Genomic DNA, 144,179 nt, shown 5'->3' with positions numbered 1-144,179 from the left:
ATATGATCAATTGACTGAATAACCAAAAGGTTTTTCTCTTTTTTGGTGACCTGGGTTCAACTTGTCGTGTCATCGCTTTATAACAGAACAATAATAGGCAGTCCATAATGTTCATGTGGCTGCCAGAATAACATAGCCAAACCTGGGAGCTATCTGGAGTAACTATTATCACTTCCGAAGTCTCAAATGACATGCATTTTGCTCTTGATTTTTTTAAAATATATTCACTACTTCTATAATGGTAATTCTTAATCAACATGTCTTGCTACACATCTAACATTATCCACACGTATGCAAGTTTAACATTAGCTAACTAGGATTACCCAATCAATGAAACGAGCTGACCGATCTTTCTCCTGGTCTTGGTGAATCAAGCATATTTCATACTCCATGTGATGGGGTATACATTGTATTTACTGACAAACGGGGATATGGACACCGAGGGAGTAGCTTTTTTTTAGTTTAAGATGTTAGTGTGTCATCTTAAAGAAACACCATACCCTTCTAGCTGCATATTCTGGTATCTTACTCTCAGATTTTGATTTTTCAGAAGTATACATTGAACTGGAGAAAAAACTTTCTTCGGAGTTCCACATAAATGCTCAGGTACGTATGAGTCGGTTCTGCTTGCTTCTGAGTTATAGTTCCATACAATTTTGTATGTACACTTATGAGCATAACGCTGCCACTTTGTTCAAAAATTACATCAAGCAAGTAGGATTGTGCATAATTGAAGAGTTTTTTGTATGCAGTGCGAGGATGTGGTTGCTAGAATCAAAACTCTGAGAAGATCTTGATTTCATGAAGAGCAACATGCTAGAGGCCTATGTTGAGCTTAGGGCTATATCTGCTTGTGTTTATACAATTTGTTTATCAAACGCTGTAGTTAATTAATTTGTTTTGCCTTTCATCTGTCATGGGCTAATATTGCCAACTTGGCTAGTACTAGCTATTTTGCTTAACTTATCAGTAGATTGACATGACACAAGTTCCTTCGAAAGTTATATGAAATAAATGTACAATAGATATTTAAGAGTGATTAATTTATTAGCTTATGTGTAATGCATGCATTGTATGTATGAATGAATTCTAGATGTATAATTATTATTTTTTTAATTCGTAAGAATTTACTAGTGACGGGCAAAATAAATATGCTTGTCATTGGTGATGAATACTAGTGACAGGCAATATGATGTGCCTGTCACCGGTACTATTACTAGTGACAGGCAATCTGCCTGTCACTAGTAACCTGTTACCAGTGACTACATATTAGTGACAGGCGGCTTGCCTGTCACTGGTGAGCCAAAAAGGCCTGTCACTAATGAGCATTTTTGCAGTAGTGAATTTTTCACCCATTTTGACAATCGATGCCAATGGGGGAGAAGTTTAGAGGGTTTAAGGGAATGATTTTATACTTAAGATTGGTTTGTGCTTAAGTGTTTTGCCTCTCATGCGTTCCATATTTATATGTCTTGCATGGTTGTATATATATAGTGGAAACTATCCCAAAGGTTAATCTTGACAATATATGCAATGAATTCATGTTCATCACACGTGCATACATTGTGGGGGAGTTTTTTCTCTATATATTGGTTCTACTCACATCCCTTACATTTGTTGTAGTTGTGTGAGTAGAGCCGGTTTTGATATGGGCTAGTAGCTTTGTGTTACTTGACCATATCAAATACAACCTCTTGTATACAACTTATTCTCGGATAAGTTGCGTACTTGTTTCTAATATTCATTATATAAACCCTCTTATTGTGGTTGTCATCAATTACCAAAATGGGGGAGATTGTAAGGGTACATTGCCCCTATGTGTGGTTTTGGTAATTAATGACAACCCCTATGGACTAATGTTTTCATTGAGTTTATATGAAGGAATATTCCATAGGTACTACTTGTACTCCATGTGTTGGATTCAAGTATGGATGCCATAAAGATAAAGGTATATCTTGTGTATTGGCATCAAGATCATCGGTATGAAGATACATATGTGATATGATCAAGAAGAAGAAATGAAGATGGAGTTCTTATGTGGAACTCAATATTAGCCATGCTCTATCTTATGTGAGTATGAGAAGATACAAGGATTAAGTCGGGCAAGTTCAAGATGAGCATCTCAAGTGGATCACATGCTTGAAGCTTGCCGTCCATTTGGTGATAATGGACATGTGAAGATGTGCATCAATAGAGCTTTCCCATCATGGTGTATGGGGGAGCATTTCTGAGTATTCACGAAGCAACATTGATCAAGTGAGGCATTCCGGCTTGAGTGAAGCTTGAAGAGTTATCATCAAGATCAAGCGGGATGCGCAAGGAAAAGGTATGACCTTGATAGGTTTTCCTTTTACCGGTCTCGAGGTGGTTGATGGGAGACCGGATTATAGGATAGATAGCCGCACTATCAAGAGGGGCTTTCGGTTGGGTAACTTGATCACATCGTCTTAGGGAGCTCAACCCTTTGCATACTTTGCATATCCTTATTGCTTCTTGGTGTTTCTCCGTGTGAGGTTCTTGAGCTTGTTGCTAGCTTTACAACAAGCCCAAGTTCATCGAAAACGGAATCCGCATGCATATTCTATTGCGTTTTCGAGTTTGGACGTCTTCACCGTTTCTTGACGGTGGGAGACTCCCTCTCTAAAATCATCTAAAAATGTTCTGTGAGGAGTCTTCATATTTCCAGTTTTTGTTGGGATTCTGTTCGTCGTTACCTTTCCAACAAAATTGGTTTCAAGTCAATCGGAGTTCGGGAGCATTAGTTATTAAAGAAAAAGGAAAGGAGAAAAGAATAAAAGGAAAAAGAAAAAGAAGGGGCCAGCCGACCGGCCGGTCTGACCGGACCGGCCACCGGCCCACCCGGTCCGCGACCGGACTTGGCACTGGTGCCATCCGGGCTGTGTCCAGTGGCCTTTGGGCCCGTGACCGGTCGCAGGCCCGGTGGCCGACCGGCCCACCCGGCGCCCTCCCCGGTCCGACCGGATTTTGACCGGGCCGCCACTCCGTCCGGAGGCCCACGCGGCCTGCGCCCCCGTCGTGCCCCGCGCGGCCTGCACTCCGCGCCTCCCGGCGCTACTGGGCCGCCGCCGCCCACGCGGCCTGGGCCGCTCCCCGCGCGGCCTGTGGACTTCCCGCCGCCCGGCCGCGCCACCGGCCGCACCCGGTTCGCTGGGCCGGCTCGGACCAGGCTGCCGACCGGGCTCCTCGGCGCCCGAGCCGGTCGGCCGGCCTGGCAACCGGCTGGGCTCTTTTTCAGGGCGTTTTTTTATGCGTTTTTCACCCCGTTTCTTCCCCAACGGTTATTTCTTCTTCCCCACTATAAATACCTTTCTCCTACCTTGAGACAACAACTTCTTCCCCTTTCTCTCACCTCCATTGTTGCATTTGAAGAAGTTGCTCTCTCTCTTGATACCTCCAACCATTCTTGCTCATATTTGAGGATTTGAGAGAGGAGATCTAGATCTACACTTCCACCAAACCGTTTCTTCTCTAAGTGAGGGAATCTCTTGGGATCTAGATCTTGGAGTCTTTGGTTGACTTTCCCCCTTGTTCTTCCTCTCCAATCTCATCCTAGCATTCGTTGCTTTGGTGGGATTTGAGTGTGAAGGACTTGAACACCTCCGGTGTTCTTGCTTTGCATCATTGCATAGTGTTGAGCTCTCCACCACGATTTGTTCGACTGAGAGACCGTGAGCTTGTTACTCTTGGAGGGTGACCTCCTAGTTGGCTAGGTTGGTGTCCCGGTGATCTCTTCGTGGAAGATTGTGAAGGGGCCCGGGCTTCTCCTTCGTGGAGCTTGTGAAGTGGTTGTGGAGCTTGCCATCTCCGGAGCGGAGGAAAAGCTAACCATAAGGAAACGGCCATTATCCTTCGTGGGTGTGGTTCGGAGAATAGGGTGAGCCTTCGTGGCGCGGGGAATCCTTCGTGGGACCTCCACTCCTCCAAACGTGACGTACCTTGTTGCAAAGCAAGGGAACACGGGAATACATCCTCGTCTCCGCGTGCCTCGGTTATTTCTATACCCGAGCTCTCTTTCCTTGTGATAGCCATCGTGCTTGAAGTAAATATATCTTGCTATCACTTGTGCTACATATATCTTGTGCCTATCTTGCTTAGCTCTAGTTGCTATTGTTACACTTAGTTGAGCTTAGCATATTTGGGGTTTGTGCTTGTAGACTAAACGATAGTTTAATTCCGCATTCTTACAAGACAAATCCGCAAGAGTTTGTAATTGGCTATTCACCCCCCCTCTAGGCGACATCTCGATCTTTCATACTACAACCGGTCCACTGGGACTATTGAAGTATCTTGTGACGTGGTGTTCTTGGAGGATAATGGCTCCCAAGTGGAGCAAGTTGTTCCATGTGTTGCAGGTAATAATGATGATCCATCTAGTGCCATCAAGCATATGGGCATTGGACACATCCGGCCCATGGAAGTTCATAATGATGATCAAGATGATGGAGTAGAAGTATCAAGCACGGCTCAAGTGGAGCCTAGCTCAACTCAAGCCGAACCATCAAGTGCAACTCAAGAACCATCCTCCACTCAAGATGAGTCACATTCCGAAGAACAAGAAGAAAGTCCTCATTCCACTGAGCAAGACCATGATGATGATCAAGAGACATCCACAACTCATGATCAAGCTCAAGTGATCCCTCATGATCAAGTACTAGCAAGAGATGAATTCATTGATCATGAATGAACCATTCGGAAGATCAAGGCCGCTACAAGGGCAAGTGACATGAAAGTAGATCAAGTACTTGGTAGCATCTCAAGAGGAGTGGTAACTCGTAGACACCATGCATTACTTATCACTTATTGTCAACACCATGCTTTTGTGTCTAGTTTTGAACCACTCAAGGTACATGAAGCCTTGGTTGATCCGGATTGGGCAATTGCCATGCAAGAAGATTTGGAGTGTTTCACTCGTAATGAAGTATGGTCTCTAGTTGAGAGACCCAAGGATCATCGCATCAATGTTATTGGGACCAAATGGGTATTCAAGAACAAGCAAGATGAGAATGGCATTGTCATACGAAACAAAGCAAGGTTAGTGGCGCAAGCGTTTGCCCAAATAGAAGGTATGGATTTTGAGGATACCTTTGCGCCGGTAGCCCATCTTGAAGCTTTTCGTCTTTTGCTTGCATTTTCATCTTTCCACAATTTCAAACTATATCAAATGGATGTGAAAAGTGCATTTTTGAATGGTCCCCTAAAAGAATCCGCATATGTGGCTCAACCCCCAGGTTTTGAAGACCCATGCTGACCCAACCACGTGTATTTACTCCATAAGGCACTCTACGGTCTCAAGCAAGCTCCACGTGCTTGGTATGAGTTCCTTAGGGATTTCTTACTACATGATGGGTTTTGCATGGGTACGGTCGATTCCACCCTTTTCACCAAACGGGTTAAAGGGGGTGGCTTATTTATATGTCAAATATATGTTGATGATATTACCTTTGTTGGAACTAACCCCAATCATAACAAAGCTTTTGAGCTATTGATGACTAGGAAATTTGAGATGTCCATGATGGGAGAGTTGAAGTTCTTCCTAGGCTTCCAAGTGAGGCAAATTGCAAAAGGCACCTTCATCTCTCAAGAAAAGTATGTGAAGGACATGCTCAAGAAATTCAACATGACCAATGCAAGCCCAATGAAGACACCCATGCCCGTAAAGGGGCAACTTGGCTCATGTGACGGTGAGAAGGATGTGGACATAAAGGTATACCGCTCCATGATAGGATCCTTGCTCTACCTTTGTGCCTCTAGGACGGATATCATGCTAAGTGTAGGGATGTGTGCTCATATCCGCTCCTAAGGAGAGCCATTTAATGGCGGTCAAACGGATTCTAAGATACCTTGTTCTCACTCCTACTCTCGGGCTATGGTATCCAAAGGGGTCAACCTTTGAACTCATTGGCTATTCGGATTCCGATTGGGCCGGTGATAAGGTTGACCGCAAGTCTACCTCCGGGGCTTGCCAATTTATTGGCCGGTCATTGGTGAGTTGGTCATCCAAGAAACAAAACTCCACCGCTTTATCCACCGCCGAAGCCGAATACATATCCGCGGCATCTTGTTGCACTCAATTGTTATGGATGAAGCAAACCTTGAAAGACTATGGTGTGTCTCTTGGTACGGTGCCTCTTCTTTGTGACAATGAAAGTGCAATTAAGATCGCCAATAACCCGGTTCAACATTGTCGCACCAAACATATTGACATTCGCCATCACTTCCTACGTGACCATGTTGCCAATAAGGATATTGATCTCACTCATGTGGGGACCACTACTAGGGAAAGCCTTATAGCAGCACTCCTTACCGCCGGCGAGTACGGTTTGAAAATGCCGGCGGTAAGACCTTCCAGGGTGGCCTAACCCTACCGCCGGCGAGCTGAACGCAAGGCGCCGGGGGTGAGGGCTTTACCGCCGGCGAACACGAAAATGGAAATGCCGGGGGTAATGAGTGGCTCGGCGGGCCACCCAGCCTGCCCTTACCACCGGCGTTTTATGCCCAAACCGCCGGGGGTAGCGGGTTGTACCGCCGGCGAACCCGAGAACGTAAATGCCGGGGTAACAAGTGGCTGGGTGGGCCACCCATCCTGCACTTACCGCCGGCGTTTGTGGGCCGTAGGTGCCGGCGGTAATGGGCCCTACCGCCGGCAAACGCGCATGTTGGCGCCGGCGGTAACTCGGGCTTGGCCATTTAATTAGCTAGCCCGACCAGCCACCTACCACCACCCTCACTCACTCATATGTGATGGAAAATCAACCCAAGCACTTGTTATCTCATTCCCCCACCCATTTTAGCTATTTCAACCAACAAAATATGATGTATTTGAGCAAATCATGCATTACCTAGCCCCTCTAGCATGATTTGCATGATCTAGATCTAGATCTATCTCCTCCCACCACCTTTTCCACTAGATCTAGCTATTTCTAGATCTCTAGATCTCTCGAGCATAAAAGTCGACGTGTGGCGTCTCTCCGGTGCTTTTGGACGTCGCGTCAACTAATAGGTATATAGCTAATGAGTGGAATGTTCATGAGTTGGTGAAAATTCACGGTTATGTCACTAGTGATGGCAAAAGATGCGGTTCCATATATGTAAATGCATTGTTTTGCATTTGTTGACGTGTGCGGGAACATTGAGTTGCCAATGTTTTGCCGAATGTTGATTAACTTCCGTTCCGGCGAATTTTTTGAACTCCGGCATGACAATATTTAGCAAAGGTCATGCCGAATTTTTTCCGTGAAAACCGAGACGGCGGTGTAATCAATTATCTTGTCTTGTAGGCGGCGATGGTCATCGCGATGAGGGAAAGCGTCGTGGATAGATACGTGGAACGCGCGACGGCCGACATGTATCGAAAAAGCGAAAGGATATCATGTGTCCTTGTCGAAGATGCAAGCTAGGATCGTTGTTTGACCCCTTCTCGGCATAGTGAATCAACACCTGCTCGGTATAGTTTCATGGAGGGGCATACTCGGTGGATGAGTGATGATGGAGATGATGATATCGATGGTCATGAAGATGGAGGTGATGATGGTGGAGATGATGATAACGAAGGTGATGGAGAGGATGCCCCACACGACAATGGAGAGGAGGTTGAAGAGGATGGCGCACACGTTGATGGTGATCAAGAAGGCCGGGAAGAACATGCGGCCGACGAGGACATGAGTAGAAATACCCCGCTAACCGCGGCCGTGCAGGACCGTCATGTTCAAGAACTTCTTCTCAGCAACACATCGACCGACCCCAAAATCGCCGGTAGACGGAAGGCTAAGCTGGATCAACTCGAGGTAGACTCGAGAACTCCGTTGTACGATGCAGCTCGTGGGACGGAGGAGAGCCGTCCGAGATACGCTCTCGATATTATGGAGATGAAGGCAAAGCACAAATGGACGGACACAAGCGTGGACGAACTCTTCGGATACTTGAAGATCCACTTTCCTAAAGATAACACGTGTGCCGGTAGCCTACAGGAGGCCAAGAAAATCGTGTGCCCTCTCGATTTACCGCACCGGAAATACCACGCATGCATCGGTGACCGCGTAATATATCGGAACGAGCATGCCAATCTCGATACATGCCCACGGTGTGGCGAATCTCGATACAAGAGAGGGACAAGAAAATCTCCTCGAAAAGTTGTGTGGTACTTCCCGCTCACGCCCCGTCCGCAGCGGTACTTCGTGGACCCCAAGGAAGCAAAGCTCATGCGCCGGCACGCGGAAAGAAAGGAGGCGGTGATGCGTGATGTGGAACGGGTTGAAAACCCGAGTGCTAACACACCCTTCGGATGCAAGCCGGTGGAAAACATTAGACGATGAGTATTACGAAGAATTCGGGAAAGAACCAAGGAACATCGAGGTTGGGTGCGAGCACCGACGGACTCAATCCGTTTGGGAACCAAAGCAGCAAGCACGACACTCGGCCCGTGTTTGTATGGATGTACAACCTCCCTCCATGGCTATGCCTGAAGAAGAAGTACATACACATGAGTATGCTAATCCAAGGGCCAACGCAGCCAGGGAGCGATATCAACCTGTATCTGGAGCTATTGAAGGAGGAGCTAGTCACTCTGTGGGAGGAAGGGACAGAAACTTGGGACGCCTACGGACAAGAAACTTTCCGTATGAAAGCCGCACTGTTGACGACGGTGCGGGACTATCTTGGATACGGATATATTGCGTGCCGAGTGTGCCACGGACACAAGGCATGTGTGAGGTGCATGGAAAAGACGCCATTTTTACAGCTGGGTAAGGATCCCGGGTCTTCAAAAACCGTCTACATGAGGCATCGAATGTGGCTTCCCAAGAATGATCCGTGGAGGAAGCGTGGAGACTCTGTTCAATGGGAAGGATGAGGTCGAGGGACCTCCACCTAGGCGAAGCGGCGAAGAGATAGATACTCTGTTGAAAAACTGGAAAGATCGCCCTCCGGCGGGTAAGATAAAGATCCGGAAGCGGAAGAAAGGAGACAAGAGAAAGAAAAAGGAACCCGGGCCGCTCTTGGGGGTATGGAAAAGGAGGTCCGTGTTTTGGGACTTGCCGTCATCGGAAGGTCCTCGGTACGCCTCATAGCCTTGATGTCATGCATATCACGAAGAACGTGTGCGAGAGCTTGCTTGGCACCTGTGCTCAACATGCCGGAGAGGACCAAAGACGGGTCGAAAGCAAGACACGACCCGATGGCCCTTGATATCGAAAAGAGCTTCATTTCGCCCGGGATGACCAGGAAACCGAGGAGGAGGAGACGGATGGTCGCAAACGCAAAAGGGTGGCCAAGCGACGCGAAACTCCTCGCCCCTCCTGCTTTACTCTAAATCCCGATGAGCTCGAACAATTCTTCAAGTGCCTACTAGAAGTCAAATTTCCCCTAGGCTACGCGGGGCCGATACGCAGATGGCTGGACCCGACGAAAAAATCTTCAGCGGGATGAAGTCTCATGACTTGTCATGTCATGATGACGCGGATACTTCCGGTTGCTATCCGAGGGATAATGGAACCGCACGTTCGTGCGACGCCGGATCGACTCGTGTAACGTCTTCGACGTCATCACTCGAAAGTCGATAACCGTCAAGAAACTCGGGAGGCTGCAGGAAGAGATCGTCACCATCCTATGCGAGATGGAGATATACTTCCCGCCCGCATTCTTTGACATCATGGTCCATCTGCTGGTGCATATAGTGGACGATATCGAGGATCTCGGGCCCGCGTTCCTTCACAACATGATGGCGTTAGAAAGAATGAACGGCTTCATCAAAGGATACGTTCGTAACGGGGCACATCCGGATGGAAGCATCGTCCGGGCTTTCTCACCGAGGAGTGCATCTCTTTCTCGCAAGAATTATTTAAACGAGGACGACCCACGTCCGGTTGGATTGCCCGCCAACAAGCACCTCGGCAGATTCGAGGGAGTAGGCCACAACGCCGGCGAGGAGGGAACTCGACGCGGATCAAGATGATAGGAGAACGGACTTTAACGGGGCCCACTTAGTAGCACTACAAAGCACATGAACGAGGTAGAGCCTTGGGTGGATCGAGCACATAAACATGATCAAGAGCAGGGCTGACAAGCCGATGACGGAACAAGAGGTATTTAGAGCGCACAACTCCTCTTTCGCGAGCTGGTTCAAAGACCAGATTGATGCCAATCCCCCACCAATGGCAAGCGACGTAGACAAAATGATATTGGCCTTGTCTTATGGGCCCGCCGCCAACCTCATGACTTATCAGAAATACGACATCAACGGTTACACATTCTCCACAGAGGAGAGAGACAAAAAAAGCGACTATCAGAACTCGGGCGTGACGATGGAATCGTACATGGGTGAAGATAAGAAAAGGTACTACGGAAGGATCGAGGAAATCTGGGAGCTCGACTACGTCGGGGAGAAGCTACCGATGTTTCGTGTCAGATGGGCTACGGACGTCACAAAAGAAGATGCGTATGTCACCACCATGCGACTGCCCCCAAATCCAAGACCAAGAACCCCACCGCGCAAAATGAGCCTTGGGTATTGGCTAAGCACGTCGAGCAATGCTTCTTCATAACTCGACCCGTCAAGGCCCAGACTGTGTTGTCGTAAGGAGAGGAAAAAGGGCCCTCGTCGGAATGGATGGAGTTGCCGACGAGCAAGACTTCGACGGCCTCGTCGGAGACCCAATGATGGAAGAACCCGATGAAGACGATAGAACCTACACACTAAGAAGAAGAAGGACGACGCTACCTAGGTCAAGTGTTCCTCCGTACACAAGGAGTCGCGACGATACCGGTGGGGTCACAAGGACCAAGCGGAAGGGACTTTGAAGTCATTTGTGTATTTATAATAATTATCTCTCGAACAACCATTTGTCCTTCTCAAGTGTATCTTAAATTTATGTCTTGGTTTTTTATCGGATATCCTCGAAAGGACTTTGAAGTCATTCAAGAATTCAAATCATCAATTTATGTCTCGCAATTTATCCTAAATTTATGTCTTGGTTTTTTTATGTCTTGGTTTTTTATCGGATGTTGCCAAAGGACTTTACAATTTATCTAAATAACTAGAAACAATAAAAAAAAGGTCTTAAGAAAAGAAAAAAAAAGTTGCCAAAGGACTTTACAATTTATCTAAATAACTAGAAACAATAAAAAAAAGTCTTAAGAAAAGTGCAAAAAATGGTGCCTTTTTGGCACCCACAGGGATTCGAACCCGGGGGCTTCGGCTGTGCAGCGAAGCGACTGGCCCAACCACTGCGCTATCGAATCGATTCTGTGTAACTACGAGGGTTTACGGAATTAATAGTGTCACCTGTTATCCCCGGCGAATTGGTCGATTTCGCCGGCGGTAAATGCACTTGGGCCCACCTGTTAGTGGCTCAAACATTACCGCCGGCGTTTACAGCAAAACGCCGGGGGTAAAGCGTCCACGACTTAGTCGTTTTGGTGGCCGCGCGTCTGTCGTTCCCCCAAATCGACCGCCGTCGATCCGCCGTCGCCGCCTGCCGCCGTTCCCCTCTCCTCGTTCCTCACCGCCGGCCTCCGTCGGCTGCTGTCCCCACCGCAGGTGCGCCCCCTCTCCTCTCCCTTGCCGCCGTTCCCCTCTCCTTGTTCCTCACCGTTGGCCTCCGTCGATCCGTCGCAGTAGCTAGGACCCCCGTCGCCTGGAAAGCAGAACCTCGTCCCGTCGCCCGACGTTGACCCCGAGGACCCTCGCCGCTATCGATCCGCCGTTGATCCACCGTCGATCCGTCGCCGTCTTCCTCGATCCGTCGCCTCTCCCCTGCACCTCCAGCCGCTCAAGCTCGTCTGCCGCCGTCGCTGCCTCTCCACAGGTGCGCGTCCTCTCCTCTGCCCCCTCTCCTGTACCGTTCCTTGTTTTCTTGATGAATAATAAACCTCTTTACTGCATTGCTGCACTTGCTAGTTTAATTTAGATGTCATTACCTCAGTTATATGGGCACCCAAGCTTATATGTTCTTATCTTGTGAAGATGAACTGAAAACAATGTGTAAAAACACGAGTTTGGTAAAGAAGGTGATGTTGTTTGTGTTTTGATTAAGAGAAGACAACTACGGAAACACCCTATGTTAGGTAAAGCTGGCTGAACAAAGTGTGATTGCAATTTCCTGGTACTTATTTACTATCTTCAACATTTCTTTGATGTGATGCTCAAATCAAAATATGTGTTTCATGGTAGATTGTTTTCAGCCATAATAAGTATTGTAAATGGATCACAACTTTAAGAACAAAATCAGTAAGACATTATTTGGTGATTGCCTGGCAATTTATTCTAGCATCCTTCAACTGCAAGAACACAATGATCCAATGTATTCCAATGCATCATAAAGGAGTACTATCTTATCTGATTCTAAAATCCAAACTATAAAGTAGGTATATGCAGAAGCTAATCTGATTTGTAAAGGAGCTAAGCAGATGTTTGGTGAAAAGGATAGAAAACCATTCACAGGTCATATCAATTCTCATGGCAGTGCTTGTAGCTTGTGCCTAAATTGTTCCACCAGAAATTCAGAGATACAATAGCATCAAAATGAGTCAGTTCTTGCTGATTTTTTTTAGATGCCAAAACTTGATTCAGCACCATATGTATCTATATTTGTTCAATTAACTATCTACTGTTTATTAACGCTTTACATCAATATATAAGCTTGATATGGACATAGTTGCTTCATACTAAATTACTTGATGCTTCTCTGTCAGCACCTTTTTTGTTTATGCTTAGTTTCTAGCAGAAGCTCCTTTTTACATATGTATGTTGTTAGTTAAGGGTTTTTTGGACATACTAGTTGTGGCTATGAACAAGTAACCTTACTTTTCCAACTGAGATGATTAATTATTCTGTGTGTTTTTAAGGCCACAAACACCTCCAGTATTTGATTTCTTTGATGTGAGCATGTATTGGTAGCATGTTTGGCAGCACTATAATCTTGTTATGTCAGTGAACTGAGTTGCTGCTCTTCTATAGATTATGTCAGTGAACTGAGTTGTTTGCTCTTCTATAATCTTGTTATTTTATCGTAAAGATACACATGAGCATATCGCTGGAGGCTCAGGTCATTGCTATATTGATATGTCCGGAAGGAAAAGTTGTGTGAAATGTGTCTGCAGGTACATTGAGTGCCAATGTTTCGCCGGAATGTCGATTAACTTCCGTTCCGGCGAATTTCTGGCACTCCGGCATGACCATTTTTTAGCAAAGGTCATGCCGAATTTTTTGTTGGTATAGTTTAATAAGATACCGCTTCATCCGCATGTGTATGTTGCCTAATGTTGTCACATCTACCTTTGTTAGCATGTTCCTAAAACACTACCTGTTTTCTTTCTTTGACTAATAGTAGTTCTAAATACATGGCGAAGCACGTAGCTAGCGATGTCGTCTTCGCGAGACCCCAACGAAGATGTTGACGGGTCTTCTCAGCGGAAGTTGGATGAGCACTACGGGCTCATGGTCTCGGATCAGCCTGGAGGAACTTCCAGGCAGCGATGACGAGTCCTCGGAGGAGGAGGATGCTCGAGATGGACAACGATGGTGAGGATGAGAGGGGGCTGCCGACGAGACCACCGACAGGTGGCGTTGCGGGGGTAGCTCGGATACTACTACCGAGGCCAAGAGGAAACGGAAGCGGCGGCGCCCAAACGAGGTCGGCACCACTCGCGACATAATCACCGTGGTGGACGCCAAGACCGGGATTCCTACTCGAGCCCAAGCACGTGGCGAAGGGGTACGGCCTCCAAGCGGGAGCAATCCTTCGGGACGTCGTCGACGTCAACGAGACGAAACTCCGAACCAAGAAGAAGCAGCATCTGCAGGCCCAACTCCTTGCGCGGCTGCACGCACGGTATGAGTTCCCCGTGGAATACGAGGAACGAGGATACCAAGGATAACATCGTGAACAGGACGAGCCCTCTCTAAGTTCTCCAAGAACCTCGGCGGTTATAAAACCATCGTCGAGGGGGATGCTTGGTGACAATGAGACTTGGGAAGAGATCCGGCGCCACTTCCCGCGGATGACGCCGGGAGCGGTATAATAAATTCTTGGAAAACGAGGAGCTCGAGTACACCAAAAGACAATCGACCTGGGGGAAGGAGGCGGCGGATAAGAACATCGGTCACCACAATCTCGGTTGCCGTGGCTTCGAAGGCAAGCAGCCAGGTATGGGACAAGGAGGACCAGGCCTACATAAATGCCGGCCTCGAGCCCCCTTTTGCCAAGTACAAAGACCCACTCTTCGGGGCATATCTCGGGTCCCGATACCATCGAGAATTGGTCGGGAAACGTGTCACGAAACCTGATGTGGTGGTGGGAGTTGAGTTGGTCGCCGACGCGAAGGTGATGGCACTAGAGAAAGCGAGTGGTAAGAAATTTACCGACTTATTAATTTGATACTGCTCACCAAGTCCATTACATTCTAAAATTGTTCATGTTACTTGGCGGTTGGCGGAACAAGCAGCCGCCGAATCAGCGCGGCTCCTCGTCCCGGACGTCGGCCGGCAAAGTCCCGTGGGACACGCCTTTTATCGGGGTCCGAACACCGTGAAGGCGCGGCCGCTTTGGACAAGCCCCACCGTGTCCCCGGCGCCGGAGGAGGTCGCAAGCTTGCCGACTATGGCTTGGACGTGCCCTCAAGCACTAGGGAGTCGCGGCGGCGCGAAGGACAGGGGAGCACGAGGCTCTTCCGAAAAAGGTGGCCGACACCGGAAACAACCATGGAGCAACGCGTCGATGCCGAGGTTCGAGCAACGAGTCGGTGCCGAGGTTCGGCAACGCGTCGGTGCCGAGGTTGCTACCGGGGGTCGATGACGCGCCGGCCAACGGGGTCAATGAAATCATCCCCGATCTTGTGCTGTCGATGAAGAATTACTTCGACGCCGGCGGTAAGGGACCGATGCCGGTTATCAGCCTAGGCGCCGGCAACTCGGACAACCGGCCTCCAACTAGACACGCTCAATGCACACCCAACTTGGTGACTCCACCCGCCGGCAATGTCGGCGCTAGAGAGGATTCGCCGGACTCGGGGGAGCCCAGTACTAGCCCCTCGGTCACCCGCACGCCTGGCCTCGGTCCTTCAACGCGAGCCGAGCTCGACGCCCTCACGGTAATTAATTTAGTATCTCAAGCTCTACAAATTAGTTACTTTGTCGTCGCCCCTCTCGACATACACATGTTTTCACAGGCGAACGCGACTCCTTGCACCTTGCTACTGAATGTGGACAACAAGTTGAAGGCTGTAGCGAGCGGCAGTGTCATCCTGCCAACACAGCGGATTTTCCACTACGTCAGGATGGATGATAGCTTGAGCCGGGTTCGCGTGAACCGGTCGTTACCGGGATGCCAAGACCTCCATCCTCCTTATCAACCCCCGGAAACGGAAACCCCGCTCACTCTCGGGGACCTCAAGAATCACATCCTTCTATGGCCGAAAGCCCTAATTCGGCTGAACACCGCCTCGAGTTCGGAGGCAAGCTATGGCATGGTCACTCCTCGGGATGCAACGGATGCCCCGAGCCAAGCCAAGGTCCCAGCTCCAGCCGGTCGCTCTGACGGCAGGCAAAGGCGGGCCGGTGCTCCACCGGCTTATGATCAATTTGAGCCCGATAGTCAGCCCGATAGTCCGCACGAGAGTCAGCACGACAAGGCGTTGGACATCGATCAAGCTCCCATTGATACGTTCATCGCCGAGCTCGACGCCGACGAGATTTCTCCTTACAAGCCACCCGCCGGTCATATCCTAAAGAAGAAGTTGTTCCTTTCACAAGAAACGCCCGAGCAGGAGGACACTACCGCCTTCACCGCTCCGCCCCGAGTTGGGCTTACCCCGAGGACACTCCTTGGTGCGACCACGGAAGGTATGAAACAAAACGCCGCTCCGGCCGGTTGCGATGAAGAAGAAGGGCGAGGAAGCGGAAGAAGTCGGGAGATGTTGCGGCAAGCAAGATAGTGGTTAATGACAAGTTGCCGACCCCGTGGAGGAAGTTGCATCACTTAGGCGAGCCGATGCTGTCAGGCACACTATGTCAACAAGTTGACGCCGGATATGAGGAGCGTGCATGATGCTATTCTAACAAAGGAGAAGCTACTTCTTAAAGATAGAAATCCCTCGTACCCGATTTTGATCGCCAAGGTGCCCACCGGCTTTGGCTTTGTCAACACATACCCTGCGGACTTGATATTCATTCGGTACGAAGACATCTTCGAGCTCTTGCACATGCAACAGCTAGACCGAAGCTTGGTCCGCCTCATATCGCTCAGCATGGCGCACGATATCGCCATGGAGAACACAACGCACATCGCTATCATGGACCCCTACTACATGACTCCAACTGTCGCCCAGACCGAACAAGCGTTTCTCGCCAACTATATCAAGAATTTCTTGGTGTTAAACAAGGATAAGAGTTGCTTTGTCATACCATATTTCCGCGAGTAAGTATTTGGTTACTAAAGTACCCTATATTACATTCTTTCATGAATTTCCTTAATAGCTGAGTATGATGGTTTATTTCCATTTTGCGCAGTTTCAAGTATTGCACCCTCCTCCTCTTTTACCCGTATCATTCCGATGTCACTTATCTCGACTCCGGGCTTGATAAGGAGAAAGACTTCACCGACCTTAAGTCTACACTTGATAAAGCCCTCGGCGGCTTCATAGCCGAGGTTGGCGTCAACAAACTCGGGCATGAGAAGAAAGTTAAGGGTTGCCATGTGTGCAACCACATAACCAAGTTCCCCTGCCTAAAGCAATCGGCGGATGACAATGGGATGGAGGCATGGTTTGCCATCCTACGGATGAGGGCGGTTGTAAGGTCTCGTAACGATCTCTTGTTGCCATCTCGCTCTGCAGGGGAAGTTCGTGAACATGGCGGACACCACCGATGAAAACGTGAGAGCCGACTTCCGTGCCATCCAGTGGACCATTTGCACAATACTCGGAGGGATGTCATCATGAATGGTGGCTTGTTCAACTATGCCTCCGCACTTTCTAATTCCGAGATAGAAGGCCGATTAGAAGATGGATGTGACGACGGAACATTCAACACGCTCGAGGGCATCCGTCCCTTCCCGCCGAAGTAGACTTGAGTCAAAAACTTTTGTGTCCTGCAAATGTTAGTCATAAATTACATAAGTATTTTTTATGTTTGTTCTTTTGCACACCTATATGTTATATCTCTCTCTATGGATGTACTAACAACTTACATTTCTTTGTTGTGTGTTTGCATAGATGACGTACTATGTCGTCTACCACGGCAGGGTTCCCGGAGTCTACGAGGACTGGGAAGGCTGTAGGAGGCAGGTCCACCGTTTCGGCGGCAACGACTACAAGGGGTACACCACTTTGGAGGAGGCGGAAACTCGATACGCCAACTTTCGAGCGGGACGGAGGAGGAGATGTGGAGGACCCCTTTCATCGTGATGATGCTTGCCGCTACCGCCTCTCTAGTTTACTATGTCATTGTTGTTTAGCTAGGTCGTCGATCTGGACTTGTATGTATTTGTGTAATATGTGCTACTTCGAGTCGTGATGGTTGAACCATATGGTCGACACTTGTGTTATTGATGCATGCATGCATGTTATGGACATTTCGGGACTTTCTAATGATGTGTATCTTGCTAATGATGTGTATCTTGCTAATGATGTCTATTTTATCGTCATTCCGGTAATTGCCTGTATATTCTATGTATATGCTATGAATTCCGGTGTATATACTTGTGAAATTCGAGTTTTTTTATTTTTTCTCCTGTTAATATTACCACCGGCGAAATTTTCATGTATCCCCTGGCGTTTTCCAAATCGCCGGCACTACGACCTGATACCCCGGCGAAATGGGAAGACGCCGGCGGTAAGACTTACCCCCGGCGAATAGGGTAAAACGCCAACGGTAAAGGCTCTTACCACTGGCGAATTGGAAGGCGCCGGCGATGAGGCATTACCACCGGCGAGGTGGTCGCCGGTGAATGCAAAAACGCCGGCGGTAAGGGTTTCTGGGGCGCCGGCGGTAGTACATTTCCTAGTAGTGGACAACCTACCAATTGGCGGATATTTTCACTAAGCCTTTGGATGAAGCCCGGTTTGTTAACTTGAGAGGAGAACTTGGTATTCTTGATCCTAAAAACTTGGATTGAATAACTTCTTGCACTATATTCTTGCATTTATCTTGCTATCTAGATTAGAGGCACATCACATATGGGGATAGTCATCTTACCATGTCTTGGTATGATGCATACCTATGTGTGCAACATAAATAGACCCAATGTCATTATATGGACCCAAGCATGTCTCTTCGAGGTCTCATGACATTTACGCTTTCACATAGGGGGAGTAATCCCCCGCCCCTCATTGAGCCTCAATTAAAACTTGATTTGACTATATAAGGCTAAATGATCTTATTGCAAAAACTATTTCAAAATGTTTTATGGTTCTTGATATACTTCGAATCATGCCCATTGTTGCTATTTATATCTTATTTGGATTTCACTCCAATGGGTATGCCTAGAGAACTTTGTGTTTCCAACCCCATGTCTATGCTCATCTCATCACCATCTATCTATCTATATGTACATGTCATCATCTGAGCATTCATACACATTTACACAAAGAATAGGGGCAAAACGAGGCAAAACCAGACAAAACTGGGCTGAAGGACCCTGGCCGGTCTCTGGCCCGGTTGGACCGGCCTCTGCGCCGGGCTAGCCGGCGCGAGGCCCGGTCGACCGGGCGGCAAACCGGCCGTGCGGCTGGTTATGTTTGGAGGAAGTTACCCCTTGGGGGTCTTCTTCCTCACTTCCCCCCTCCACCCTCTCCACCATTGCCGCCGCCTCCACCATCCCCACCTCTCCCTAGGGTCTTCCCACCACTCAAAACTTCCCAAACTTCACCAACTCATAGATCGGGCCCTTTGCATCATCTCCACCAAGGGATTTGGTCCCTCTCAAGCTACTTTGGGAGATCTTGGGGATTTGGCTCTCAAGCCCTATCTAGGTGTTCTTCTTGTTCCCTTCACTACTAGGAAAAATCTATTCAGTGGCGCACCACTATTCCCCATCAGTGGCGCACTGCTGGTGCGCCACTACTATCACGCCACTGCTAAGTTTTAGTAGTGGCGCAGCTCTGGTGCGCCACAACTATCCTATGTAATAGTGGCGCACTACCCTGTGCGCCATTGATAGGTACACTGGTGCGCCACTACTACTCCAAAGGGGTGCGCCACTGTTGTTCATCAGCAGTGCGCCACTATTGTCTGCTGTCGGTGCGCCACTGCTGCCTCCTTGGGTGCGCCACTGTTACGGCGAGCTGGTGCGCCATTGCTGCCTGTTTAGGTGCGCCACTGTTGCATCTCGGACGTGCGCCACCGGCTGGCAGCCTTGGTGCGCCACCGGTAGAGTCGAAGGTGATCGAGGGTTGTGCGCCATCGGGTCCAGGCTGGTGCGCCACCGTTACTTGGTGGTCATGCGCCACTCATGATCCAAGTAGTGCGCCACTACTAGTAGTTCGTTTTCATTTTTTGTATTTCGGCATGTATTTGTACAGGTTGTATAGCACAAGTATAACAAAGCACAGATACAGAATATATAACACATATATACAACAACACAGTATACCAATACATAGTCCTTCACATTAGCCTCCATGATTCACAAGATTTCAAATATTAGACAAGTGTTACGGTGTTACAAGTCAAATGAGCTAGTGATTACACAAGGTCGATCATCTAAACTAGCATCACATAGAAGAGAGCTAGAGTCACTACTAGCACCGTCCCGATGAAAGTGGTCTTCATCCGGTTCCTCCTCCGCTCCGTCCTCTCTCCCGCCGGATAGCGTGCGTATCCGTCTTCGGCCTCCGCTCTAGTGGTGTACCCTTTGTAGCCGTTACCGCTAAAACGGTGAACCTGTCTCCGACACTCCTCCCAGTCGTTGTAGACTCCGGGAACCTTGCCCTTGTACACGACATACCACGTCATATCTGCGTACATATGCACAAGCCAAAGAAACATTAGTGCACGCTCATAGATGTTTGCAACGAATAAGAGCAAACTCAAAAACGATCCAAGTAGTATGAACTAAAAGGCATGCCTCATACATTGTTGGTCGGAACAAATATTAACATTTAGGGATGGAGTCAGTGAAACCAAGTAGGATGCACAAGAGATTGATACTTGTGTCATCGCACCAGGTTCAATGACCCCTCCCCCAAGTGTATAGGTGACCACAATTCTAATCATCGGCATTTTGAGATACCAAAGCAAAATGGAATGACAAGGGCCTCATACATTGTTGGTCGAAACAAATATGAACATCCCGGGATGGCGTCAGTGAGGCCAGGTAGGATGCACAAGAGATTGATATTTGTGCCATCACACCAGGCTCACCGGCGACACCCCGAGTGTACAGATTGACCAAACATTCTAATCATCGGCACTAAAATGGAAGAAAGAGCATATGCCTCATACATTGTTGGTCGGAACAAATATTAACATTTAGGGAAGGGGTCAGCGAAACCAAGTAGGATGCACAAGAGATTGATACTTGTGTCATTGCACCAGGTTCACTGACCCCTCCCCAAGTGTATAGGTGACCAAACATTCTAATCATCGGCATTTTGAAATACGAAAGCAAATGGAAGAATGACAAGGGCCTCATACTTTGTCGGTCAAAACAAATATTAACATTCCGTGATGGCGAAGTGAGGCCGGTAGGATGCACAAGACATGGATATTTGTGCCATCACACCGGCTCACTTACGTCACCACGGAGGTACAAGTGACCAACCATTCTAATCATCGGCCAATGCAATTAAGAAGTGCCAACTCAAATAAGAAACAAGTAGCTAGTATGAACTAAATGGAATGCCTCATACATTGTTGGTCGAAACAAATATGAACATCCCGAGATGGCGTCAGTGAGGCCGGTAGGATGCACAAGAGATTGATATTTGTGCCATCACACCAGGCTCACCGGCGACACCCCGAGTGTACAGCTTGACCGAACATTCTAATCATCGGCACTAAAATGGAAGAAAGAGCATATGCCTCATACATTGTTGGTCAAAACAAATATTAACATTCCGTGACGGAGTCAACGAGACCAGGTAGGATGCACAAGAGATTGATATTTGTGTCATCACACCAGGCTCGCTGATGACTTCACGGAGTGTACAGGTGACCAACCATTCTAATCATCGGCATTCTGAAAAACCAAAGCAAATGGAATGACGAGGGCCTCATACATTGTTGGTCAAAACAAATTTTAACATTCGAGGATGGAGTAAGCGAGGCCGGGTAGGATGCACAAGACATGGATATTTGTGCCATCACACCAGGCTCGCTTGCTCCACCCCGAGTGTACAAGTGACCAACCATTCTAATCATCGGCATATGCAAACAAAATTAAGGACCAAATCAAGTGCGGAAAACGACAGAGCCATATATATAAGTTCACAAACATAGCCGAACTAGTAATTAAACGAGACATGCAAGTAAAGTGCTGGATAAAGTTTATTACAACACAAGCTCGTCATTAGTTCACAACTACATAACTAGGCTCGCACATCAAGACTTTCTCGGAGCGTGGATAAAACCGCCGCCTTTCTTCAAGCACATCCATGAGCGGTAGTCGTCACCCCGCATTTGGAGCATTGTGTCTATGTCACTGTTTGACGGCTGATAGCCGGCGAAGAACTCCCCCGCGCTTCTAACGACATCTTGATGGATGATTTCACAAAACTCTACTTGGATGCGGAAGAAGTCTTGCTTGATGCCGTCGTCAGGGACCCGCGACAATTTGTTGGCCCGATCTCCGAGATGCTCGGGTAGCGTAAGCTGCTGCTGGTCCCGTATGAACTTATCCATGTGATAGAGGGCGTAGTAGGCATCCTTGTTACTAGAAGGCGGCTTCTTGACGCAGGGAAACTTTGTTTGGTGCTTGAACACATGCTTCCCGTACCTAACATTTGGCCTCTGCATGTTGCCTTTCGCTTTGACGTAGGCATTGAGAGCATCATCAAGTACGCCCTTGACATTCGTGTAGTCCGTGGTTGACTTACCGTCCGCATCGAGGTATGTGGCCACGGAATGTTTCGGGGTTATGGAGATGAGTGTGCAGGTTTTGTCTCTGCGTAGAACACATAATGTTTAAGAACATGACGATTGAAATCTAAAAAAATCATGAGTTAAGACCGGTACGGTGAGGGGGTGACTTACTCGGGAAATACAGGCAGGAGGATGTTACACTTCTTCTGGTTCGCTAGAAAGAAGTCTTTGAGGTATCCACTCGCGACTGCCCGGTCTCTGGCGGTGGCCAAGTGGACGGCACGCATGTAGAAGGGGTCGGCTATCGCGATGTCCGGGATGTTGTGTCTAATGATCCGCATCACCTTGCTGAGCGAGTATAGGCGAATGAAGGCGTAGTGCGGCGGATAACTGTTCAGCATGGCGAAGATGTCATCATACCGCAGGAAGATCTTCTCCGCGAAGCCACTATCGACAAAGCCATGGCCCGAGGGCACCTTGGCAATATACACTGGGTATCCATTATCTTTCTCCCTGAGATGCCGCGCCTCCATAAACTGAATACCGTCAAACAGAGATCGCATAGGACCGGGTGCAGCATCGTACAATCTTTGAATTAGCATCCGCTCACCCGACACATGCACCCTCGCCTCGATATTCTTGGGCACCGGTGGCCCGTCCCGAGCACGGATAGGTGCCGGCTGGCCTGGCGGACTTGTCGTCCTTCTTCTTTCTTTTCCGTCCCTTCGGCTTTATATTTACCGGGACTGCATTCTCCTCTTCGCAAGCCTTCTTCGGTGTGTTAGGACCGATAACACTTCTCACCTCGGCTATCGGCTGAGTCTCGGTGAAGTCGGCAGCTGGAGGCGTCTCCGAGAACAGAATAGGCGCCGCTTGTTGCAATAGGTTTTCCCCTCGGCGGCAGCTTGAGAGGGTTGGCTACTGAGATCGTAGTCCATCACCCCAAAATCGAAGTTGCGATCCAGGTTGGCGAACGTATCTGTCCTCGTCCGGACCATCGTTCGGATCCCGTGCCATATGCATGTCCTCGTCGGCTGATGGCGGCACCGTTGGGGTGGTCTTGCCATGGCTTGGCGCCGGCACGGCTTGGGGTGCTGTCCGTGGGGTGGTGTCGCTCGCCCCCAAACGAATCTGGCTCTTTGGCCAAACCATGGACCAATTGAAGCATTGGTGGAGGGTAAGGACCTCATCCGCGTCGGCGCCATGGGGTTGAAAGGGAGGTACCACGTCGTCGTAGCCACTAAGCACCCGAACCAGCTTGAATCCTATATACACGTCGGGTGCCATGGGTACACCGTGTAACCGGCGGTTGCTCGGTTGAACGATTTTGGCCTTGGCAACATCGATCAACTCGCCGTTCACAAAATGCGGGAGAGTGCATGGGACGTCGGCGGCGGCACCTGCGGAAAACATGTAGGGCGTTAGGGATGGCTAGCGTAGTCAAAGGCAAGGATATGGAAGTCATCGGAGACGAGGGTTGGTTACCGTGATGGCGTCCAGCTCGGCTAAGGTCGAGGCACCGCCGGCGGCGGGCGTGCCACTGATGGAGTGGCCGCTTGTTGGCGCGGTGCCGGGCGGCGTATTATCCGCAGCGACGGGTGCATTGAGCTGAAGTAATGGCGCCGCGGGAGACACCAAGGTTGGCGCCGCAAGAGCCACCAAGGTTGGCGCTGCCGGAGCCACCAAGGTTGGCGCTGCGGGAGCCACCAATGTTGGCGCCGCCGGAGACACCATTGTTGCCGCCTGCGGACTCACCGATGGCTCCACGTTGTGGGAGTTGCTGCCCGTGAAACTGGGAACCGGGGGAGGCCCCTTTTTTCCTCCCCTATACCACGCGTCCAGACCGGCAACCAAGGTAGGGATGATGGAGCTAAGCGTCGTGCCCACTTGGTCCTCCACTTGCTCGTCGTTGCGTCCTCTCGTTGGGTCTCCACGATATGTTGCACTTGTTGCCGCACTTGCTCCTGGACCAATGTCGGGATCTGCGCAACTTGTGCCTTGAGCTGTGCGACCTCCTTCTCATCGATGGTGGCCTTTTTCTCCTTTTTTCCCGACTTATAGTATTCGACCATTTCATAGAGCATCCTTCGCCGACCACACGACCAGCCGACGTCGGCTTACTCAATGGATCCCTCTTCTTGTGGGCATTCAACGCCCTATTTAAAGGGTTGTCCCAAGGGGCACACTGCGAGGAGCTCGTGGACCCCGCGCCGCTACTAGCTTCCTTTTCACTTTCCGCAGCAACCTCCTTAGCCTACGGGAGGAACATGCATGAACCATTTAGAAATTTGGATTCATCAATAAGAATGCAACCATAAAGGAGCTAATTAAGCGGGTGCATTCCTTACCAGAAGAGCCTCAAACTCCTTCACATCCGGAGTGGTGGTGAGCTCCTTTGTTTCCGGGTCAATACGGTACCGGGCCAGGAGAAAGTTCCTGGTTTGCTTGTTTTTGTATTGCGGCAAGAGGGGCTCGAGGCCGTTCTTCACACGCTCCTTATCCGCGGCGTCCCATTTCGGTTGCGCCACCCTAAAACCGCCGGGACCAAGTTTGTGGGTGCCTAAGTTCAGTTTTCGCATGTCCTTCCCCCACTCGACTAGAATCCGACGTTGACTCGCTCTCGCACTTGATCTTGAAATCAGCGTAGTCTTGCTCGGTGATCGAGGGATTTGACTCCTTGATCTTCTCGTAACTCTCACCACTATTAATCATTTTCTTCACTCGGTTCCTCCAACTAGCGAGGGCGGTGCTCATCTTCGTGAGGGCGGCATTGTGCACTTTGTTCCGCATGAGACGCTTTTCTGAGCAGTCCACCGGGAACTCGTATCGTTCGTGCAGCTTCTTGAAGAGGAGGGTGCGCAAATTCGCTCGGTCGGGATGCCCGAGGTTCTCGGTGTTGATCGAGACCGTGCTCCGGAGGATGCACCCGAGTTGGGCAGCGTAACCTTTGACTAAATCGGGGGCGCCGTTGGAAGCCCGGTGGCGTTCACTTCGGTGAATGCCCGCTTCACGGTGCTGAGCACATTCGGGCGACGCTCCCTCCGTAGCTTCTTCGGTGCGCCGGTGTCATCCTCGTCGGCACCATCCGTGGTGTCATCCTCGCCGGCACCATCAGTGATGTCATCCTCGGCGGCATCGTCCTCGCCGTCGTCGCGGCGAGGTTGTGACTCCATCACCTCCATTTCATCGGTTAGCATCCAGAATGGCTTGCTACCGCTGCCGCCGGCCTCTTCGTTGTTGGCCATGTTCGAACTAAGTAGGAAAAAATGCATAAAGTTAGCGCAAGATTTCACGGAAAAATTGGGCATGACCTATGCTAATTTATGGACATATGAGTGCCCCATTTTCGCCGAAACGGAAATGAATCAACATTTCGGCGATAATGGGCAACTCTGTCGATCCCTGCACAAGAAAATGACACAAATACACCAGGAAAACTATCCACCAGCTGAGCACCATGGCACATATACAATTGTTCCTCCATATACACCATGGCACATATACAATTGATCCTCCACCAGCTGAGCACTCAACAGCATGCATCAGCTAGCTATATGCATCAGCTAACCATGGGCATACATCAAGCAGCAAGCAGCAACAAGTAGCAAGCAGCAACTAGCAGCAGCTAGCAAGCAGCAAGCAAGCGGCAGCGAGCCTAGCAAGCGAGCAGCAGCTACAACTAGCGATAGCGAGCAAGCAGCAGCTAGCGACAAGCAAGCAAGCGGCTAGCAGCAAGCGAGCAGCTAGCTAGCAAGCGGCAAGCTAGCTAGCAGCTAGCGGCAGTAGCAAGCAAGCAGCTAGCAAGCAGCGGCGGTTAGCGGCTAGCGGCGGTAGCAAGCAGCATCAAGCTCACCGTGAGTCGCGTGGAGTCTCCGAGAGGTGAGTTGTTGCTCCGGGTCGAGGAAGATGCGAGGGCGGCGGTCAGGTGCTCAACTCTGCCTTGAAAAACATAAAAATAAAAATTCAGTAAGCTTGTTCATGGTACTGTGGAGTTCAAATAGAGAAAATCAAAAGGAAACCTGATGCTAATTAAACTTTGTCTTGTGTGCTTGTCATTTTTATGTCGGGCAAATGGCTACGGGGCTACACATAAGCGAGAACATAATGCTTTATGATCTAGTGCACGAGAATATGAGGCATTCATCCGTAACAGCAACATTCATCCAAAGAGATCAAATGTTCCAGAACAGAGCCTCATTATTTTGCTTCATTATAACTAATACTGCTAATATTTGGCATATATCCAAACTGCAAGCAGAAAGCAACCACATTAAGGCTAAGCACTAACTAGCCGATGTTTATAAGTTTGTTGTTAATGTTTACATGGCAGTGTACTCAGAATGACCTTGCTTTACTATTCGCAAAAAAAAATTACCTTGCTTTACAACCGTAGAACAACTAAAAATAAAGTTGACACATATATACTGTAAATAATTGCCTATATAAAAGTGCAGGTGTAACACAGGGAACACCACATGTCAACCAAACAGCTGATAACCCCCAACCAATCTATCTAGTATATTTGCCAAATGGAACAGACATAGAAATACCCTCAATCTATCTAGTACAACGTGCTCTCTGTTTAGTTTGCATTTCAGAGTCTATATTTTGCTTAAAAATACATTTCAGAGTCTATGTTTTTCCCCGCCAACGTATGCAAAGCAGCAGCAGCGCCCGTCGCCCCGCCTTGCGCCTAGCTCCCGATCGAGAGAAGCAGTTGTGCAGCCATGGCCGTGCACGCAAGCAAGCGGGAAGCCACTTTTTTCTCTCGTGTATGTGGTATCCTCTCCCTCTCTTGTCATTTCTGGCTGCTCAGTTAATGCTCCATGCGCATACTACATATTACTACTTGATCTACTCTATTTGCATATTGATGATGTAGTTTTTTACCACCAAATCAATAGAAGATCTAAATTATGTTCCCTAGATGTAATTTTTGGAGTTCACTTTTTGTCTCTTAAGTTTTTTTACTTCCAGAATGGTAGGAAGATGTATTTTTTCAGACTAATTTTTGCCTCTTAATTTTTCACTTTCAGAATTAGTAGCAGGATGTAATTATGTTAATTACTTTCGGGTTCAGTTACACCATAGCAAAATAGATGTGCATTACACTAACTAACTGCATCAATGAATGCCAGTGCTCAAGTCATATAAAGAAAACTAAGCTAAACTCAAATGTTTGTGTTTTTCTCTCAAAAATATACAGAGCATCTTGCCTAGTCAATTTAGTAAGCTATATTGTTTCATCTAAACTATGAAGGAGAGGCATTTGATGCAGAAGCATAATGACGAAGGAGGAGGTGGCTCACCCGCACGTAGAGGAACAGGTTGGCGACGAAGTTGCTGGGGTAGCCGGCGTCGGTCGCGGTGGCGCAGGTGAGCACGGGGTTGGCCAGCAGCTCGATGGGGCGGAGTTCGAAGAGGATCTGCTCCGCGGCGAGCTTGAGAGGATCTGCTCCGCGGGGGAGAGAACGTGAGGCGGGTGGGGATCGAGGTGAATCGAGGGGGAGGCGGCCGCCGTCGAGGGGGACGTACCTGCGCGACGTCGGAGATCAAGATCGAGGGGTCGTCGGTGACGATGCAGAGGAGGGCGTCACCGGGGTGGCGAGGAGAGGAGGGCGTCGCCGGGGTGGCGAGGAGAGGAGGGCGTCGCCGGGGTGGCGAGGAGAGGAGGGCGTCGCTCGTGTCGCCGGTGAGGTGGCGTCGGAGAGGAGGCCGCAGTGGTGAATGGGCGCAGGGCGTCGCCGGCGGAGAGGAGGGCGCAGGAGTGAATGGGCGAAGAAGAGGATCTGGTCGGGACGGGGAAGAGAAGGGGAATTTTGGCTAAGTCCCCAGACACACTTAGCAATAGCGCACCTCTAGTGGTGCGCCACTATGAGGCTTAACAATGGCGCACCTCTAGAGGTGCGCCACCGCCACTTTATGGTTTGGTCAAAAGAAAAACGTTGGGTGGATTGACATATCCCGAATCGTACCGCATTGGCTCTCGTCCCTGGTTGGTTTGAGCCAAACCCCGTCGCCCGAGTTCGAACCACGGCGGCCCCAATTTTTTTCCTTTTCTTTTTAAATTGATTTAACACTATAATAAACATCCAAAATAGCATAATACACCAAAATAAAAGGCATAAATAATTAGAATTATGTAGAATATTTAAAATACTAGAGAATCTAGAAAATATCCAAAAATATAAATTATATGTCTATTTTGATCGGTACAATGTGTAGATTAACAATATGACATCCATTATTCATACAAGAAAATGATACATAATTATCTTTTCACAATCTTCTTGCCCTTCTTTCTCGCGGTTGAATAATTTAGCCCCGGAACTCCTAGACTTCTTCTCTTGAATGGACGGCCTTTAGGTAGGGTGGTCCTGCTTCTTCTTGTTGTGTATGGTTCTTCATCATCGTCGTCGTCATCTTCCATCTTCGGATCGCCGTACTCGGTCAAAGTCTAGCTCGTTGGCGGCTCCATCCATTCCGATGATGCTCCTTTTGCCTCTCCTCACGACAACACGGCTGGGCTTTTGCGGGTCGGTAATGAAGAAGCATTGGTCCACTTGGGAAGCTAGTACCCATGGCTCATATTTCGCGGTGACCTTTGCGCCCGCTGTCTTGCATTTGGCTTCGGGTATAACCATGGTGGTGAAATGCCGGTCTTCTTTTACGACGTTCTTGGCCCACCTGACACGGAACATCGGCACATTCTCTCCGGCGTAGCTCAGCTCCCAGATCTCCTCGATCTTTCCGTAGTATCTCCGCTTGACGTCACCGGTGTAGGACTCCATCGTTACCCCGGAGTTCGATAATCGCTCTTCATGTCCTTTTCCTCGGTGTAGAATGTGTAGCCGTTGATATCGTACGCCTGAAATGTCATCAGGTTGTGTTCGGCGCCTCGTGACAAGGCGAATATGAGTTTTTCTTCCGCAGAAGAATCCTCGTCTATAGAGTACGTCGGCATCTTGTCCTTGAACCACCGCGTGAAGGTTGAGTTGTGCTCTTTGATTATATCTCCGTCCGTCCTCTCGTTGGCCCCGATCACCGTACGTCTTTGCGATGAAGGTTTTGTGCTCTACCACCCAAGGATCGACCACGTCTATGTGTTGTAGCGCGACTAGGTTTGCTCTTTCAAAGTCGGCGATTCGACCCTTGAAGTCGACATGCATTTCGCGGCTACCGTCGCGGTGACCCCATCCAGCGAGCTTCCCGAGATGCCTGTTTACGGGCAGGCCAACGGGGTTCTCGATTTCTAGATAACTCGTGCGTAAGGAGATGCACTCTTCGGTCAAAAAGCCCTTGGCTATGCTTCCGTCCGGACGTGCCCCGTTGCGAACGTACCCTTTGATGACACCATTCATCCTTTCGAACGGCATCATGCTGTGCAGGAACGTCGGCCCCAGTTGGATGATATCCTCCACGATATGTACCAATAGATGCACCATAACGTCGAAGAATGCGGGCGGGAAGTACATCTCAAGCTCGCACAGTATCACCACGATCTCTTCCTGTAGCCTTCTAAGTTGCCTCACGCCAACAGACTTCCGAGAGATGACGTCGAAAAAGTTGCATAGGCCAAAAAGCGTTTCACGGACGTGCGCGTCCATGATCCCACGGATTGCAACCGGAAGTATCTGCGTCATCAGCACGTGACGGTCGTGAGACTTCATCCCGCTGAACCTCTCGCTTCGCTTTGTCTAGGTACCTGCTTATCTTCCCCGCGTAACCGTAAGGAAGTTTTACTCCTAGGAGACAGTCGAAAAACTGCTCGATCTCCTTCTGACTTAGAGTGAAGCACGCGGGGGGCAGTAATATTCAATCTTTTTGGCATTTTTGCCCTTGCGACGACTTTGCGTGTCCTCCACCTCATCATCGTCATCGTCATCATCATCATCATCATCATTAGGGCGTCCCGCGTGAAGCTCCTCCCTGATCCCAATTGATTGCAAGTCGTACCTTGCTTTCGGCCCATCTTTGGTCTTCTCTGGCATGTTGAGGAGGGTACCAAGCAGACTCTCGCACACGTTCTTCGTGATGTGCATGACATCAAGGCTGTGAGGCACACGGAGGATCTTCCAGTACGGCAAGTCCCAGAAAACAGACCTCGTCTTCCATACCTTAAGCAGCGGCTCCGGCGCCTTTCGCTTCTTTCCCGGCGGTGGGCACTCTTTCCAATTTTTCAATAGCTCGTCTATTTGCTCACCGCTTCTCGTACGTGGCCGTCTTCGGGGTTCGTCTTGACCATCGAACAGATCCTTGCGTTTCCTCCATGCGTCGTCCTCGCGAAGCCACCTTCGATGTCCCATGAACACCGTTTTCGAGGACCCGGGATCTCTATCTAGCCGGCGGTACGTTGTGTCGTCCATGCACCTTACGCATGCATTGAATCCGTGGACCACCTGCCCCGCGACATATCCGTAACCGAGAAAGTCGTGCACCGTCGTGAGCAAGTGCGGCTCTCATAGGGAAATATTCTTCCGCGGCGGCGTCCCACGTATTGGCAGGCGTGTCCCATAGCGTGGCTAGCTCCTCTTTCGAAGCCGCATATACGGATTGATGTCGTTCCCTGGTTGTTTCGGCCCTTCAATTAGCATACTCATTTGAATGTACTTCCTCTTCATGCACAACCAGGGGGAGGTTGTACATCCACACAAACACGGGCCAGGTGCTATGCGTGCTGCTCCGGCTGCCAAACGGATTGACTCCATCGGTGCTCGCGCCCAGCCTTATGTTCCTAGGATTGTCCCCAAATTCGGGTACTCGAGGTTCAACGCATTCCACCGGCTAGCATCCGAAGGGTGTCTCAACATCCTGTCCTTTTTCTTTTTCTTCGGATCATCTCGCGTCATCTTCTCCCTTCCTCATCTCCGCGTGCCGCCGCATTAGCTTTGCTTGCTTAGGATGCGCGAAATACCGCTGCAGACGAGGAGTGATCGGAAAGTACCACACCACCTTCCGAGGAGCTTTCTTCCCCTTCTTGTACCGACTGACGCCGCACTCCGGACATATGGTACACTCTGCGTGCTCGTTCCGATAAATGATGCAATCGTTCAAGCACACATGGTATTTCACATGCGGTAAATCCAGAGGACACACGATTTTCTTGGCCTCCTCGATACTAGTCGGACACGTGTTACCTTTGGGAAGACGTTCCCGCCGTAATGACATGTTGTCGTTGAAGGATGTGTCGGTCATTTTGTGCTTTACCTTCATCTCCGCAGCCATGAGCGTTACTTTCAGGCGGGTATCCTCCGGCCTGCATCCTTCATACAATGGAGTAACCGCATCTACCTCCAATTGATCCATCTTGGCTTTCTCTCGGGCGGCAGCTCTTGCGTTACTCGTCTGCTTGAGAAGCAGATCTTGAAGATAAGGGTCCTGCACCCAGTCCATCGACGATGGTCCATCGTCTTCATCTTCATGATCGTCATGATGACCTCCATCTCCTACATTGTGATCATGATCATCTCCGGGATCTTCTACATCCTGATCATGCCCGAGATCTTCTACATCCCGATCACCTCCTTCCTTACTTCTTGTTGAATTCCCATGGACAAATTCATAATCATCTTCGTCGCCTTCCCACCGATAGCCATCCATGAAACCACGCATGAGAAGGTGGTCCCGCACCATATCGGCTTTAGGGTCCATAAGGCTCGTCGGCTTGCATCTTCGACACGGACATCTTATCTCCTTTTGGTTATTTCTAATCATATCGGCTGTCGCGGCTTTCAAAAACCTAGCCACAACGCCTTCGCTCATCATGCGGACCATGGTCGCCTGCGGATATAGAGAAAATGGATATCTTAGCATACCAAAAGAAAATTTTGGCATGACCTTCCCTGAAAATAGGACATGTATATACGTAGTATGCCCAACATTCGCCGAAACGGAAATGAATCAATGTTTCGGCAAAATATTGGCAACTCCATCGCATTTCAAATCCCCGCAAACAAAAACACATGCAACACATGTGTGGAGGCTTCGCATATACAACACATGTGGATCCGGAGGCTTCGCATACAACACACATGCACGTGACGCTTTTCGCGCATGCGCACAACACATGATATCATCGAGCTTCGCACATAACATATGTGCACATACACGTGTATACGTGACGTGTGTGCAAGACGATCGGAACCGGTCACACACAAAGCATAAAACCAACAAAGTTACCGATACGGCGAGACCTAGAGTGTTGGATGAGGTAAAAAGTTGAGATTGAGTAGGGTATTGAGCTAAGAAAGCTTCACCATTACTTACCTATGAAGAAAATTAAGTTTACCAACTTAATTTTGGTGAATGAAGAGGTGAAAATGTGGTGGGAAGGAGGGGCAACACGACCAGATCCAGATTTGGTGGGAGGTGGTGGTGGAAGAGTGTTTGGGGAAAGTGGGTGGCACATGTGAGTGGAGGGTTAAAAACAGGAAATGGTCCCATGTTAGCAGTGGCGCACCACTTAGCAGTGCGCCACTGCTAGGGTGACATAGCAATGGCGCACTGCTAAGTGGTGCGCCACTGCTAAGCCTCTCATCTCTAAATGGGCTCTGGCCACACCCTAGCAGTGGCGCACCAGCTGACATGCGCCATAGGTAACCTATGTAGCAGTGGCGCACCGACGAAGTGCGCCATTGCTAAGCCTATCATCTCTAAACGGGCTCTGGCACCTCCTAGCAGTGGGCGCACCTCACCAACGTGCGCCATAGGTAAGGGATGCAGCAGTGGCGCACCCCTCTGACGTGCGCCACTACTAGGTTGGGGGAGGAGCTGGCCTCCTGTCACCACTTACTTATGGCGCACCACTATCAAGGTGCGCCACTACTACTTTTGTAACAGTGGCCCACCGTTTTGTGGTGCGCCACTGCTAAGTAGTAGTGGCGCACGGCAGTCATGGTGCGCCACTGCTGGCAGTCTTACGGCTAGGCCTTTTCCTAGTAGTGCTTGAGCAAGGAGGACCATGTCTTCGGGTAAATTGTTCTTCCTTTCCCTCTATTTCCTAGTCCTCATCACACATTGCACATCCTTGAGAAAATTTGAGGAAATTTTAGGGTTAGGGTTAGGGTTTGTAAGTCCTCATGCCATTAGAGTGTCCCACAGCACTATGCACATATTCCACTCTATTGCTATAGTCTATGTTCAAGTTTATGAGTTTTTGCATGATTTTGTGGTTGAAATTCTGGGCAACACCTCACAATTCGACAGACCCGGTCATCCGCCCGGTCAACCGGCCCCTCAACCGGCCGGCCCGGCGTGCCGCCCGGTCAACCGGATTGGCAACTAGCTCGTCCGGTCTGCCGTCCGGTTCGATCGGCCTGTGCGCCGGATCGCCCAGTTCTTCGCATAATCTCATCGAAACACTTGGATATATGCTATGCTTTTTGGCTTCCCTACTTACTGATGACGTGTACACTTACCCCAATGCTATTTTCGCCTATTTTACTCTTTCACAGACAGTTGGAGTGGTGAAGAACGTGGCGCCCTTGCCAAGAGAGGACGTCCCACGGTGCCTCCACCCCACCGTTCTAGCGGCCGCATGCCTCCTAAAGCACCTCAGACTACTGACACTGGCAGCTCAGCTGGGGGAAGAACCAAGACAGTTGGCGCTAAGAGGAAAGACAAGCACGCAGCCCAAGAGGATGATGAAATAGTGCCAAACTTTAATGTGGGAGAAGCACATTGTGGTGATTGGCAGAGTTTGAGGAAGGAGAATCCGTATCGCTTTGACCAACAGACTTACACTGGTGGGGACAAGTTCTTCTGGACCAAGACTCAAGCACACCTATGGGCAGATTTCTATGACACTAGAGAGTGTATGAAGAATGGTGTTGTTGTGATGCCAAAGGCCATCAACCCTGAAGAGCTTGCCTTGCATGAAGCCACAAAGTACCGCTTTGTGGTTGATACCTTGAAGGGTATGGGACTATATGATCTTCTGTGCCTGGAGCCCGATGATGACCAAATAGAATGCACCTATTGTCCCCTTCTAGTCCGCAATTCCATTGCACCGTATTCTTCCATGATGATGAGGATCGCACTATCACTTGGATGACTGGCAAGGAGAAGTACTCATGCACCTACACTCAGTTCTGTGCAGCCATGGGTTTTGGTTGTGACCGTGCTCAAGGGTTCAAGATTCATTCTCGGCCTAAGCTTACTAAAGGTGACATCTCCTTTTGCTATCCCTTGAACCCTACAGCTGGGCCTCCCACTATCTCTGGGATGTACTACTCCTATCTTGTCCTTGCCAAGATGTTCCGTGAGAGTCTCATCAGCAAGTCAGGCGACACCAGTGAAGTCAGGAACTACCACCTGAATCTGATGTACTATTGCCACCCTAACAGGATAAGGAAAATTGATGGATGTGATCTCATTCACTGTGAACTAAAGCGTTCTTTTATGGGCCGCATGACTCCCAACTATGCCCAGTATGTTCAGCGGCTCATCAACTACATTGTTCCTCCTCCCAACAACACACTCGATCAAAGGATCATCATGGAACCATTCAAGTTCCCCACTCAGGACACTCGTCCGGACGTCCCTGCCATAATGCCTTCTGAGCGCCGTTCCAAGGAACAACATGATCCTGCAGCTAGCTCCAGCTACTCTCGGCGCCCCAAGCGCGGTGCCGCTCGCTTCTTGTCCAGCTTGTGGCAAATGTGCAAGAACACCAATGATGTTGCACATCAAAGTCTTGCTTCGAACCAGGAGACACGGAGGCGACAGAATGAGTTCATGGCTAGAAGGAATGTCCCTGTTCCTCCTTCTGGACCTGAGATGGAGCCTGTGGTTGCACCTGCTTGGGAGATGTAGGGATTCGTTGCATAGAAAACAAAAACTTTCCTACCGCGAGAACGCAATCCAAGCCAAGATGCAATCTAGAAGACGGGAGCAACGAGGAGATGAACGAGACTCACCCTTGAAGATTTCCAAAGCCTACACGATGAGGCTCTTGTTGCTGCGGTAGACGATCACTTGCCGCTTTCAAAAGCGCGTAGAAGATCTTGACAGTGCCACAATCGGGCAGCACCTCCGTACTCGGTCACACGTTTGGTGTTGATGAAGACGACGTCCTTCTCCCCGTTCCAGCGGGCAGCAGAAGTAGTAGCTCTTCCTTGAATCCGGCAGCACGACGGCGTGGTGGCGGTGGCGATGGAGAACTCCGGCGGAGCTTCGCTAAGCGTTGCGGGAGAGGTGGAGGAGTGGGGCGGCTAGGGTTTGGGAGAGGGGGTGGCCGGCCTCCTTGGGGTGCGGCCAAGGTGGTGGTGTTGTGGTGGCCTGCCCCCTCCCCTTGGCCCCTCATTATATAGGTGGAACCCCCAAGTGTTGGACTACAAGTCTTCGAATAAGACCCCAACCCAAAACCTTCCATGTGTAGGGAAACCTACCCAAGGTGGGACTCCCACCTCAAGTGGGATTCCCACCCTTCCATGAGGGGGGGTGGCCGGCCTCTTTGGTGGAGTCCACTTGGGACTCCACCCCTCTAGGGTTGGCCGGCCATGGGTGGTGGAGTCCCTACGGGACTCCGCCTTCCAAAGTGATTTTTCCGGACTTTTCTAGAACCTTCTAGAACCTTCCATAAATGCACCGGATCATTTTCGAACTTATAAAATGACTTCCTATATATGAATCTTATTCTCCGGACCATTCCGGAACTCCTCGTGATGTCCGGGATCCCATCCGAGACTTTGAACAATACTTCGAACTCCATTTCATATTCAAGTTCTACTAATACGACATCAAACCTTAAGTGTGTCACCCTACGGTTCGCGAACTATGTAGACATGGTTGAGAACTCTCTCCGACCAATAACCAATAGCGGGATCTGGAGATCCATAATGGCTCCCACATATTCAACGATGACTTAGTGATTGAATGAACCATTCACATACGATACCGATTCCCTTTGTCACGCGATATTTTACTTGTCCGAGGTTTGATCATCGGTATCTCTCTATACCTTGTTCAACCTCGTCTCCTGACAAGTATTCTTTACTCGTACCGTGGTATGTGGTCTCTTATGAACTATTCATATGCTTGCAAGGTATTTAGACGACATTCCACCGAGAGGGCCCAGAGTATATCTATCCATCATCGGGATGGACAAATCCCACTGTTGATCCATATGCCTCAACTCATACTTTCCGGATACTTAATCCCACATTTATAACCACCCATTTACGCAGTGGCGTTTGATGTAATCAAAGTACCTTTCCGGTATAAGTGATTTACATGATCTCATGGTCGAAAGGACTAGGTAACTATGTATCGAAAGCTTATAGCAAATAACTTAATGACATGATCTTATGCTACGCTTAATTGGGTGTGTCCATTACATCATTCATATAATGATATAACCTTGTTATTAATAACATCCAATGTTCATGATTATGAAACTAATCATCTATTAATCAACAAGCTAGTTAAGAGGCTTACTAGGGACTCATTGTTGTTTACATAACACACATGTATCAATGTTTCGGTTAATACAATTATAGCATGGTATATAAACATTTATCATAAACATAAAGATATATAATAACCACTTTTATTATTGCCTCTTGGGCATATCTCCAACGAGTCTCCCACTTGCTCTAGAGTCAATAATCTAGATTACATTGTAAGGTACCTAACACCCATGGCATTCGGGTGTTGGTCATGCTTTGCCCTAGGGAGAGCTTTAGTCAACGGATCTGCTACATTCGGATCGGTGTGTACTTTGCAAATCTTTACTTCTCCATCTTCGATGTACTCGCGAATCGAATGATAACGCAGCTTGATATGCTTCAGCCTCTTGTGTGACCTTGGTTCTTGTGTATTGGCGATGGCACCCATGTTGTCACAAGTAGATGACTAGTGGGTCCAATGCACTAGGAACCACACCGAGCTCTACAATGAACCTCTTCATCCATACCACTTCGATGAAGCCTCCGAAGCCGCTATGTACTCCGATTCCGTTGAAGACTTCGCCACCGTGCACCGCTTCGAGCTTGCCCAGCTTATCGCAGCAACATTCAATATAAACACGTACCCGGACCGTGACTTAGAGTCATCGGGATCGGTGTTCCAACTTGCATCGGTGTAACCGGTTACAACGAGCTCTTGGTCACCTCCATAACAAAGAAACATATCCTTAGTTCTTTTCAAGTACTTCAGGATATTCTTGACCGCTGTCCAGTGTTCCATTCCTGGATCACTTTGATATCTGCTAGTCAAACTAACAACATGTGCTATATCCGGTCTAGTACATAGCATGGCATACATGATAGAGCCTACTACCAAGGCATAGGGGATCTGACTCATCCTTTCTCTTTCTTCTGCCGTAGCCGGACCTTGAGTCTTACTCAAGACCTTGCCTGGTAACATAGGTAAGAATCCTTTCTTACTTTCGTCCATTCTAAACTTCTTTAGAATCTTGTCCAGGTATGTACTCGTGATAGCCCTATTAGACGTCTTGATCTATCTCTATAAATCTTGATGCCTAATATATACGATGCTTCACCAAGGTCTTTCATTGAAAAACTATTATTCAAATAACCTTTTACACTGCTTAATAGTTCTATATCATTCCCAATCAATAATATGTCATCTACATATAATATCAGGAATGCTACAGAGCTCCCACTCACTTTCTTGTAAATACAGGCCTCTCCATGACACTGTATAAACCCGAAGTCTTTGATCACCTTATCAAAGCGTTGGTTCCAACTTCTCGATGCTTGCTTCAGTCCATAAATTGAACGCTGAAGTTTGCATACTTTGTCAGCATTTTTAGGATCGACAAAACCTTTGGGTTGTACCATATACAACTCTTCCTCAATGTCTCCATTAAGGAACGCCGTTTTGACATCCATCTGCCAAATCTCATAATCGAAAAATGCAGCTATTGCTAACAAAATCCTCACAGATTTTAGCTTCGCTACAGGTGAGAAAGTGTCATCGTAGTCAACACCTTGAGTTTGTCGGAAACCCTTTGCGACAAGTCGAGCTTTATAGACATTAATATTACCATCAGCATCTATTTTTCTCTTGAAGATCCATTTATTTTCGACAGCCTTGCGGCTATCAGGTAAGTCTACCAAAGTCCACACTTTGTTATCATACATGGATCCCATTTCAGATTTCATGGCTTCTTGCCATTTGTTGGAATCTGGGCTCATCATCGCTTCTTCATACGTCGCAGGGTCTTCATCATTGTTGTCCACAATCATGACATTTAGACAAGGATCATACCAATCAGGAGTGGCACGTTCCCTTGTCGATCTGCGAGGTTCAGTAGCTATCTCGTTCGAAGTTTCATGATCATTATCATTAGCTTCCTCCGTTGCCGGTGTAGGCGGCACATGAACAACTTCCGGTACTGCGCTACTCTGATCAATGAGTGAAGATTCAGTAATCTCGTCGAGTTCTACTTTTCTTCCAGTAACTTCTTTAGTGAGAAATTCTTTCTTAAGGAAGGTTCCGTTCTTAGCAACAAAGATCTTGCCGTCGGATATGTGATAGAAAGTGTACCCTATAGTTTCCTTAGGGTATCCTATGAAGACGCATTTCTCCGCTTTGGGTTCTAGCTTGTCCGGTTGTAACTTTTTTACATAGGCTTCGCAACCCCAAACTTTAAGGAACGACAACTTAGGTTTCTTATTAAACCATAATTCATACGGTGTCGTTTCAACGGATTTTGATGGTGCTCTATTTAAAGTGAATGCGGCTGTCTCTAATGCATAACTCCAAAATGATAACGGCAAATCGATAAGAGACATCATAGAACGAACCATATCTAAGAGAGTTCGATTACGACGTTCGGACACACCGTTTCGTTGTGGTGTTCCCGGCGGTATCAATTGTGAAAGTATTCCGCATTTCTTTAAATGCATGCCAAACTCATAACTCAGATATTCACCTCCGCGATCAGATCGTAGAAATTTAATCTTCTTGTTACGTTGATTTTCTACTTCACTTTGGAATTCCTTAAACTTCTCGAAAGTTTCGGATTTATGTTTCATGAAATAGATATACCCATATCTAGTCAGATCATCTCGTGAAGGTTAGAACATAACGATAACCACCGCGCGAGGCTACACTCATTGGTCCACACACATCGGTATGTATGATTTCCAATAAGTCTGTAGCTCGCTCCATAATACCAGAGAATGGAGTCTTAGTCATTTTTCCCATTAGACATGCTTCGAATTTATCAAGTGACTCAAAGTCAAGTGATTCAAGTAATCCATCGGTATGGAGTTTCTTCATGCGTTTCGCTCCAATATGACCAAGACGACAGTGCCACATATAAGTAGAATTATCATTCAATTTAATTTGCTTAGCATCAATGTTATGAATATGTGTATCACTACTATCGAGATCTAACAGAAATAAACCATTCTTTTCAGGTGCTCGACCATAAAAGATATTATTCATAAAAATAGAACAACCATTATTCTCAGACTTGAATGAATAACCGTCTTGCATTAAACAAGATCCAGATATAATGTTCATGCTCAACGCGGGTACTATTCCCAGATCACTGAGTTTCTTCGCATGCCCGGTCATGGCGAGCATGTGCTCACTAACGGAGCTGCCTTCTTCCATCATGCAACTGAAGAAGTGTTTCGATGCTTCATAGCATTCCACGGCCGCATGAGTTCCAAAGATAGCTTTCAGCTCATTGACTAACTCATGAGGATCGTGGTGCTCAAAACGTTTTTGAAGATCGGCTTCCAGACTGCATAGGATGGCACACTGAACTTGAGAGTAACGAGTTTTCCGAGTCGCGTAAACATTCTTTACTTCATCGGTTTCTGTTTCTGCAGGAGGGTCACCTAGCGGTGCATCAAGCATATATTGCAGATTTTCGCCAGCGAGGAAAATCCTCACATGACGGAACCAGTCGGTGAAGTTTCTACCGTTGCTCTTAAGCTTTTCTTTCTCTAGGAACTGGTTAAAATTGATTGGAAACGCCATATCTACAACATATATTTGCAATAGTTTAGACTAAGTTTATGACAAATTGAGTTCAAATTTTAATTCAACAAAATTAAAAAACTAGGTGAACTCCCACTCAAAACAATATCCCTCGCATTGTCTTAGTGATCACACGAACCAAATCCACTACATCAAGCCCGATCATCACGAGACGAGATGTAACTTCAATGGCGAACACTCAAAGTGTTCATCATATCAATCATATGATTCATGCTCTACCCGTCGGTATCACGTGTTCCGAGACCATGTCTGTACATGCTAGGCTCGTCAAGGCCACCTTAGTATCCGCATGTGCAAAACTGGCTTGCACCCGTTGTATGCACTTGTTGATTCTATCACACCCGATCATCATGAGATGCTTCGAAACGACAAGTCTTGGCAACGGTGCTACTAAGGATGAACACTTTATTATCTTGATATTTTAGTGAGAGGGATCATCTTATAATGCTACCGTCGCGATCTAAGCAAAATAAGATGCATAAAGGATTAACATCACATGCAGTTCATATGTGATATGATATGGCCCTTTTGTCTTTGCGCCTTTGATCTTCATCTCCAAAGCACGGACATGATCTCCATCATCAACGGGCATGATCTCCATCATCGTCGGTGTAGCGTCAAGGTCAATGGCGCCGTCTTCATGATTGTTCTCCCATGTAGCAACTATTACAACTTCTTTGAAATACTACTCAACATGAAATTTAAAGACAACCATAAGGCTCTCGCCGGTTGCCGCAATACAATAATGATCATCTCATACATATTCATCATCACATTATGGCCATATCACATCACCAAACCCTGCAAAAACAAGTTAGACGTCTCTAATTTGGTTTGCATATTTTACGTGGTTTAGGGTTTTCGAGTAAGATCTAATCTACCTACGAACATGAACCACAACGGTGATACTAGTGTTGTCAATAGAAGAGTAAATTTAATCTTCACTATAGTAGGAGAGACAGACACCCGCAAAGCCACTTATGCAATACAAGTTGCATGTTGAGCGTGGAGCAAATCTCATGAACGCGGTCATGTAAAGTTAGCCCGAGCCGCTTAATCCCACTATGCCACAAAGATGCAAAGTACTCAAACTAAAGACAACATAACCATCAACGCCCACAAAACAATTGTGTTCTACTCGTGCAACCATCTATGCATAGACACGGCTGTGATACCACTGTAGGGATTCATTGCATAGAAAACAAAAATTTTCCTACCGCGAGAACGCAATCCAAGCCAAGATGCAATCTAGAAGCTGGGAGCAACGAGGAGATGAACGAGACTCACCCTTGAAGATTTCCAAAGCCTACAAGATGAGGCTCTTGTTGCTGCGGTAGACGATCACTTGCCGCTTTCAAAAGCGCGTAGAAGATCTTGACGGTGCCACAATCGGGCAGCACCTCCGTACTCGGTCACACGTTCGGTGTTGATGAAGACGACGTCCTTCTCCCCGTTCCAGCGGGCAGCGGAAGTAGTAGCTCTTCCTTGAATCCGGCAGCACGACGGCGTGGTGGCGGTGGCGATGGAGAACTCCGGCGGAGCTTCGCTAAGCGTTGCGGGAGAGGTGGAGGAGTGGGGCGGCTATGGTTTGGGAGAGGGGGTGGCCGGCCTCCTTGGGGTGCGGCCAAGGTGGTGGTGTTGTGGTGGCATGCCCCCTCCCCTTGGCCCCTCATTATATAGGTGGAACCCCCAAGTGTTGGACTACAAGTCTTCGAATAAGACCCCAACCCAAAATGATGAGATCTGAGATCTAGGGGTTGGCCCGATCTCGCGATTTGACCCAAGGATAGAGGGGAAAAGGTGGGAGAGCGAGGGGAACGCGAAGAACACGAGGAACACCGGTACTCACGCATGCACACCAACCCGATACACCCGATACTTACCCCCGTGGCTCGATGGACCACGCCAATAGAATCACCCGGAAGAGGCACGCGGCAGAATTCCCGGTGAGAGATTGGTGTTGGAGAAAAGAGATTGGTGAGGGAGAGAGAGTGCCTTGCACTAGAATCTCAATCAACAATATCCAAATCAACAACAAGGATGGCCTTGATTACAGAGGGATGCTTGTCCAAGATGGATGCTAACCCTAGGGAGACTAAGCTCAAAGTTGGTTTAAGCTCAAATTATGTCTAAGGGGTAAAGGAGGGGTTCCAGGTCCTTATATAGGCATACACGGCCAGCAAGGCGAAAAGGTACGCAAATGGATAACTTAGGCAGTTTGGTGAGTCATTCCCGTCGGATCCGGTTTGGGGCCGGTCAGACCGGGCCTGTGACCGGGTGGTCCGGTCCTGGGGCCGGTCGACCGGTCGCCAACCGGAAACCTCGCAAGTTTCTGTCCGGTTGCTTTCCGGTACGATGCGGGGAAATCCGGTTGGGCGGCCGGTTGACCGGGCCTGGGACCGGATGGTCCGGTTGTGGGGCCGGTCCGACCGGGTCCTGGGCCGGCCAGCATTCTTCTCTTCCTTTGAGTGCTTCGAGTGACGTCGGGTCCAGCTTCGTGATCATCTCCATGTCCCGCTGCTCCTCTCCTTCCCTTGACCATGGCTTGTCCTCCTCTCCGGTGTCTTGATGCGCCTTGTACCTAATGACACATAGCACATCGGCATGAGGTAGCATTCCATCCAAAGGGGTACCGAGATCAAGGGTGGTGAGGAGCGAGTTCACCTTATCATGTAGCGCTTTAACTCGAGCCCGAGTCATCGGTCCACTTGGGGGACTTGTTGGTCTTGGTGTGGAGGTGTCCGAAGGCCACCCCGCATCATCTCCCCCCCCCCTTGCGAAAGAGTCATCCTCGACTCTTGTTCCTCTTCATCTTCATGATATGGCGATAAGTCCGACACGTTGAACGTGTTGCTCACCAAGTACTTGGAGGTCGGGATGTCGATGACGTAAGCGTTGTTGTTGATGCGTTTGAGGACCTTGAAGGGGCCATCTCCTCTTGGCTTGAGCTTTGAGTTGCGTTCATGAGGGAATCTTTCCTTTCGGAGGTGGATCCAAACGAGGTCGCCTTCCTCAAAGATGCGTTCCTTCTTCTTAGCGTTGAGGCGTGTAGCTTGACGAAGCACATGTTCTTGTATGGTTGCTCTTGTTTCTTCATGTTGTTTCTTCATGGCGGTGGTGCGCTTGTCGAAGTCCATGTTCGTTCTCTCATGAAGGGGGAGTGGTAGTATGTCTAGTGCCGTGGGAGGTTCGAAGCCGTAGACGACCATGAAGGGACTCCTTGATGTAGTAGAGTGCTTGGCTCGATTGTAGGCGAACTCCGCGTGTGGGAGACACTCTTCCCATGACTTCAAGTTTTTCTTCACGAGTATGCGTAGAAGGGCCGAGAGGCTTCTATTGACCACTTCCGTTTGTCCGTCCGTTTGCGGGTGGGAGGATGATGAGAATAAGAGCTTCACTCCAAACTTTGCCATGAGTGACTTCCATAGATAGCTCATGAACTTGACGTCTCGATCCGACACAATGCTTGCCGGTACTCCATGTAGGCGGACAATTTCCCTGAAAAACAACGAAGCAATGTGTGAAGCATCATCGGTCTTATGGCAAGGTATGAAATGTGCCATCTTAGAGAACCTATCCACTACCACAAAGATTGAATCATGACCATGTTTGGTGCGAGGCAACCCTAGTACAAAATCCATGCTAATATCGGTCCATGGTGCATAAGGTATAGGCAATGGCGTATAAAGACCATAAGGATTGGAGGTAGACTTAGCTTGTAAGCAAGTGGTGCACCGGCGGCAAAGGCGTTCCACGTCGCGGTACATTCTTGGCCAATAGTAGTGGGTCGAGAGCATGGCGTATGTCTTCTCTCTTCCGAAGTGACCCATGAGACCACCTCGATGCGATTCTTGTAGGAGCAAAAGGCGAAGCGAAGACATAGGGATACAAAGTTTGTTCCCCTTGAACAAGAATCCTTGGTGCAAATAGAAATTATTGAGTCCTCGGGCAACAGAACACTTCTCAAATATCGGTGCAAAGAAAGAATCGGAAGTATAGAGTTCTTTGATCTCCTCAAGTCCCAAGACATGAAAATCCAAGCGAGTAAGCAAAAGGGTGTTTTTGCGGAAAGAGCATCCGCCACTACATTGTCCTTGCCCTTCTTGTATTTGATTACATATGGGAAGGACTCAATGAACTCAACCCATTTTGCATGACGTTTGTTCAAATTGTGTTGGCTTTTCAAGTACTTCAAAGACTCATGGTCGGAATGAATGATAAACTCTTTTGGCCAAAGATAGTGTTGCCAAACTTCAAGAACACGAACCAAAGCATAGAGCTCCTTGTCATAAATAGGATAGTTGAGGCGTGCGCCGTCCAACATCTCACTATAATATGCCACGGGTTTTCCATCTTGCATAAGAACGCCACCAATACCAATTCCACTCGCATCACACTCAATCTCAAAAGTTTTTGCAAAGTTTGGAAGGACAAGAAGGGGAGCTTCGGTAAGGCGTTTCTTCAACTCATCAAAAGCATTTTGTTGGGCCTTGCCCCACACAAACGGAACATTCTTTTTGGTAAGCTCGTTCAAAGGGCAAGCACTGGTGCTAAAATCTTTCACAAAGCGGCGGTAAAAACCGGCAAGTCCATGAAAACTTCGGACTTGACCAACATTTGTAGGAGTAGGCCAATTGTGGATGGCCTCTACCTTGGAAGAATCAACTTCAATCCCATTAGCGGAAACCACAAATCCAAGAAAAACCAATTTGTTTTGAGCAAAGGTACACTTGGGGAGGTTTGCATAAAGCTTCTCATGACGCAAGATGCATAAGACTTCTCTCACATGTTGCACATGGTCCTCGAGAGTTTTGCTATAAATGAGAATGTCATCGAAATAGACAACCACACTCTTGCCAATGAGAGGACGCAAGATGTGATTCATGAGGCGCATGAAAGTTGATGGATGATACGTCCAAAACGTATCTACTTTCCCGAACACTTTTGCTATTGTTTTGCCTCTAATTTGTGTGTTTTGGATGCAACTAACATGGACTAACGCTGTTTTCAGCAGAACTGTTCTGGTGTCTCGTTTTTGTGCAGAAATCCAACTTTCAGGAAAATCCTCGGAATTTATGCGAAAGGTCCTATTTTTCCAGAAGACTCACGGAGCCAGAAGGGCAAGTCAGGTGGAGGCCCGAGGGCCCCACACCCAAGGGCTGCGCGGCCCAGGAGGGGGGCGCGCGGCCCTAGCGTGTGGCCCGCTCGGCTGGCCTCCGACGCCCTCCTTCGGACTACTTATCGCCTTCGACCTAAAAACGCACGGGGAGAAGTCGAAGTCCCAGAAACCCTCCAGAACGCCGCCACATCGCAAAACTCCGTCTCGGGAGCCAGAAGTCTCCGTTCTGGCACTCCGCCGGGACGGGGAATTGGAGGAGATCATCGCCATCATCACCACCGACGCCTCTCCATCGACCAGCCATGTTTCCCCCATCCATGTGTGAGTAATTCCCCGCTGTAGGCTGAAGGGGATGGTAGGGATTGGATGAGATTGGTCATGTAATAGTGTAAGATTGTTAGGGCATAGTGCCTAGTGTCCGTAATTGGTACTTTGATGATATTGTTGCAACTTGTTATGCTTAATGCTTGTCACTAGGGCCCGAGTGCCATGATCTCAGATCTGAACATGTTGTTATTTCGTCATGATATTCATTGTTTATGGTCTTACCTGCAAGTTGTATACACATGTCGCTGTCCGGAACCAATGGCCCCGAAGTGACAGAAATCGGAACAACCGGAGGGGATGGTAGTGATGTGAGGATCACATGTGTTCACGGAGTGTTAATGCTTTGCTCCGGTACTCTATTAAAAGGAGTAACTTAATATCCAGTAGATTCCCTTGAGGCCCGGCTGCCACCGGCTGGTAGGACAAAAGATGTTGTGCAAGTTTCTCATTGCGAGCACGTACGACTATAATTGGAACACATGCCTATTGATTGCTTTGTACTTAGACAACGTTTTATTATTATCTGCCAAATGCCCCGCTTGATTGTTACATGAGTTTCTCTCATCCATGCAACGCCCGTTATCCGTCCCCGTGCCTACAGTATTTTAATCCTGCTCGTTTACTATAATCACTACTCGCTGTCTCTCGTTACTCTCTGCTCGTTATTTCACTATCGCTACTGCTATAAAACTGTTACTACTGATAAACTCTTACGAGCAAGTCTGTTTCCAGGTGCAGCTGAATTGACAACTCCGCTGTTAAGGCTTTCAAGTATTCTTTGTCTCCCTTGTGTCGAATCAATAAATTGGGTTTTACTACCCGCGAAGACTGCTGCGATCCCCTATACTTGTGGGTTATCAAGACCGTTTTCTGGCGCCGTTGCCGGGGAGCATAGCTTTATTTGGAAGTTCACTTGGATTGATATTGTTCGCTGCAAATTCTCCATCATGGGTAAAACTCGCGATCCTAAAGTCGCCATATTACCATCCACTACAAGAAAAGGTACAACTCTGAGTACCTCTGCTGCTCTTGATTCACCATCTGTGATTGATAAACTTGTTTCACCACCACATGCTTCACTTGCTGGTACTTTTGCTAGATCTAAAAATTCTTATAACATTGATGATGCTTCTGCTGTGCTTGATGATAGTGGTTCGTTGGGATCCTTTCTAGATGCTACAATTGCTAGGTCTAGACAAATTGAAAATACTGAAACTCCTAATGCTACTACACCTGTTAATTCACCTGAACTTGATTATTCTAGTGATGATCCTGATGAAGACTATGTGGAGCTTAATGATGATTTTATTAATAGATGCAATGCTACTGCTGATGCAAGTAAAATTAAAAAGTTTCTCACACAATATACTGTTAGACATAAGTTATCTCCCGATCCTAAATTTGCCACATCTCCTATATGCATTAAGGATAAAGATTATGATTTTTCTCTTGATCTATCTCATATAGCTATTGTAGAGAAAGCACCCTTTTGTGGTACTGAAAAAGAAAGTGTCTGTAGAACACATGATTGAACTTTCTTCTATGAGTAGCTTGTTTTCTCGATGATGTCAAGATGCGTACTTATTTTGTCGCTAAATTTTTTCCTTTCTCATTAAAGGATGATGCTAAAACTTGGTATAATAATTTGCCTCCTGGTTCTATTAAAAGTCCAACTGATTTCGTGATGTTTTCTTTCGAAAATACTTTCCCGCTAGTGCTCAACATGTTGCTTTACAGTAAAATTTATAGATTTGACCAGGGAGATGAAGAGAAATTGCCCGAGGCTTGGGCAAGATTTTGTTCTCTTATCGCAGCTCGACTCGGACATGATTTAGAAAAGAATGATCTACTTGATATATTTTATAGTGGACTAACCATTGAGTCTAGGGCATATTTGGATAGTTGTGCTGGTTGTGTTTTCAGGAAAGAACTCCGGACGAAGCTGAAGAATTATTGGCTAAAATAGGCCGGAATCATGATGATTGGACTACGCCCGAACCAATTCCAACGCCAATATTGAAGAAGAGGGGTTTAATTAAATTGAATGATGAAGATATGAGGGAAGCCAAGAAGTCTCTCAAGGAGAAAGGTATTAAAACCGAAGATGTGAAGAATCTACCTCCCATAGAAGATATATGTGAGATAATTCCCCCTTCATCCATGATTGAGGTAAACTCCCTTCAGCGCTTTACTAGGGAAGATATTCCGTATTCAAAACCTCCTGCGCAATGCTTAGATGAGTTTGATAATTATATTGTTAAGCAAGAAAATTTTAATATGAGAGTAGAAAATCATCTAATGGAAAATTCCCAAGCTATTAGCAATTTGCATGATATTGTGGAGAGAACCTCCAATGATGTTAAGATGCTTGTTAAACATTTTCAAATGGTTCAAACTCAAATTGATCAACTCACTAAAGTGCAAAATGACTTATTAAAAAATAATTCTAAAGAGAAACATGCTTATGAAGTAACAACTAGAGGTGGTGTCTCTACCCAGGATCCTCTATATCCCGAAGGGCATCCCAAAAGAATTGAACAAGATTCTCAACGCATTGAACCTAGTGCTCCTTCTAAGAAAAAGAAGAAGAAACATAAAAATGTTGTAGAATCCTCCGAACCCGTTAATGATCCTAATAGTATTTCTATTTCCGATGCTGAAACCGAAAGTGGTAATGAACATGATAATAATAATGGTAATGATAAGAATGATGTTTCGATAAAGAAGAAGTTGAAGATGAACCTGAAAAGCAAGATAAAAATAAAAAGTATACTAAAGAAGATTTTATTGCTAAGAAACATGGTAGTGAAAGGGAACCTTGGGTGCAAAAGCAAATGCCTTTTCCTGCTAAGAAACTAAAATCAAAGGAAGAAGAACACTATAATAAATTTTGTGATTGGATGAAACCTTTATTCTTGCAAATCCCTTTGATCGATGCTATTAAATTGCCTCCTTATTCAAAGTATATGAAAGATATTGTTACTAACAAAAGGAAAATCCCCAATGAGGAAATTTCCACTATGCTTGCTAATTACTCTTTCAATGGCAAAGTTCCAAAGAAGTTGGGCGACCCGGTATACCTACTATTCCTTGTTCTATTAAGAATAATTATGTTAAAACTGCTCTATGTGACTTGGGAGCCGGTGTTAGTGTTATGCCTTTTTCTCTTTATAAGAGACTTTACTTAGATAAGTTGATACCTACTGATATATCTTTGCAAATGGCTGATAAATCTACTACTATTCATGTTGGTATATGTGAGGATGTTCCTGTTCAAGTTACTAATAACTCGCTTGATATTAACTGATTTTGTTGTGTTGGAAATGCCTGAAGATGATAATATGTCTATTATTCTTGGGAGACCTTTTCTTAACACCGTAGGGGCTGTTATTGATTGCAATAAAGGAAAGGTTACTTTCAATGTTGATGATAGGGAGCACACCGTCTATTTCCCCAAGAGGATTGAAAAAGCATGTGGAGTTAATACTATTTCTAATGTGAGAACTATCAAAGTTGGAACTATCGATTGTCCTATATATGAGCCTAAAGAAGAATATCAAACTTTTGTGATTGGATCCATATCAATACAATTCAAGGTAACATGATTGATTTGAGGTTTATTTCTTCTTATGCTATGTAAAATTTATTTGGTGGCAAGACTTGATCAACCTTGTTAACAAATACTTTTTATATGCATAGAGGAGGTAAACAACATCTCTTTCTTCCTCCACTTGTTCTACTTGCTGTAGCACTTTTATTTTGCAAAGTTCCTTAGTTAATTAGAGATTTCAAAATTTTTCCTGGCCAGTAATAATAAACTTAATACCCAGAAATGTGCATTTTTCAAAGTTTTCAAAAATTCACAAAAATTATACCGTTGGTCCTATTTTTCGAAAATGCACCTGGAGATGACTAGTGGGGCACCCCAGGGTGGCACCCCACAGGCCGGCGCGGCCAGCAAGGGGGGCGCGCCACCCTGGTGTGTGGGTCCCCCTTTGCCCCACTTCAACATCTCCTCCTCCCACACTCTTCTCTCTCCCGAAAAAATCGACACCAGCTTCCTCTCACTCGCGTTTTTGCTCAAGAACTCCAGATTTCTCGATCTCTTTGCTCAGCCCAGATTTCTGTTTGAAATTTGGCACATTTGCTCTTCGGTATGTGCTCCTTCGATTATCCAAGTAGAATTTTGTTTGGTGGAGTATATCTTGAATATTTTGCTGCTGTAGGTAACATGTTTAGTGAGCTTGCATGCTTGTTCTAAGTGGTAGAAACTAGTTTTGATGCATGATTAGTACTCTAGCAATTTCCTATGGTAGTTTCTCTCGATTATATGTCACCAAATTAAATTTTATAGTGTTTGTTGAAAAATTTCAGAAAATGGAAGGGAGTAGGCACCAACTCAACCAACAAGAATTGGAGGTGCAACCGGTCATGAGAGTTCACCGCGAAGAAGGAGTATACCCCGCTTACTACCCGTGCTTGGATTTTATGAGTAGTGCGAGAATCTTGCAAGATGTTCGAAGTCCGATTTCTCGTGCAGGGTTGGATGATTTTGTTGATGGTGAACCATGCCAATATGCAAAACCGACTATGTCCGTAGTGCAGGACTTTAAATTCAATTGGTCGCGATCTAACCCCATGGTTCAAGTACAAAATTTATAATAAAGCTGTCAACTTGCCATTCAATGATTTTTGTGCAGCAATCAGAGTGCCGCAATGGGGATCATGCGAGAAGATAAGGGGATCGCCGCAAGAGTTCTTGGACCTCTTCAAGATGATTTGTCATGGAAGAAGCTTCTCAGAGGATGGTGGTAAAATCAGTAGCATTCATCTCCCGGCTATTCGTTACTTTGCTTATTTCATCACCAAGTGCGTTCTAGCAAGAAAGAATGGAAGTAAAATATCTATCCAGGATCTAGCCTTTCTAGCTGCTGCATTGCAAGGTGATAGGACTTATAACTTGGGTGCTTTGATAGCCAACAGACTTGCTACTAACCGTGAGAAGGGAGGAATTTGTGGAGGTCTCATCGCCTCTCGTTTATTAGCTATGCATGGGGTAGAACCTCACCATCTTGATATTCAGCTCCCCATAGAGAAACTTGACATAGTCTCCATGATTAAGCATGAATTTGTTTCTGATTCGTCTAATTTGAGCAACCTGTCTTACAGAATAACATTTTACAAGAAAGCTTGGAGACTAACTAAGAAAACTGAAAAATTAGTAGGATTGCCTGCACCTGCTCTGTTTAACCTTGATTCCAGGGAGGATTGGTCAGTCACGAAAGGTGAACTGAATGCATACATAAAGGGAGATGGCCATCGTGCAAGAGACAACACAGATGAGGTCGAGGAACACCTCGATTCGTCATCCGATGCAGCAAGTTCTTCGCATCAACAAGTTGGGCATGAGGAGTCTCCACGCTTTTCTTCTGCATCGGGACCTTATTATGACTACACCATGTATGATCCACTGGCGTGGAACCCAGACCCTCGCTGGGGTTGATCTCCACTTAGGCCAAAAGCCTAAGCTTGGGGGGAGGTATACCGGCATCACTCATTTTTTGCATATTATGGTTGCTTGGATACTTGTACATACTTGTTTAGTTTCTTTGAGTGGTTTTCTAATGAGAGGGAGATGATATTTGGGGAAGTGCTGCTCGAAAACAGATTCTGGACTGTTACTAAAAAAAATCGTGCGCACAGCCAGAACATTATTTTGAGCTGCCAATTTTTGTGCATGTTCCCCAGGTTGCTATCTAACTTTCATTAGTTGAACACTTTTCGAGCTGAGCAGCTTAAGAATTTCTTTAAAATCGATTACTGTACTGCTGTCAAGTTTTGGCAGATTTCTGCCATCTTGCTTTTATGTGTTTCTTTTAGTTTGCCATTTCTTGTTCTTACTTTGTTTCTTTCCTAAAACACAAAAAGACCAAAAATATTTCTGTTGTTTCTCTTCACCATTTGTTTACTTTAGTTCCTTGATTTTATCTTGCTTTAATTGCTATTGCTAGTTTTCTATAAGAAAACCCAAAAAGATTTTGCTTTGTTTGCTTGTTTCCTTTTGTTCTCGTTTCCAAATTCGAAAACACCAAAAATATTTGTTGTTGTTTTTCTTTGGTTTTGTAAAGTTCTTTATGAGTTCAATGGTCTTCGGTGGCTGGAGCGTGGTTTTCATTTCATATTATCCAAGCTACACAAGTGAAAAGGCAATAATGATGATATTCGACGATCTGATTGTGGTGAGAGGCTGGTATGAACTCTATTTGTTTTCATTTTTGTACATATACTCATCCATGTGAGCATGCTTAGTTGGTTCATGTGAGGTATATGTCATTTAAGAAAGTCTAGTAGTTCATGATCTCTCATGTTTAACTCCAATTTATTAATATGAGTAGCATGTCATGGATGTTTGCTTGCTGTCACATCCCAAAATTTTCCAAATTTTGAGATGTGAAATAAAAATAAAATTTTAGCTTGGTTGGTTGTCTTGATTTAAAATTTACAATGAAATTTTTTTTTTGGTGTTACTTAAAACTATTTTTTCCAAAAATGGAGTTTTTAAATGCATGCATTGCATTCATGAGCATCATGGCATCGTTGCATTCCCTAGGAAAAACTTGAACGGAATTTTAAATTATGTTAAAGAAACCTAAAACCCGAAGTAGTGCAAATAAAGCAATATAGACCTATGTGCCAATTTCAAAATTTTCAAACTGTTTAAAAAGTGGTTCCAAAATATTCTTCATTGAATAAGGAATCTGCTGATATTTTATTTGTATTTTTTCTAACTTAGTTTGAGTAACTTTTCATCAAATTATATTTTCCAAATTATTTACAAATACTAAAATAGGGAAGAGAAAAGTGATTTTGGTTAAAAAGAAAAAAAAATAGAGAAAGGAGAGCGTGGCACCAGCGAAGCTGCTCAAATGAGCAGGCCAAGCCAGGCCGCACGTGCACGCTGCGCGACACAGCAGCATGGCGTTTCTTTGTTTTTCTTTTCTTTTTTTTCCCTCACGTGCGGGTCCCACTGCCAGGTCATCGTCTTCAAGCCAGGCACGAAGAGACACCGCACGCGACGAGTAGACTGCGTACGTTTTCAGTTTCTTGTATTTCATCCCGAATTGATTCCCGGTGATTTACGCCACCATTTAACGAGCCGTTTGTTCCTACTTAAGCTCCACACCCTCCTCTTCGTTTCCCCTCAAACCACACAGACCGAGAGCCTCCAGGCTGCTCGAATTTGTCCTCGCAACTCCGCGGTACTGCCGCAGTGTATCGTCGAATTCGCGACGGCGCCATCTTCGTCTCTGAGCACGTCCGCAAGACAGTTTTCCGGCGAGCGACTGCGCACCAGTGAGAAAGCCCGTACATAGAACTCATCGTCGATTTCATCTCGTACACCACTTCACGGACGCTAAGAACCGCCGGAACGCGACTACATCCACGAATAAGCACATCGACGTCTTTCTTCCTATTGTGGTTGTTCCGATTGCAACGAGTGTTTTTGCGAAGAGTGTACCAACTCATCCCCTCGCTAAGGCAAGTGTCACTTTTTCACTGTCCTACTGTTTGCTAAATATATTCTAAGATTTCACTAGTAGTGCATGTGTAGGATTATTTTTATTATATACGCTATGTGTCTTGCTATGATTTGATTTCCCTTTTTCGCCGTAAGTAGAGTTTCCTAGATATGTGGATAGATACGTGGCTGAGATATCATGTCAATTTTAGATGAGGTAAAAAGATATGTTTTCCATAATGAAAACAGCTTGGTTCACAAAAAACCTAGACATATTGGTATGATGGGGGCGTTTGCATGGTGAATAATGGTGGGGATCGCCGTCCAGAAATTAAAGAGAATGGACATTTTTTTTTCCGCTAAGGAATCGTAAATAGCTAGAGTTCCTTACATTGGTACTACCGTAGGCGGACTAGCATTATGTATAGGGAGTTTACCCTTACATTGGTACTGCCGTAGGTGGACTAGCATTATGTATAGACAACTTATCCTTACATTGGTACTACCGTAGGTAGACTAGCATTATGTATAGGGAGCTTACCCTTACATTGGTGCTGCCGTAGGTGGACTAGCATTATGTACAGGCAATTCACCCTTACATTGGTACCTCCATTGGTGGACTAGCATCATGTATAGGAGATCCTCCTTACATTGGTACCCCTTGGTGTGCTAGTATTATGTATAGGGATTCTATAACAAGAATTCATTTTGATACATACAGAGTTAAGCCGAAGGAAGACCATGTTGCAATATGCATATAAATGATAGGTGTCTTTTACGCCCACCCAACAGTGACATCTTGTCGATACAATTCAAGTGTATTGACCCTTTGTGGCTGCAACGTTTCATGTTGCAGGTTATTTTCTGACTAAGGAATCAATGAATTAGGCTCACGAGTCTTCGCTCAACATGTCTGCCTGTGGCATCATGAAGACAGATGGCTCCATGCTTTAAGTTTTACTTACCCGTTGTGAACTCTGAATAAGTGCTAGCTGAGAGCTATGCAAGTTGTAATGAACTATTTTATTTTACTGGATCATGCGATGTAATATTGACCTTTGCTATTTGGTATTACATCTTAAACTATGTGTGCGAGCAGTTCGATCCGGGACTAGCACTGTTACACAGGGATCGGCACCCTAGCGGGTGAGGTCACTACAGATGGTATCAGAGCATTGTGTTGACCGTAGGTTCGTGACCCTAGGTTTGGATTAGAAATAGGAAAACCCTAGGATGAAAATTTTGTCTAATCCTATTTCAAAAAAAAAAAATGTGCTTTGTAAACTTCTAGTACTCTTATCTATTCCATCTTCAAAAATGTTTTCCTCTTGCCTTAGATGACCTACCTTATGAGACCATCAAGGAAGTAGATATGATGACCTTCTACCTAAAGTGAGGGACTGATGCTTCAGGTGATATTCTTCGACTCCGCAAGAAGGATTTTATGGAAGAACAATGAAGAACTTGAAGAAAGACTTCGATGCAAACGACACAACACACGAAGATATACCGAAGGAGTAGAATAGAAACTTGAATCATCCAAAGAAGAAATAGACCAGACCACCATTAGTTATCTTTCATCGTACCAACGATATAGTAACAACACATTGATCATACAAAATTGTGGTATGACCATACTAGTTTGGTTGTGTTTTGGGCTATGTTGGTTGATGCTTGTTAGATGATTGTTGTTTGCTGAATTGCTTTGATCTGCTGTGTTTGGGTAGGAATTCTCTCTTAGAATCTTTCTATCCATTCTCATCTATACCCAATCCAGCAAATGTTTTCTCGGCAAATCGCCATGAAGACAACATTATTGAAACCAACCGTTATGTCTCCTATCAAGATGAAGAAGCATAGAGTGTGAGATACGCTAAACCTTAGTTAAGGAGCGATAGAAATGTTTTCAAAACAGTTTAATAATGGGGATTGAAACATTGGTTCAATTCTCCATGGAAATTTTATCAAACTTGTGAGGTTGACCAAGAGTTAGAATACGAGATTCAATAAATCCAATACGGAGTAATGATTTGGGTGCAGGATGGATTGATCACCATTCCTACTACTCTTATTATTCGCTTTCGTAATATTGATTTTGCGAATCTAGAAAGATATACCTACAAAAAAGATGTCGACGAATAAGCCTAAACCTTAGGGTGGAGAAATATTATACCCTTATAGTAGGCAAGTGCTGCCAAGCGTAGGACTACAACGAGATCGAAGATCCAACCACTAGTTTAGAGTGGTGGAAGGATGTTGAAGACACCAAGAAGAAAAGGATGAAGGATCTCATGAAGTTTTCATATTTTGGTCTCTTGATTGACCCAAAGAGTGACACATCAGTATCAGAAGTAGTTTAACAACCAACCATTTTGATTAGAAGCCCTACTATGAAGGAAACCTACCCGACTCACCTTGGAGAGATATGTTGTTCACTATATGTGAATAAATATTCGCCTATTGGATTTTAACTCAGAAGCCATAAACCATAGATGTTTTCAAAAGATGACTTGTTGTCAAGTCATATCCTCGGATGTGCCAAGTCATACACAAGAAGAGCTTAGCCTAAACCCAAGAATTAAGACTGTCTATAAAGTTTTCTTTTAAGGGTGGTAGCCAACCCAACATATCCCAAACCCATCTTTCTTTCTAGCCTTTCTCGAATCTCGAGGACGAGATTCCTTTTAAGGGTGGTAGTCTGTCACATCCCAAAATTTTCCAAATTTTGAGATGTGAAATAAAAATAAAATTTTAGCTTGGTTGGTTGTCTTGATTTAAAATTTACAATGAAATATTTTTTTTGGTGTTACTTAAAACTATTTTTTCCAAAAATGGAGTTTTTAAATGCATGCATTGCATTCATGAGCATCATGGCATCGTTGCATTCCCTAGGAAAAACTTGAACGGAATTTTAAATTATGTTAAAGAAACCTAAAACCCGAAGTAGTGCAAATAAAGCAATATAGACCTATGTGCCAATTTCAAAATTTTCAAACTGTTTAAAAAGTGGTTCCAAAATATTCTTCATTGAATAAGGAATCTGCTGATATTTTATTTGTATTTTTTCTAATTTAGTTTGAGTAACTTTTCATCAAATTATATTTTCCAAATTATTTACAAATACTAAAATAGGGAAGAGAAAAGTGATTTTGGTTAAAAAGAAAAAAAAGGGAGAAAGGAGAGCGTGGCACCAGCGAAGCTGCTCAAATGAGCAAGCCAAGCCAGGCCGCACGTGCACCCTGCGCGACACAGCAGCATGGCGTTTCTTTGTTTTTCTTTTCTTTTTTTTTCCCTCACGTGCGGGTCCCACTGCCAGGTCATCGTCTTCAAGCCAGGCACGAAGAGACACCGCACGCGACGAGTAGACTGCGTACGTTTTCAGTTTCTTGTATTTCATCCCGAATTGATTCCCGGTGATTTACACCACCATTTAACGAGCCGTTTGTTCCTACTTAAGCTCCACACCCTCCTCTTCGTTTCCCCTCAAACCACACAGACCGAGAGCCTCCAGGCTGCTCGAATTTGTCCTCGCAACTCCGCGGTACTGCCGCAGTGTATCGTCGAATTCGCGACGGCGCCATCTTCGTCTGTGAGCACGTCCGCAAGACAGTTTTCCGGCGAGCGACTGCGCACCAGTGAGAAAGCCCGTACATAGAACTCATCGTCGATTTCATCTCGTACACCACTTCACGGACGCTAAGAACCGCCGGAACACGACTACATCCACGAATAAGCACATCGACGTCTTTCTTCCTATTGTGGTTGTTCCGATTGCAACGAGTGTTTTTGCGAAGAGTGTACCAACTCATCCCCTCGCTAAGGCAAGTGTCACTTTTTCACTGTCCTACTGTTTGCTAAATATATTCTAAGATTTCACTAGTAGTGCATGTGTAGGATTATTTTTATTATATACGCTATGTGTCTTGCTATGATTTGATTTCCCTTTTTCGCCGTAAGTAGAGTTTCCTAGATATGTGGATAGATACGTGGCTGAGATATCATGTCAATTTTAGATGAGGTAAAAAGATATGTTTTCCATAATGAAAACAGCTTGGTTCACAAAAAACCTAGACATATTGGTATGATGGGGGCGTTTGCATGGTGAATAATGGTGGGGATCGCCGTCCAGAAATTAAAGAGAATGGACATTTTTTTTTTCGCTAAGGAATCGTAAATAGCTAGAGTTCCTTACATTGGTACTACCGTAGGCGGACTAGCATTATGTATAGGGAGTTTACCCTTACATTGAGTACTGCCGTAGGTGGACTAGCATTATGTATAGACAACTTATCCTTACATTGGTACTACCGTAGGCCGACTAGCATTATGTATAGGGAGCTTACCCTTACATTGGTGCTGCCGTAGGTGGACTAGCATTATGTACAGGCAATTCACCCTTACATTGGTACCTCCATCGGTGGACTAGCATCATGTATAGGAGATTCTCCTTACATTGGTACCCCTTGGTGTGCTAGTATTATGTATAGGGATTCTATAACAAGAATTCATTTTGATACATACAGAGTTAAGCCGAAGGAAGACCATGTTGCAATATGCATATAAATGATAGGTGTCTTTTACGCCCACCCAACAGTGACATCTTGTCGATACAATTCAAGTGTATTGACCCTTTGTAGCTGCAACGTTTCATGTTGCAGGTTATTTTCTGACTAAGGAATCAATGAATTAGGCTCACGAGTCTTCGCTCAACATGTCTGCCTGTGGCATCATGAAGACAGATGGCTCCATGCTTTAAGTTTTACTTACCCGTTGTGAACTACGAATAAGTGCTAGCTGAGAGCTATGCAAGTTGTAATGAACTATTTTATTTTACTGGATCATGCGATGTAATATTGACCTTTGCTATTTAGTATTACATCTTAAACTATGTGTGCTAGCAGTTCGATCCGGGACTAGCACTGTTACACAGGGATCGGCACCCTAGCGGGTGAGGTCACTACACTTGCATTGTTTTATTCATAGATAGGTATGATATTGTGGTATCCTCCTATGAATAATTTGTTTGAATTAACTTGGCACATGCTCACGCATGCATATGACTGAACAAAAGTCAATTAAGCCTCGATGACTTATATTGTTTCAGAGTTCTTGTATCACTTTTATGCCTCAGTTAATTTATTTTGCCGCAAGCATGATTATGAAAGTTACTGCTCTCTTGATTTGTCGCTCCCTGGTCTTTTGCTAGCCTTCACTTGTACTGAGCGGGAACGCTGCTCGTGCTTCCAAACACATGAAAACCAAGTTATTCCAGAGTGTCCACCATAAATACCTATGAATGGCATTTCAAACCATTCCAAGTAAATTCTCATGCGCTACCTTTAAACCTTCAAAATGCTTCTCAATTTGTGTTAATGTTTCATAGCTCATGAGGAAGTATGTGGTGTTTAACTTTCAGCTTTGTCATTTACTCTTGACGGACTTTCATAATGGACTAGTGGCACATCCGCTTATACAATAATTTTGCAAAAAGAGCTGGCAATGGGGTTCCCAGCCCCAATTAATCAACTTTCACTAATAATTCTCTTCACATGTTTTGCTCTGATTCGTCAGTAAGCAACTTAATTTTGCAAATAGACACTCCTCCATGGTATGTGATTGATGGAAGGCACCCGAGGATTCGGTTAGCCATGGCTTGTGTAAGCAAAGGTTGGGGGGAGTGTCACCCATAATAAAACTAAAATACGTGTGTGAACAAAAGAGAAGAGGGATGATCTACCTTGCTGGTAGAGATAACGTCCTTCATGGGAGCCGCTCTTGGAAGTCCGGTTGGCGAGGTAGTTGGTGTACCCATTACCATTCGTTGACAGCAACAAACACCTCTCAAAACAATTTTACTCTTGTTTTAAAAATGAAAAGCTCTAGCGCATGTTAATCCTCGCTTCCCTCTGCGAAGGGTCAATCTTTTACTTTTATGTTGTGTCTCCATCCTTTCTTTGAGCACTTTCTTGAGAGCACAGCTGTCATTCTTAGTGTAATATGCTTGTCTCAAAATATGATTGATTGTGGTATAACTTTGATGCTTTTATCTTTGACAATCACTATTTCTAGTCTTTCTATGAACTTCGAGAGGTGCACGAGCATTTATGTTTTGTCTGATCAAATATGGGCAAGCGAGACACGACTCTATCATACTCTTTTATGAACATTGCAATCCTGCTTATATACATGATTCATGATGCTTATTATTAATTGTTGGTACCTTTCCATGATTGACATAGCTATTAGATGATCTTATTTGCATGTATCTTATTATGAAGCTGCCTAAGTGTTAGCCATAGCATGAGAATATTTACATCATATGAACAAATGTGTTCGTGAAAGTTCTTTTATCGCTCGGTTGTTAAGCTGAATTGCTTGAGGACAAGCAATAAGCTAAACTTGGGGGAGTTGATACGTCCAAAACGTATCTAATTTCCCGAACACTTTTGCTATTGTTTTGCCTCTAATTTGTGTGTTTTGGATGCAACTAACACGGACTAACGCTGTTTTCGACGTAAGCTGATTCGGTGTCTCGTTTTTGTGCAGAAATCCAACTTTCGGGAAAATCCTCGGAATTTATGCGAAAGGTCCTATTTTTCCGAGAAGACTCACGGAGCCGGAAGGGCAAGTCGGGTGGAGGCCCGAGGGCCCCACACCCTAGGGCGGCGCGGCCCAGGAGGGCGCGCGGCCCTAGCGTGTGGCCCCCTCGGCTGGCCTCCGACGCCCTCCTTCGGACTACTTATCGCCTTCGACCTAAAAACGCACGGGGAGAAGTCGAAGTCGCCGAAAACCCTCCGAACGCCGCCACATCGCGAAACTCCGTCTCGGGAGCCGAAGTCTCCGTTCGGCACTCCGCCGGGACGGGGAATTGGAGGAGATCATCGCCATCATCACCACCGACGCCTCTCCATCGACCAGCCATGTTTTCCCCATCCATGTGTGAGTAATTCCCCCGCTTGTAGGCTGAAGGGGATGGTAGGGATTGGATGAGATTGGTCATGTAATAGTGTAAGATTGTTAGGGCATAGTGCCTAGTGTCCGTAATTGGTACTTTGATGATATTGTTGCAACTTGTTATGCTTAATGCTTGTCACTAGGGCCCGAGTGCCATGATCTCAGATCTGAACATGTTATTATTTCATCATGATATTCATTGTTTATGGTCCTACTCGCAAGTTGTATACACATGTCATTGTCCGGAACCAATGGCCCCGAAGTGACGAAATCGGGACAACCGGAGGGGATGGTAGTGATGTGAGGATCACATGTGTTCACGGAGTGTTAATGCTTTGCTCCGGTACTCTATTAAAAGGAGTACCTTAATATCCGAGTAGATTCCCTTGAGGCCGCTGCCACACAGGCTGGTAGGACAAAAGATGTTGTGCAAGTTTCTCATTGCGAGCACGTACGACTATAATTGGAACACATGCCTATTGATTGCTTTGTACTTAGACACCGTTTTATTATTATCTGCAAATGCCCTGCTTGATTGTTACATGAGTTTCTCTCATCCATGCAACGCCCGTTATCCGTCCCCGTGCCTACAATATTTTAATCCTGCTCGTTTACTATAATCACTACTGTCTGTCTCTGTTACTCTCTGCTTTGTTATTTCACTACTGCTACTGCTATAAAACTGTTACTACTGATAAACTCTTGCGAGCAAGTCTGTTTTCAGGTGCAGCTGAATTGACAACTCCGTTGTTAAGGCTTTCAAGTATTCTTTGTCTCCCCTTGTGTCGAATCAATAAATTGGGTTTTACTACCCGCGAAGACTGCTGCGATCCCCTATACTTGTGGGTTATCAATGGAGCATTGGAAAGACCAAATGGCACAACAAGCCATTCATATAGACCGAGTTTGGTCTTGAATGCCGTTTTCCATTCATCACCAATTGCCATGCGGATTTGGTGGTAGCCACTACGCAAATCGACTTTAGAGAAAATCGTGGCACCACTAAGCTCATCAAGCATATCATCTAAACGCGGAATGGGATGGCGATAACGAATGGTAATGGCATTGATGGGGCGGCAATCCATACACATTCGTTGCGTCTCATCCGGTTTAGGCACAAGAATCACGGGAACCGCACAAGGACTAAGGCTTTCGCGAACGTACCCTTTAGCGAGGAGATCTTGTATTTGGCGTTGAATCTCCTTTGTGTCTTCGGGGTTGGTGCGGTAGGCGGCGCGGTTTGGAAGCGGAGCGCCGGGTATGAGGTCGATGCGGTGCTCTATGCCCCGAAGCGGTGGAAGTCCATGAGGAAGCTCGTCGGGGAAGACATCTTGGAATTCCTTCAAAAGAGACAACAAAGACGAAGGAATTGTGGTTAAGTTGTTAGTCTCCGATGACGTTCCCTTGCAAATGAGGACGTAGTGCAATATGGTGGATGGGTTTTCTTGCACTTCTCTCCACTCGCTTTTGGTGGCTAGGAGGACGCTCTTTCGCTCACTCATGTATGGCTTGTGGCACTCACTCTCCATTTGGTGGGTCGCTCCCTCACCTCTCAACTCACTATGGTGGAAGTGATGTTGTGCCCTCGCTAGAGCCTTCGCATTGTCGGCGATGACTTGGTTAGGAGTCATGGGGCGTAGCTCGAACTTCTTATCCTTGACCTTGAAGGTGTATGCATTGGTGTGTCCGTCATGTATAGCCTTCTTGTCAAATTGCCATGGGCGGCCAAGCAACATGTGGCACACCGTCATGGGCACCACGTCACATTCAACGGAATCTTCATAGGGGCCGATCTTGAAGTTGACGGTGACGGTATGTTGTATCTTGACGTTGCCCTTGTCGCTCAACCATTGGATATGGTAAGTGTGAGGGTGCTTGCGAAGTGTAAGATAGAGCTTCTCACACAACTCGGTGCTTGCAAGGTTATGGCAACTTCCTCCATCGATGATGACCTTTATTGACTTTCCACCAATACCGGCACAGGTTTGGAAGATGTTGCACCGTTGGTCTTCCATGGCTTGAGGTTGAGTTGTTAGCACCCTTGTAACCACAAGAGAAGGGTTTGGGTCATGCACACATAAGAGAGGGTCTTCTCCACTATCTTCCTCATAAGCTTCTTCATTTGCGACGGCGGCTTGTACCATAGCTTCATATTCATCTTCATCGAGTGTCTCTATGTCACCATTCTCCATGGTGATCATGACCTTGGTGACATAGGCATCCCAAATGGGCCTGCCAAAGATAGTACCCGGGGTTTAATGAAGGCCCACTACCCGAAGAATAAGAAGGTTCGAGAGCCCAAGATATATTAAGGAAAGTAGAATTGTAATAGGAAGGGTTGTTTGTAATGCGGCGGGATGAGTTAGAAACCGTCCCGGACTGCGTAACTTGTACAAAACGAAACCCTCGGCTCCACCTCTTATATAAAGGGGAGTCGAGGGACGAGGAGATCATCAAATCATTGTTCACAAACCCTCGTTTTCGTAATCGTCGAGTACTTTTCGGCTGAAACCTTCGAGATCTACTTGCCCTCTACTTCTAACTAAACCCTAGCCTATAACCCGTAGGCATTGACAAGTTAATCCCTTGTCAATTGGCGCCGTCTGTGGGGATTAGAGGCGTAAGGATCTGATCTCGATGGCACGTTCAAGATCTTCGACATCATCAACCGGAAGCAACACTATGGATCGAGGTAAACAGATCGCTGTTGGTCTTGTTGATTTTGTTCCTCACCCACCCTCCCGTTTGGATGCATATGCGTATCTGCGGGAGCCCATGGAGATGACGTTCGGAAGGTTTCACTTTCGCGTCGAGAAGGAAGGATCGTATCGTGTCGAAATTCCGATTTCGTCGGGATCGTCGGCGGTCGATTCCGATTTTTCAAGCTATGCATCGTCAACCGAGTCAGAAGAAGAGACTTCGGAAACACGTTACGTCAGCATCAGAGCAAGAGAGAAACTCGCCAAGATCTTCAGCGACACATCGTTTGAGTCATCTGCGGACTCATATATAAGCGATGGCTCAAGCGATGTCGACAGTTATGACTTCATCGACAAATCCATCACAGTGGGCAAGGTCTTCATCAATCTCAACAATGATGTCACCAAACCCAACATAGATCTGAGTAAAAAATATCATCAGATTTATGCTATCGAAAATCAAGAAGAAACATCGGAGGCTTTCGACGATTTGGGTAATCCATATGTCGATCCCTCAGATCTAAGGAGAGGTATGGGCACTAAATATGACGGGCCCACACCACGTGTCAGAGTTCAACTTCCGCAAGCAGCCCGGGATAGAGCTGCAAAAGCCCTAGATGGTTCGGAGCCAATGACGACAACGGCTACAGCTCAAGAAGCGCAAGCTTATCAATATAGGCTCGCACGCACTCTGCCGGAGAAATAGAAAAACGAGACAGCTGAGTTGAACGGGAGAAAGGAGGCGGCTTACGCATCCGGCGGGGAGAAGGGCAGATCTAAGTCGACAATCTAGAGTTTCGGATGATAGCCACGGGGAGGCTCGGAACAGAGGAAGATCAAAGTTACAACACATACCCGAAGCGAGAAAGAGAGCACTTGGTTCAAAACCTCGACATGTCCTTTATGTCGATAGATACAAGAGGAAACATTATCCCTAAGACACCGGAAAGCTGGGTATATGGCGACACAAGCTTACATCCTCGCATCTAGGCCACCCCCGGGAGATCCAAGGGAAACATTATACAATATGGCGTTAGCGGGGGTTGGAGCTATGGGGACGAGCGTTTGTATCAACGCCTCCCGAAGGAGCGGCAAGGCAAAATAGTCCACGACTCGCGGCGAGCAACGGCGGCGGTTCCCGAAGGACCAAGCGGAGAAAGAGACACAGGAGCACAAGCAAGGGTCGATAGAGCGAGGCAAAGCAGAAGGGATCATCGGAAATCCCCGGAGCTTAACGACGAGGATATGTGCGGCCTGCCGTGCTTCACAAGGAGAGTACGAAAAACTCGAGTCCCTTCGGGATTTAAGTTGCCTGATCACTTCAAAAAATTTGACGGCTTGCAAGATCCAGAGGATTGGCTAATTGATTACCTCGAGACGGTGAAGTTAACTGGAGGAACTAGAGCAACGACCATGCAAAGTATTCAGGTGCACTTAAGTGGAGCCGCACGATCTTGGATCAAAAAACTTCCGCCAGGATCTATCGACAGCTGGGAAAGTTTCGAGGACGTGTTCGTCAAAAACTTCAGGTCCACGTGCAAAAAACCTGCATCGTTAGAAGAGTTGAGAGCATGTCGACAAAAGCCAGATGAGTCAATGAGAAAATACATCCAAAGGTGGAACATCATAAAAAACTCGGCAGAAAATATATCCGACGAGAGAGCAATAGATGCGTTTGTCGCAGGAATTAGGCGTGGAGATTTTGTCGAGGACTTGGGAAGGACCAATCCAAAGACGGTATCCGCGTTGATGGAGATAGCAAATAGATGGGCAGATGGAGAAGACGCTGTCCACAATAAACGACACGAGGTCGCCGAGAGGAGGACCGTGGTCGAAGTTATCAATCAAGGCGACGATTTCCTCGGCGATGATCCGAACTATGACGCCCCGGGGCAAATTTCGGCAGGATTTCGGGCAAACACGGGAGGAAACAATAGAGATGATTATCGGAGAAGCAATGAGCAGCGAAGCGATAATAGGGACGACTCCCGCAACGAGACAAAATAGTGGGCCAAGGTTTCCAAGACCTTTCGTGTCCCCGAAGAAATGCTCGAACGGACCGTGCCGGATGCACTTTTTCCTCGACAGACAACGGGAAAAGACAGTCGGGGCACCTGCGAAAGACCTGTCGAAATTTTCAAGCAATGTTCGGATGTGCGAAAACGCTCACGCTCGAGCAGCACGAGAGAAATCCTCGGGAGCCCGGGAGCGAAGTTCACCTACCGCCACCTCCCGCGATTACGGACGACAATCGGCATCGGCTCGGAATAGCGGCAGCACCTCCACCACCACCTTATGTCGATCCTAACTCAAACGGAGCGGTGTCGATGATTCAGAAGGGAAGGCCGTCCAACAGAACTCAAAAAGTAATCTCGAGACAGGTGTTCATGGCAGAGAAAATGCCTCCACCAACAGTTGAGTACCTCAATTGGTCAGGGCAAGACATCGGCTTCACCATAGCAGATCATCCGCAGCAAGTTCCTCGACCAGGGCAGTCGGCACTTATTCGCCGGCGAGTTATTGCGGGATTCGATGTTTCTCGAGTATTCATAGATGGTGGCAGCAGCTTAAACCTTATGTATGCAGATACATTGAGGAAGATGAACATGTCCTTAGCAAACTTGAAGCCAACAGGCACAAGGTTCCACGGCATCACACCGGAGAAACCAAGTTACCCATTGGGAAAGATCAACCTCGATGTTCAGTTTGGAACCCGAGAAAATTATAGAATCGAGAAACTGGAGTTTGAAGTCGTGGATTTTCCATCGCAGTACCACGCTTTGTTGGGACGACCAGCATATGCTAGATTTATGGCAGTACCACACTATACATACCTGTTGTGGAGATTGCCCGGACCCAAGGGACCAATCACAGTCAAAGGGAGCTTCGCCTTAGCTGATAAGTGCGACAAGGATTTCCATCGGTTATCAGAAACTTTCGGGATGCAAGCTGAGTATTTGGCGTCGAAAAGTATGACTGATTACGACGTACTGCCAGACGTTGGAAGGCCAAATAAAGAATCAACTTTCAATACAGAGAAAAATTCTAAGGAGGTGCAGATTCACCCGACAGACCAGAAAAAGACGACATCCATTGCAAACAACATGGATATCGCATAGGAAAGCGCGCTCGTCGAGTTCCTCCGTGAGAACTGGAAAATCTTCGCATGGTGTCCAGCTGACATGCCAGGAGTACCCAGGGAACTTGCCGAGCACCACCTAAATTTGGATCCATCGAGTGAGACCAATCAAACAACCTTTGCGGCGTTTTCGGAACCAAACCGCAAAGCTATGCTCGTCGGAAATCAATCGACTACAAGAAGCTGGTTTTATCAAAGAGATATTCACGTAAGCCACATGGGTAGCAAATCCCGTGATGGTGCCAAAGAAAAACACTAAGGTCCTTCGCATGTGCGTCGACTTTACGTGTCTCAACAAACATTGTCCAAAGGATCACTTCCCCTCCACGAGGATCGATCAAATTATCGACTCCACGGCTGGATGCGAACGTCTTTCCTTCTTGGACGCGTATTCTGGTTATAACCAGATCAGGTTGAAAGAAGAAGATGAAGTAAAGACTGCGTTCATTACACCTTATGGCGTGTTTTGTTACAGAACAATGCCCTTTGGTCTAAAAAACGCGGGAGCAACATATCAGAGGATGATGCAGAAGTGCTTGGCGACACAGATTGGGAAAAACGTGCAAGTATACATCGACGACGTCGTCATAACATCAAAAGAAGGAACAACACTGATAGAGGACCTCAAGGAAGCGTTCGACAACCTCAACAAATTCTGCCTGAAGTTGAACCCGACGAAGTGTTCCTTTGGTGTCCCAGCAGGAGAACTCTTGGGGTTTCTAGTCTCAGCAAGAGGGATTGAAGCAAATCCCGATAAAATACAAGCTATTGTAACAATGAGAAAGCCAACAAAGTTGAAAGAGATACAACAGCTAACTGGGCGAGTCGCAGCTTTGAGCAGATTCGTCGCCAGGCTAGGAGAAAAAGCGTTACCATTCTACGCTTTGATAAAACAAGGAGACAAATTCCGGTGGAACGAAGAAGCCGACATGAGCTTTCGAAGATTTGAAGCGCAAAATCTCGACACCACCAATCTTGGTGGCACCGAAGGAAAAGGAACCTCTCCTGTTATATATCGCAGCCACGCCCCAAGTGGTGAGCACGGCGCTGGTTGTCGAAAGAGAAGAAGGAAAACTCCACGGAGTACAGAGGCCAGTTTACTTCGTCAGCGAAGTTTTATCGCCGTCAAAACAAAGGTACCCTCAGTACCAGAAGCTAGCATACGGAGTGTTCACAACAGCACGAAAATTGCGCCACTATTTTTCGGCACACCCGATCATAGTAGTCAATGAGGCTCCTCTGTCAAATATACTGAACAACCCGAAGCTACGGGTCGTGTCTCCCTTTGGGGAATAGAACTTTCCCCTCGGGACATCACATATGAAAAAAGAAAAGCAATCAAGTCGCAAGTTCTGCCAGACTTCATCGCAGAATGGATGGAGTTGCAAAACACAGGACCCCCAGACCTATCGAGAACCTGGAGCATGAATTTCGACGGGTCCAAAAGAGTAGAAGGAGCTGGCGCAGGAGTAGTATTGATATCACCTGAAGGCGACAAATTGAAGTACATCCTTCGGATGACGTTCCCCAACGCATCCAACAATGAAGCGTAATATGAAGCCCTCATACACGGGATGAAGATGGCGAAAGCATGCGGCGCAACTCGACTAAAAATCTTTGGCGACTCACAATTGGTGGCCCAGCAAGTTATGAATCAATGTGATGCAGTCAATGATAGCATGGTAGCATACAAGGAGGTGTACAATGAACTCGAGAAGCTATTTGATGGATGCGAGGTAAACCACATCAGTAGATTGAGCAACGATGAAGCCGACGTCCTCGCAAACATCGGGTCGCAGTGCCTCCCAGTCCCGCCAGGAGTGTTTTGGGAAGAAATATCGGAGAGATCTACAAAACCAAAAAAGGTGCAGAAAAAAGAAAAAACTTCGACACCCCTCACAGAAACCACGGAGGATGAAGAGGAACAAGAGCTTGTGATGATGGTACAGGTTCCTTGGATGCAAGCATATATATCATACATCCTCAGGAAAGAAATACCCGACGATCAAGTTGAAGCACGGCGAGTAATTAGACGGTCTAAAGCTTTCACGGTAATCAAAGGAGAACTGTACAAGCGAAGTATTTCAGGCGTTCTGCAAAGGTGTGTAACACCCGAAGAAGGAAAAATAATCCTGAAGGATGTACACGAAGGAATATGCGGCCACCACGCGAGTAGTCGAGCCATCGCAGCCAAGGTTTTTCGGGCAGGATTCTACTGGTTGACAGCAATCGAAGACGCCAAAGAAATAGTAAGGACTTGCGATGCGTGTCAAAGGTTCGCCGCAAAACCTCACTCTCCAGCAGTAGAACTAGCACCAATACCATTGTCGTGGCCCTTTGCACAATGGGGACTCGATATGGTGGGAAAGTTACACAAATCATGGCCAGGAGGAAAGGAATACATGCTAGTAGCTGTCGACAAATTTACAAAGTGGATAGAAGCGAAGCCGATAAATTCGCCAGATGGAGCATCCGCAGTAAAATTCATAAAAGGCCTCGTCTTCAGATTTGGAGTGCCTCATAGCATCGTCACGGACAATGGCAGTAATTTTACATCCCATGAATTTAAAGATTACTGCAAAGAAGTGGGTATCAAGCTGCACTTTGCTTCAGTTGCACATCCTCAAACCAACGGGCAGGTCGAGAAAGCCAATGGCATTATCTGCAATAGCATCAAGAAACGCCTGTTGGGACCACTAGAAAAAGCTCGACATACCTGGCCTGAAGAACTACCAAGTGTGTTGTGGCGCATCCGAACAACACCAAATACAGCGACACAAGAAACCCCGTTTTTTCTGGTCCATGGCGCGGAGGCAGTACTACCAATAGAAATAGAGCACGACTCCCCGAGAGTCACAAGCAGTATAATGAAGAAGCTTCAAGGACAGCATTGGAAGACGACGTAGACGCACTCGACGAAGCTCGAGACGAAGTATTATCAAGGGTCACCAAATATCAACAGGACTTGAAGAATTACCACAGTCGACGTTTGCGGCCAAGATCCTTTCAAGTAGGAGACTTAGTTCTTCGGCTCACGCAAAAAAGTCATGAAAAACTCGAGTCACCATGGCTTGGTCCCTATATCGTCACGGAAGTAATCGGAGGAGGAGCATACAGGATAAAGGACAAGAAGACAGGGGTGGAGGAGCAAAACCCCCGGAACGTGGCGCAACTCGGGCGGTTCTACGCCTAGAGCTAAAATATAGTCCTTGTAAAACTTCAATGTACTCGAAACGCCCACGAGTTTTCAGACGCACTCTTTTCCTTTTTCGGGGCACCGAGTGGGGCCGGGAAAGGTTTTTAATGAGGCGGGCTCGTGGTGCTGCAATATAATAAAGATAGTGGAGATACACTTCTTATTTTTCGATACGCTCGGGGGCTCAACGCCTAAGTCTCAAAATACATACAATATAGATTCACCGAAATATTTCGCCTTGGTACATTAATACCTCGCCAAATATAAAAATCGGAAGCCAGCAATCTTAAATATAGTGTACACGTCAAAAATCTTAAAGTTCTCTGGTCTAAGAACCTCGCAATAAAAATATAGAACTTCGACATCAAAGATACCCGAAGATTGGCAATCCATCCAAGGGAAAAACAAGGATGTCTTATTACAACAGAAAAGATAGATTTCAAGGAGGAAAAAATAGTACAACCTTTGCCCAGTTAGGCTCGGGGGCTTCAACAATATAGAGGGCTTCGGCAATATACAATAAATTCCTTCGGAAATATAAAAAAAAAAGAGGAAATCAAAAAAGAGTGAGATACAAGGTCTCCAATATAATACAAGTCAGTTAAATCCCAAGATACTATCTACGGACAAGCCTCTGGTTGTTTTATGTTCAGCATAAGAACCCTTGATAAAGAACTCTGAGTCCATCCGAAGAAGTTCATCTATCATCGATTCGGCCACGGGAGCTACCATATCATCGATTGAGTCAATATCATTTTTCCGACGCGTTTTCTTGGCGAGGCAATCAGCAACAATCTTCGTCAGGTCCAACTTTGGATGACAGATGTTTATCATAATCATGGCGAATCTCGCTCCAGCAGAGAGTTGAGCCCGCACAAAGTTATGAATGCGGGGAGCATCTCTGAATACCTCTAATAACTCGTAGAAGAGTTTTGGGAACCTCGTTTCGAGGAAATAAATTCCTATAGACAAGGGTTAATGTCGTCGTGCAAAAACTGAGAAATTCGCGCACTTGGCAAGCACGGTCTTGGAACCTAACAATTTGTTGGGTTCGTTCAGGAGTGGCCCAGAACAAACAGCCATGGTTAAGGGAAAGATTGACAAGAAGATTTGTTCTCTCATTCACTCTCTGATCTTCGGCAGCAGAATCAAGAACTGAGCCTCGTTAAAGCGACAGGGCAAGAAATTGGAAGAAAGGCACAGCAAAAATAAAGAGAAGGCATCATAAGATCGCAAAAACGTACCTAACATATCTCGTGCTAGCTTCCAAAGATTAGCTCAAGCATACTATTTTCTCGGTCGTGGCTCCCTTTGCTTCTAATACAGCGAGCATCCTTAGCAGCCATAGCTTCTTTGGCTTGATGAAGAGCAAGTTTTTCTCGTTCAGATGCTTTCCGAGATTGTTCCATCATGGCCAAAGTTTGTTTCTTCATAGATTGAAGTTGTTGTCGAAGTTCTTGCAAATCTTTCGACAAATGTCTGCTTGACGAACTTTCGAGGGGATTATGGTCGACTAGTACTTTCTTCGAGAAGGAAGATGCAGGTGAAGCAGCGGCAGAGCAAGGAGTGGTCGAGTAATTATCAAATATTAACTCGGAAAAGAAAGGCCCAGGATCAATGATAAGCACGAAGAGGAATTTCATTACTTTCTAGAAAATTTACACGGACATTACAAAAGAAAGTTCTCCAGAGGGACTAACAGAGTAATTGTCGCCAAGGCTAAAATGGCGACAAGAGCAAAAGAAACAGAGAAAGAACAAACAAGGAGGCATGCAACTAGACCTCCGGCCTCGAGGAGCTAGGAGTCGAAGCTGGCTTGATCCCGAGATACGCCAAGATCTTCTTCGTGTTGGGCTTGGCCGCCTTAATCAGCGACCTCCATCTCGACTGCTCTATCTGATCGGTGTCGCCAACTTTCATCCAATCAAGAGTCTGTTGGCTGTCAGCAACCAGGGCAACAGTGTTTTCGACAGCAACCTTCATATTTTCCTGACGCATCTTCAGTCCAAGGTCTTCCGATGAATTGAAAATCTTGGCAAGGGCAAGGAAAGTCGAAGGTTCCTCTTTCTTCGGGAAGAAGTAGGGGAACAACGCCGACAAACCTGCACTAGCATTTGCCACGCCTTCACGAATTTCGCGCCCATGAAACTCCAGATGAGAAAGTGCGTCAAGGAGAGGGTCATTGGCGGGATTCTCCAGATCAAAATCTTGGTTTGTTTGGGCTGCCACACGAGACAAAACATTAGTCAAAAATCAAGAAACAGGAAGTACAATAAAATAGAAGGGATTGATAATATTACTCAGAGTACGTCGACTTTGCGACTTCAGACGCTTGAGGATCCCTTGCTCACGAGCAGCTTGTGCAGCTTTCGCTCGTCTAAAGCAGTATTCAAGCATCTTTAAGCCTTTTCTGCAGTTCCTCGACACTAGCAGCTTTTGCTTTGGCATCATTAGCCTCGGCTTTAGCTTCGCTAGCAACAAGTTCGGCTTTCTCGCGAGCCGCCTCACTTTGCTCCAGTTTATGAGCAAGTGCGTCGGCACGCTTATTGGCCTCTGCAAGTTTCTCTATCGAGATAAAAAGGGGGAGGAAAGATCAAAAAATCGCGACAAACAACAGGAGCAAAAGCCAGGAAGAACGGCAAATATAAAGGTTGTTACCTTCGGTTCTGCTGGCATACTCGCGGTACCTAATAAATTGGGATCCGATGCGGATAAGATCTTTGATCATGGGCTGTCAAAGAAGAAGAACGCAAGAGAAAACATCGGCATTAAAAAAAAGTGAGGGCAAGCAAAATAGAGGAAATATAGATGTCGACAAACTTACATCATCCAAGAGCTGGGACGAAGAGCTGCTCAATTGAGGGGGAGGCTCAATGATCATTTCAACCCTTGCCCTTTTTGGTGAAGGGACAAGGGGGCTCGAAGGAGGAGTAGATGTGCCAACATTTTGTTGAGGAGGCGACGATTCTTCTCCTTCAACGGGCTTCTCCGAAATAACTAAAGTATGTGACGTGCTCGTCCGAGGAGCCACGTCACGAGTTGGTACTTCTTCCTCGTCATCACCGCGAGTGAGGATCAATAGCATAAAAAGCAAGACAAGAAAAAACTTCGACTACGTAAATAAGGGGAAATCAAGGTGACTTACGAGCTGACGAGGGATTCAATATAAGGATCATAAGCTGCCTTCGGATGAGAAGGAACAACTTCTTCGGCTTTGGATGTGCCGGAATCTTCGGCATTGCTCCTCTTCCTTTTCCTTTGTGGGGAAACGGCGGGAGGAGGAGATTGGACCGACGTAGTGTCCTCGGAAGATCCCGCAGATTTTCGAGAATCCACGGGATCATTCACAAAAGATGGAGCTTCTTGATTGTCGTCAGTGACAATGCCCATTTCTTCGACTTCTCCATCCTCAGGAAGAGGAGGAAGGGAAGCCATAGTAGGATGATTCTGCAGGAAAATAGCGGTAAAAGGAAAATTAGAGAGATGTCAATACAATGAGATGCAGGGAAAGTTCGGAACAAGATAAAAATTCGAGAAGACAAAATACCTCGGGGAGAGGATTGGCGGAGCTGTATGGTTCCACGCGACAAGAGGAAGGAATAGGATCCTTCTTGTTTAGCGAGGTAATTCTTCGAATTAACTTCTCCAAGTCCTTCAAAGAAAGATCATTGGAGAGTCTATTGGCGTCATTTTCACCAGAATACGTCCAAAGGGGATTTTTGCGAGCCTGAAGAGGCTGCACTCTAATCCTAAGAAAATAAGCAATGATTTGAACACCGAAAGTTCTTTGCCCCGAGTATTTTGAAGTTGACGAATGCGAGACATAAGAGCTTCTGTCGCCTTTTTCTCTTCTTCGGAAGCTTCAGCATCCCAGGAGTGGCGGCGTTGAATTTTTGCGTTTCCGTCGAAAGGAACTATGTTGTGTTCCACGGAATTGGCGCTTTCTTCATGTATATAAAGCCACCTTTTGCGCCATCCTTGGACAGAGTCAGGAAATTTGACGTCGAAGTAATCAACGTCGGTTCGGACACAGATAACAACCCCGCCTATGTTGTAGGTGGCGTTGTGAGCGTCATTACGGCGGAGGCAGAAAATGCGTTTCCAAAGAGCCCAATTAGGAGGGACTCCAAGGAAGCATTCGAAAAGCGTGATAAAAATAGAAATGTGGAGGATGGAATTGGGAGTCAACTGGTGTAGTTGAATCCCATAAACAAAAAGAAGGACGCGGAGGAAATCATGAATTGGGGCGGAAAGGCCGCGGATGAGGTGATCAACGAAACTAACCCGATACTCCATTGGAGGGTTTGGGTAGCTTTCTTCGCTGGGAAAGCGGATGGCGTCTTCCTTCTTCATCAGGCCAAGCCTCTTCAGCATATTGACATCTTGGTTGGAGATTTTAGATCTCTCCCACTCAAGATCCTCAGCGGCCATCTTAGATTCTGGAGTGCTGTGGCGGGTGAGTCGCGTGCGCGGTGGCATCAACGGCACTGGAACAGCAATGTTCGTGCGTGGGGAAGATCAGAAGGAGTTGGGCGCAGGGGAGTCTTTGCAAGGAAGATCAGATGTGCGGCGCAAGCGAAGGAGCGAACCGAGGTTGAAGAAAGGTATATATAGGAATCGGGCGAAGCAGTGCACCGTTGGATGAAGAAATCGTGTGGTGAAATAAGGATCTCGCAGAGAAAAGGGTAAAAAGGTCTTTTTATGGAGATAGAATGGAACAGGCGTTACCGAACGTGCGCCAGGAAAAGCGGAGGACGTTTGTCCCCCACTTGCACGACGTGTCAACGTGGTGGGAACAATGGACCCACAAGGCAGAAAAATCTCGACTATTAATAGAGCTGAAGAGAATTTGACAAAGGAAAGTATGTCGACAAGAAAAATAAAAGGAGAATGGCGACAGGAGAAGTTATTTGAATACTTCGGGAGCCTTTGGTCGAAATAAGTTTTTGCCCAAATGCTCGGGGCTACTTCGATAAAAGTAAAATTTCGACTATGGCAAATATAGAAATTGTGGGAGCCTACAACCAAGCACAAGTTCTTGGCTGTAGCCTCAGGGGCTACTCCCATCGGGAGCGCTGTTCGCGCACCCGAGAGATAAAAAAAAAAAAAAAAGAATATCGGGAAATAATGGCAATATAGCGACAAGGTGGACTAAAATGTTGAGCCTACAACCAAGCACAAGTTCTTGGCTGTAGCCTCGGGGGCTACTCCCATCGGGAACGCTGTTCGCGTGCCCGATGAAATTTAAAAAGGAAAAAGAAAGAAAGATAGAAAAGCAAGAGAGTATATTTCGAGTTATAATTAACTCTACATATACTCCCATCGGGAGATTAATATAAGTCATATTTGACTCGATAAAATGTGCCATTCCAACAATCGGAAAAGCACTCGACAATATATTCTCGTAACGCCAAAGTTGCGATCAATTTCTGAATGCCGCAAATTTGCGAAGGTAAGACCCCGGATCCATTCTCGCTGGGCGTGGCATCGCCGAAGACCGCGCTCCGCTACTTTTATCCGTATCAACGGATACGAAGAAAAATCCTAACGGACGCGTTAGGTACTCGATAAATTTGACCGGGACTCGACGTAATGGTAAGACCTTAAGCGGCACTCGTCGAAGTTTGCACCAGTATCCCGAGATCATGTCCAGGGACGTGATCTTGAAGTAGGTTTTTGCGGATTGCCACTAGAGCAGTTAACTAGTACCTGATCCGTCAGATGAACTAGCCCCAACTACCAATATCCCTGTACAATATATAAATTTATATAAAGAAATATAGAAAAGTTTAAATTGTCGAATAAGAATAAGCAATGGAGATTTTCCCCGACTCTACGATTCAAGCAAAATCTCGGGGCTATCGACATAGGCATCCCAAATGGGCCTGCCAAAGATAGTACCCGGGGTTTAATGAAGGCCCACTACCCGAAGAATAAGAAGGTTCGAGAGCCCAAGATATATTAAGGAAAGTAGAATTGTAATAGGAAGGGTTGTTTGTAATCTGGCGGGATGAGTTAGAAACCGTCCCGGACTCTGTAACTTGTACAAAACGAAACCCTCGGCTCCACCTCTTATATAAAGGGGGAGTCGAGGGACGAGGAGATCATCAAATCATTGTTCACAAACCCTCGTTTTCGTAATCGTCGAGTACTTTTCGGCTGAAACCTTCGAGATCTACTTGCCCTCTACTTCTAACTAAACCCTAGCCTATAACCCGTAGGCATTGACAAGTTAATTCCTTGTCACTTGGTATTCTTGCACTCGAAAGACTTGTGGCCTTGGGTGCCACACTTGAAACAAGTGACATTAGATGGTCCCGTAGAGGCCTTAGAGGAGGCGGTAGAGGACACCGTTTGCTTCATGCGACTTTGGATAGTCGGTTGCTTGGAAGGTGTAGAGGATGCGGTAGGTTTGACACTTGTTGTAGGTGTTGTTGTCGCGAACTTGGAGGCGAAGTATGACTTGGACTTGGAGTACTTGATGTCCTCACTCACTTGGCGCTCGGCCTTGGAGGCTTGGTGAACCAACTCAACCATGTTGGAGTAAGGTTGGAACTCCACAATTCGCTTGATGGGATAGTTGAGGTCATTGAAGAAACGAGCGATGGTTTGTTGCTCGGATTCTTGGATGTTGGCTCGCATCATAGTCAACTCCATCTCCTTGAAGAACTCCTCGACGGTCTTGGTACCTTGCTTCAACTTTTGGAGCTTGTTGAAGAGGTCGGTCTCGTAGTGGGTTGGTACAAAGCGAGCTTGCATCTCTTCCTTCATCTCTTCCCAAGTGTCAATTGGAGGTTCACCCTTTTCTTCCCTAAGAGTGAGAACTTGCTCCCACCAAGTGTTGGCATAGTCCTCAAACTCAAGAGACGCCATGGCCACTTTCTTGGCACCGGAGTAGTTGTGGATGCGGAATATCTTGTCAACCTTGAGTGCCCATGAGAGGTAGGCCTCGGCATCCTCTTCACCCTTGAACTTGGGCATGGTGAACTTGAGCCTTCCAAACATGTTCTCTTCATCCTCCAAATTTCTTCGGCGAGGACGGATGCCTTCATCTCTTGCGGCTTGAGGTGGTATAGGAGGTATTCCGCGGCCAACCATAGCATTGGGTTGGTGCTGAAGTTGGACACTAGCTTCACTTTGTTCACGATGATGATGTTGTTGAAGATCTTGACGAGGTGGTTGACGATGCCCAAGGATGGCCCTCGTCCACGTTGGTCATGGCGAGGATGATTGCGGAGATCACGCCTCGGTTGGTCTTGATGTCCATGGTCTTGAGCATCACCATGTGGCTCCATGTTGTGGAAGACGTTGTCGTGTGGGTGGCCGTCACGCCCATGGTGGGCATGGCGATCCGGTTGAGGACGATCTTGTGGAGGACGTTCTTGTGGACGAGCATGGCGATGGATTTCTCCTCGCCTAGAGTTGGAGCGAGAGTCTTCATGACGAGCATGTGAGCGATGAGGTCGATGATGGTCTTCATGCCTTGAGGATGAGCTTGAGGATGAACGGCGACCATGAGAGTAGTAATCTTGTGACGAGCTTGATGATGATGAAGTAGAGCGGTGTCGGTGATGTCGACCCAAGTTGGTGATGGCGCGCTCGAGGCTATCCATGCACCATTCCATGTTCGCATCATTGGCCGCCATTTGGCCATTCAAGTTGTCCGTAGCTTCACGAAGGAGAGCCAAGTCTTGGTTCACAACGGAGAAGTTGTGTGCCACTTCATCGTATTGCTCATCGATGCGTGTCTCGAAGAGTGTGAGTTGCTCCTTGAACTCTTGGCGTTGCGTCCATAGGTTGTGTTGAGTAGCCAACCTCTCGGTGTTGCGGAGGACTTCTCCATCCCTTGCGTCATCTCCGCTCCTATCCATGATGTAAAGACAAGAACTATGTTGTGTATGTTAGTGGAAGGAGACTACCTCGCACTCTTACCAATGTAAGATAGTATTGAGGCAATCCACCAAGTCAAAAGCAAGATCAAGTGTATCGGGGACACACGCAAAACCACACGCAAAAGCTAGCAAATATGGTGTTAGGAGAGCATGGTGGAAAGCCAAAAGACAAAATCCAAGATCAAGTATGTTGTCCAAAGTGGGTGAGGTCCAAAAATCCAATGTCAATGTGAAGATCACTATAAAAACGGAAAAGTTGTGGAACACACACACGGGATAAGCGGGGTTAGTGCAACCAAAAGTGAGCGGAAAAGTGTATGTAAGGGTGCTCGGTGTCACACTAACACAAGGAGAGGCAAAGCTTTGGTTGCAAACGGAGAGACAACTAGATTCACACGTGACCTCTCTTCTCTTCTCTCTTTTGCTTAAAAGCTTGTAACTCTTTTGTATACGGTGACACTTGCACTCTTTTGTATGTATGGTGCGCTTTGCACTCTTTTTGTGTTTTTGCGGCTTTTTCTCGCACTATGTTAGTGTTAGTTCTCTTTTGCTATCTTGCCACACGAGTGTTTGCTTAGAAGCTTTACTCCACACTACACACACACCTCACAATCGGGGTCACGTGTAATGTCTCGCAACACTATATAAGCAATGCTCGATAGGATAGATCGCAAAAGGAAGAGGGTTACAAGGGAAAACTGCAAGTTATACCTGCGATGATGGTGGTGGTGGTGGTGGTGGTAGCCGAAATCGAGCTCGGAGGGGCGCGGAGCTGCGCCCGGTCTGGGATCCGGTTGGACCGGACTGTGGACCGGCTGGTCCGGTTGGCGGCCGGTCGGCCGGGTTCTGCGCCGGACGGTCCGGTCTGGGGGCCGGTTGACCGGGTTTCAACCGGGTTTCGCGTTTTCTCTCTCCTGTTCTTCCCCAAACCAAAACCAAAAGAGCAAATCGACGGGAAACGATGGAATTGGAGGCTAAAAGTTGGGGAAATAGTAGATCAAGCACAGCAACACCGAATCCACGGACCAAAACCACTCAAAACGCAACCAAATCACAGATCGGTCCAAAGGCAATTTGGGGCTATTTTTGGGGATTTTTTGGAAAATTTTCTAGAAACGAAATCGGGTGGGTGGAGGGTCAAAATCGCGGTAACCAAGAGCTGCTGATACCATATGATGAGATCTGAGATCTAGGGGTTGGCCCGATCTCGCGATTTGACCCAAGGATACGAGGGGAACGCGAAGAACACGAGGAACACCGGTACTCACGCACGCACACCAACCCGATACACCCGATACTTACCCCCGTGGCTCGATGGACCACGCCAATAGAATCACCCGGAAGAGGCACGCGGCAGAATTCCCGGTGAGAGATTGGTGTTGGAGAAAAGAGATTGGTGAGGGAGAGAGAGTGCCTTGCACTAGAATCTCAATCAACAATATCCAAATCAACAACAAGGATGGCCTTGATTACGAGAGGGATGCTTGTCCAAGATGGATGCTAACCCTAGGGAGACTAAGCTCAAAGTTGGTTTAAGCTCAAATTATGTCTAAGGGGTAAAGGAGGGGTTCCAGGTCCTTATATAGGCATACACGGCCAGCAAGGCGAAAAGGTACGCAAATGGATAACTTAGGCAGTTTGGTGAGTCATTCCCGTCGGATCCGGTTTGGGGCCGGTCGACCGGGCTCGTGACCGGGTGGTCCGGTCTCGGGGCCGGTCGACCGGTCGCCAACCGGAAACCTCGCAAGTTTCTGTCCGGTTGCTTTCCGGTACGATGCGGGGAAATCCGGTTGGGCGGCCGGTTGACCGGGCCAGGGACCGGATGGTCCGGTTGTGGGGCCGGTCCGACCGGGTCCTGGGCCAGCCAGCATTCTTCTCTTCCTTTGAGTGCTTCGAGTGACGTCGGGTCCAGCTTCGTGATCATCTCCATGTCCCGTTGCTCCTCTCCTTCCCTTGACCATGGGTTGTCCTCCTCTCCGGTGTCTTGATGCGCCTTGTACCTAATGACACATAGCACATCGGCATGAGGTAGCATTCCATCCAAAGGGGTACCGAGATCAAGGGTGGTGAGGAGCGAGTTCACCTTATCATGTAGCGCTTTAACTCGAGCCCGAGTCATCGGTCCACTTGGGGGACTTGTTGGTCTTGGTGTGGAGGTGTTCGAAGGCCACCCCGCATCACAAAACCTTCCATGTGTAGGGAAACCTACCCAAGGTGGGACTCCCACCTCAAGTGGGATTCCCACCCTTCCATGAGGGGGGGTGGCCGGCCCCTTTGGTGGAGTCCACTTGGGACTCCACCCCTCTAGGGTTGGCCGGCCATGGGTGGTGGAGTCCCTCCGGACTCCGCCTTCCAAAGTGATTTCTTCCGGACTTTTCTAGAACCTTCTAGAACCTTCCATAAATGCACCGGATCATTTTCAAACTTATAAAATGACTTCCTATATATGAATCTTATTCTCCGACCATTCCGAACTCCTCGTGATGTCCGGGATCCCATCCGAGACTTCGAACAATACTTCGAACTCCATTCCATATTCAAGTTCTACTAATACGACATCAAACCTTAAGTGTGTCACCCTACGGTTCGCGAACTATGTAGACATGGTTGAGAACTCTCTCCGACCAATAACCAATAGCGGGATCTGGAGATCCATAATGGCTCCCACATATTCAACGATGACTTAGTGATCGAATGAACCATTCACATACGATACCGATTCCCTTTGTCACACGATATTTTACTTGTCCGAGGTTTGATCATCGGTATCTCTCTATACCTTGTTCAACCTCGTCTCCTGACAAGTATTCTTTACTCGTACCGTGGTATGTGGTCTCTTATGAACTATTCATATGCTTGCAAGCTATTTAGACGACATTCCACCGAGAGGGCCCAGAGTATATCTGTCCGTCATCGGGATGGACAAATCCCACTGTTGATCCATATGCCTCAACTCATACTTTCCGGATACCTAATCCCACCTTTATAACCACCCATTTACGCAGTGGCGTTTGATGTAATCAAAGTACCTTTCCGGTATAAGTGATTTACATGATCTCATGGTCGAAAGGACTAGGTAACTATGTATCGAAAGCTTATAGCAAATAACTTAATGACGTGATCTTATGCTACGCTTAATTGGGTGTGTCCATTACATCATTCATATAATGACATAACCTTGTTATTAATAACATCCTATGTTCATGATTATGAAACTAATCATCTATTAATCAACAAGCTAGTTAAGAGGCTTACTAGGGACTCATTGTTGTTTACATAACACACATGTATCAATGTTTCGGTTAATACAATTATAGATGGTATATAAACATTTATCATAAACATAAAGATATATAATAACCACTTTTATTATTGCCTCTTGGGCATATCTCCAACAGGAGATACCTCCCATTACTGATGAGATGTTCCAGAACTTCGACCTCTCCTTGTATGCTCATGGTGGCCTTCCTCCTAGGACTGCTAGTGCCCCTGCTGATGATGATGATGAGGAAGAGGATGAAGGTGCTGAGGCTGAGGATGATGATGGCGAGGGCTCCTACTCCGCTGGGCATGAGTCCTATTTTCTTCGCCTTTTTGGTGTTTCGATGCCAAAGGGGGAGAAGAGAGTAGAGTCTAGGACCACGGGGTTCTTTGGTTGTCACAAGCCATGGGTGTTGCTTTATTTGATTCTTATATGGCTTGTGCTTATTTGCTTTGATTTCTCAAGAACCATTTGCTACTTCGAATAATTCGTGTATGGACGACTATTTGTATGCTTAATCACTCTATTAGGATGATCATGCTTTATGCTTATATATCTTGATATACTTGTCCATACCATGCTTGTTTCCTAAAGATATTGGGGGAGCTTCTCATATTCCACAAATGGTGCACTTTGTATTCAAACGCAAATTCTCCAAGTGCACACATTATGGGGGAACTGTCGTAATATCTTATATGGAATCAAGGTTTAGAGCTTCTCATAATATCTATATGTGACTCTAGCTCGGTTTGTCATTGTATACCAAAAAGGGGGAGATTGTAAGGGTATTTTACCCTTGTCCATTATTTTGGTAACAATGACACCGTGCTAGAGTTTTTGGCCTAATACATGTTTATAAGGATAATCTCAGGTATTAGCCAAAGAGGCATAAATGGTGTATCAGAGGAACAAGAAGGCTAAAGGAGACCCCCCCCCACTTCGACAACAATCAAAAATGGGTCTACAGCAGGAATCCGGTCACAGGCCCGGTTGGACCGGACCATGTGCCGGCTGGCTCCGGCCTGCCGCCCGGTCGACCGGGCGCACGACCGGGCGCTCCGGCGCCGACCGGCTCCTGCGCTGATGCCAACCGGATGACCTACTGGGAGACACGAAGTGCCCCCCGGTCAAGGTCCGATCTGCCGCCCGGTTTGGACCGGCGGGTCCGGTCCCTGGCCCGGTCTGACCGGGCCCTGGACCGGACGCCCTGGCGCCGACCGGCCTCTACGCTGAGTGCAACCGGATGGAGTACTGCGGGACATTTCGAGGGTCCGGTCGTGGTCCGGCCTGCCGCCCGGTTTGGACCGGCGGGTACGGTCCCTGGTCCGGTCCGACCGGCCCCTGCGCCGGGCTCTCCGGTCTGTGGTCCGGTTGATCGGAAACCTCGGGAGAAAGCTGATGTGTCAAGTGAGCAACGGCCATATTTCAAGTGACACTATAAATAGCCCTTCTCCTACCTCTGAAAAGTTAGGCACTACATTACAAGTTGTTCTTGAGCTCTCTCTCTCTCATACTCCATTGCTAGAAACACCAAAAGCCTCAGATCTCCCTCCTCCTCCACCCAAACTCAAATCCCTCCGGGGAAACGATAGAGGAGGACCCGATCTACTGTTCTACCAAGCCAAATCTCATTCCCCCTTGTATTCATCAAGAAGCTTGCTCTCTAGGGTTCCTTGGAAACCGTAGGTGGGCAAGAGTGGTCCGGAAGCATCCGGGCTGTGGATTTGCTCCGGGCAAGATTAAGGTTTGGAGGCTACCTCAAAGTCTACCACTAGTGAGTGAGCTATTCCTTCGTGGGATAGGCTCCGGAGAATAGGGTGAGCCTTCGTGGCGTGGGGAATCCTTCGTGGGACCTCCACCCCTCCAAACGTGATGTACCTTCTTGCAAAGGAAGGGAACACGGGAATACATCCTCATCTCCGCGTGCTATCGATTATCCCTAACCGAACTCCCTACTTGTGATTTAACTGCCTGTGAGAGCCTTCGTGCTCGAGTTAGTTGTATCATCATATAGGTTGTTTCACCTAGTTTGCATTAGGCTCACCTTTATATTCCGCAAAGCCTAATATTGCAAAGAAAGAATTAAAATCTGTAGAAACCTATTCACCCCTCCCCCCTCTAGGTTTACCATCTCTATACTTTCAGAGTCCACCTGGGACTCCTCCCCCTTAGGGTTGGCCAGCCATGCTAGTGGAGTCCCTCCGGGACTCCACCTTCCATAGTGATTTCTTTCGGACTTTTCTAGAACCTTCCATAAATACACCGGATCATTTTCAAACTTATAAAATGACTTCCTATATATGAATCTTATTCTCCGAACCATTTCGGAACTCCTCGTGATGTCCTGGATCCCATCCGAGACTCCGAACAAAACTTCAAACTCCATTCCATATTCCATATCTACTTAAACGACATCAAACCTTAAGTGTGTCACCCTACGGTTCGCGAACTATGCAGACATGGTTGAGACTTCTCTCCGACCAATAACCAATAGCGGGATCTGGAGATCCATAATGGCTCCCACATATTCAACGATGACTTAGTGATCGAATGAACCATTTACATACGATACCGATTCCCTTTGTCACGCGATATTTTACTTGTCCGAGGTTTGATCATCGGTATCTCTAGACCTCATTCAACCTCGTCTCATGACAAGTACTCTTTACTCGTAGCGTGGTATGTGGTCTCTTATGAACCTTTCATATGCTTGCAAGCTAATTAGACGACATTCCATCGAGAGGGCCCAGAGTATATCTATCCGTCATCGGGATGGAAAAATCCCACTGTTGATCCGTATGCCTCAACTCATACTTTCCGAATACTTAATCCCACCTTTATAACCACCCATTTACGCAGTGGCGATTTATGTAATCAAAGTACCCTTCCGGTATAAGTGATTTACATGATCTCATGGTCGAAGGACTAGGTAACTATGTATCGAAAGCTTATAGCAAATAACTTAATGACGTGATCTTATGCTACGCTTAATTGGGTGTGTCCATTACATCATTCACATAATGACATAACCTTGTTATTAATAACATCCAATGTTCATGATCATGAAACTATGATCATATATTAATCAACAAGCTAGTTATACAAGAGGCTTACTAGGGACTCCTTGTTGTTTACATAACACACATGTATCAATGTTTCGGTTAATACAATTATAGCATGGTATATAAACATTTATCATAAACACAAAGATAGATATAATAACCACTTTATTATTGCCTCTTGGGCATATCTCCAACAATCTCCCACTTGCACTAGAGTCAATAATCTAGATTACATTGTAAGGTACCTAACACCCATGGCATTTTGGTGTTGGTCATGCTTTGCCCTAGGGAGAGCTTTAGTCCACGGATCTGCTACATTCAGATCAGTGTGTACTTTACAAATATTTACTTCTCCATCTTCGATGTACTCGCGAATCGAATGAAAGCGCAGCTTGATATGCTTCAGCTTCTTATGTGACCTTGGTTCTTGTGCATTGGCGATGGCACCCATGTTGTCACAATAGATGACTAGTGGGTCCAATGCACTAGGAACCACACCAAGCTCAACAATGAACCTCTTCATCCATACCGCTTCCGATGAAGCCTCTGAAGCCGCTATGTATTCCGATTCTCGTTGAAGACTTCGCCACCGTGCACCGCTTCGAGCTGCACCAGCTCATCGCAGACACCATTCAATATAAACACGTACCCAGACTGAGACTTAGAGTCATCAGGATCAGTGTTCCAACTTGCATCGGTGTAACTGGTTACAACGAGCTCTTGGTTACCGCCATAACGAAGAAACATATCCTTAGTTCTTTTCAAGTACTTCAGGATATTCTTGACCGCTGTCCAGTGTTCCATTCCTGGATCACTTTGATATCTGCTAGTCAAACTAAATGCATGTGCTATATCCGGTATAGTACACAGCATGGCATACATGATAGAGCCTACTGCAGAGGCATAGGGGATCTGTGTAGGGATTCGTAGCATAGAAAACAAAAAATTTCCTACCGCGAGAACGCAATCCAAGCCAAGATGCAATCTAGAAGATGGGAGAAACGAGGGGATGAACGAGACTAACCCTTGAAGATCTCCAAAGCCTACGAGAGGAGGCTCTCGTTGCTGCGGTAGACTATCACTTGCCGCTTTCAAAAGCGCGTAGAAGATCTTGACGGTGCCACAATCGGGCAGCACCTCCGTACTCGGTCACACGTACGGTGTTGATGACGACGTCCTTCTCCCTGTTCCAGTGGGCAGCGGAAGTAGTAGATCCTTCTCGGAATCCCGGCAGCACGACGGCGTGGTGGCGGTGGTGGTGAAGAACTCCGGCAGGGCTTCGCCTATGCGTTGCGGGAGTATTATGTGGAGGAGGAGAGGCTAGGGTTTGGGGAGAGGGGGTGGCTAGGGCGCCGGCCATGGGCAGCCCTAGGTGGTGCGGCCAAGAGTGGCTGCCCCCTCCCTCTCCTCCTCATTATATAGGTGGAAATCCCCAAGAGTTGTAGTACAAGTCTTCGAATAAGACCCCAACAACAAAACCTCCCATAGGTGGGAAACCTACTCAAGGGGGGAGTCCTACCCAAGGTGGGACTCCCACCTTTCCCTTAGGTGGGGTGGCCGGCCACCTATGGTGGAGTCCACTGGGACTCCACCCCTTAGGGTTTGGCTGGCCATGCAAGGTGGAGTCCCTCCGGGACTCCACTTTCCATGGTGATTTCTTCCGGACTTTTCTAGAACCTTCTAGAACCTGCCATAAATGCACCGGATCATTTCCAAACATGGAATATGACTTCCTATATATGAATCTTATTCTCCGGACCATTCCGGACCTCCTCGTGATGTCCTGGATCCCATCCGAGACTCCGAACAAAACTTCAAACTCCATTCCATATTCCATATCTACTTAAATGACATCAAACCTTAAGTGTGTCACCCTACGGTTCGCGAACTATGCAGACATGGTTGAGACCTCTCTTTGACCAATAACCAATAGCGGGATCTGGAGATCCATAATGGCTCCCACATATTCAATGATGACTTTAGTGATCGACTGAACCATTTACATACGATACCAATTCCCTTTGTCACACGATATTTTACTTGTCCGAGGTTTGATCATCGGTATCTCTATACCTTGTTCAACCTCGTCTCCTGACAAGTACTCTTTACTCGTACTGTGGTATGTGGTATCTTATGAACCAATCATATGCTTGCAAGCTATTAGACGACATTCCACCGAGAGGGCCCAGAGTATATCTATCCGTCATCGGGATGGACAAATCCCACTGTTGATCCATATGCCTCAACTCATACTTTCCGGATACTTAATCCCACCTTTATAACCAACCATTTACGCAGTGGCGTTTGATGTAATCAAAGTACCTTTCCGGTATACGTGATTTACATGATCTTATGGTCGAAAGGACAAGGTAACTATGTATCGAAAGCTTATAGCAAATAACTTAATGACGTGATCTTATGCTACGCTTAATTGGGTGTGTCCATTACATCATTCATATAATGACATAACCTTGTTATTAATAACATCCAATGTTCATGATCATGAAACTATGATCATCTATTAATCAACAAGCTAGTTTATAAAGAGGCTTGCTAGGGACTCCTTGTGGTTTACAAAACACACATGTATCAATGTTTCGGTTAATACAATTATAGCATGGTATGCAAAAATTATCATAAACACAAAGATATATTATAATAACCATTTTATTATTGCCTCTTGGGCATATCTCCAACAGTCTCCCACTTGCACTAGAGTCAATAATCTAGTTTACATTTGTAAAGATATAACACCTTGGCCTTCCGGTGCTTTATCATGTTTTGCTCACGGGAGAGGTTTCAGTCAACGGATCTGACACGCTCAGAAACGTATGTATTTTGAATTTCATTTGCGTCTTAACGCATCACTCATTTTCCAAATGAGTCGGCATTAAATATGTTTGGTCTTCTGGTGGAACCTTAATTCCGCGGTCTGAAATATGTCACTAATATTGTCATACACAATATAGCTTCAAAGTTCTGACACTATCGGAACTACACCAAGTTCTCAAAGAACCTCTTGACTTAACATCCTCAGTCATTGTCAAAACAATGACATACTCTGCCTTCGTTTGTAGAATCCGTCACAATATTTAGAATTCTTCTAAATTTAGCATAGACAACTTCTAGCTCAGTGCTACCTTTTAAACAATACTTAGTCTAATTTGAGATTGAAATATTATTTTATATGTGAGAAAACAAATATCGGTGCAACACCTTACAACAATTTGTTTGTCATTTTTCCATACAAAACTATATATATATATCATTGGTTCTTCTAATGTACACAAGAATATTCTTACTGTTATCCAATGATCATCATATGAATCATTCTGATATATGCTCATAACTCTTTAGAGCACAGGACATCTGATTTTGTACATATTCTTTGTGATCTAAAATCACTCATGTGTTTTTACTCATCGAGTGTCAAATACACTCAAGTCTTGTTAAACCTTCGCATGAAAAGAACACCTTCTTAATATTTCTATATTGAACTACTTCAATATTCATTCTATGTACTTTGACTTAAACTTATTATGTGTTTCAATCTATCTTCATAGATCTTGACACTAAATTTTTTTTAGTCCATATCCTTTCATTGAAATTAATTCTCAATGAAACCTATTAATCAAGTATATAATTACATCATTTATAGCCAACTATATGTCATCTACATAAAGTATTATAAATATGTCTCAGCGCTCCCACTTAATTTCTTGCAAATGCAAGCCTCTTCATCGTTTCTTGATGAAATCAAGAAACTCTTTGACTATTTCATCTGGTGAAGATTCCAACTCCGCGATACTCTCTTCATCCAATTGAAGTTCGTATACCTTATCTAGTATTCCACGGACTAGCAAAACTCTTGGTTTGTATCTTGTATACACCTTTAATACATACTTCTGTTAAGTAATGTATTTTGCCATCCTACTAACATATCTCATAAAAGAAATATGTAGTGATTACTAGAATAAACCACATAGACTATAAGCATTGCTACGGAAGATCTAATCTTATCGTAGTCAACTCTTTGAACTTTGTCGTAAACAACTTTTCAATAAGTCAAGCTTCATTAAGGATATTGCATCCAAGTCCATCAATTTTATAGATCCATTTATTTTCAATAAGTATTCATCTATCTTGGATTTCATGGCGTATAGCCATTTTAACGGAGTCAGGGCCCATCATAACTTCTTTGTATGTAGTTGGTTTATCATTGTTCAAAATCAATCCTTTGTCCACAAATCATTTATTTGATCACAAAGTAAACCATACCTACAAGGTTCAATAAGTACTTCGATCTCCATGGCTAAAACACTTTGTAGTCATGGGAGCCATGATCGTCGTGGCCGCTTCCGGAACCAATTTCCGATGCTGCGCTACTCTGATCATTATGCTCAGGTTCATAAACCTTATCAAGTTCTATTGTCCTCCCACTCAAATACTTCGCTAGAAAACAATTTCTTGGAAATAAGCAAGTAACATTAACAAACACTTTTGTCTTTTACTTCATAGTGGAAAGAATTCCCAATCAATTCTTTGGGATAACCAACAAAGACATTCATCCGATTTTGGTTGTAAACTCTTAGACCAAAATTTAAAGAAAGGACTATTAGGGTTTATACCCATGCCATAACTTGTATGGTGTCATTTCAGCAGATCATGATGATGCTTTATTTAGTGTAAAAGCGGTAGTCTCTAAAGCATAATCCACAAAAATATAATGGCATCAATATTTTATCTCATCATTGACCCAACAAGGTTTGGATACATCTCTCGGATACTCCATCATCACTATGATACTCCAAGAAACGTGAGTTGTAGAACAATTTCACAACTCTCTTAGATGTTGGCTAAAACTCGTAATTCAAATATTTCCACCATGATTCAATCATAGATATTTCACTTTTCTATTACGATGATTTCCACTTCATGCTGAATTTTATTTTAATCCATTCAAATGTTTCAAACTTCTTCCTTATCGAATATATCCACATTATATACTCAATTCATTGTTGGAAGTTTTCATGAAGTACAAGAATCTCCCGCACACAACTTATGCCCAGTGAACCACATACATCATCATATATGTTTCCACTAAGTTAGTTGCCTGTTCAACTCTTGGCCTATGAACGGTATTTTAGTAGTTTTCTTTAGAAAAGATTTGCAAGCGCCAGATGATTCAAAAATCGAATGACTCCAAAAATCCATTTGCATGGAGTTCCTTCATGCGTTCCTTTCTAACATGACCTAAATGGCGGTTCCACAAATAAGTGGAATTCAAATCATTTGCCTTATGGCATTTTAGCGTCAGTATTATGTGTGTGTTTCACCATTAAGATTTATAATAACTTATCCATCGTACATGGAGTAATGTCATAATTTTGAACAACTCATTGTTTTCATTTGACCAGAGCAAAATAACAATTATTAAGTTCTTTATTATAAATTCTAAGGGCTAGGTAGAATGCCAACGATAAACATGATAACACTTTATTATGTTCCAGACGTGCATTATTACCATATTCCTTATTAGTCACTTAGGCCATCGTATTCTTGTATTGCGTTGTATTGTATGACATCTCATACCAACCAACCTGATACAAATACCCAAGAATTTCATTATGTGAGCAAACAAGGAATACATCCATAACATGTATATCATTTATATACACCTGAGCTAGACTTTCTAGTCCTTTCTTTCTTTCTGCCAATAATCTTTTGTAGTTTCTATTTTAGCTTTCCTCATTATTCAGAAAAACACTTCAACATCAATAACTTCTAGGTTTGTTGGTCAAATACCAGTAACCTTGAATTTCTTACTTTGAAGTTGATCATCATATGACAAGTGTTCCGGATTTCACTATTAGTAACCTTTTAATATGATGAACAATTTCACTCATAATTTTATCCATCATTTCATGACGACTTTTCGAGACCATGTCTGTACATGCTAGACTCGTAAAGTATAACCTCAGTATTCGCATGTGCAAATCTGGCTTGCACCCATTGTATGCACACGTAGAATCTATAACACCCGATCATCACGTGATGCTTCGAAACTACGAGTCTTAGTAATGGTGCATACTAAGGACGATCACTTCATGGATATGCAAATATCGTTAGTGCCCCAATAGTTGGAGGATTGGGATGCCTGGCGTCTTCAACCTTCATACATTCCCATAAAACTTATGAGTTTATGTAGTCTCACCAAATTATATTCTATCACCTTGCAACAAGGTCTTAGATATCACATATATCTTATACCTCGCTTATTTCTGAAAACAAAATTTTCAGCTCCTTACTTTTCAAACAGATTTGAACTTCAAGTTTCACGGAGACAAGATGACTTTAGGTACTAATTGAAACCATAGCTCCTTGAATCAACAATGTGAGGTTTACTAAAAGTTTGCAATAGGACTTAATCGTTTCTTGATTCTTTAACAATACGGTACCAGTCCGTAAAGTTTTTTTTGTCAGATTTTTAACAGTATTTCTATCTCAATTACAAGACTAGCGCATGGTAGAAAAACGGATGCCAATACTACAAAATTAATTCAAAATACTACTCAAACTATGTTTATGATAATTAGTTCATGTTTTAGTCTAATTACTAATGAACTCCCACTTAATACAACATCCCTCATAGTTGTTAAGTGGTACACGATCCAAATCCACTACACCAAAACCGATCATCACATGAGATGATGTAGCTTCAATGGTGAACATCAACATGTTGATCATATCATCCATATGACTCGTGTTCAACCTTTCGGTTTCCGTTGTCCCGAGGCCATGTCTGTACATGCTAGGCTCGTCAATCAAACCCAAGTATTCCGCGTGTGCAACATGGCTTACACCCGTTGTATGTGAACGTTGAGTCTATCACATCCGATCATCACGAGATGCTTCGAAACGACGAACTATATCAACAGTGCATACGAGGGGATAACACTTTATTATCTTGATATTAATGTGAGGGATCATCTTATAATGCTACCATCGCGTTCTAAGAAAAATAAGATGCATAAAGGATTAACATCACATGCAATTCATATGTGATATGATATGGCCCTTTAGTCTTTGCGCCTTCGATCTTCATCCCCAAAGCACGGACATGATCTCCATCATCAACGGGCATGATCTCCATCATCGTGGGCATAGCGTCAAGGTCCATGGCGCCGTCTTCATGGTTGTTCACCTCATGTAGCAACTATTACAACTACTTTGAAATACTACTCAATATGAATTTAAAGACAACCATAAGGCTCATGCCGGTTGCCACAATACAATAATGATCATCTCATACATATTCATCATCACATTATGGCCATATCACATCACCAAACCCTGCAAAAACAAGTTAGACGTCTCTAATTTGGTTTGCATATTTTACGTGGTTTAGGGTTTTCGAGTGAGAGCTAATCTACCTACGAACATGAACCACAACGGTGATACTAGTGTTGTCAATAGAAGAGTAAATTGAATCTTCACTATAGTAGGAGAGACAGACACCCGCAAAGCCACTTATGCAATACAAGTTGCATGTCGAGCGTGGAGCAAATCTCATGAACGCGGTCATGTAAAGTTGGCCCGAGCCGCTTCATCCCACTATGCCACAAAGATGCAAAGTACTCAAAGTAAAAACAACATAAGCATCAACGCCCACAAAACAATTGTGTTCTACTCGTGCAACCATCTATGCATAGACACGGCTCTGATACCACTGATGGGATTCGTAGCATAGAAAACAAAAAATTTCCTACCGCGAGAACGCAATCCAAGCCAAGATGCAATCTAGAAGATGGGAGCAACGAGGGGATGAACGAGACTAATCCTTGAAGATTTCCAAAGCCTACGAGAGGAGGCTCTCGTTGCTGCGGTAGACGATCACTTGCCGCTTTCAAAAGCGCGTAGAAGATCTTGACGGTGCCACAATCGGGCAGCACCTCCGTACTCGGTCACACGTACGGTGTTGATGACGACGTCCTTCTCCCTGTTCCAGCGGGCAGCGGAAGTAGTAGATCCTCCTCGGAATCCCGGCAGCACGACGGCGTGGTGGCGGTGGTGGTGAAGAACTCCGGCAGGGCTTCACCTATGCGCTGCGGGAGTATTATGTGGAGGAGGAGAGGCTAGGGTTTGGGGAGAGGGGGTGGCTAGGGTGCCGGCCATGGGCAGCCCTAGGTGGTGCGGCCAAGAGTGGCTGCCCCCTCCCTCTCCTCCTCAATATATAGGTGGAAATCCCCAAGAGTTGTAGTCCAAGTCTTCGAATAAGACCCCAACAACAAAACCTCCCATAGGTGGGAAACCTACTCAAGGGGGGAGTCCTACCCAAGGTGGGACTCCCACCTTTGCCTTAGGTGGGGTGGCCGGCCACCTATGGTGGAGTCCACCTGGGACTCCACCCCTTAGGGTTTGGCTGGCCATGCAAGGTGGAGTCCCTCCGGGACTCCACTTTCCATGGTGATTTCTTCCGGACTTTTCTAGAACCTTCTAGAACCTGCCATAAATGCACCGGATCATTTCCAAACTTGGAATATGAATTCCTATATATGAATCTTATTCTCCGGACCATTCCGGACCTCCTCGTGATGTCATGGATCCCATCCGAGACTCCGAACAAAACTTCGAACTCCATTCCATATTCCATATCTACTTAAACGACATCAAACCTTAAGTGTGTCACCCTACGGTTCGCGAACTATGCAGACATGGTTGAGACCTCTCTCCGACCAATAACCAATAGCGGGATCTGGAGATCCATAATGGCTCCCACATATTCAACGATGACTTTAGTGATCGACTGAACCATTTACATACGATACCAATTCCCTTTGTCACACGATATTTTACTTGTCCGAGGTTTGATCATCGGTATCTCTATACCTTGTTCAACCTCGTCTCCTGACAAGTACTCTTTACTCGTACTGTGGTATGTGGTCTCTTATGAACCATTCATATGCTTGCAAGCTATTAGACGACATTCCACCGAGAGGGCCCAGAGTATATCTATCCGCCATCGGGATGGACAAATCCCACTGTTGATCCATATGCCTCAACTCATACTTTCCGGATACTTAATCCCACCTTTATAACCACCCATTTACGCAGTGGCGTTTGATGTAATCAAACTACCTTTCCGGTATAAGTGATTTACATGATCTCATGGTCGAAAGGACTAGGTAACTATGTATCGAAAGCTTATAGCAAATAACTTAATGACGTGATCTTACGCTACACTTAATTGGGTGTGTCCATTACATCATTCACATAATGACATAACCTTGTTATTAATAACATCCAATGTTCATGATCATGAAACTATGATCATCTATTAATCAACCAGCTAGTTTATAAAGAGGCTTGCTAGGGACTCCTTGTTGTTTACATAACACACATGTATCAATGTTTCGGCTAATACAATTATAGCATGGTATGCAAACATTATCATAAACACAAAGATATATTATAATAACCATTTTATTATTGCCTCTTGGGCATATCTCCAACAATCTGATTCATCCTCTCTCTTTCTTCTGCCGTAGCCGGACCTTGAGTTTTACTCAAGACCTTACCTGGCAACATAGGTAAGAATCCTTTCTTACTTTCATCCATTCTAACTTCTTTAGAATCTTGTCCAGGTATGTACTCTGTGAAAGCCCTAATAGGCGTCTTGATCTATCTCTATAAATCTTGATGCCTAAAATGTAGGCTGCTTCACCAAGGTCCTTCATTGAAAAACACTTATTCAAATAACCTTTTACACTGCTTAATAGTTCTATATCATTCCCAGTCAATAATATGTCATCTACATATAATATCAGGAATTCTACAGAGCTCCCACTCACTTTCTTGCAAATACAGGCCTCTCCATGACACTGTATAAACCTGAAGTCTTTGATCACCTTATCAAAGCGTCGGTTCCAACTACTGGATGCTTGCTTCAGTCCATAAATAGAACGCTGAAGTTTGCATACCTTGTTAGCATTTTTAGGATCGACAAAACCTTTGGGTTGTACCATATACAACTCTTCCTCAATGTCACCATTAAGGAACGCCGTTTTGACATCCATCTGCCAAATCTCATAATCGAAAAATGCAGCTATTGCTAACAAAATCCTCACAGACTTTAGCTTCGCTACAGGTGATAAAGTCTCATCGTAGTCAACACCTTGAATTTGTCGGCAAACCTTTGCGACAAGTCGAGCTTTATAGACAGTAACATTACCATCATCATCTGTTTTTCTCTTGAAGATCCATTTATTCTCGACAGCCTTGCGGCTGTCAGGTAACTCTACCAAAGTCCATACTTTGTTATCATACATGGATCCCATTTCGGATTTCATGGCTTCTTGCCATTTGTTGGAATCTGGGCTCATCATCGCTTCTTCATACGTCGCAGGGTCCTCATCATTGTTGTCCACAATCATGACATTTAGACAAGGATCATACCAGTCAGGAGTGGCACGTTCCCTTGTCGATCTATGAGGTTCAGTAGATATCTCGCTCGAAGTTTCATGATCATTATCATTAGCTTCCTCTGTTACCGGTGCAGACGGTACAGGAACATCTACCGGTACTGCGCTACTCTGATCAACGAGAGAAGGTTCAGTAACCTCGTTGAGTTCTACTTTTCTTCCAGTCACTTCTATAGTGAGAAATTCTTTCTCAAGAAAGGTTCCGTTCTTAGCAACAAAGATTTTGCCTTCTGATCTGTGATAGAAAATATATCCTATAGTTTCCTTAGGTTATCCTATGAAGACGCATTTCTTCGCTTTGGGTTCTAGCTTGTCTGGTTGTAACTTTTTTACATAGGCTTCGCAACCCCAAACTTTTAGGAACGACAGCTTAGGTTTCTTATTAAACCATAATTCATATGGTGTCGTTTCAACGGATTTAGATGGTGCCCTATTTAAAGTGAATGCAGTTGTCTCTAATGCATAACCCCAAAACGATAACGGCAAATCAGTAAGATACATCATAGAACGAACCATATCTAAGAGAGTTCGATTACGACGTTCGGACACACCATTTCGATGTGGTGTTCCCGGCGGTGTCAATTGTGAAAGTATTCCGCATTTCTTTAAATGCATGCCAAAATCATAACTCAGATATTCGCCTCCGCGATCAGAACGCAGAAACTTGATCTTCTTGTTACGTTGATTTTCTACTTCACTTTGGAATTCCTTAAACTTCTGAAAAGTTTTAGATTTATGTTTCATGAAATAGATATACCCATATCTACTCAGGTCATCTGTGAAGGTTAGAACATAACGATAACCACCGCGCGAGGCTACACTCATTGGTCCGCACACATCGGTATGTATGATTTCCAATAAGTCTGTAGCTCGCTCCATAAGACCAGAGAATGGAGTCTTAGTCATTTTTCCCATTAGACATGCTTCGCATCTATCAAGTGACTCAAAGTCAAGTGACTCAAGTAGTCCATCGGAATGGAGTTTCTTCATGCGTTTCATTCCAATAAGACCAAGACAACAGTGCCACATATAAGTAGAATTATCATTCAATTTAATTCGCTTAGCATCAATGTTATGAACATGTGTATCACTACTATCGAGATTTAATAGAAATAAACCATTCTCTTAGGCGCTTGACCATAAAAGATATTATTCATAAAAATAGAACAACCATTATTCTCAGACTTGAATGAATAACCGTCTTGCATTAAACAAGATCTAGATATAATGTTCATGCTCAACGCAAGCAATAAATAACCATTATTGAGGTTTAAAACTAATCCCGAAGGTAGATGTAGAGGGAGCGTGCCGACAGCGATCACATCGACCTTGTATCCATTTCCAACGCGCATCGTCACTTCATCCCTCGATAGGCTTCGTTATTTCGTAGTTCCTGTTTCGAGTTACAAATGTGAGCAACCGAACCAGTATCAAATACCCATGCACTAGTACGAGAAACAGTAAGATAAACATCTATAACATGTATATCAGATATACCTTTCTTCTTCTTGACAAGGCCGCTCTTCAGATCAGCCAAGTATTTGGGGCAATTACGCTTCCAGTGCCCCTTCCCATTGCAGTAATAGCACTCAGTATCAGGTTTAGGGCCACCCTTAGGCTTCTCGGGAGGCGCGACGGCTTTCTTGCCACCCTTCTTGAAGTTGCCCTTCTTAGGTTTTCCTTGTTTCTTGAAGCCGGTGGTCTTGTTGACCATCAACACTTGGTGCTCTTTACGTATCTCAATCTCAGCAGATTTTAGCATGGAGAAGAGTTCGGGTAACTCCTTGTTCATGTTCCGCATATTGTAGTTCATCACAAAGTTCATGTAACTAGGTGGCAGTGATTGAAGGACACGATTAATCCCCAGCTTGTTAGGAATCACTATTCCCAAGTCACAGAGTTTCTTCGCATGCCCGGTCATGGCGAGCATGTGCTCACTAATGGAGCTGCCCTCTTCCATCATGCAACTGAAGAAGTGTTTCGATGCTTCATAGCATTCCACGGCCGCATGAGTTTCAAAGATAGCTTTCAGCTCATTGACCAAGTCATACGGATCGTGGTGCTCAAAACGTTTTTGAAGATCGGCTTCCAGACTGCATAGGATGGCACACTGAACTTGAGAGTACCGAGTTTTCCGAGTCTCGTAAACATTCTTTACTTCATCGGATTCAGTTTCTGCAGGTGGGGTACCTAGCGGTGCATCGAGCACATATTGCAGGTTTCCACCAGCGAGGAAAATCCACACATGACGGAACCAGTCGGTGAAGTTGCTACCGTTGCTCTTAAGCTTTTCTTTCTCTAGGAACTGGTTAAAATTGATTGATGGGGACGCCATGATCTACAACATATATTTGCAATAGTTTAGACTAAGTTTATGACAAATTGAGTTCAAATTTTAATTCAACAAAATTAAAAACTAGGTGAACTCCCAATCAAAATAATATCCCTCGTATTGTCTTAGTGATCACACGAACCAAATCCATTACACCAAGTCCGATCATCACGAGACAAGATGTAACTTCAATGGCGAACACTCAAAGTGTTCATCATATCAATCATATAACTCATGCTCTACCTTTCGGTATCCCGTGTTCCGAGACCATGTCTGTACATGCTAGGCTCGTCAAGGCAACCTTAGTATCCGCGTGTGCAAATCTGGCTTGCACCCGTTGTATGCACATGTTGAATCTATCACACCCGATCATCACGTGATGCTTCAAAACGACAAGTCTTAGCAACGGTGCTACTAAGGATGAACACTTTATTATCTTGATATTTAGTGAGAGGGATCATCTTATAATGCTACCGTCGCGATCTAAGCAAAATAAGATGCATAAAAGGATTAACATCACATGCAATTCATATGTGATATGATATGGCCCCTTTGTCTTTGCGCCTTTGATCTTCATCTCCAAAGCACGGACATGATCTCCATCATCAACGGGCATGATCTCCATCATCATAGGCGTAGCGTCAAGGTCAATGGCGCCGTCTTCATGATTGTTCTCCCATGTAGCAACTATTACAACTTCTTTGAAATACTACTCAGCATGAAATTTAAAGACAACCATAAGGCTCCTGCTGGTTGCCACAATACAATAATGATCATCTCATACATATTCATCATCACATTATGGCCATATCACATCACCAAACCCTGCAAAAACAAGTTAGACATTTCTAATTTGGTTTGCATATTTTACGTGGTTTAGGGTTTTCAAGTAAGATCCAATCTACCTACGAACATGAACCACAACGGTGATACTAGTGTTGTCAATAGAAAGAGTAAATTGGATCTTCACTATAGTAGGAGAGACGAGACACCCGCAAAGCCACTTATGCAATACAAGTTGCATGTCGAGCGTGGATCAAATCTCATGAACGCGGTCATGTAAAGTTAGCCCGAGCCGCTTCATCCCACTATGCCACAAAGATGCAAAGTACTCGAACTAAAGACAACAAAGCATCAACGCCCACAAAACAATTTTGTTCTACTCGTGCAACCAATCTATGCATAGACACGACTCTGATACCACTGAAGGGATTCGTAGCATAGAAAACAAAAATTTCCCTACCGCAAGAACGAAAACCAAGCCAAGATGCAATCAAGAAGATGGTAGCAACGAGGGGATAACGAGACTAACCCTTGAAGATTTCCAAAGCCTACGAGATTAGATCTCGTTGTTGCAGAAGATGATCACTTGCCGCTTTCAAAAGCGCGTAGAAGATCTTGACGGTGCCACAATCGGGTAGCACCTCCGTACTCGGTCACACGTTCGGTGTTGATGAAGACGACGTCCTTCTCCCCGTTCCAGCGGGCAGCGGAAGTAGTAGATCCTCCTCGGAATCCCGGCAGCACGACGGCGTGGTGACGGTGGTGGTGGAGATCTCCGGCAGGGCTTCGCCAAAGCGTATGCGGGAGAGGTGGTGGAGGAGGGCGGCTAGGGTTTGGGGAGAGGGGGGCGCCGGCCACTATGGGGTGCGGCCAAGGAGGCTTTGGTGTGGCCGGCCCCTCCCCTTGGCTCCTCATTATATAGGTGGAAGCCCCCAAGAGTTGTAGTCCAAGTCTTCGAATAAGACCCCAACAACAAAACTTCCCATAGGTGGGAAACCTACTCAAGGGGAGTCCTACTCAAGGTGGGACTCCCACCTTTCCTTGAGGTGGGGTGGCCGGCCACCTTAGGTGGAGTCCACCTGGGACTCCTCCCCCTTAGGGTTGGCCGGCCATGCTAGTGGAGTCCCTCCTTCCATAGTGATTTCTTCCGGACTTTTCTAGAACCTTCTAGAACCTTCCATAAATACACCGGATCATTTTCAAACTTATAAAATGACTTCCTATATATGAATCTTATTCTCCGGACCATTCCGGAAATCCTCGTGATGTCCTGGATCCCATCCGAGACTCCGAACAAAACTTCAAACTCCATTCCATATTCCATATCTACTTAAACGACATCAAACCTTAAGTGTGTCACCCTACGGTTCGCGAACTATGAGGACATGGTTGAGACTTCTCTCCGACCAATAACCAATAGTGGGATCTGGAGATCCATAATGGCTCCCACATATTCAACGATTACTTAGTGATTGAATGAACCATTTACATACGATACCGATTCCCTTTGTCACGCGATATTTTACTTGTCCGAGGTTTGATCATCGGTATCTCTATACCTCGTTCAACCTCGTCTCATGACAAGTACTCTTTACTCGTAGCGTGGTATGTGGTCTCTTATGAACCTTTCATATGCTTGCAAGCTAATTAGACGACATTCCATCGAGAGGGCCCAGAGTATATCTATCCGTCATCGGGATGGACAAATCCCACTGTTGATCCATATGCCTCAACTCATACTTTCCGAATACTTAATCCCACCTTTATAACCACCCATTTACGCAGTGGCGATTGATGTAATCAAAGTACCCTTCCGGTATAAGTGATTTACATGATCTCATGGTCGAAGGACTAGGTAACTATGTATCGAAAGCTTATAGCAAATAACTTAATGACATGATATTATGCTACGCTTAATTGGGTGTGTCCATTACATCATTCACATAATGACATAACCTTGTTATTAATAACATTCAATGTTCATGATCATGAAACTATGATCATCTATTAATCAACAAGCTAGTTATACAAGAGGCTTACTGATACGTCTCAAACGTATCTATAATTTCTTATGTTCCATGCTACTTTTATGATGATACTCACATGTTTTATACACATTATATGTCATATTTATGAGTTTTCCGGAACTAACCTATTGACGAGATGCCGAAGGGCCAGTTGCTTGTTTTCTCGCTGTTTTTGGTTTCGAAATCCTAGTAAGGAAATATTCTCGGAATCGGACGAAATCAATGCCCGAGCATCTTAGGATCACGCGAAGCTTCCGGAACACCCGAGAGAGGCCAGAGGGGGGCCACTGGGCCACCAGACGCCAGGGTGGCGCGGCCCAGGCCTTGGCCGCGCCCCCCTAGTGTGTCACCGCCTCGTCGACCTTCCGACTCCGCCTCTTCGCCTATATAAAGGTCCCTGACCTAAAACATCGAGACGGAAAAGCCACGGTACGAGAAACCTTCTAGAGCCGCCGCCATCGCAAAGCCAAGATCTGGGGACAGGAGTCTCTGTTCCGGCACGCCGCCGGGACGGGGAAGTGCCCCCGGAAGGCTCCTCCATCGACACCACCGCCATCTCCATCAACGCTGCTGTCTCCCATGAGGAGGGAGTAGTTCTCCATCGAGGCTAAGGGCTGTACCGGTAGCTATGTGGTTCATCTCTCTCCTATGTACTTCAATACAATAATCTCATGAGCTGCCTTACATGATTGAGATTCATACGATGTCATTATGCTAGTCAAGTGGATTTTACTTATGTGACTCCGGAGACTCCTTGTCCCACGTGTGTAAAGGTGACAGTGTGTGCACCGTGTGGGTCTCTTAGGGTATATTTCACAGAATACTTATTCACTGTTATGAATGGCATAGTGAAGTGCTTATTTATATCCCTTCATGATTGCAATGTGTTTTGTATCACAATTTATCTGTGTGCTACTCTAGTGATGTTATTAAAGTAGTTTATTCCTCCTGCACGGTGTAATGGTGACAGTGTGTGCATCGTGTAGTACTTGGCATAGGCTATGATTGTGATCTCTTGTAGATTATGAAGTTAACTATTGCTATGATGGTATTGATGTGATCTATGCCTCCTTTCGTAGCGTGAAGGTGACGAGTGTGCATGCTATGTTAGTACTTGGTTTGGTTATGTTGATCTGTCATGCACTCTAAGTTTATTTAAACATGAACATCGAATATTGTGGATCTTGTTAACTCCGGCATTGAGGGTTCGTGTAATCCTACACGATTAGTGGTGTTCATCATCCAACAAGAGAGTGTAGAGTCTAGCATTTATCTATTTATTCTGTTATGTGATCAATGATTGAGAGTGTCCACTAGTGAAAATATGATCCCTAGGCCTTGTTCCTAAATATCGCTATCGCTGCTTGTTTATCTGTTTTACTGCATCTCTATCGTCCGCAATATTACCACCATCAACCACACGCCAGTCCTGGGCAAAGCACTTTTCTGGTGCCGTTGCTACTTCTTATATTTATTCAAACCACCTGTATTTCACTATCTCTTCGCCGAACTAGCGCACCTATTAGGTGTGTTGGGGACACAAGAGACTTCTTGCATTGTGATCGCAGGGTTGCTTCAGAGGGATATCTTTGACCTCTTCCTCCCTGAGTTCGATAAACCTTGGGTGATCCACTTAAGGGAAACTTGCTGCTGTTCTACAAACCTCTGCTCTTGGAGGCCCAACACTGTCTACAAGAATAGAAGCACCCGTAGACATCAAGCACTTTTCACGGCGCCGTTGCGGGGAGGAAAGTTAAAAGGCACTCATACTCCGGTCCCGGGTAACTAAGTACTTTTCTCGTTGCCGTTGTGTGTGTGCTCGAAGCTATTTCCTTTAGATCCTGCAATTGCATCTTTTTGTTTCTTGTTTTTATTTTTCACTAGTTAGGCATAATGGAAAACAACAATGAGCTTTTTAATCTATTTCCTGAGTTAAGATATGAATTGTTTGATGCGAAAATTAAAAAACCTATGGAACCTTATCTACATGATAGTAGCAGTGTTATTAGTATGAATGCAATTACTACTAATGCTATGGAGAAGGCTAAGCTTGGGGAAGCTAGTTTATATAAAAATAATATTTTTTGCTCCTCAGCTTTGGAAGAAATATTTTGCTCTGATAATGCTTTATCTCCCATATGCGATAACTCTAATAATGCTTCTGATATTTTAAATCCACCTGCTGAAAGTATTCCGTATAAAATACCTATGAAAATTCTTGAACGTGTTATGGATAACCGCTATGAAGGGGATGGAACTGTCCATCCTGGAGATCATTTACTATTTTTACATGAATTATGCGGGTTATTCAAGTGTGTAGGTATCTCTATGGATGAAGTGAGGAAGAAGCTATTCTCTGTTTCGCTGTCTGGTAAAGCGGCACATTGGTATAAATTGTTGAAGAATAGTCATTCTCTTGGTTGGGAGGAAATTGTATCTCTCTTTTATTCTCAATTTTATCCTCCTCATGAAGTGCATATTGACAGGAATTACATTTATAACTTTTATCCTCGTGATGGAGAGAGTATTTCTCAAGCATGGGGGAGATTGAAGTCACTAATGCTCAAATGTCCCATTCATGAGCTCCCCGCAATGTTATTATTAATAATTTTTATGCAAGGCTTTCAGGACATCACAAGGACTATCTCGGATGCCTGTTCGGAGGGATCTTTCACAAGCAAAGAGGTTGAAGCTAGGTGGGATCTTCTTGAACGGATTGAGGAGAACGCTGAAGGATGGGAGAACAACAAAGGTAAAGAGTCAGGTATAAATTATGATTATGAATGCATTGAAGCTTTTATGGATACTGATAAATTTCGAAATATGAGCGCTACTTATGGTCTTGACTCTCAAGTTGCTGCAAATCTTTATAAAGCCTTTGCTTCTCATTTTGAATTGCCTAAGAAGAATTTCGATAAGTATCATGAACCTTTTAAAGAGGCTTGCATGAAGAATGAAATTGTTGTTGATTGCAATAAGCATGCTCAAACTCCTAAGAATGCTATTTCCTATAAGCATGTTAATTTTTGTGGAATGCATAGAACTTGTGGAATTAATCAAATCAAAGATGAATATTGCATCCATCATATTAATGAAAAAACTAGAAAGTGGTTTAGGGCTCTAGATGATCTTGGTAAAAAAGTTTGTGCCCTCTATCCTTTTATTTGTGAACTTTTCCATGGAGTGGGACATTTTAATTTTCAATGATCCTCCAATGATAATTTGAACCCCATGAGTGCTGCAAATTTGTATTGTGATGATGAAATTACTCCTAATCAGCATGATGAACTTGCTTTATTTTTGTGGTGTGAAGAGTTATCAAGGAAAATCTCTTTGTTACATATGAGTGATCTTGATGTTGATGATGTCCTGCATGGGTGCTTTTCTTATTGCATTGATAATAGCCATACAAATACTTACATACAAAATATCTTAGAAGATGACACTTTGCCAAAATATGATAGGACCGTTGTGTGTTTCGAACTTATTAATGAAAAGGAGGAATCCTCCAAAGTTTCTTCTGTTGTTTCTGGAAATAAATCAGGTTATGAGGAGAAGCCTCCCTTCAAGCCTCTTCCTCCTAAAGAAGGGAACGAGGAGAAGGAAGAGAAGAAGAAGAAGAAGAAGAAGAAGAAGGGAACGAAGAAGAAGAAGAGGAAGAAGAAGGAGAATAAAGAGAAAGAGGTAACGGCATATCCCCGCGTGAATGAGATAACGCTAGGTAACCGTAAGTATGTTGCTCCTAATGATTATTATGATAATGAATCTGAATACAATGATCTTCCTATGCCCTTTACATACATTAGTGATCATGATTTGAAAGAGCACACTACTTTTGATATTGCAAATCTCTGATAAACTAATTCTGAAAATGATGATGTTAATAATTGCCATAGTATCAGTACTATCCATGCTTCCTCCCATAATGATATAGAAAGCTCTAAGCTTGGGGAAGAGGTGTTTGAAAATCCTTTTGCTACTGATCATTATGTGTTTGATACATCTCCTTCTAATAACAATGATGGTATGGTCACAGATAAACCGACTGTGAAAGATAACTATTCTACTTCTTATGATGACACTGTGCCTCCGACCTTTAATGATTATCATAAAGAATTCTATGATATAGGTTATAACTATCCTTATGAAACTTGTCATAGTTATGATTGGATTGCCAAAAACAATTCCCTTAATATGCAACTTGTTTACCATGTTCAAATTCTTGATAATAATCATGCTCCAATTACTATTAATGAGAAGATTTTTTCTTATGCCAAAATTAATGATACTTCTATGCATATGAACCATGATAAGAATGTTTTAAGTGATGGGTATATTGTGAATTTCATCAATGATGTTACTGAAAGTTATTATGAGAGAGGGAAACATGGTTATAGGCATCTTAATAATATTAAGTTTCCCTCTTTATGTTGAGAATCTTGAAGCTACTCGTGTTTTATCCTCTTATGCTTGTCACTTTGTTCTTCATGAATTCATTTGTGTACAAGATTCCTTTGCATAGGAAGTGGGTTAGACTTAAATGTGTCTTGAATTTGCTTCTTGATGCTCTCTTTTGCCTCAACTCTTATTTCTTGGGAGTGCATCATTGAAATTATTGAGCCCATCTTAATGGCTATAAAGAAAGAACTTCTTGGGAGATAACCCATGTGTTTATTTTGCTACGAGTAACTTTGTTTTATATTTGAGTCTTGGAAGTTGTTACTACTGTAGCAACCTCTTCTTATCTTAGTTTTGTTGCATTTTTGTGCCAAGTAAAGTCTTTGATAGTAAGGTTCATACTAGATTTGGATTACTGCGCAGAAACAGATTTCTTGCTGTCACAAATCTGGGCCTAATTCTCTGTAGGTAACTCAGAAAATTATGCCAATTTACGTGAGTGATCCTCAGATATGTACGCAACTTTCATTAAATTTGGTAATTTTCATCTGAGCAAGTATGGTGCCTCAATAAAATTCGTCTTTATGGACTGTTCTGTTTTGACAGATTCTGCCTTTTATTTCGCATTGCCTTTTTCGCTGTGTTGGATGAATTTCTTTGTTCCATTACCTTCCAGTAGCTTTGGGCAATGTCCAGAAGTGTTAAAAATGATTGTGTCACCTCTGAACATGTGAATTTTTGATTATGCACTAACCCTCTAATGAGTTGCTTTGAGTTTGGTGTGGAGGAAGTTTTCAAGGGTCAAGAGAGGAGGATGATACAATGTGATCAAGAAGAGTGAAAGCTCTAAGCTTGGGGATGCCCCGGTGGTTCATCCCTGCATATTTCAAGAAGACTCAAGCATCTAAGCTTGGGGATGCCCAAGACATCCCCTTCTTCATCGACAAATTTATCAGGTTCCTCCCTTGAAACTATATTTTTATTCGGTCACATCTTATGTACTTTACTTGGAGCGTCTGTTTTTTTTGTTTTTGTTTTTGTTTGAATAAATGCTTGTGTGGGAGAGAGACACGCTCCGCTGGTTCATATGAACACATGTGTTCTTAGCTCATAATGTTCATGGCGAAGGTTGAACTGCTTCGTTAATTGTTATATGGTTGGAAACGGGAAATGCTACATGTGGTAATTGATAAAATGTCTTGGATAATTTGATACTTGGCAATTGTTGTGCTCATGTTTAAGCTCTTGCATCATATACTTTGCACCCATTAATGAAGAAATACATAGAGCTTGCTAAAATTTGGTTTGCATAATTGGTCTCTCTAAGGTCTAGATAATTTCTAGTAAAGAGTTTGAACAACAAGGAAGACGGTGTAGAGTCTTATAATGTTTACAATATGTCTTTTATGTGAGTTTTGCTGCACCGGTTCATCCTTGTGTTTGTTTCAAATAACCTTGCTAGCCTAAGCCTTGTATCGAGAGGGAATACTTCTCATGCATCCAAAATCCTTGAGCCAACCACTATGCCATTTGTGTCCACCATACCTACCTACTACATGGTATTTCTCCGCCATTCCAAAGTAAATTGCTTGAGTGCTACCTTTAAATAATTCAAAATTTATCACCTCTGATTTGTGTCAATGTTTTATAGCTCATGAGGAAGTATGTGGTGTTTATCTTTCATTCTTGTTGGGCAACTTTCACCAATGGACTAGTGGCTTCATCCGCTTATCCAATAATTTTGCAAAAAGAGCTGGCAATGGGATTCCCAGTCCCAAATTAATTAACCTAAATAGACACTCCTCCATGGTATGTGATTGTTGGACGGCACCCGAAGGATTCGGTTAGCCATGGCTTGAGAAAGCAAAGGTGGGGAGGAGTGTCATCATAATAAAACTAAAATAAAAAGGCACTCCTTCATGGTATGAGATTGTTGGCAGGCACCCGAGGATTCGGTTAGCCATGGTTTGTGAAAGAAAGGTTGGAAGGAGTGCCACCCAAAAATAAAAATAATTCATGGGAGCCGCTCTTTGAAGGTTTGTCTGGCAAGGGGGTTAGAGTGCCCACTACCATTCGTTGACAACAACAAACACCCCTCAAAACTTTACTTTTATGCTCTCTTTATGTTTTCAAAAACCAAAGCTCTAGCACAAATATAGCAATCAATGCTTCCCTCTGCGAAGGGCCCTTCTTTTACTTTTATTGTTGAGTTAGTTCGCCTATTTCTCTCCACCTCAAGAAGCAAACACTTGTGTGAACTGTGCATTGATTCCTACATACTTACATATTGCACTTGTTATATTGCTTTGCATTGACAAACTATCATTGAGATATACATGTTACAAGTTGAAAGCAACCGTTGAAACTTAATCTTCCATGGTGTTGCTTCAATGCCTTTACTTCGAATTTATTGCTTTATGAGTAACTCTTATGCAAGTCTTATTGATGCTTGTCTTGAAAGTATTATTAATGAAAAGTCTTTGCTATATGATTCATTTGTTTACTCATTATCTTCATCATTGCTTCGAATCGCTGGATTCATCTCATATGCTTTACAATAGTATGATCAAGATTATGATAGCATGTCACTTCGAGAAATTATCCTTGTTATCGTTTACCTACTCGAGGGCGAGTAGGAACTAAGCTTGGGGATGCTTGATACGTCTCAAACGTATCTATAATTTCTTATGTTCCATGCTACTTTTATGATGATACTCACATGTTTTATACACATTATATGTCATATTTATGCGTTTTCCGGAACTAACCTATTGACGAGATGCCGAAGGGCCGGTTGCTCGTTTTCTGCTTGTTTTTGGTTTCGAAATCCTAGTAAGGAAATATTCTCGGAATCGGACGAAATCAATGCCCGAGCATCTTAGGATCATGCGAAGCTTCCGGAACACCCGAGAGAGGCCGGAGGGGGGCCATCGGGCCACCGGATGCCGGGGTGGCGCGGCCCGTGCCTTGGCCGCGCCCCCCTAGTGTGTCACCGCCTCGTCGACCTTCCGACTCCGCCTCTTCGCCTATATAAAGGTCCCTGACCTAAAACATCGAGACGGAAAAGCCACGGTACGAGAAACCTTCTAGAGCCGACGCCATCGCGAAGCCAAGATCTGGGGGACAGGAGTCTCTGTTCCAGCACGCCGCCGGGACGGGGAAGTGCCCCCGGAAGGCTCCTCCATCGACACCACCGCCATCTCCATCAACGCTGCTGTCTCCCATGAGGAGGGAGTAGTTCTCCATCGAGGCTAAGGGTTGTACCGGTAGCTATGTGGTTCATCTCTCTCCTATGTACTTCAATACAATAATCTCATGAGCTGCCTTACATGATTGAGATTCATACGATGATGCTTGTAATCTAGATGTCATTATGCTAGTCAAGTGGATTTTACTTATGTGATCTCCGGAGACTCCTTGTCCCACGTGTGTAAAGGTGACAGTGTGTGCACCGTGTGGGTCTCTTAGGCTATATTTCACAGAATACTTATTCACTGTTATGAATGGCATAGTGAAGTGCTTATTTATATCCCTTTATGATTGCAATGTGTTTTGTATCACAATTTATCTGTGTGTTATTAAAGTAGTTTATTCCTCCTGCACGGTGTAATGGTGACAGTGTGTGCATCGTGTAGTACTTGGCATAGGCTATGATTGTGATCTGTTGTAGATTATGAAGTTAACTATTGCTATGATGGTATTGATGTGATCTATGCCTCCTTTCGTAGCGTGAAGGTGACAGTGTGCATGCTATGTTAGTACTTGGTTTGGTTATGTTGATCTGTCATGCACTCTAAGGTTATTTAAACATGAACATCGAATATTGTGGAGCTTGTTAACTCCGGCATTGAGGGTTCGTGTAATCCTACACGAGTTAGTGGTGTTCATCATCCAACAAGAGAGTGTAGAGTCTAGCATTTATCTATTTATTCTGTTATGTGATCAATGATTGAGAGTGTCCACTAGTGAAAGTATGATCCCTAGGCCTTGTTCCTAAATATCGCTATCGCTGCTTGTTTATCGTTTTACTGCATCTCTATCGTCCGCAATATTACCACCATCAACCACACGCCAGTCTCGGGCAAAGCACTTTTCTGGTGCCGTTGCTACTGCTTATATTTATTCATACCACCTGTATTTCACTATCTCTTCGCCGAACTAGTGCACCTATTAGGTGTGTTGGGGACACAAGAGACTTTCTTGCATTGTGATCACAGGGTTGCTTGAGAGGGATATCTTTGACCTCTTCCTCCCTGAGTTTGATAAACCTTGGGTGATCCAATTAAGGGAAACTTGCTGATGTTCTACAAACCTCTGCTCTTGGAGGCCCAACACTGTATACACGAATAGAAGCACCCGTAGACATCACTTACTAGGGACTCCTTGTTGTTTACATAACACACATGTATCAATGTTTCGGTTAATACAATTATAGCATGGTATATAAACATTTATCATAAACACAAAGATATATATAATAACCACTTTATTATTGCCTCTTGGGCATATCTCCAACACTTGGCAAGAAGGATTTTGTCCAAGGCATCCCAGATGATAGAATCGAAAGCCTTACGAAAGTCTAGCTTGAAGACTGCCACATGGGTGGCGCGCTTGTGACAAGCCTGAACGATGCCGGCAACATAGATAAAGTTTTCAGCTATAGAGTGCCCCATGATGAAGCCCGTCTGGTCGGGGTGAACCAAGAGAGGGATAAATTCGTGAAGGCAAAGAGTGAGGCACTTGGTGTGGACCTTGATGCAACCGTGATATGTTGCAAACGTATCTATAATTTTTGAGGCTCCATGCTTGTTTACACCAATTTCTACATGTTTTGTTTACACTTCGTTCACTTTTATACATTTTTCGCCACTAACCTATTGACAAGATGCCAAGTGCCAGTTCTCTGTTTTTTGCTATTTTGTATTTCGAAAAAGTTGTACAGGAAATATTCTCAAATTGGACGAAACAAATGCCAAAGTTCCTATTTTACCGTAACGAAGATGGAGTCCAGAGGAGAGACGAAGTGACGCCACGAGGCGGCCACACCAGGCCATGGCGTGGCCTAGGGACTGGGCCCGCCATGGGGTGGTGTGGGCCCCCAAGCACCCACTAACCTCGCTCTTCCGCCTATTTATTCACGATCTCGGGAAAAACCTAATCACCCGAGCCTCCATCCAAGAAAAGTTCGTCGCGGCTGCCATCGCCGACCCTAGCTTGGGAGGGTTCTGAAGCTCTTCCCGGCACCCTGCTGGAGAGGGAGATCATCACCGGAGGCCTCTACATCGCCATGCCCGCCTCCGAAGTGATGCGTGAGTTGTTCTCTGGACTATGGGTCCATAGCAGTAGCTAGATGGTTGTCTAGTGAGATCTTGTGAGCTGCCTATCATGATCAAGATCATCTTTATGTAATGCTACATGTTGTGTTTGCTAGAATCCGATGAATATTGAATACTATGTTGAGATCGAATATATACTTGTAATATGTTATTTGGGATCTTGCATGCTCTCCGTTGCTAGTAGATGCTTTGGCCAAGTAAATGCTTGTAACTCCAAGAGAGAATATTTATGCTTGATAGTGGGTTCATGCCTCTAGTAATCTGGAAAGAGTGACAATAACTTCTAAGATTGTAGATGTGATGTTGCTACTAGGAAGAAAACAACAACGCTTTATCTAAGGGTAATTCTATTGTTTACTTTACAGACATTGCTTTATGCGATAATCTGTTGCTTGCAACTTAATACTGGAAGGGGTTCGGATGATAACCGGAAGGTGGATTATTAGTCATAGACGCAGTTGGATTATGGTCTATGTATTATGTTATAATTCCCAAATGAATCTCATAGTAATCATTGTGTCATGTATGGTCTTTATTCTGTCAATTGCCCAGCTGTAATTTATTCACCCATCATGTTATTTATCTTTATGGAGAGACACCTCTAGTGAACCGTGGATCCCAGTCCTTTCGTTTACACTGATAAAATCATCATGTTCTATTTACTTGCTGGAAGCACTATTCTCTTTAGTTTCACTACAAATAAACTTCTCTTTCCACACTATACGTTTAATCCTTTGTTTTCAACAAAATCGGTGAGATTGACAACCTCATTGTAAGTTGGGGCAAAGTATTTTGGTTGTGTTGTGTGCAGGTTCCACGTTGTTGTTGACGTCGGTAGTGTGCCCTGCCACAAGTCAGCTAGCAACACCTTCAGAAGTCACGCCTTTCTCCTACGAAGCTATTAAACCTTGTTTTCTTACTGAGGGAAAACTTGCTACTATGCTCATCATACCTTCCTCTTGGTGTTTCCCAATGGTGTGCAATCTATGCTCATCAAGCTACTTTTCTGGCGCCGTTGCCGGGGAGAAAGAGGATTTCTGCAAGGGGAGTCTCTCATCTTCAATCTCTTTACTTTGTTATTTTTTTGCTTAGTTTATTTTACTTTGTCTTGTTTGCTTCATTATATCAAAAACACAAAAAATTAGTTTCTATGATGGCTTTTATTTCTGTTGCTCTTTTTTAATTTTGCTAAAATGGGTACTCCTGAAAATACTATGTTATGTGACTTTACTAGCACAAGCAACAATGATTTTATTTGTACACCTATTGCTCCACCTGCTCCTGAAGCAGCTTGATGGCGTGTAACTCACACGTTCGTTGGGAACCCCAAGAGGAAGGTATGATGCGCACAGCAGCAAGTTTTCCCTCAGAAAGAAACCAAGGTTTATCGAACCAGGAGGAGCCAAGAAGCACGTTGAAGGTTGATGGTGGCTGGATGTAGTGCGGCGCAACACCAGAGATTCCGGCGCCAACGTGGAACCTGCACAACACAACCAAAGTACTTTGCCCAACGAAACAGTGAGGTTGTCAATCTCACCGGCTTGCTGTAACAAAGGGTTAACCGTATTGTGTGGAAGATGATTGTTTGCAAGAAAACAGTAAAGAACAAGTATTGCAGCAGATTTGTATTTCAGGTATAAAAGAATGGACCGGGGTCCACGGTTCACTAGAGGTGTCTCTCCCATAAGATAAAAGCAAGTTGGGTGAACAAATTACAGTCGGGCAATTGACAAATAGAGAGGGCATAACAATGCACATACATGTCATGATAAGTATAGTGAGATTTAATTGGGCATTACGACAAAGTACATAGACCGCCATCCAACTGCATCTATGCCTAAAAAGTCCACCTTCGAGGTTATCATCCGAACCCCTTCCGGTATTAAGTTGCAAAGCAACGGACAATTGCATTAAGTATGGTGCGTAATGTAATCAACAACTACATCCTTAGACATAGCATCAATGTTTTATCCCTAGTGGCAACAAGACAACACAACCTTAGAACTTTACATCACCTTGTCCCAGGTATCAATGGAGGCATGAACCCACTATCGAGCATAAATACTCCCTCTTGGAGTTAAGAGCAAAAACTTGGCCGAGCCTCTACTAATAACGGAGAGCATGCAAGATCATAAACAACACATAGGCAATAACTTGATAATTAACATAACATTGTATTCTCTATCCATCGGATCCCGACAAACACAACATATAGCATTACAGATAGATGATCTTGATCATGTTAGGCAGCTCACAAGATCCAACAATGAAGCACAATGAGGAGAAGACAACCATCTAGCTACTCGCTATGGACCCATAGTCCGGGGGTGAACTACTCACTCATCACTCCGGAGGCGACCATGGCGGTGAAGAGTCCTCGCAGGAGATGAATCCCCTCTCCGGCAGGGTGCCGGAGGAGATCTCCAGAATCCCCCGAGATGGGATTGGCGGCGGCGGCGTCTCTGGAAGGTTTTCCGTATCGTGGTTCTCTGTACTGGGGTTTTTGCGACGGAGGCTTTAAGTAGGCGGAAGGGCAACGTGGGGGGCCACACGAGGGCCCCACACCATAGGTCGGCGCGGCCAGGGCCTGGGCCGCACCGCCCTATGGTGGCGGCGCCTCGTGGCCCCACTTCGACTCCTCTTCGGTCTTCCGGAAGCTTCGTGGCAAAATAGGACCCTGGGCGTTGATTTCGTCCAATTCCGAGAATATTTCGTTACTAGGATGTAGCGACCTCACCTTTTAAGGTGCCGATCTCTGTGCGTATCTGTGCTAGTCCCTGGATCAATCGCTAGCACACACAGTACAAGATGTAATACCAAGAAACAAAGGTCTTTATTACATCGTATGATCCAGAATTTACATAAATGATTACAAATTGCATAGCACAAGGCTAGCATATCATCAGAGTTACACAACGAATAAACATAGACAACATGGAGTCCTTCGTCTTCATGTGCCACAGGCGAGCATGTTGAGGATAGACTCGTAACCCCTAACGTTTCCTTACTCATCGTCTGAAAAACCTGCAACATGATACGTTGCAGCCACGAATGGTCAATACATTTGAATTGTATTGGCAAGGACACTTTTGTGGACTCAAAAGGCATCCTATACCTACGTGCACATCTGGCTGGTAGAGCTCAGGTTCATTTTGCATAAAGCCAATTTTTCCCTATCATTTATCAAAACATTTTTTTTTTCGATCTAACTTACATTGGTAAATCCCCAATGTAACAATTAACAGTACCATTGGTAAAGCCCCAATGTACCTTCCTACCCTTGTTCACCCACCAGCTTTTATTTAAGAAATTGGGATGAGGAGATCTTCGAACAAGGACTTGTCGGTTCGCTCAAGTTGTCCATAACCGGGGACACGGCTAAGTACTTAGATTTACACTCTCGAGAGGTTGTACACCTTTACCCACATGGCCAGGTCAATCCTTCTACCTCGTTGCACATTTTGCTTAAGGACAGGTGTAGACCGTGGCCGAGACCTTCTGTGTGTAATCGCTCGAACCATTCCCTAAGGGCCACGCCCCCACCTACAGTATCCCTCTACCACCACCTGGCCCCTAGGATCCGGGTTCATACAACATACTTTGTCAAGCCAGAGCCATAGTAGCATGTGGTTGTACGTGAAGCTAATGAGCAAGATTTGTCTACAATCTCTTTAAGCCTAGGTGACTTTCCGCAAGTGTGCACTAGCACCAGGGTCTTGCCCCCTGATACAGCCACCCTCTCCATAACTCCACCATTCACCCAGGTAATTCATTAAACTTAGTTGTTTTTCCTTAACATCTATCAAAACATTTTCCATGGCATAGCAGGTAACAACTAAATTTAATGGCGGCTAAGGGAGTCTAGGAGTGGTGTAGCTAAACTACTAGGATTTAATAGCAAGCAAAAAGCAGAAACCCTAGACATGTCTACTATAAAAACACTACGTGCAAGAATTAAAACTGGGACTTTTGGTGTGTGTCACTTGCCTTTTTGGTAGTCGAAGAGCGTTCTCTTTTCTTTCAACAAAACACATCGCTCTCCATACAAACTATAAGATAAAAGATAGCACAACATAAACACGCATTCCAACAACAACAAAATCAAGCAAGGCAAACAACAAGCTGTTATTCATTTTTATTTTAGTCCTTGGATTAGAAAGATATGACATGAGGCATGGCTTGCAAGATATGGCTTTGGGAGATTGAATTGGAATGTATAAAGTCAAATACTTATATGGATCATCTAAGATATATGAGAAAGAATTGATAGGATACAAAAGCATGGAGGATAAGTATGATATTGGAACATGAAAAGAATGTTTGAATAGTTTTGGTAGATGGGTATGGTCATAAGGATCATTTTGGAAAAAGGAACTATGTTGAAGTTATTTATAGGATTAAACCTATGATGAACATACTCAAATTCACATATTCATATTTGAATATTTTCAACTTGTCCAAAAGTAAAATTATACTTTTGAATCGTGTTCTACTCATTTTTGTGAATCCAGGGATATCTTATTTTCTACGTTTGGACGGGTATTTACTTTCCTATGATATTTACAAGATTAAACATTTCGTGGATAAATATCCAAAAAGTTGTCAAAATAAGTTTCTCGGATGGAAAATCTGTCTACAAAAAAGTTGTACAGAATTTAATTACAAGATTAACGCAAAAAGAATCTTCTAAAACCGACGTGTATATTTGGAGATATGGAATTTATAGGTTTTTAACATGAGGTGAGCTAGCACAACCATATGAACGGATCGATCGGATGATTGCAGCCAGTTTGTGGAAAAAGAAAAACAGAGATACACGTGGGAACCAATGATAGGCTGTTATCAACTAGGCAAATGATCTAATCATGACATACCGAACAGAACAGATGAAGACGTCCTTACCGATGGTACAGCGAGGCCATGGCCAGAAAAAGAGGACGGCGATGGCGGCACGGCCGCGGATGCAGGCGACTCTCGGGCGCTCGGGTCAGTTGGCTTCGGTCTCCACTCGTCAGGCGGGGCTCAGCGGCTGCAGCCTGCAGGTAACACGACGCTGAAGGCGGAGTTGGGCGTGGTAGACGACGTCAGTCTATTGGTCTTCAGAATTTCATCGAGGCATGGGCGACGTCCGTGATCACGGTGCATGTGGTGTGCACATGTACGTGGTCTCGCTGGTCTTCGGCAGGGATTCAAACTAGTGGTGTTTAGGCTAATGTTTAGAAAGGAGAAAACAAATCAAACAGGGAAGATGATGGCTGCATACCAACAAGTGTTGACATCGATGACGAAGCAGACGATTTCAGCGGCCGTCTCGTTCGTGGAGGCCGGTGACACTCTGGTGATTCTCTCAGAGCCGATGGATTTGATGAAGAGGCGGCCTTCTTCATGGCGAAGACAGTGGCGTTATCGTGTAGGCTCGACGAGGTCCCTCGTGACCGTGGCGGCAAATGGAGCGGCGGCCGGACGACAGGCGGCGCGACCAACATGATCGACATGATGTACAAATATGTCCTAGAGGTAGGCAAAGGTGAGGGTAGTTCACGAGTACAAGGAATCGAGCTATAGATTCATATAGGTGACCTACCGGATCGATGAACTCGCCAAGATATAGAATAAGACGTTGATGATTTGGGCAGTACAGAGCTCCTCTGAAGAAATTTTGTGAAGCAAAGTGGAGATGAAGAACAAGGGACGCACGGTGCTCCTCTCGGTTTGCGTCGATATGAACTGAGGTGGGAGATCGGGAGGGCTATGCCGACCGGTGGCATTCGGTGCACCTGGACGGTTTTGGAAGATTAAGGCAATGAAGTGAGAAATAAATTGGCTGAATGAAACACCCATCTAAATAGGAGTAAATTTCGTATTGAAGTCTTGAGGAAACAGTTACTAGAATTGAGGGGAAGAGGAAGGAAATTTATACTGGCCATGGACGTACTCACGTACGTGAAGGTCGTGCTCCAGGTGGAAGATGATGAGATAGGGCTCCGCTCGCTCAAGATGGGCCAGGAGGAAAATAAGCCCAAGGAAAAAAATGAAGAAAGAAAAGAAAAGAGAGAGAGCTGGTTCGGCTGGTCTTGGGCCGGACTGGCCAGTTTTGGTCGGTCTGATTACATTGTTTTTCTAAATAGAAAATGGAAAAACACTTTGATGCTTCAAATAAAATCGAAAAAATGCGAATGTGGTATCGTTGGATTCGTTATGAAAAATACTTTAATATAAAACCAAATTTAGGACAAAAATATAAACTTTATAAAATCAAAATTTGACATACATGTCTATGTGGCTATAGTGCCTTTTTAGGGTTTAAAGTTTCTTTATAGATTTAAAGTTCAATAAAATTTTCCTAGTGAATGCAAGGATGCCATGATGCTTATGGATGGAATGCATGTATTTGAAAACTCCATTTTTGGAAAAAACTTTTTTAGAAAGTTTTAGTTCCTTGTCAATTTTTCAACCAAGACAAACAAACAAGCTTAGATTTTATTTTTATTTCACATTCCAAAATTTGGAGAATTTTGGGATGTGACAGACTACCACCCTTAAAATAAATCTCGTCCTCGAGATTTGAGAGAGGCTAGAAAGAAGTTGGGTTTGGGATGTCAAGGTGGGCTACCACCCTTAAAAGAAAGTTTTGTAGATAGTCTTGGTTCTTGGGTTTAGGCTAAGGTCTTCTTGGATATGACTTGGCACATCCGAGGATATGACTTGACACTCGGTGATCTTATCAAACATCTATGGCTTCTGACTTCATATCCAGTAGTGGCTGTTTATTCACATCTAGTGAACGACATATAACTTCAAGGTAACTTGAGTAGACTTGAGTAGGCTTTTCCTCACATCTGGGATTCTAATCCATATAGGATGGTGGTTGATATAATTAGGACAATGAGGGGTCTCTCTTTGGGTCAATCAGGAGGCCAAGATGTGAAAACTTCATGACATCCTTCATCTTTTCCTTCTTGGTGTCTTTGACATCCTTCCACCACTCTAAACTAGTGGTTGGATCTTCTATCTCGTTGTAGTCCTACGCTTGGAAGCACTTGCCTACTATAAAGGTATAATATTTATCCATCCTAAGGTTCAGGTTTATCAGCGACGTCTCACTTGTAGGTATGTCTCTCTAGATTCACAAAGTCAACATTACGAAAGCGAATAATAAGAGTAGTAGGAATGGTGATCAATCCATTCTGCACCCAGATCATTACTTCGTATTTGATTTATTGAATCTCGTATCCTAACACTTGGTCAACCTCACAAGTTTGATAAAAATATTCCATGGAGAATTAAATCAATGTTTCAATCCCCATTATTGAACTATTTTGAAAACATTTCTATCGATCCTTAACTAGGGTTTTGCGTATCTCACATCCTATGCTTCTTCATCTTGATGGGAACCATCATGGTTGGTTTCACTAATGATGTCTTCATGGCGATTTGCCGAGAAAACATTTGCTGGGTTGGGTATAGATGAGAATAGATAGAAAGATTCTAAGAGAGAATTCCTACCCAAACACAACAGATCAAAACAATTCAGCAAACAACAATCGTCTAACAAACATCAACCAACATGGTTCAACCACAAACAAACTAGTATGGTCATACCACAATTTGGTAAGATCAATACTTCGTTACGATATTGCTGGTTCAATAAAAGAGAAATATGGTGGTCTTGTCTATTTCTATATTGGATGCATCAAGTTTCTATTCTACTTCTTCGGTGTATCTTCGTGTGTTGTGTAGTCCGCATCGAAGTCTTTGTTCAAGTTCTTCATTGGTCTTCCATTAAACACTTCTTGCGGAGTCGAAGAATATCATATGAAGCATTAGTCATTCACTTAGGGTACAAGGTCATCATCTGTCTTTTTTTAATGGTTTTCAGGAGGTAGGCCATCTAAAGAAAAGAGGAAAACATTTTTGAAGATGGAGTAGGTGAGAATATTAGAAGTTCACAAAGCAAACATCTTTTTGATTGAAATAGGATTATACAAAATTTTCATCCTAGGGTCTTCCTATTTCTAATCCAAACCTAGGGTCACGAACCTACGGTCAACATAATGCTCTGATACCATCTGTAGCGACCTCACCTTTTAAGGTGCCGATCTCTGTGCGTATCTGTGCTAGTCCCTGGATCAATCGCTAGCACACACAGTACAAGATGTAATACCAAGAAACAAAGGTCTTTATTACATCGTATGATCCAGAATTTACATAAATGATTAGAAATTGCATAGCACAAGGCTAGCATATCATCAGAGTTACACAACGAATAAACATAGACAGCATGGAGTCCTTCGTCTTCATGTGCCACAAGCGAGCATGTTGAGGATAGACTCGTAACCCCTAACGTTTCCTTACTCATCGTTCGAAAAACCTGCAACATGATACGTTGCGGCCACGAATGGTCAATACATTTGAATTGTATTGGCAAGGACACTTTTGTGGACTCAAAAGGCATCCTATACCTACGTGCACATCTGGCTGGTAGAGCTCAGGTTCATTTTGCATAAAGCCAATTTTTCCCTATCATTTATCAAAACATTTTTTTTTTCGATCTAACTTACATTGGTAAATCCCCAATGTAACAATTAACAGTACCATTGGTAAAGCCCCAATGTACCTTCCTACCCTTGTTCACCCACCAGTTTTTATTTAAGAAATTGGGATGAGGAGATCTTCGAACAAGGACTTGTCAGTTCGCTCAAGTTGTCCATAACCGGGGACACGGCTAAGTACTTAGATTTACACTCTCGAGAGGTTGTACACCTTTACCCACATGGCCAGGTCAATCCTTCTACCTCGTTGCACATTTTGCTTAAGGACAGGTGTAGACCGTGGCCGAGACCTTCTGTGTGTAATCGCTCGAACCATTCCCTAAGGGCCACGCCCCCACCTACAGTATCCCTCTACCACCACCCGGCCCCTAGGATCCGGGTTCATACAACATACTTTGTCAAGCCGAGCCATAGTAGCATGTGGTTGTACGTGAAGCTAATGAGCAAGATTTGTCTACAATCTCTTTAAGCCTGGGTGACTTTCCGCAAGTGTGCACTAGCACCGGGGTCTTGCCCCCGATACGACCACCCTCTCCATAACTCCACCATTCACCCAGGTAATTCATTAAACTTAGTTGTTTTTCCTTAACATCTATCAAAACATTTTCCATGGCATAGCAGGTAACAACTAAATTTAATGGAGGCTAAGGGAGTCTAGGAGTGGTGTAGCTAAACTACTAGGATTTAATAGCAAGCAAAAAGCAGAAACCCTAGACATGTCTACTATAAAAACACTACGTGCAAGAATTAAAACTGGGACTTTTGGTGTGTGTCACTTGCCTTTTTGGTAGTCGAAGAGCGTTCTCTTTTCTTTCAACAAAACACATCGCTCTCCATACAAACTATAAGACAAAAGATAGCACAACATAAACACGCATTCCAACAACAACAAAATCAAGCAAGGCAAACAACAAGCTGTTATTCATTTTTATTTTAGTCCTTGGATTAGAAAGATATGACATGAGGCATGGCTTGCAAGATATGGCTTTGGGAGATTGAATTGGAATGTATAAAGTCAAATACTTATATGGATCATCTAAGATATATGAGAAAGAATTGATAGGATACAAAAGCATGGAGGATAAGTATGATATTGGAACATGAAAAGAATGTTTGAATAGTTTTGGTAGATGGGTATGGTCATAAGGATCATTTTGGAAAAAGGAACTATGTTGAAGTTATTTATAGGATTAAACCTATGATGAACATACTCAAATTCACATATTCATATTTGAATATTTTCAACTTGTCCAAAAGTAAAATTATACTTTTGAATCGTGTTCTACTCATTTTTGTGAATCCAGGGATATCTTATTTTCTACGTTTGGACGGGTATTTACTTTCCTATGATATTTACAAGATTAAACATTTCGTGGATGATATCCAAAAAGTTGTCAAAATAAGTTTCTCGGATGGAAAATCTGTCTACAAAAAAGTTGTACAGAATTTAATTACAAGATTAACGCAAAAAGAATCTTCTAAAACCGACGTGTATATTTGGAGATATGGAATTTATAGGTTTTTAACATGAGGTGAGCTAGCACAACCATATGAACGGATCGATCGGATGATTGCAGCCAGTTTGTGGAAAAAGAAAACAGAGATACACGTGGGAACCAATGATAGGCTGTTATCAACTAGGCAAATGATCTAATCATGACATACCGAACAGAACAGATGAAGACGTCCTTACCGATGGTACAGCGAGGCCATGGCCAGAAAAAGAGGACGGCGATGGCGGCACGGCCGCGGATGCAGGCGACTCTCGGGCGCTCGGGTCAGTTGGCTTCGGTCTCCACTCGTCAGGCGGGGCTCAGCGGCTGCAGCCTGCAGGTAACACGACGCTGAAGGCGGAGTTGGGCGTGGTAGACGACGTCAGTCTATTGGTCTTCAGAATTTCATCGAGGCATGGGCGACGTCCGTGATCACGGTGCATGTGGTGTGCACATGTACGTGGTCTCGCTGGTCTTCGGCAGGGATTCAAACTAGTGGTGTTTAGGCTAATGTTTAGAAAGGAGAAAACAAATCAAACAGGGAAGATGATGGCTGCATACCAACAAGTGTTGACATCGATGACGAAGCAGACGATTTCAGCGGCCGTCTCGTTCGTGGAGGCCGGTGACACTCTGGTGATTCTCTCAGAGCCGATGGATTTGATGAAGAGGCGGCCTTCTTCATGGCGAAGACAGTGGCGTTATCGTGTAGGCTCGACGAGGTCCCTCGTGACCGTGGCGGCAAATGGAGCGGCGGCCGGACGACAGGCGGCGCGACCAACATGATCGACATGATGTACAAATATGTCCTAGAGGTAGGCAAAGGTGAGGGTAGTTCACGAGTACAAGGAATCGAGCTATAGATTCATATAGGTGACCTACCGGATCGATGAACTCGCCAAGATATAGAATAAGACGTTGATGATTTGGGCAGTACAGAGCTCCTCTGAAGAAATTTTGTGAAGCAAAGTGGAGATGAAGAACAAGGGACGCACGGTGCTCCTCTCGGTTTGCGTCGATATGAACTGAGGTGGGAGATCGGGAGGGCTATGCCGACCGGTGGCATTCGGTGCACCTGGACGGTTTTGGAAGATTAAGGCAATGAAGTGAGAAATAAATTGGCTGAATGAAACACCCATCTAAATAGGAGTAAATTTCGTATTGAAGTCTTGAGGAAACAGTTACTAGAATTGAGGGGGAAGAGGAAGGAAATTTATACTGGCCATGGACGTACTCACGTACGTGAAGGTCGTGCTCCAGGTGGAAGATGATGAGATAGGGCTCCGCTCGCTCAAGATGGGCCAGGAGGAAAATAAGCCCAAGGAAAAAAATGAAGAAAGAAAAAAAAAGAGAGAGAGCTGGTTCGGCTGGTCTTGGGCCGGACTGGCCAGTTTTGGTCCGGTCTGATTACATTGTTTTTCTAAATAGAAAATGGAAAAACACTTTGATGCTTCAAATAAAATCGAAAAAATGCGAATGTGGTATCGTTGGATTCGTTATGAAAAATACTTTAATATAAAACCAAATTTAGGAAAAAAATATAAACTTTATAAAATCAAAATTTGACATACATGTCTATGTGGCTATAGTGCCTTTTTAGGGTTTAAAGTTTCTTTATAGATTTAAAGTTCAATAAAATTTTCCTAGTGAATGCAAGGATGCCATGATGCTTATGGATGGAATGCATGTATTTGAAAACTTCATTTTTGGAAAAAACTTTTTTAGAAAGTTTTAGTTCCTTGTCAATTTTTCAACCAAGACAAACAAACAAGCTTAGATTTTATTTTTATTTCACATTCCAAAATTTGGAGAATTTTGGGATGTGACATAGGATTTCTGAAACCAAAAACAGCAGAAAACAGCAACTGGCTCTTCGGCATCTTGTTAATAGGTTAGTTCCAGAAAATGCACGAATATGACATAAAGTGTGCATAAAACATGTAGATATCATCAATAATGTGGCATGGAACATAAGAAATTATCGATACGTCGGAGACGTATCGGCATCCCCAAGCTTAGTTACTGCTCGTCCCGAGCGAGGTAAAACGATAACAAAGATAATTTACGAAGTGACATGCCATCATAACCTTGATCATACTATTTGTAAACATATGTAATGAATGCAGCGATCAAAACAATGGTAATGACATGAGTAAACAAGTGAATCATAAAGCAAAGACTTTTCATGAATAGTACTTCAAGACAAGCATCAATAAGTCTTGTATAAGAGTTAACTCATAAAGCAATAAATCAAAGTAAAGGTATTGAAGCAACACAAAGGAAGATTAAGTTTCAGCGGTTGCTTTCAACTTATAACATGTATATCTCATGGATAATTGTCAACATAGAGTAATATAACAAGTGCAATATGCAAGTATGTAGGAATCAATGCACGGTTCACACAAGTGTTTGCTTCTAGAGATGGAGAGAGATAGGTGAACCGACTCAACATAAAAGTAAAAAGAATGGTCCTTCAAAGAGGAAAGCATCGATTGCTATATTTGCGCTAGAGCTTTTATTTTGAAAACATGAAACAATTTTGTCAACGGTAGTAATAAAGCATATGAGTTATGTAAATTATATCTTACAAGTTGCAAGTCTCATGCATAGTATACTAATAGTGCCCGCACCTTGTCCTAATTAGCTTGGACTACCGGATCATTGAAATACACATGTTTTAACCAAGTGTCACAATGGGGTACCTCCATGCCGCTTTGTACAAAGGTCTAAGGAGAAAGCTCGCATTTTGGATTTCTCGCTTTTGATTATTCTCAACTTAGACATCCATACGGGACAACATGGACAACGAGATAATGGACTCCTCTTTAATGCATAAGCATGTGGCAACAATTATTATTCTCATATGAGATTGAGGATATATGTCCAAAGCTGAAACTTCCACCATGAATCATGGCTTTAGTTAGCGGCCCAATGTTCTTCTCTAACAATATGCATGCTCCAACCATTAAGGTGGTAGATCTCTCTTACTTCAGACAAGACGGACATGCATAGCAACTCACATGATATTCAACAAAGAATAGTTGATGGCGTCCCCATAAGCATGGTTATCGCACAACAAGCAACTTAATAAGAGATAAAGTGCATAAGTACATATTCAATACCACAATAGTTTTTAAGCTATTTGTCCCATGAGCTATATATTGCAAAGGTGAATGATGGAATTTTAAAGGTAGCACTCAAGCAATTTACTTTGGAATGGCGGATAAATACCATGTAGTAGGTAGGTATGGTGGACACAAATGGCATAGTGGTTGGCTCAAGGATTTTGGATGCATGAGAAGTATTCCCTCTCGATACAAGGTTTAGGCTAGCAAGGTTATTTGAAACAAACACAAGGATGAACGGTGCAGCAAAACTCACATAAAAGACATATTGTAAACATTATAAGACTCTACACCGTCTTCCTTGTTGTTCAAAACTCAATACTAGATATTATCTAGACTCTAGAGAAACCAAATATGCAAACCAAATTAGCAAGCTCTAAGTGTTTCTTCATTAATGGGTGCAAAGTATATGATGCAAGAGCTTAAACATGAGCACAACAATTTCCAAGTATCAAATTATCCAAGACATTTTAGAATTACTACATGTAGCATTTTCCAATTCCAACCATATAACAATTTAACGAAGAAGAAACTTCGCCATGAATACTATGAGTAGAGCCTAAGGACATACTTGTCCATATGCTACAGCGGAGCGTGTCTCTCTCCCACAAAGTGAATGCTAGGATCCATTTTATTCAAACAAAACAAAAACAAAAACAAACCGACGCTCCAAGCAAAGTGCATAAGATGTGACGGAATAAAAATATAGTTTCGGGGGAGGAACACTGATAATGTTGTCGATGAAGAAGGGGATGCCTTGGGCATCCCCAAGCTTAGACGCTTGAGTCTTCTTAGAATATGCAGGGGTGAACCACCGGGGCATCCCCAAGCTTAGAGCTTTCACTCTCCTTGATCATATTGTATCATACTCCTCTCTTGATCCTTGAAAACTTCCTCCACACCAAACTCGAAACAACTCATTAGAGGGTTAGTGCATAATAAAAATTAACATGTTCGAGAGGTGACACAATCATTCTTAACACTTCGGACATTGCATAAAGCTACTTGGATATTAATGGATCAAAGAAATTCATCCAACATAGCAAAAGAGGCAATGCGAAATAAAAGGCAGAATCTGTCAAAACAGAACAGTCCGTAAAGATGGATTTTATTAGGGCACCAGACTTGCTCAAATGAAAATTCCCAAATTAAATGAAAGTTGCGTACATATCTTAGGATCACTCACGTAAATTGGCTTAATTTTATGAGTTACCTACAGAGAATTTGACCCAGATTCGTGACAGCAAAGAAATTTGTTTCTGCGCAGTAATCCAAATCTAGTATTTACTTTACTATCAAAGACTTTACTTGGCACAACAAAACATGAAACTAAGATAAGGAGAGGTTGCTACAGTAGTAAACAACTTCCAAGACTCAAATATAAAACAAAAATAATGTAGTAAAAACATGGGTTGTCTCCCATAAGCGCTTTTCTTTAACGCCTTTCAGCTAGGCGCAGAAAGTGTATATCAAGTGTTATCAAGAGATGAAGCATTGACATTACCTTGGGCTTTACCCTTACCTTTCTTGTCCTTACTCTTTGGCTTAGGGAATATATGGCTACCCCCGGGTGTAGAGGTGAATTTTAGGGTGCCTTCTCTCACGTCTATGACTTGCTCCCAATAGTTTCGGCGGGAATCTTACGAGTGTGATTTGTCCTGTTCTGCGCATTCAATGACAAGGTAATCAATGGATATTGTTATCCCAAGAATGGTTGTATGCACACCCGCAGCTATCCCTTTAGGAATTATAACGAGTTATCAATAAGAGTTATTCCTTCTCCCCCTTCAGTGAATTCCCAAAGTTTCAAAGATTTATGAATGCTCTTAGGCATTAGGCAAAATTCAGTCATAATATCACAATTAGCATGAAGAGTTTGGTCACCTATGACAATTTTAATAGTAGGATTCCACAATGAAGGTTCAGAGTTCACTAAAACTTGATCAAGACGGTTACGAATATATCCATAATTTTCATTTAAGCGAGATGCACTTGTCTCAAGAGTGTTTAATCTATTATGAATGCTAATAAAGAGCTGAATCAAAGTTATTAGATGAATCATGTGATGCAACCAACTTCTTTATGGCATTAAAAGCTTGATCCCCATTACAATGAAGGAAATCTCCTCCCACTAGAGCATCCAAGGCATATCTATAGCGAATCATAAGACCAAAATAAAAATTACTAAGGAGCAAACTTAGAGTCATTTGAGGTTCAGTTTTACGATAAGAAGTAAAAATCATGGACCAAGCATCTTTAAAACTTTCCTCATCCCCTTGTTTAAAAGTAAAAACTAATTCCTCAGGTGAAGAAGTAACAGGTACGGAGCTAGACATGATAACAAAAGTAAACTAAATGCAAGTAACTAATTTTTTTGTGTGTTTTTGATATAGAGTGCAAGACGGTAAATAAAGTAAAGCTAGCAACTAATTTTTTTGTGTTTTGATATAATGCAGCTAACAAAGTAGTAAATAAAATAAAGCAAGACAAAAACAAAGTAAAGAGATTGAGAAGTGGAGACTCCCCTTGCAGCGTGTCTTGATCTCCCCGGCAACGGCGCCAGAAAAAGAGCTTGATGGCGTGTAACTCACATGTTCGTTGGGAACCCCAAGAGGAAGGTATGATGCGCACAGCAGCAAGTTTTCCCTCGAGAAAGAAACCAAGGTTTATCGAACCGAGGAGGAGCCAAGAAGCACGTTGAAGGTTGATGGCGGCGGGATGTAGTGCGGCGCAACACCGGAGATTCCGGCGCCAACGTGGAACCTGCACAACACAACCAAAGTACTTTGCCCCAACGAAACGGTGAGGTTGTCAATCTCACCGGCTTGCTGTAACAAAGGGTTAACCGTATTGTGTGGAAGATGATTGTTTGCAAGAAAACGAGTAAAGAACAAGTATTGCAGCAGATTTGTATTTCGGTATAAAAGAATGGACCGGGGTCCACAGTTCACTAGAGGTGTCTCTCCCATAAGATAAAAGCATGTTGGGTGAACAAATTACGGTCGGGCAATTGACAAATAGAGAGGGCATAACAATGCACATACATGTCATGATAAGTATAGTGAGATTTAATTGGGCATTACGACAAAGTACATAGACCGCCATCCAACTGCATCTATGCCTAAAAAGTCCACCTTCGAGGTTATCATCCGAACCCCTTCCGGTATTAAGTTGCAAAGCAACGAGACAATTGCATTAAGTATGGTGCGTAATGTAATCAACAACTACATCCTTAGACATAGCATCAATGTTTTATCCCTAGTGGCAACAGCACAACACAACCTTAGAACTTTCCATCACTTGTCCCGGTATCAATGGAGGCATGAACCCACTATCGAGCATAAATACTCCCTCTTGGAGTTAAGAGCAAAAACTTGGCCGGAGCCTCTACTAATAACGGAGAGCATGCAAGATCATAAACAACACATAGGTAATAACTTGATAATTAACATAACATGGTATTCTCTATCCATCGGATCCCGACAAACACAACATATAGCATTACGGATAGATGATCTTGATCATGTTAGGCAGCTCACAAGATCCAACAATGAAGCACAATGAGGAGAAGACAACCATCTAGCTACTGCTATGGACCCATAGTCCGGGGGTGAACTACTCACTCATCACTCCGGAGGCGACCATGGCGGTGACGAGTCCTCCGGGAGATGAATCCCCTGTCCGGCGGGGTGCGGGAGGAGTTCTCCAGAATCCCCCGAGATGGGATTGGCGGCGGCGGCGTCTGCGGAAGGTTTTCCGTATCGTGGTTCTCCGTACTCGGGGTTTTCGCGACGGAGGCTTTAAGTAGGCGGAAGGGCAACGTGGGGGGCCACACGAGGGATCCACACCATAGGTCGGCGCGGCCGGGGCACGGGCCGCGACGCCCTATGGTGGCGGCGCCTCGTGGCCCCACTTCGACTCCTCTTCGGTCTTCCGGAAGCTTCGTGGCAAAATAGGACCACTGGGCGTTGATTTCGTCCAATTCGAGAATATTTCGTTACTAGGATTTCCGAAACCAAAAACAGCGAGAAAACAGACAAGCGGCTCTTCGGCATCTTGTTAATAGGTTAGTTCCAGAAAATGCACGAATATGACATAAAGTGTGCATAAAACATGTAGATATCATCAATAATGTGGCATGGAACATAAGAAATTATCGATACGTCGGAGACGTATCACAGCTTTCTATGAAATTAAACCTGCTTTATTAAATATTGTTATGAAAGAGCAATTTTCTAGTGTTAGTACTGATGATGCTGCTTCTCACCTTAATAATTTTGTTAAACTTTGTGAGATGCAAAAATATAAGGATGTAGATGGTGACATTATTAAAGTGAAATTGTTTCTTTTCTATTTGAGAGGGAGAGCTAAAGATTGGTTGCAAGCTTTTCCTAGAAATAGTATTAATTCTTGGGTTAGAAAGATGCTTCATTGGAAAATATTATCCTCCTGCTAAGATTATATCCTTGAGAAGTGACATAATGAAATTTTGACAATTTTATAATGAACATGTTGCTCAAGCTTGGGAAAGAATGAAATCTTTGGTAAAGAATTGTCCCACTCATGGACTGACTACTTGGATGATCATCCAAACTTTTATGCAAGACTGAATTTTTTTTCAAGAAACCTTCTGGATTCAGCTGCTGGAGGTACCTTTATGTCCATTACTTTGGGAGCTGCAACAATAGGCCTTGATGATATGATGATAAATTATTCTGAATGGCACACCGAGAGGGCTCCACAAGGTAAGAAGGTAAATTCTGTTGAAGAAATCTCCTCCTTGAGTGATAAGATTGATACTATTATGTCTATGCTTCTTGTCAATAGTAAAGCTCATGTTGATCCAAATAATATTTCGTTGGCTGAATTGCATGCTAGGTGTGAAAGAGAAGTTGAAATTGCTAGAAATAATAATTTTACTAAACTTTGTACCATTACCACCACTAGTAATGTTGAAGTCTCAAATTCTAGCAATCCTCCTACTATTAATGGTAAAATAATTGGTGTAAGAAAAGTCCCCACTCCTTCTACAAAATTGTCTAGAACAACTGAAACTGTTTCTGATAAGAGTGCTGAAATTTTTTGGAGTATGGGAGACAACGGTCCCTAATGTTTTATTGTGGTAAATAATAACTTTGTCCCTGTTGATTTTTATGTTTTGGATATTTCATGCAATGCTTCTTGTCCAATTATTTTGGGAAGACCATTTCTTAGAACTGTTGGTGCTGCTATTGATATGAGAGATGGGATTATTAAATATCAATTCCCACTCAAGAAAGGTATGGAACATTTTCCTAGAAAAATAAAGAAGTCACCTTTTGATTCTACTATTCGGACAAGTTATGATGTTGATGCTTCTTCACTTGAAAGTACTTGATGCTAGCTCTTTTTCTGCGCCTAGCGGAAAGGCATTAAAGAAAAGCATTTTTTGAAGATAACCCATGTTTTATTTCTGTAATTTTTCTTTTGTTGAGTATTGGAAGTTATTACCTCTGTAATAACCTCTCCTTATTGATTTTATTTCGTTTTTGTGCCAAGAATAGCCTCTAATAGGAAGAAAGTAAGATTTAAAGAAGTTGTTGTCCTGAAACAGATTCCGTGCTATCACCATAAAAATTCGTATTCCAAGCCAGAAAGTAGTTTTGAGCTGCCAATTTTTGTGTATATGCCCCAGTTTATTATCTAACTTTAGTTAATTGAGCACTTTTCGATTTGACCAACAGAAGATTTTCGAAAAATCGATCTTTACCTGCTGTTCTGTTTTGGCAGATTTCTGCCACTATTTACATTTGTCTCTTAATCTCTTTCTTTTTGAGTTCTTTTGAGGAAAGAGCTTTTTGAAAAATTTCTACAGTAGCTAATATTTTAATGGATGTTTGGTATATGTTAGAACTGAACCCAAGTGGATTTCTTATTTTGATTGCACTAATGCTGCTAATGAGAATTATGTGAAGTTTTGTATGAAAGAAGTTTTCAAGTGTAGGGAGAAAAGAACGATGTAATGAGATGAAGAATGGAAAAAAGCTCAAGGTTGGGGATGCCCATGTCACACCAATAAATATCCAATAGGTACAAGCGTCAAATCTTAGGGATGCCCAAGGCATCCCCTCTTCATCAACAAACATCAGGTCATCTTTCCAGACGCTATATTTTTATTGCTTCATATGCTATGTGTTGTTCTTGGAGCGTCTTTATTTTTGTTTTTTGTTTGTTTTTGTTTTTTTATGTACCATATGGTTGGATCCCAGCATATTTGTTTTGGAGAATGACACACTCCGTTTTAATTTTCTAGAACACTCTAGTTTTCACTCTTATTGTTCTGCAAGTGTTCTCATTTGTTAGTATTGCGTTTAGCTGTTGGTTTTCTATTCTTATTTTGTTCAGAGCTTGTTAGTTTTCTTTATTTAGGTATGATTAGCTCTCTGGTCTTTACTTATTATTAGCTATGAGAGTTGTTTCAAATAAGTTGATTGGTGTTGGAGACGAGTAAAATGTTTCATCTTTATAGTGATGCAAAAGGAAGCTTGTTATTCTTATCATATGCTTAGTAGTTATTGTTGTAGCATGACTTGTCTCAAATAGCTGAGAGTGCTTAATGTGCTATTGAAAGAATCATGTTTTGTTTCCATCATACAAAGCATGATATTGTGGTATTCTCCTTTGATGCTTTATTGGGTTGACTTGGCACATGTTTACATCATGTTATGATTACAAACCAGTCACCCAAAGCCTCTATGATCATTTAGTTTTTGACTTGTAATATTACTTTATGCTTTGATTAATAATGTTTTGTCGCTATGCATGATTATGGCCATTATTGCTCGATCTCTTAGTTGGTCGCTCCCAGTGTTTTGCTAGCCTTCACCTGTACTGAGTATGAGCTCTACGGGTGCATCCAACTACCAAAAACCAAAGTTACCAATTGTATCCAGCATACATACCTATATGTGGTATTTCACCGTCACCCCAAAGTGAATTTCTTGTGTGCTACCTTTAAATTTTCAAACATTATTACCTGTTTTGTTTTTTGTTTTAGCTCATGAGGAAGTATTGAATGGTTTATTGTCTTTTCATGACTTCATTCCGTGACTAGCATGAATAATGTGCTGGTCCTTAATATTGCAAAAAGAGCAAGGCAACTGGGTGCCCAGCGCACACAAAATATAAATAAACAAATAAAGCCTCGCACATTATGTACTGGAGAGATCCTAAATAATGGTGTGCAAATGAAGAACTACATGGGAGTCGCTCTTGAGGTCACTATATGAAAGGATGATAGATCATTTGATGATATTCATTGACATAGACATACATACCTCTCAAAATATATTTTCAACTCCTCTATTGCATTCAAAATAAAAAGCTCTAGCACATGAGTAATCTTGCTTCCCTCTGCGCAGGGCCTTCCTTTTACTTTTATGTTGAGTCTTCATCTTCTTGCTTTATGCACCAATTAAGATAGCATAATTGTCATTCTGAGTATAATGTGCATAGTCCCAAAATTTATTATGGATTGATTCATGATTATGATATTGATTGTTCTCAAATTACTTGTATCTAGTCACCATTTGAACTTTAAAGGTGTCCTAGCATTTATGTTTTGCTACTTCATAAAGGACAAGCTGAGTACCACTTTGTTATGTTTTCTCCATGATCATAAACAAACAGTTGCTTTCAATGCACAATTATTCATGATTCTTTGTTTGAGTTACTTCTCATGTTGTAACATACTACCTCGGTTCTTGTTTAATCGACGCGAGCCATCTCGTGAAACATACATCCGTAGGCACAACTCCACGTCAATTAAAACCGTACTGAGTGAGTAGTTGCTAAGTTCTATTGTTAGAATTATATCTATCATGCCTATGTTTAGAGTACTTTGATAGCAGCTCACAATGCTTTTACAATAACTTGATCAAGATTGTGTTGGCTTCATGTCACCTCAAAAATTATTTTTGTTATCACTTACCTACTCGAGGATGAGCATGAGTTAAGCTTGGGGATGCTGATACGTTGTAAACGTATCTATAATTTTTGATGTTTTATGCTTGTTTTACACTAATTTCTACATGTTTTATTTACACTTCATTGCACTTTTATATATTTTTTTTGCACTAACGAATTGACAACATGCCACTGTGCCAGTTACCTGTTTTCTGCTATTTTGTATTTTAGAAAAGTTGTACATGAAATATTCTCGGAATTGGACGAAACAAAAGACGAACTTCCTATTTTACCGTAACGAAGACGGAGTCCAGAGGAGAGATGAAGTGGTGCCACGAGGCGGCCACACCAGGCCATGGCGCGACCCAAGGCCTAGCCGCGCCATGGGGTGGTGTGGGCCCCATAGGCACCCACTGACATAGGCATCCCCAATGGGCCTGCCGAAGATGATACCCGGGGTTTACTGAAGGCCCATAACCCGAAGGATAAGAAGATTCGGAAGCCCAAGATACTATTAAGGAAAGCTAGAGTTGTAATAGGAGTCATTGTTTGTAATCTTGCGGGATGGGTTAGAAACTTTCCCGGATTCTGTAAACTTGTGTATTACGAATCCCTCGGCTCCACCTCCTATATAAGGGGGAGTCGAGGGACAAAGAAAGGATCGAATCATTGTCTCACAAACCCTAGTTTTTACATTGTCGAGTACTTTTCGGCTGAAACCTTCGAGATCTACTTGCCCTCTACATCCAACGAAACCCTAGTCTACTACTTGTAGGCATTGACAAGTTAATCCCTTGTCAATTGGCGCCGTCTGTGGGGTCTAGAGGCGACAAGGAGCTGATCTCGATGGCACGTTCAATATCGTCGACTTCGTCGATAGCAAGCAACATCATGGACAGAGGTAAACAGATCGAAACTGGTCTCGTTGATTTTGTTCCTCACCCGCCCTCCCGTTTGGACGCATATGCGTATCTGGAGGAGCCCATGGAGATGACGTTCGGAAAGTTCCACTTCCGCGTCGAAAAAGAAGGAGCGTATCGTCTCGAAATTCCGATTTCGTCGGGATTATTGGCGGTCGATCCCGATTTTTCAAGCTCAGCATCATCCATCGAGTCAGGCGACGAGGAGACTTCGTCGCCACGCTTCATCGGCACCAAAGAAAGAAAAAAACTCGCCAAGATCTTCAGCGACATGTCCTTCGAGTCATCCGCGGACTCCTATATAAGCGATGACTCGAATAGCGTCGACAGCTTCGACTTCATCGACAAATCCATCACTGTTGGTAAGGTCTTCACCAATCTCTATGATGGTGTCACTAAACCCAGCAAGGTTCAGAATCCAAAATATCATCAGATTTATGCTATTGGAGAAGCAAGTCGCGATCAGGAGGAAACACCAGAGGCTTTCGACGACTTGGGAAATCCATATATCGATCCCTCTGACCTAAGGCGAGGTATGGGCAGTAAATATGTCGGGCCTACACCACGTGTTAGGGTTCAACTCCCACAAGCAGCATGGGATAGAGCCGCAAGAGCTATGGATGGTTCAGAACCAATGGCGACAACTGCTACGACTGAAGAATTGCAGGCCCACCAATATAGGCTCGCTCGAGCTGGAAGAGGGAATTAGAAAAATAGACAGCTGCTCTGAACAGAAGAAAGGAGGCAGCCTCAGCATCAAGCAGGCGAAGAGCAGAATTAAGTCGACAATCAGGAACTTCGGGAGATAGCCACAGAGAAGCTCGACGGAGAGCAAGGTCGCGGCTGCAAAATATACCTGAAGCTGAAAGAGAGACTTTAATTCAAAACCTCGTCATGTCTTTTATGTCAATCGACACGAGGGGGAATATCATTCCAAAAACACCGGAAGCAGGGTACATGGCAACACAAGCTTTCATCTTAGCGTCTAGGCCACCTCCTGGGGATCCAAGAGAGGCGTTATACAACATGGCCATGGCAGGATGTGGAGCCATGGGAGCAGCATTCGAAGCTACACCTCCCGAAGGAGCTGCAAGACAAAATAGCCCGAGACCTACTGCAGCAGTGCAAGATCCACCAGTAGCAAGTGGAGTCAGAGATACGGCGGCTCAGGCCAGGGTAGATAGAGCGCGACAAGGTAGAAGAGAACATCGACAGTCACCAGAACTTGCTGAAGAAGATATGTGTGGACTCCCATGTTTTACACGACGGGTCCGGAAAACTCGAGTCCCCTCAGGATTCAAGTTACCCGATAGTTTCAAGAAATTTGATGGCCTACAAGATCCCGAGGATTGGCTAGTCGATTACCTCGAGACGGTAAAGCTGATAGGTGGAACCAAAGCAACAACCATGCAGAGCATTCAAATACACCTGAGCGGAGCCGCAAGATCTTGGATAAAGAAGCTTCCTCCAGGCTCTATCGACAACTGGGATAGCTTTGAGAATGTATTTGTCAAGAACTTCCGATCAACCTGCAAAAAGCCTGCGACACTAGAGGAATTGAGATCATGTCGACAAAAGCATGATGAATCAATGAGGAAGTACATTCAAAGGTGGAACATCATTAAAAACTCGGCAGAGAATATATCTGACGAGAGAGCGATAGATGCGTTTGTAGCAAGAGTTCGACGGGGCGATTTTGTGGAAGACTGGGGAAGAACCAACCCAAGGAAAGTATTAGCATTAATGGAAATAGCAAACAGATGGGAAGATGGCGAGGATGCTGTACATAATAAACGACACAGTCCAAATTTTCAAAATAGACGACGATTTTCTCGGCAATTTTCGAGTTACGATGCCCCTGGCCAAATATCGGCTGGGTTTCGGGGAAACAATGGAGGAAACAATAGAGACGGTTATCAAAGAAATAATGCACAGCAAGGCGACAATAGAGATGACTCTCGAAATAACATGCAAAATAGCGGGTCAAGATTTCAGAGACCTTTCGTAACTCCCGAAGATATGATGAACGGGCCATGTCAGATGCATTTTTACCTCGATAGCAATGGGAGAAGGCATTCAGGGCATCTGCAGAAGGACTGCCGAAACTTCCAAGCAATGCTGCGAGTTGCAGGAATAGCTAATGCACAAACAGTAAATAGAAACCCCCAGGGGCCCAGGAGTGAGATTCACTTGCCACCTCCTGCCGCAATTACGGACGAAAATTGACATCAGCTTAGAATAGCGGCAGCACCAGCACCACCACCTTACGTAGATCCCAACTCTCATGGAGCGGTCTCGATGATTCAGAAAGGCAGGCCATCCAATAGAGCTCAGAAAGTAATCTCGCGACAGGTGTTCATGGCAGAGAAGATGCCTCCACCAACGGTTGAGTACCTCAATTGGTCAGGGCAAGATATTGGCTTCACAATAGCGGATCATCCGCAGCAAGTTCCTCGACCGGGGCAGTCAGCACTTATTTTACCAGCAGTAATCGCGGGATTCGACGTATCGCGAGTATTCATAGATGGCGGCAGCAGCTTAAACCTTATGTATGCAGATACGCTAAGGAAGATGAACATCTCCCTAGCAAATTTGAAGCCAACTGATACACGTTTCCATGGAATTACGCCAGAGAAGCCAAGTTATCCGTTGGGGAAGACCAATCTCGACGTTCAGTTTAGGACCCGACAAAATTACAGGATAGAGAAGCTGGAGTTCGAAGTCGTGGATTTCCCATCACAGTATCACGCCTTGTTGGGGCGGCCAGCATATGCCAGGTTTATGGCAGTACCACATTATACATACTTGTTGTGGAGGTTACCTGGACCTAAGGGGCCAATCACAGTCAAAGGAAGCTTTGCACTAGCCGATAAATGTGACAAAGATTTTCATCGACTGTCAGAAACTTTCGGGATGCAAGCAGAATACATGGAATCGAGACTTACAACTGACTATGATGTGTTGCCAGATGTAGGAAGGCCTAACAAGGAATCAACCTTTAACACAGCAAAAGATTCTAAGGATGTGCAGATTCACCCGACAGATCCGAAGAAGACGACGTCCATCGCGACAAACATGGACCTCGCATAGGAAAGCGCGCTCGTCGAGTTCCTCCGTGAGCACTGGAAAATCTTCGCATGGTGTCCAGCTGACATGCCAGGAGTACCCAGGGAACTTGCCGAGCACCACCTAAACTTGGATCCACTAGCGAGACCAATAAAACAACCTTTGCGGCGCTTTTCGGAGCCAAACCGCAAAGCTATGCTATCAGAGTTTGATCGACTGAGAGAAGCTGGTTTCATCAAGGAGCTGCATAGAGAGGCCACGTGGGTCGCAAACCCAGTATTGGTCCCGAAGAAAAACACTAAAGTCCTTCGCATGTGTGTCGACTTTACGTGTCTCAACAAACATTGTCCAAAGGATCACTTTCCCCTCCCAAGGATCGATCAAATTATCGACTCCACGGCAGGATGTGAACGTCTTTCCTTCCTGGATGCTTACTGCGGTTATAACCAGATCAGATTGAAAGAAGAAGATGAAGTCAAAACAGCGTTCATCACACCTTATGGCGTGTTTTGCTATCGAACAATGCCTTTCGGTCTGAAAAACGCGGGAGCAACATATCAGCGGATGATGCAGAAGTGCTTAGCAACACAGATTGGAAAAAACGTACAAGTATACATTGATGATGTCGTTATAACATCAAAAAAGGGGGCAACGTTGATCAAGGAGTTGAAGGAAACTTTTGACAATCTCGACAAATTTTTTCTCAAGCTGAATCCGACAAAATGTTCTTTCGGCGTCCCTGCAGGAGAACTTCTCGGGTTCTTAGTTTCAGCAAGAGGGATTAAAGCAAATCCCGAAAAAATCCAAGCTATCGTAACAATGAGGAAGCCAACAAAGTTGAAAGAAGTACAACAGCTAACTGGGCGAGTCGCAGCCTTAAGCAGATTCGTCGCCAGACTGAGAGAAAAGGCGTTACCATTCTACGCCCTAATCAAACAAGGAGATAAGTTCCAGTGGAACGAAGAGGTAGATAGAGCTTTCGAGGATCTTAAACGCGCAATTTCGACACCACCAATCTTGGTGGCGCCAAAAGAGAAAGAACCCCTCCTGCTATACATTGCGGCTACACCCCAGGTGGTCAGCACGACACTAGTTGTCGAAAGAGAGGAAGAAGGAAAACTCCATGGAGTGCAGAGGCCAATATATTTCATAAGTAAAGTATTATCGCCTTCAAAACAGAGGTACCCACAGTACCAGAAGCTAGCATACAGAGTGTTCACAACCGCAAGAAAATTGCGGCACTATTTTTCGGCGCATCCGATAATAGTGGTCAATGAGGCGCCTTTATCCAATATACTCAACAATCCAGAAGCTACAGGCCATGTCTCCCTTTGGGGAATAGAACTTTCTCCTCGGGACATCACGTATGAAAAAAGAAAAGCAATAAAGTCGCAAATTTTGCCAGACTTCATCGCAGAGTGGATGGAGCTGCAAAACACAGGACCCCCAGATCTATCGAGAACCTGGACTATGAACTTTGACGGGTCCAAGCGGTTAGAGGGAGCTGGAGCAGGCGTGATACTCATATCACCTGAAGGCGACAAACTAAAATATGTCTTACGGATGACGTTCCCAAATGCGTCTAACAATGAGGCAGAATACGAAGCTCTTATACACGGGATGAAGATGGCGAAAGCTTGTGGCGCAACTCGACTAAAAATCTTTGGCGACTCACAATTGGTGGCTCAGCAAGTCATGAACCAATGTGACGCAGTCAATGATAGCATGGTGGCATACAAAGAAGTATACAACGAGCTCGAGAAACTATTTGATGGATGCGAAGTAAATCACATCAGCAGGCTCAGCAATGACGAAGCCGATGTCCTTGCAAACATCGGGTCGCAGTGTCTCGCGATTCCTCCGGGCATATTCTGGGAGGAGATAACAGAGAGATCCATGAAGCCGAAGAAATCAACAAAGAAGGAGAAGGATGAGAAACCCTCGGGGGTTGCGAAAGAAACATTGGACGAAGAAGAGGAACAGGATCTAGTACTGATGGTACAAATTCCATGGATGCAGGCGTACATATCATACATCCTGAGGAAAACAATACCCGACAATCCAGTCGAAGCAAGGCGAGTTATTAGACGATCCAAAGCTTTCACGGTGGTCAAAGGGGAGTTGTACAAGCGAAGTATCTCGGGTGTGTTGCAAAGGTGCGTTACACCCGAAGAAGGAAGGACAATCCTGAAGGATGTACACGAAGGAATATGTGGTCATCACGCGAGCAGTCGAGATATTGCAGCCAAGGTCTTTCGAGCTGGATTTTACTGGTTGGCAGCGATTGAGGACGCAAAGGAGATAGTGCGAACTTGTGACGCGTGCCAGAGATTTGCCGCAAGGCCTCACTCTCCGGCAGCGGAATTGATGCCAATACCCTTATCTTGGCCCTTTGCTCAGTGGGGTCTCGATATGGTGGGGAAGTTACACAAAGCTTCGCCATGAGGATACGAGTACATGCTCATCGCTGTCGACAAATTCACCAAGTGGATAGAAGCGAAACCAATAAATTCACCAGATGCAGCATCAGCAATAAAATTCGTGAAGGGCATTGTTTTTCGGTTTGGAGTACCTCATAGCATCGTCACGGACAATGGCATTAACTTCACATCCAAGGAATTCAAGGCGTACTGTGCAGAGATAGGCATCAAATTGCATTTCGCGTCAGTTGCGCATCCTCAAACCAATGGCCAAGTCGAGAAAGCCAATGGTATCATCTGCAATGGTATCAAGAAGCGCTTGTTAGGGCCATTGGAAAAAGCTCGACATACTTGGCCAGAGGAGCTGCCAAGTGTGCTCTGGAGTATCCGAACAACGCCAAATACGGCGACACAAGAAACTCCGTTTTTTCTGGTCCATGGAGCTGAGGCAGTACTACCAATAGAGATAGAGCATGATTCTCCAAGAGTCACAGAATATGATGAGGAGGCTTCAAGAAAGGCACTGGAAGACGATGTCGATGCACTGGACGAAGCCAGAGACGAAGTATTGTCAAGGGTCACTGATACGTCTCCAACGTATCTATAATTTCTGATGTTCCATGCTTGTTTTATGACAATACCTACATGTTTTGTTCACACTTTATATCGTTTTTATGCGTTTTCTGGAACTAACCTATTGACGAGATGCCGAAAGGCCGGTTGCTGTTTTACTGCTGTTTTTGGTTTCAGAAATCCTAGTAAAGAAATATTTTCGGAATCGGACGAAATCAAGACCGAAGGCCTTATAATTCCCGGAAGCTTCCGGAGCACCGGAGAAAAGTCGAGAGGGGTGCCGGGGGGCCCCACCCCACAGGGCGGCGCGGCCCAAGGGGGGGCGCGCCCCCCTATGGTGTCGTCACCCCATGGCCCCTCCGACTCCGACTCTCGGCCTATATAATCGTCCCTGACCTAAAAACATCGATAGAAAAGACGGAAACAGAGAAAACCATCCAGAGCCGCCGCCATCGCGAAAGTCCAATTCGGGGGACAGAACTCTCTGTTCCGGCACCCTGCCGGGGCGGGGAATTGCCCCCGGAGCCATCTCCACCGCCATCTTCACCGCCATCGCTGTCCCCATGATGAGGAGGGAGTAATTCACCCCTGGGGCTGAGGGATCTACCGTAGCTATGTGGTTAATCTCTCTCTCTGTACTCCAATACAATGATCTTGTGAATTGCTTTGCATGATTGAGATCCATATGATGAGCTTTGTATCGCTACTAGTTTATGTGCTACTCATGTGATGTTATTAAAGTAGTCTATTCCTCCTGCGTGGTGTAAAGGTGACTAGTGTGTGCACCGTGTGGTTCTTGTCGTAGGCTATGATCATGATCTCTTGTAGATTGTGGAGTTAATTATCATTATGATAGTATTGATGTGATCTATTCCTCCTTCATAGTGTAATGTGGATAGTGTGTGCACTATGTTAGTTCTTGGTTTATTTTGCAATGATCTATTATGCTCTAAGGTTATTTAAATATGAACATTGAATTGTGGAGCTTGTTAACTCCGGCATTGAGGGTTCGTGTAATCCTACGCAATGTGTTCATCATCCAACAAAAGAGTGTATGTAGCACATAAGAGAAAGAGTTACTTATTATGCGATCAATGTTGAGAGTGTCCATTAGTGAAAGTATGATCCCTAGGCCTTGTTTCCAAACATCGAATCTCCGTTTATTTACTGTTCTGTTGCATGTTTACTCGCTGCCATATTTTATTCAGATTGCTATTACCACTCATATACATCCATACTACTTGTATTTCACTATCTCTTCGCCGAACTAGTGCACCTATACATCTGACAAGTGTATTAGGTGTGTTGGGGACTGATGCGTGTAGTTGACACGTCCGTTGGGAACCCCAAGAGGAAGATGTGATGCGCACAGCGGCAAGTTTCCCTCAGTTAGAAACCAAGGTTTAATCGAACCAGTAGGAGTCAAGAAGCACGTTGAAGGTTGATGGCGGCGGGATGTAGTGCGGCGCAACACCGGAAGATTTCGGCGCCAACGTGGAACCCGCACAACACAACCAAAGTACTTTGCCCCAACGAAACAGTGAGGTTGTCAATCTCACCGAGCTTGCTGTAACAAAGGATTAACCGTATTGTGTGGAAGATGATTGTTTGCGAGAGAAAATAGTAAAACAAGTATTGCGACAGATTTGTATTTCAGTATTAAAAGAATGGACCGGGGTCCACGAGTTCACTAGAGGTGTCTCTCCCATAAGATAAAAGCATGTTGGGTGAACAAATTACGAGTCGGGCAATTGACAAATAGAGAGGGCATAACAATGCACATACATGACATGATAAGTATAGTGAGATTTAATTGGGCATTACGACAAAGTACATAGACCGCCATCCAACTGCATCTATGCCTAAAAAGTCCACCTTCGAGTTATCATCCGAACCCCCTCCAGGTATTAAGTTGCAAAGCAACATACAATTGCATTAAGTATGGTGCATAATGTAATCAACAACTACATCCTCGGACATAGCGCCAATGTTTTATCCCTAGTGGCAACAGCACAACACAACCTTAGAACTTTACGTCCATCGTCCCGAGTGTCAATGCGGGCATGAACCCACTATCGAGCATAAATACTCCCTCTTGGAGTTAAAAGTAAAAACTTGGCCGGAGCCTCTACTAGAAACGGAGAGCATGCAAGATCATAAACAACACATGTATAATAACTTGATAATTAACATGACATGGTATTCTCTATCCATCGGATCCCGACAAACACAACATAGAGTATTACGGATAGATGATCTTGATCATGTTAGGCAGCTCACAAGATCCAACAATGAAGCACAATGAGGAGAAGACAACCATCTAGCTACTGCTATGGACCCATAGTCCGGGGGTGAACTACTCACTCATCACTCCGGAGGCGACCATGGCGGTGTAGAGTCCTCCGGGAGATGAATCCCCTCTCCGGCGGGGTGCCGGAGGAGATCTCCGAATCCCCGAGATGGGATCGGCGGCGGCGGCGTCTCAATAAGGTTTTCCGTATCGTGGTTTTTCGCATCGGGGTTTCGCGACGGAGGCTTTAAGTAGGCGGAAGGGCGGAGTCGGGGGCCGGACGAGGGGGCCACGGCATAGGGCGGCGCGGGCCCCCACGGGCCGCGCCGCCACGTGGTGTCGCCACCTCGTGGCCCCACTTCTGTGTTCTTCGGTCTTCGGAAGCTCCGTGGAAAAATAGGCACCTGGGTCTTCGTTTCGTCCAATTCGAGAATATTTCGTTACTAGGATTTACGAAACCAAAAACAGCGAGAAAACGAGAGCGGCACTTCGGCATCTTGTTAATAGGTTAGTTCCAGAAAATGCACGAATATGACATAAAGTGTGCATAAAACATGTAGGTATCATCAATAATATGGCATAGAACTGTTGACGTCAGAAACCCACTGGCGGGCAGAGACGGGCAACACCGTAGAGCCGGGAACAACTAGGGCTGCGGCTGGCCCTAGTCCCTCTGAGCGACGGCCCGCAAAGCCTCCTGGTCGCACGCACCGATGTTTATCACAAGGGCGTGCCACCTGACCTATACCTGGTCAGGGAGGTGTGGATGATGCCTCGCTTAGTTTCCTGCGGGGCACACACGTAAACGTTAAATACGAGCCTCGATCGGCTCTCGGGTTATCTCGTGAATCGGCTCAAAGAGCCGATCCACCCATGATTCGGACGAGGAGTCCGAATATATGGTGGTCCTGCTTGATCAAGGTAAAGCTAATGAGATCTACGACGATGTGGGGTTTTCACCGCATAATCGGATCGTCCTACTCCGGAGTTGGGCCTCGCGGCCACGCACGGCGATCGTAAGCCGATCCTAAACAAGGCCTAAAAACCAACACGAGGTTGATCCTCGGAACATCCTGCTTAGGGCCAACGAACGACACCCTACGTGCCGCTGGATCCTCCCCCCCTTTGTAAGGCCTAACTATTGCAGATATTAAACTAATCCTTGTAGAAACAAGGAGCAATCGCAACGGATCAGATCTACTAAACTATGATCAAGCGGGGTGCCGCCCCTACGCCTAAGATAGGCGTAAGGGCGGCTAGACATGCAAGGGTTGCACTACGAAAGCATGTAATATGAAGAACAATGCTAACCCTAACATGTCTAAGATAACTACGTTGCTCGCCATCAAAAAGGCTTCGGTACGAGCAACGCGTGAACAACGTAGGCGGGCTTGTCTTGCCTAGATCGCAAGATGCGATCTAGGCAGCATGATGCTTACCGGTAGAAACCCTCGAGACGAAGGAGTTGGCGATGCGCCGAGATTTGTTTGTGGTTGAACGTTGGTTGTTGTTTATTCCACAAACCCTAGGTACATATTTATAGTCCGGGGGACTTTCTAATGTGGGCGTGCACTAAACCGTGCACGAGTAAGATTCTATCTCTAAACTAAGATGCGATCTAATATGTTACAGATACACGGGCAATTAAGCCCAACTTGGTATAAAAGGCCGATTCACGTATTCCTCCTATATATATATATATTCTTCAAGTCCATCTTGATCGCGGCCCACCTCTGACTCGGTCAAATTCTGGTGATAACACATGCCCCCCTGTACAAAGGTCTAAGGAGAAAGCTCGCATTTTGGATTTCTCGCTTTTGATTATTCTCAACTTAGACATCCATACCGGGACAACATGGACAACAGATAATGGACTCCTCTTTAATGCATAAGCATGTGGCAACAATTATTATTCTCATATGAGATTGAGGATATGTGTCCAAAACTGAAACTTCCACCATGAATCATGGCTTTAGTTAGCGGCCCAAAGTTCTTCTCTAACAACATGCATGCTCCAACCATGAAGGTGGTAGATCTCTCTTGCTTCGAGACAAGACGGACATGCATAGCAACTCACGTGATATCCAACAAAGAATAGTTGATGGCGTCCCCGAAACATGGTTATCGCTCAACAAGCAACTTAATAAGAGATAAAGTGCATAAGTACATATTCAATACTACAATAGTTTTTAAGCTATTTGTCCCATGAGCTATATATTGCAAAGGTGAATGATGGAATTTTAAAGGTAGCACTCAAGCAATTTACTTTGGAATGGCGGATAAATACCATGTAGTAGGTAGGTATGGTGGACACAAATGGCATAGTGGTTGGCTCAAGTATTTTGGATGCATGAGAAGTATTCCCTCTCGATACAAGGTTTAGGCTAGCAAGGCTATTTGAAACAAACACAAGGATGAACGGTACAGACAAAACTCACATAAAAGACATATGGTAAACATTATAAGACTCCATACCATCTTCCTTGTTGTTCAAAACTCAATACTAGATGTTATCTAGACTCTAGAGAAACCAAATATGCAAACCAAATTAGCAAGCTCTAAGTATTTCTTCATTAATGGGTGCAAAGTATATGATGCAAGAGCTTAAACATGAGCACAACAATTGCCAAGTATCACATTATCCAAGACATTATAGCAATTTACTACATGTATCATTTTCCAATTCCAACCATATAACAATTTAACGAAGATGAAACTTCGCCTTGAATACTATGAGTAGAGCCTAAGGACATATTTGTCCATATGCTACAGCGGAGCGTGTCTCTCTCCCATAAAGTGAATGCTGGTATCCATTTTATTCAAACAAAACAAAAAACAAAAACAAACCGACGCTCCAAGCAAAGTGCATAAGATGTGACGGAATAAAAATATAGTTTCAGGGGAGGAACCTGATAATGTTGTTGATGAAGAAGGGGATGCCTTGGGAATCCCCAAGCTTAGACGCTTGAGTCTTCTTATAATATGCAGGGGTGAACCACCGGGGCATCCCCAAGCTTAGAGCTTTCACTCTCCTTGATCATATTGCATCATACTCCTCTCTTGACCCTTGAAAACTTCCTCCACACCAAACTCGAAACAACTCATTAGAGGGTTAGTGCATAATAAAAATTCACATGTTCAGAGGTGACACAATCATTCTTAACACTTCTGGACATTGCATAAAGCTACTGGACATTAATGGATCAAAGAAACTCATCCAACATAGCAAAAGAGGCAATGCGAAATAAAAGGCAGAATCTGTCAAAAACAGAACAGTCCGTAAAGATGGATTTTATTAGGCCACCAGACTTGCTCAAACGAAAATGCTCAAATTGAATGAAAGTTGCGTACATATCTGAGGATCATGCTCGTAAATTGGCGTAATTTTCTGAGCTACCTACCGGGAGATAGACCCAGATTCGTGACAGCAAAGAAATCTGGAACTGCGCAGTAATCCAAATCTAGTACTTACTTTTCTATCAAAGATTTTACTTGGCACAACAAAACTCAAAACTAAGATAAGGAGAGGTTGCTACAGTAGTAAACAACTTCCAAGACACAAATATAAAACAAAAATACTGGAGTAAAAACATGGGTTGTCTCCCATAAGCGCTTTTCTTTAACGCCTTTCAGCTAGGCGCAGAAAGTGTGTATCAAGTATTATCAAGAGATGAAGCATCAACATCATAATTTGTTCTAATAATAGAATCATAAGGTACTTTCATTCTCTTTCTAGGGAAGTGTTCCATACCTTTCTTGAGAGGAAATTGATATTTAATATTACCTTCCTTCATATCAATAGTTGCACCAACGGTTCGAAGAAAAGGTCTTCCCAATATAATGGGGCAAGATGCATTGCATTCAATATCCAAGACAACAAAATCAACGGGGACAAGGTTATTGTTAACCATAATATGAACATTATCAACTTTCCCCAAAGGTTTCTTTTTAGCATTATCGGCGAGATTAACATCCAAATAACAATTTTTCAATGGTGGCAAGTCAAGCATATCATAGACTTTTTAGGCATAACAGAAATACTTGCACCAAGATCACATAAAGCATTACAATCAAAATCTTTGACTCTCATTTTAATAATGGGCTCCCAACCATCCTCTAGCTTTCTAGGAATAGAAGTTTCAAGTTTTAGTTTCTCTTCTCTAGCTTTTATGAGAGCATTCGTAATATGTTTTGTGAAAGCCAAATTTATAGCACTAGCATTGGGACTCTTAGCAAGTTTTTGCAAGAACTTTATAACTTCAGAGATGTGGCAATCATCAAAATCTAAATCATTACAATCTAAAGCAATGGGATTATCATCCCCAAGGTTGGAAAAAATTTCAGCAGTTTTATCACAAGCAGTTTCAGCAGTTTTAGCAGTTTCGGGTAATTTTGCGCGCTTTGCACTAGGAGTATGTGATGACCCAGCGTACCCTTTGCATGGTGTAGTACACAAGTCGTTGACATAACACAAGTGAAACACCGTTCCACCCATATTACATCTCTCAGAGTGGTACAACGAGAAACATATGCGAGTCCAAGGTATGTCTATAGAAGACAACAAAATCAACGGGGACAAGGTTATTGTTAACCATAATATGAACATTATCAACTTTCCCCAAAGGTTTCTTTTTAGCATTATCACGAGATTAACATCCAAATAACAGTTTTTCAATGGTGGCAAGTCAAGCATATCATAGACTTTTTTAGGCATAACGTAAATACTTTGCACCAAGATCACATAAAGCATTACAATCAAAATCTTTGACTCTCATTTTAATGATGGGCTCCCAACCATCCTCTAGCTTTCTAGGAATAGAAGTTTCAAGTTTTAGTTTCTCTTCTCTAGCTTTTATGAGAGCATTTGTAATATGTTTTGTGAAAGCCAAATTTATAGCTTCAGAGATGTGGCAATCATCAAAATCTAAATCATTACAATCTAAAGCAATGGGATTATCATCCCCAAGGTTGGAAAAAATTTCAGCAGTTTTATCACAAGCTTCAAGCAGCTTTAGCAGCTTGTGTAATTTTGCGCGCTTTGCACTAGGAGTAGAAGCATTGCCAACACCAATTATTTTACCATTGATAGTAGGAGGTGCAGCAACATATGAATCATTAGCATTGCTAGTGGTGGTAATAGTCCAAACTTTAGCTACATTTTCCTTTTTAGCTAGTTTTTCATTTTCTTCTCTATCCCACCTAGCACGCAGTTCACCCATTAATCTTATATTCTCATTAATTCTAACTTGGATGGC

Source organism: Lolium rigidum, chromosome 7, assembly GCF_022539505.1.
Source record: "Lolium rigidum isolate FL_2022 chromosome 7, APGP_CSIRO_Lrig_0.1, whole genome shotgun sequence".
NCBI classification, from domain to species: Eukaryota; Viridiplantae; Streptophyta; class Magnoliopsida; order Poales; family Poaceae; genus Lolium; species Lolium rigidum.
Note: the sequence above shows the minus strand (reverse complement) of the source record.